The following is a 144,179-nucleotide window of genomic DNA, read 5'->3' as shown; positions in this document are numbered from 1 at the left end:
TAAATAATTTCCGACGGGGCTTTTACAGAGGGACAAAATCAGTCGGTAATTTCGTTGGTAACCAAAAATCTGTCTGTAATAAAGACTAAATCCGTCTGTAAATCTGTCTGTATTAATCCATTTTCTAGTTGTGAGTCATGGACCCAACCTTAAGGCAATGTGAAAAAGCATTTAGAACTATATTTTAGAGAACGAATTAATATTGAGAATTATTTTAATTCATAAACTAATCATTTTGCCGGGAGAAAAATTAACATGGTTCAATGATACAATTGAAGGATATATAATTTTCACATATGTTTACGTCAAGAAATGTTAACCACAAACACTAACCGTTGTCTCTTCAGTTCTGGCATTAGTTCCGGCATCTTTCGGGGTTCTCGTATAACGTTGTACCGTGGTTTCCTAGGCATCTTTTAAAACCTGGACAAAAAACAATATTACTAGACAAATGACAGGCACAACATAAAGAGACCCTTAAACAAATAGAGAATACAAACTATACTCCAAAATTAGGACAAAAAGTATGAAATCAATGAACACTATAAGGCACATACATGATACGTCATAGGGGAAAATATTAGAATTACTTTTTTTTAAATATCTAACTTTTTTAATCAATTAAGTCTAATAAATTAGTTACATAAAAACATTAATTAGTTTAATATTAGTTGAAGTCTTATTATTAATAGGATTAATGACTATTTACAAATAAATTGAATATGTCATAAAAAAGCAATGGTATATCAAAATTAATTCTTGACCTGGTAAGTAAAAAATTTTGAATAAATGAAAGATTATTTATTATCAAAAGCCAATAATCAAGGTTGACAAACTGCACCGGTCTATACTACATTAGATATTTATCATTGGAATATATAAACAAATAAAAGTAGTTATATTATAATTATAATATTATAATTAAATAGAAAGATGATTGTTATATTGAGGTGGGTTCCCTAATGAAATCCTGCACTGAAACTCTTTCCTACTCCCTACTTAATTTGCTTCTATTTGGCGATTAAAAAAAGGGAGAAAAAATATAGCAAGAATTGCACAAAAAAAAATCCAAAACCATCAACCCAAGGTCAAACTCACAGTAATAACATCATTTTGATAGTATCAGCAGCACACCATACCAAAACAATTAGATGATAACATAACTTCAACAAGAATTAACATACCATATCAATTGTTTCATAACTTATAAGCCATGACATAGCAGCAGCAACAGCCAATGAAATAACAGAACTATATAAGCAACAGAAGGGAACTTACTGAAGCATTAGAAGAACGGACGATGAAAGCAATAGTTCGCAGGTGAAGCCGGCCAAAATTAATAGAAGCAACCAAAGAAAAAAAAAAATACAGAAGCAATGGAACAAAAGCAAATAAAAGCAGAGAGAAATGGGGAAAATAACAATGAAAAGTATAAAATAACAAAGACGGGAACAAAAAAGGGAAGAATACAAACCAGTGAAGGAACGGCGTGTGGAAGAAAAAACACACGACGGCGGCAGTAGAAATGGAAGAACAGTGGCGGTGAGGGGAGAATAAGTGAAACTCTGTTGGGTTCCCGAACCAGGCCTCTTGTTTTTTTTCTTTTGGGATCTAAAATGATGTTTCGATCCTTCATTATTTTAAAGGAAAGAAGATACATAAATACTTTTGTTTAGACAAATAAACCAAGCACATGTGACGTACAGGAAATTTGTAATGCTTCCCTTTTTAATCTAAAGTTGTAGCACGAGATTCAATAGAATTTTCGAACCAAAATAAAAAAATAATGGGAGTTACACTTGTCAGTTATCATACTTCTGGAAGCGGAGAGAAACGAAAATACGCATCAGAACATAATGATTAGTCTAAAATAATGAAAGAAGAGAAGGACAACTACATAAGAAATCTACTTAACACATGTTTCTAATAAAAGCTTATTTGACGACTAAGAATATATGATTGTCTCATCCCCTTGAACTAGCTGTCTCACTAACTGCTTATAAACTGCAGATGCAACACAGTCCCAAAGTCTTCTTCGATATTTTGTTTACTTACTTACTTTGCTTTTCTTTTATTATTTATTTTGCTTATTTATGTTTGAATTTTATATGGTTATTTTATCTTATATTAAATTTTTGTCCTGTTAAAAAACTGTTTGCTAATAGGCTTGAAATGACAGGGGAAAGTCACTTTTATAACCGAAAAAGACAAAAATCAGACACAGAAAAAATGGAAGCCCAAATTTTGTGTTTTGAAAAATTTTGGTGCCAGATCTTTCCCAATTCCAATTCATATAAAAGGGGTGCATTGTTTAAACATAAATATTATACAATGATAATGATAAATAGAACACACAAATATTATGGGAAAAATAGTTGTTATGCAGTGAGCAGAATCAAGTAAACCAAAAGAATCAAATACGATCCCTTTAAACAATTAAACAAATAAATGATGGTAATAAAGAAAATTAGTTAGAGAAAAAAAACGATCAGACATGCACACATATGAATAAAAATTAATTTTTTTGTCGCTTGTCGCAAATGGAAGATCTTATTAAAACAAGTTAAGGATTACAAAAAAAAAATTCTGTCTTAAAAATATAATTAACAATTCAAAAGAAGAAAGGAGCTTGAAAAGAAAAATAAATTAATTGTCAAGAAAAGAAGAAAGGGAGTGAAAAGAAATTAAAGGTTTTCAAAACGGTGAATAAAGGAACTACTCATGCGTAAGGATACAGCAAACAAAAATCATCTTGTAGGCTAATTTATTATTTATTCATTCTCCAAAATCGTTTTAACAGTGGGTAATGATGTTTCATCAGCTCAATCCTTGCATATGCTAGTTGGCACTAACTACTCTCATGCATTATAGACTTCTTGGAACTAACTATACATACTAACTATATATGCTTTGACTATTTTTCATTGTTACACTCCTGATAGGACTTAAAGATATAAAAGCAAAAAAAAAAAAAAATGATGCTTAGAAAAACAAAAAATGAGGGGTGACTTGCAGTATGAGTGGGTGGAAAACAAAGGCTTGTGCAAAAATACTAAGTAAAGTAAAATGAAGTCATTCTGTATAGTTTAAAAATTAAAAAATCTGAGAGAGTGTATATTTGTAATTTGTATTCTGAAAAGAGTAAACTTCGTCAGCATTTGTGCCAAGATATGCTTCCACAGTGGGAGAATTGGGGGTGATAAGGCTTTTTCAAGTTAAATTTATCCACTACATTTAATTTTACTCTTTATATGTTTTCAGATTTAATTACATAATGTCTAATTTTTTTCTAAATATCATCTAACGGATAAATTTAACTAAAAATTAAAGGATATAAAAAGTGAAACTGTTATGTAATTAATGAATAAAAATAAATCTAGCTTTTATTTTAAACGTTACTTAATTTACTTTTTGGTAATTGTGGAAAGCGTTGATGATGAAGCTATGCATTTCATTTTCTCTTTGTAAACTATATATTATTATGTAACATGTTAAAAATATAATACCTAACAGATTTTATCTCACATAGTCACATAATAACAGTTAGCAGTTAATTGATTTTTTGATAAAAAATTAATAAAATGACTAATTTAACTCACGGTTATATTTTTTAAAAATCAACTAAGACACTTAATTTTTTAAAAACTAAATAAACTCGTGTGTGATCTTTCATTGAACATTTTGGGATTGATCAATAAATATCACTAGCATATACTCGTATCTATCTTTGTCAACATGCTCTTTTCATCATTCCATAATATAGGCCTACTCCTTTTTATACACAATAGAAATGGAAAAAAAAATTAGCTAATATTTTTTTCAATCATCAATCAGTCAACGTGTATTTTTTAGAAAATTTTCTTTAATAATTACTCATTCACTATTTTGCTAGTTGATTTACTAAATATGTAGATTAGATGTAGGTAAATTTACATTTTATCTATATCTAATTATAATTAAGTGTAACATGAAACAAATAAAGAGAAAAAGCAAGTTGAACTTGGAAGAGATAGAAACGCAAAGAATTAAAAAATGAGTATATTACAAGTAATAATATACCAAAAAGTGAACGAGATTATTACAAGTTAAGGATTTAAAAAAAAAAAGAATTTTTATTTTAAAAAAAAGAGTTTAATAATTCAGAAATGTAACACAAAGAGGTTCATGGAGCTATTTTGAGTACTTTGATACTATATAGTACTTACTGCTGAATAATATGTAAAAAAAACTAAAATAAGGTAACCAAAAGAAGAACAAAAAGGTACCTTAACTTTGGAAAGACACTCTTATATTTAACCAGCAACGGAAAAAGCTCCCAAAGAGAAAGTGAACTGACTTCACGCAATTGGTTTGAGATGGAAAGTGTCTCACCTGATGGAATGACGTGCAGCTTATGTGAGATTGAGAGTTATAGAAATGTTGGGCTGTAGGAAACGAAAATGCTTAGAAATGGAGGAGATCATAAAAATTACAAGGATTAACGTTAATCTTTTCATTTTTTTTTGTATTTCAATCACATTAAATTGTATTATGCGGTTCTTTTTTTTTTGCCTAATATGTTAAATTACGATTACTTAGCATTAACTACTCTTCATTAAAAAAAAAGAGTCATAATTAAATGACTTAAATGTTACTTAACAAAAAAGTAGAGATATTTATTATTTCTAATGTGGTTGAAATAATCAGTTATAAAAATCTATGATTCTCAAGGTATATAAACGTGCTTCTTCAATTAAATAAACTTATGTGATAAGCAATACAATCAGTTTACACAAGTTCAGCACAGTTATTTCTGAAGCACCACTCACCTATCTGGTTTCTTTTTTTTGGGTTTCTCTCTAAATATTTTTTATTTACTACTTTGAACTGTTTCACATTAAATTATTTTGATTTCTCACAATGAAACTTGGTTTTTTTTTTTTTTTTTTTTTTTCAGTTTGTTGAACTCCTTAATTATCACACCAATAGCTAGTTATATAGATCTTCAACCAGGTAAGTCACATTATTTGTCTGCGTCTCATGTATGTACTATTTGAACTCTCTTTATATACTTTTTCTAATTTCAGTCTAAATCAAATAAACGGCATTTGAAAAATTAAATTTTAACCAAAAAAATATACAACTAAAAAACAATGTTCACAATAGCATATAAAATTAACCAAATTCACAAAATCTGATACAATTCAGAATCAGTACTTAACCCAGCAGCTCAATAGTATTATTAACAAGAAATCAACATAACAAAACAAGCAAGAGATCAAAATCAAATTCAACAAAAAGTGCTTAATGCCGACTAGATGACCAGAGGAAGGAAAGAGAGACATCAGAAAAACACTCAACAATATTATTAGCGCAATCTCAGCAACTCAGAATAGTCAGATATTAATAAATCTCGGCAACTCAATATCAGTGAACCACCCCAGCAACTCAATGAGTAATTCAGAATTGTTAAAAACAGATAACAAAACAAGAAAAACCAAACTCAAGAAGCAGTGTTTAAGCTAACCAGAGGAAGGGACAGAGAGACAGAGAGCCGGTTGACGGCGACAAAGAGAGAGCTCCACGGCAACTGCGAGTAGAAGTGAGACCTCGACGGCGACGGTGAGAAGAAGTGAGACCTCGGCGGTGACGGCGAGGAGAGGAGAGAGCTCGGCGGTGACGATGAGGAGAACAGAGAACTCGACGACGACGACGAGAAGAGATAGCTCCACAACGGCGACGGCGACGAATCATCAACCCTGCCTCGATGACCAGACGACGCCGACAAATACAGAGAGAGAGCGCTGGGAGATGATAAAACGAGGCGGTGGAGCAGGGCTATGGATGTGGCGGTAATTGCGGTGAGCGGTGGTTGCGGTACGAGGATAATAAAGGGCGGTGACTGCTAGTATTTGTTTCTTTGTTATTTCAATTTTTAGATAAGAGGGGAGATGAGTTGGGACTTTGGAGGAGTGGGGGACTTACAGGTAGTCCATTAGGTTTAAGATTTTTTTTTTTATTAAAAATCAAAAGGGCGTCGTTTAAGAAAATTTTTCCAAATCGGGCAAACTAAAATCAATGATAAAATTAATTTTAAGAATCCATAAAATTAATAATATATCCTTATAAGTAATCTACGTAATTAGTAATCTCTATTACGTTATACCTATAAATAATTAATAATTATAAATTAATGATATTTATTATGCTATAAATAGTTATTACTATATTTATAATACCTATAAATATATGAAAATCATAAAATCTATAAATATAATAATTATATAATAATAAATTATAATAATTATTAATCAAATTATTATAATAATTACTTATAATAGCTATAATTTATAATAGTTGTAAATATTTATAAATAATTCTTATTAGTAAACATAAGATTATAATAATCATAATTTATTTTATAATGTTTATTATAAATATTATAACTATTAATATCCTTATTAATATAATTATAAATATTATAATAATTATAATTTATTACAATAATTGCTTATAATTTATAACTGTTGAAATATCCGTATAGTAATTTATAACCTATAACATTATTATATTATAAGGATATTTTAATATTAATAGTATTATTTATTTTAAAATTATGTTATTAATTATTATACGGTATAATAATTTTTACAAGTTATAAAAATCTAGTAAATATTATTTTTGCTCAGTTTTTTGTTGCTGAAACCATTTCTATCACAATATATAAATGGATTAAGAGAGTTTGGTGTACACTTTTCACTTTTTCATTTTATTTTCATTACTAAACAATGATAACTATACCTACTATCTTAAATTTTGGTCAAAAATATAATTATCATTTTTCATAATATTTTTTATTTGCACATTACTTATACTGTTGTCATCGATTTTTTCACAGGCCAGATGGAGTACTTTGTGCTCATATTCCCAAAGGGATTAAGAACCGATGACAGTATAAGTAATGTGCAATAAAAAGCATTGTGAAAAATGATAATTACATTTTTGACCAAAATTTAAGATAGTAGGTATAGTTATTATTGTTTAGTAATAGAAATAAGATGAAAAAGTGAAAAAGTGTACACCAAACTCTCTTAATCTCTTTATATATTGTGATAAAAATGATTTCAGCAACAAAAAACTGAGCCAAGACAATGTTTACTAGATTTTTATAACTTGCAAAATTATTATACCATATAATAATTAATAACATAATTTTAAAATAAATAATACTATTAATATTAAAATATCCTTATAATATAATAATGTTATAGGTTATAAATTACTATACGAATATTTCAATAGTTATAAATTATAAGTAATTATTGTAATAAATAATTATTATAATATTTATAATTATATTAATAAGGATATTAATAGTTATAATATTTATAATAAATATTATAAAATAAATTATGATTATTATAATAATATATTTACTAATAAGGATATTATTTATAAATATTTATAAGGATATTAATATCCCTATAAATATTTACAACTATTATAAATTATAGCTATTATAAGTAATTATTATAATAATTTAATTAATAATTATTATAATTTATTATTATATAATTATTATATTATAAATTTTATGATTTTCATATATTTATAGGTATTATAAATATAGTAATAGCTATTTATAGCATAATAAATATCATTAACTTATAATTATTAATTATTTATAGATATAACGTAATAGAGATTACTAATTATGTAGATTACTTATAAGGATCTATTATTAATTTTATGAATTCTTAAAATTAATTTCTATCATTGATTTTAGTTTGCCCGATTTGAAAAAATTTACTTAAACGACGTTCTTTTGAATTTTATTAAAATAAAAAAGAATCTTAAACCTAATGGACTACCCGCAAGCCCCTCACTCCTCCCAAGCCCCAACTCATCTCCCCTCTTATCTGAAAATTGAAATAACAAAGAAACAAACCCTAGCAGCCCCTGCTCTCTATTATCCCCGTACCGCAATCACCACTCACCGCAACCACCGCCACATCCACAGCCCTGCTCCACCGCCTCATTTTATCATCTCCCAGCGCTCTCTTTCTGTATTCATTGGCGTCGTCTGGTCATCGGAGGCAGGGTTAAAGATTTGTCACCGTCACCGTTGTGGAGCTATCTCTTCTCGTCGCCGTCGTCGAGTTCTCTGTTCTCCTCATTATTACCGCCGAGCTCTCTCCTCTCCTCGCCATCACCGCCGAGGTATCTCTTCTCTTCGCCGTCACCGCCGAGGTATCTCTTCTCCTCGCCGTCACCGCCGAGGTCTCACTTCTTCCCACCGTCGCCGTCGAGGTCTCACTTCTACTCGCAGTTGCCATGGAGCTCTCTCTTTGTCGCCGTCAAGCCGGCTCTCTCCTTCCTCTAGTTAGCTTAAACACTGCTTCTTGAGCTTGGTTTTTCTTGTTTTGTTGATCTGTTTTAACAATTCTGAATTACTGATTGAGTTGCTGGGGTAGTTCACTGATATTGAGTTGCCGAGATTTCGTTAATATCTGACTATTCTGAGTTGTTGAGATTGCCCTAATAATATTGTTGAGTGTTTTTGCTTATGTCTCTCTGTCCCTTCCTCTGGTCATCTAGTCGGCATTAAACACTTTTTGTTGAATTTGATTTTGATCTCTTGCTCTTTTTGTTATGTTGATTTGTTGTTAATAATAATATTTGAGCTGCTAGGTTAAGGTACTGATTCTGAATAGTATCAGATTTTGTGAATTTGGTTAAATTTTATATGCTATTGTGAACATTGTTTTTTAGTTGTATATTTTTTTGTTAAAATTTTAATTTTTCAAATGCCGTTTATTTTGATTTAGACTAAAATTAGAAAAAATATATAAAGAGGGTTCAAATAGTACATACATGAGACGAACAATGTGACTTACCTGGTTGAAGATCCATATAACTAGCTATTGGTGTGATAATTAAGGAGTTCAACAAACTGAAAAACAAAAACCAAGTTTCATTGTGAGAAATCAAAACAATTTAATGTGAAACAGTTCAAAGTAGCAACTAAAAAAATATTTACAGAGAAACCCAAAAAGAAGAAAACCAGATAGGTGAGTGGTGCTTCAGAAATAATCTTTGCTGAACTTGTGTAAACTGATTGTATTGCTTATCACATAAGTTTATTTAATTGAAGAAGCACGTTTATATACCTTTGACAATCATAGATTTTTATAACTGATTATTTCAACACACATTAGAAATTAATAACAATATTCTCTACTTTTTTGTTAATGTAACAGTTTAAGTCCATTTAAATTATGGAGCTGCTTCAGTTTAAATTTTTAATGAAGCAGTAGTTAAATTGCTTAAGTTAATCTGGTAACTTCATAACATATTTAAGGCGAGAATAAAGGAACAAGGATACACTGCATAATACAAATTTAATGTGATTTGAAAATACAAAAACAAAAGATTTGAAAAGATTAACGTTAAATCCTTTGGTCAAATTTTGTTATGATCTCCTCCTATTTCTAAGCATTTTCTGTTTTCTTCATACAGCCCAACATTTCTATAACTCTCAAACTCTCACATAAGCTGCACGTCATTCTCATCACGTGAGACACTTCTCCATCTCAAACCAATTGCGTGAAGTCAGTTCACTTTCTCTTTGGGAGCTTTTTCCGTTGCTGGTTAAATATAAGAGTGTCTTTCCAAAGTTAAGGTACCTTTTTGTTCTTCTTTGGTAACCTTATTTTAGTTTTCTTTTACATATTATTCAGCAGTAAGTACTATATAGTATCCAAAGTACTCTAAAATAGCTCCATAAACCTCTTGTTGTGTTACATTTCTGAATTATTAAACTCTTTTCTTTAAAATAAAAAATTCATTTTTTTTTAAATCCTTAACTTGTAATAATCTCTGCCTTTTGAGTATATTATTACTTGTAATATACTCATCTTTTTAATTCTTTGCGTTTCTATCTCTTCCAAGTTTCAACTTGCTTTTTCTCTTTATTTGTTTCATGTTCACACTTAATTATAATTAGATATAGATAAAATGTAAATTTAGCTACATCTAATCTACAGATTTTGTAAAATCAACTAACAAAATAGTGAATGAGTAATTATTAAAGAAAATTTTTAAAAAAATACACGTTGACTGATTGATGATTGAAAAAAATATTAGCTAAAAATTTTTTTTCCATTTTTATTGTGTATAAAAAGGAGTGGGTTTATTCTGGACTCTTCTATATATATATGGGTTTACTATGGAATGAAAAGAGCATGTTGACAAAGATAGATATGACTATATGCTAGTGATATTTATTTGATCAATCCCAAAATGTTCAATGAAAGATCACACACGAGTTTATTTAGTTTTTAAAAAATTAAGTGTCTTAGTTGATTTTTGAAAAATATAATCGTGAGTTAAATTAGTCATTTTATTAATTTTTTATCAAAAAAATCAATTAACTGCTAACTGTTATTATGTGACTATGTGAGATAAAATCTGTTAGGTATTATATTTTCAACATGTTACATAATAATATATAGTTTACAAAGAGAAAATGAAATGCATAGCTTCATCATCAACGCTTTCCACAATCACCAAAAAAGTAAATTAAGTAACGTTTAAAATAAAAGCTAGATTTATTTTTATTCATTAATTACATAACAGTTTCACTTTTTATATCCTTTAATTTTTAGTTAAATTTATCCGTTAGATGATATTTAGAAAAAAAATTAGACATTATGTAATTAAATCTGAAAACATATAAAGAGTAAAATTAAATGTAGTGGATAAATTTAACTTGAGAAAAGCCCTTATCACCCCCCAATTCTCCCACTGTGGAAGCATATCTTGGCACAAATGCTGACGAAGTTTACTCTTTTCAGAAATACAAAATTACAAATATTACACTCTCTCAGATTTTTTAATTTTTAAACTATACAGAATGACTTCATTTTACTTTACTTAGTAACTTTTGCACAAGCCTTTGTTTTCCACCCACTCATACTGTCAAGTCACCCCCTCATTTTTGTTTTTTCTAAGCATTCATTTTTTTTTTTTTTTGCTTTTATATCTTTAAGTCCTATCAGGAGTGTAACAATGAAAAATAGTCAAAGCATATATAGTTAGTATGTATAGTTAGTTCCAAGAAGTCTATAATGCATGAGAGTAGTTAGTGCCAACTAGCATATGCAAGGATCGAGCTGATGAAACATCATTACCCACTGTTAAAACGATTTTGGAGAATGAATAAATAATAAATTAGCCTACAAGATGATTTTTGTTTGCTGTATCCTTACGCCATGAGTAGTTCCTTTATTCACCGTTTTGAAAACCTTTAATTTCTTTTCAAGCTCCTTTCTTCTTTTCTTGACAATTAATTTATTTTTCTTTTCAAGCTCCTTTCTTCTTTTTGAATTGTTAATTATATTTTTAAGACAAATTTTTTTTTTGTAATCCTTAACTTGTTTTGATAAGATCTTCCATTTGCGACAAGCGACAAAAAAATTAATTTCTATTCATATGTGTGCATGTCTGATCGTTTTTTTTCTCTAACTAATTTTCTTTATTACCATCATTTATTTGTTTTAATTGTTTAAAGGGGATCGTATTTGATTCTTTTGGTTTACTTGATTCTGCTCACTCGCATAACAACTATTTTTCCATAACTATTGTGTGTTCTATTTATCATTATCATTGTATAATATTTATGTTTAAACAATGCACCCCTTTTATATGAATTGGAATTGGGAAAGATCTGGCACCAAAATTTTTCAAAACACAAAATTTGGGCTTCCATTTTTCTGTGTCTGATTTTTGTCTTTTTCGGTTATAAAAGTGACTTTCCCCTGTCATTTCAAGCCTATTAGCAAACAGTTTTTAACAGGACAAAAATTTAATATAAGATAAAATAACATATAAAATTCAAAAACATAAATAAGCAAAGTAAATAAAGTAAAAGCAAAGTAAGTAAGTAAACAAAATATGAAGAAGACTTTGGGACTGTGTTGCATCTGCATGTTTTATAAGCAGTTAGTGAGACAGCTAGTTCAAGGGGATGAGACAATCATATATTCTTAGTCGTCAAATAAAGCCTTTTATTAGAAACATGTGTTAAGTAGATTTCTTATGTAGTTGTCCTTCTCTTCTTTCATTATTTTAGACTAATCATTATGTTCTGATGCGTATTTTCGTTTCTCCGCTTCCAGAAGTATGATAACTGACAAGTGTAACTCCCATTATTTTTTTATTTTGGTTCGAAAATTCTATTGAATCTCGTGCTACAACTTTAGATTAAAAAGGGAAGCATTACAAATTTCCTGTACGTCACATGTGCTTGGGTTTATTGTCTAAACAAAAGTATTTATGTATCTTCTTTCTTTAAAATAATGAAGGATCGAAACATCATTTTAGATCCCAAAAGAAAAAAACAAGAGGCCTGGTTCGGGAACCCAACAGAGTTTCACTTATTCTCCCTCACCGCCACTGTTCTTCCATTTCTACTGCCGGCCGTCGTGTGTTTTTTCTTCCACACGCCGTTCCTTCACTGGTTTGTATTCTTCCCTTTTTTGTTCCCGTCTTTGTTATTTTATACTTTTCATTGTTATTTTCCCCATTTCTCTGCTTTTATTTGCTTTTGTTCCATTGCTTCTGTATTTTTTTTCTTTGGTTGCTTCTATTAATTTTGGCCGCTTCACTGCGAACTATTGCTTTCATCGTCCGTTCCTTCTAATGCTTCAGTAAGTTCCCTTCTGTTGCTTATATAGTTCTGTTATTTCATTGGCTGTTGCTGCTGCTATGTCATGGCTTATAAGTTATGAAACAATTGATATGGTATGTTAATTCTTGTTGAAGTTATGTTATCATCTAATTGTTTTGGTATGGTTGCTGCTGATACTATCAAAATGATGTTATTACTGTGAGTTTGACCTTGGTTGATGGTTTTGGATTTTTTTGTGCATTCTTGCTATATTTTTTCTCCCTTTTTTTATCGCCAAATAGAAGCAAATTAAGTAGGGAGTAGGAAAGAGTTTCAGTGCAGGATTCATTAGGGAACCCACCTCAATATAACAACTCATCTTTCTATTTATTATAATATTATAATTATAATATACTACTTTTATTTGTTTATATATTCCAATGATAAATATCTAATGTAGTATAACCGGTGCAGTTTGTCAACCTTGATTATTGGCTTTTGATAATAAATAATCTTTCATTTATTCAAATATTTTTACTTACCAGGTCAAGAATTAATTTGATATACATGTGCTTTTATGACATATTCAAATTTATTTGTAAATAGTCATTAATCCTATTAAATAATAAGACTTCAACTAATATTAAAACTAATTAATGTTTTTATGTTAAACTAATTTAATTAGACTTAATTGATTAAAAAGTTAGATTATTTTAAAAAAAAGTAATTCTAATATTCTATCCACCTATGACGTATCATGTAATGTGCCTTATAGTGTTCCATATAGATTTCATACCTTTTTTAGTACCTAATTTTGGAGTATAGTTTGTATTCTCTATTTGCTTTAAGGGTCTCTTTATGTTGTGCCTGTCATTTGTCTAGTAATATTGTTTTTTGTCCAGGTTTTAAAAGATGCCTAGGAAACCACGGTACAACGTTATACGAGAACCCCCGAAAGATGCCGGAACTAATGCCAGAACTGAAGAGACAACGGTTAGTGTTTGTGGTTAACATTTCTTGACGTAAACATATGTGAAAATTATATATCCTTCAATTGTATCATTGAACCATGTTAATTTTTCTCCCGGCAAAATGATTAGTTTATGAATTAAAATAATTCTCAATATTAATTCGTTCTCTAAAATATAGTTCTAAATGCTTTTTCACATTGCCTTAAGGTTGGGTCCATGACTCACAACTAGAAAATGGATTAATACAGACAGATTTACAGACGGATTTAGTCTTTATTACAGACAGATTTTTGGTTACCAACGAAATTACCGACTGATTTTGTCCCTCTGTAAAAGCCCCGTCGGAAATTATTTACCGACGGATTTTTTTTCCGTTGGAAAATTACAGATGGATTTTTACCAGTTACCAACGGATTTTCCTTCTGTACATTTTCTATCCATTTCCCAAAGGCGACGAACTTTCCGACGTATTTTTCGTCTGTAATTACAGACGGATTTTCCGATAGATTTTCCGTCTGTAATTATAGACGGATTTTTTGACGGATTTTTTGTCTGTAATTTGAACCTTGAAAAATCATCTCACACTATGATTACAGACAGAAAATCCGTTTGTAAATCCGTCGGTAGAGTAAAATAGAAATTTTTTTAAATTTTTTTATTGCAAAATGAATACTTTAGGTTTATTTTTTAAATTTCCTCCATCAAACACACTGTAAATTGAAAAAAAAGAGGCCAAAAATCATATAGATAAACATAATATTCATTACATGATACTTATAAAATTGGATGTTATTTTTCAACATCATTGGCCAATATCTCACTATCTCAATAAAAAGATACCCAAAAAAATAAACCATTGACAGAACTATAACTATTTACATTACTCATTGACACTACTAGTTCCTTCATTTTCAACAATTTAAACAAACAAGATTTTATATTGATTCTATTTCTTTTAGATTGCATGATGGTGACTTGCTCAGAGCCATTGACAAATACACCTCCTGGATCTCCTTGTGGTTGTGTGGCCACTTCAAGTTAAACTCCACATCAGCATTGCAATATACAAGTTCTTCCCTTTGGTTTTCAAGTTAGCTGAGGAAATTGCAGCCAGTCTTTTGTTGAGTCGCAACCAGGTTCGCATTGTTGGAGCTAATGCAGCAAATCATCAACTAGAGAAAACCACTGTTCTCTTAAATTTGGTGCCTCAAGGAGTTAAGTTTGATGATACAACAACATTCTTGATATACAAGAAATTCTGGCACAAAGAAATTCTCACTGATGCTTCCCTTTTGGCACAAGAAATTCTGGCACAAAGAGTCAATATTATTAATGCAGAGAGAGTATTATTAACGCATCCGAATCTTAGTGATTAAATTAATGTATTATGTACCTCCTCCAAAGGCTATATCAATTGATGGAATTCCCACATGCTGCACAAAAGTTTATAATCTGATCCTCCACCACCTAATCTTCCAATCTTTCCATGTAAAGAAATAGTTCATGATTATATATAGATGTTCAAGTTATGCTACTATTTTAAAGTTCAATCAATCACATACTGATCACTGGCCAATTTGTTGAAACTAAAAGCATAGTAAATTGCATGCTTCTACTTTACTAATTTTTTGACAGTTGCAATATGCTTACCAAAGGAGAGATGCCAGAACTAGTCCAAGCTTCATAAAGGCTCTGTGATGAGTTATCTGGGTCTGTGACCTAAATAAGAGTCAATATTTAACAATAGTTCCAGGTGCAGATCTCTGCGGATCAGTGGCTCCAATTAGTTTTTGGCCATAAGTTATGACTCTTTCTCCTTCCCAAACCTGTTTCATGAATTCAAGGGAAAATCATACTAGTCTAGAAACAATAACAAGGCCAGAGCTTATATGACAGAGCTTAATTGAAGATGGTGACAGGATAATTTTAACTAACCAAAAATGCAGTCTCATTATACGACCTTAGAACAGTAACCACAACCAAATCAACGATCATCAACGACTCCAGGAGCCTCCAATTTTCTAGATTCAGGCCAAATCAAATGCAGAATTTTCACTACTCAGCAATAATTCAGCAAAGCTAGCAGCAGAAAATTCAATAATCACATATCTCCAATTTTAGAATTCAGATTCAGAATATAAAATTGCAAAATTAGAGTCTACAACAGCAAAAGCTTCAAAATCAGCAAGGAATCCAAAACTTACAGAAGAAGTTCACATCAAAGGAGAAGAAGGAGACTCATCAAATTTCAATTTTACATTTTAACCTCAACAACAAACAAAATCAACAGAGCTGGCAGATTGAGCAATAATTCAGCATTCATCTTTGTCTATTTATGTAGAAAATGAAGAAGAAGCAACAGATTTGGCTGAAGAAGAAGAATTAGCTTTCAATTTTAAATTTCAACCAGTATAATCAAGAGCAATTTCAGTTCGAGTAGGATTCCAAAATTTAATTCCAAAACTGCAATCAAAATTAGCTCTCATTCCAGAACACACAAGAGAAGAACACCTGGATCTAGTGATCTACATTTGGCGCATTTGGAGGAAACGGCTCGGGCCGACCTGAGGAGGAAGTTGACATCCAGGGCGGCGGAGTAGCAGCGGAGGGGTTGAATAATGTATTACATCAATTTCCTAAACCTGCAAAATTTAGACCAACAATTGATAACTAAAAAAAGTTCTGAATAGGAAACAAAAAGACAGCACAATTTAAGGCAATAAATAGCTCTTACCATTCAAAAGACAAGTTTTCTCCCCGGTATCTTTGTACTGACGGAGACATTGGTTTAGACGGAAAAGATAAGGCAAGACAAGCACTAAAGGGATTGCAACAAAGTGACTGCCACACACAGATGAAGATTATATACATCGATTACAAGTACAACATGAAAATGAAGATGAAGATGAAGATGAAGATGAAAACTAAAATGAATTAGTGTATTAATCAAGTCCTATTTAGAGGATTCACATACTCATTAAGAATTGAACAAATGTTGTGCCTTGTGTGGCAAAAGAGATCAATGTTATCCTGCAACTGTTTATCAAAGAACACTATCATTATTGCAGCATGGATTCAGAAAACAACATTATATACATCACATGAGAATGTAAACAAAAGTCACATGAAAAGAAAATAAATCCAAAAGCATAAAACCACTTGCAGAGAATGTAAACAAAAGTCACATGAAAGGAAAATAAATCCAAAAGCATAAAACCACTTGCATATAAATTCATGCTTAATTCATATTACACAAATAACAAGTATTTAGTCTTTTCCCATAGTAATTTCTAATAAGCTTAAGCTCTAATAACAGCTATATATTAGAATCAAGGAGAGAGAGAGAGAGAGAGAGTTCATGGCTCAGGTTTTCCATGAAAAACAACTTTTGACGCCATATGTGAATGTGATGATTTCTTTTACTTAACATTTTCATCTTTCCTAAACATGATATCAATCAATTATCCATGAAAAAACCTAGGTTGGTGAAATGCCACAAATTTATATTTTAGACACTGAACTAGTTAGTAACATGGCTTAAGATTATAAATATTTGTAAAGAGCTGCAACTATTTATAATCAGCAATAAAACAATAGAATGGTTCGGTTGAGCAGTTCACCTTGTAACTAGACAAATTGTTTGTGATTTGATTAAATGCTTGAGCATTCTGCTCCATGAGTTTTCTCAAAGGACCACAAATTCCTGATAGTACACAAGGAAGAAAGCACTTGATGAAATAAGGACAATGATCCCCCGTGACATTAAAAGCTAGGGTCAGGGCAAGAATCTGATATTACATAACCAAGTACAATAAATAAGTAAATAAAGAATAACCAAACCAAAAGAATAGTTTCTTATTGTACAAAAAAACAAGGACGAAGTAAGAATATCTTAGCATTTCATTCACCTGATACAAACTAAAGGCTTACCAGAAAGTTGTCTGAATATAAAAGATTACTGAACAGTAACTACAGTGAATTACACCCTAGAACACCATGAAGATATTGAATCGATAAAGAATGAGTAAATATTAACAATGTGAACTATGGTATTGCAACAGAGTGACTGCCCCACACAGATGAAGATTATATACATCGATTACAATGAAGAAGAAAATAAAAAATAGAGAGAAGAGAATACCAGTTTCAAAGGCTACGAGGAATAAGAGAATCAAGCATGGAAGTAAGAAGGAAGATTTTGCCATTCTGAAAGTAATTAGTTGTGGCTATGGTATGAGTTTGAGTGAAGTGAAGAAAGATGAATGAGGATTGGGTAGTGTAAAGTGGATGGGATGGTGTTACTATATATATATATAGTTCAGCAACGGTGAAGCTACTTTGTGGTTGTGGATACCCAACAACTAGATAGTGAATCACAGCAAGCAATTTGTTTTAGTTTTTCATGTCCCAGCCTTGGATATTTATAAGGAAAGGAAAATTGGACCATAGTTCAAAAAGACTAACTACAGTTAGAAAATGTCAAAAAACTCACGACAATGAAGTCACGGTTACAGAAGACTACAAAAGCTCAGGCATTAGTTTTTACATGGTGCTCCTTACTCCAAAGAACCACAAATTAAAATATTAGTAAATCTGTATATTATTAAGCGTACCAACATAAGCATTTATTATCATCGCATGCAATTGTGTCATTCAATCCATGTAGTTAAACCCCAATTAGTGAAGAAAAAATAACTCACAAAAGAAGGATTTGATCCATTGTAAGCAAGAACAAGAACAGCTCCTTCACCCCTGTAAACCCAGTTAGCTGCATCTTCTTCCCTTAGAGTTTGCTCCATCAGTTTTCACCTGAAAAAAACTCTCATTTTTAGTTCAGGAATTTTATCAAACATCAAGAAGACACCCAATGAAAAGCTTCAAAAAAACCAAACTTGAGTTCAATTTGAAGAAGGAAACTTGTGAAAAAACAAAACGGTACCTCTGATTTGTCAGCGAAATACAGAGACAAATCCATACACATTTAACAATCAAAGCCTTTCTTAATGATGATGACGAAACTACTTTTTCTGAACAATCAAAGCCGGCATCCACTTCGTTCTAGACAGAAAACCCTTTCTTAATATCATAAAAGTCATAGTCTGCATGTATTTAAGGACAAGGTATAATATATGTAGCTATAGTAATATAAGAATCTAATAAGCAAATAAAAACTTTAAGAAACTCATCAGTCATCATCATGATATATATACCTTTAATAGTTGAAATTGGTTCGATGGAGAGAGTTTCATAAAAAGGAAGTGAAGGGTAACACTCCATGTCTTGTATTGAAAACTCGTGTGCCCAACATTCCAGTGGTGGATATTCGTTACTGTTTCCACTGAAATATAGACTGAACATAAATAAATGCAGCACAGTGGCAAATAATTCACAAAAAAAAAAGTATATATAGAGTGTTGTAACAATTTAATCTAATTAGATTACCTGGAATAATAGTAATAATCATAATCATATAAGGAAAATTGAATGGGAAGTGGGAAAGGATATTCATCTATTTGTTGAGGGTTGAAGAAGTAGTTGCAACAAGCCATGGAGATGATGATGAGTGATGAGGGAGAGAGTTGATGAAGCGAGGGATATAGTAAGTGAGTGAGGGATACGAAGAGAAGTTGGCAATATATATACGTATAATGATGAAAAGAGACAAATGCATACACATTTAACAAGAAAAGAGTTTATCACCTTGAGAAATGCTACAATTCATATCCAGAAAATTTGGAGAGGTAAGCTGTCTTCTCATAACTTTCTATCTTCACATAAATTTGGAGAGGTAAGCTGTCTTCACAGAACTACTAAATAATTAATAAAGGAGAGAACATTTAATATAAATAAGGATACAGAAATTGAACTAGGCAAAGCAATTACAACTAGATGCGAATACAATATACCTCTAGTACACATATCTGCGCAACATTATCAACAAACTGCCTAGAAACCAGAACTGCATCCAAAAGAAAGAAGCCCTTGTCAGTGCAACAGCAATTTCTAATCCATATTGATTTAGGCACCACCTAACTGAGCATAAATTCAAGACGTCTCACCTTTACCAGATTTGCCCACAATGGATGCAGCAAGTACAACCTATATAGGTGAAAAAAATTCAGAACATAAATTCAAAGTTGTATAAGATAATTCAAGCAAATAGAAAGAAAGACTGAAGTATTCCCCAACCCAGTTAAATGCATCATTTTGCAAAGGAATCCAGCACTGCCCCAACCTCACAATTTTGGCTACGCTCAATGGGCAAGTAACTTGCATATAATCTAATTCATCACCAATTTTGTACGAAATAGAATTTACAGCAACCTATCATAGCTAAATTTGAGGAGAAAGGGAAATAACACCGGGTATCATAAGCTAAATCAGAAGATCCAACAGTAATCTTGAAGAACATTTAAATACAAACCTCACCATGAATAGATCTCAATTATAAGGCAAGTGTGTACAATTACACAACACGAAGTCCATGTAAATGTATCACAGATTCAAATTACATGCACATATCAAAATTGTAGCTGATAGAGAAGCCTAAAATAAATATCGAAGTGCGGGATTGTGAGGAAATAAAAGGATTACCATGTCTGCATTCGATCTTTGAAATGACGGAAGTGATTATTGTCTCAAATTAAATCTGACAAGAAAACAAAGTCCGTAACAGTGTTAGGAGCCATAAGATCAGATCGAGAGACGAGAAGAATGTGCAGTGAGGGCAAGTGAATGAAGAACTCGAAGAGAGAATACAGAAAAAAAAAGAAGAGAAATAGAGGTTACCGAAACGCGATCTGAAATTCAGAAGCGCAGATCTAAATGGAGGGGACTGAAACACAGCTCAAACAGAAGTAGGAAAATGGAGCTCGTAAGCGATGGAGCTTCTTCGTGGACGGAGCTTCTTCGTGGACAGGGCGATGGGGAGAGCGGCGGCGGTGAAAGAAGCTCCTGCGATGGGGAGAGGGTGGATAGAGAGAGGAAGAAGCTTCTGCTAAACTTGTGTGGAGTGTGAATGGATCGAGAGAGGGTAAGATCTGAGCTAGGGTTAATGTAATATTTTCGACGAAAAATTTAAATTACAGACGAATTTTCCGTCTGTAATAATTTAATAAAACGCAGCGCTTTGTCTATTTAATTACAGATGGAAAATCCGTCTGTAACTATTTTTCACGGAAAAAAATTTAATTTTTTTGACAGAATTATAGACGGATTCTCTTTTCCGTCTGTAATTTATGCTAATCCATTTTTTTTGTTTTTTGACAAAAAAATCCCTCTAAAATTCTCTCTGTATTTCCGTGAGATAAAATCCGTCGGAAATATCCGTCTGTAATAACTAGTTTTCTAATAGTGACTAGCGGATCTGATACATCACGTGAGCAACCACGTGATAGGGCTCCTCCGATTTCTTCCTCAGCTAATAGAGCTCCGACAACCCATATGAATGAACCATTTCGTGCACCGCGCATCGATCATAGGCTTGTGTAGTCGAGTAGTGCTGATGACCCTCAAACTCCAACAGAACACATAGAGACTCAGCATCACGCGGAAGTGGCTGAACATGAATTAGAGGATGAGGATTACGACCCAGAGGCGGATGAGGTTCCGTCGTTTGATGACCACATCGACGACTTGTTTGCTGCCCAAGAAGGCGAAGGTCCGCATAACAACCAGAAAGAAAAAGATACAGATTTCTGGAAAATTACTGTTATCGGTAAACTTTTTTTTCCTCCTATTTTCATAAACAGTTATCTTTATAGTCCTTTACTTCTATTTTCCTTTTGTGCAATAATTAGATAGTAATTTTGTTACCCATACACTTCTTAGAGGACGGCGTGAGAAAAGTTTCTAAGCTGTCTGTGAAGGAGGCTATAGCGCTCCCATCTAATACAAAAAGATAGTACTCCCATTTAACAAAGAGCTGCAACCGATTGGTCAGGCGGCAGGATTATTGAGTGGTTTCATAGGGAGTTTGGGTGCGGATTATTCCCAGTTCCCCATACACTTAGACAGTTGGAAGCAGGTGAGCAAAGCTAAGAAGGAACATGCGTACGACATGCTTAAGGTACAGCTTTAAGCTTCTACAATTTAAGCAATTTTAGTATTCACTTTTTTTATTTTAATCTCATCTGCATGGGTAAATTATATGGTTACTAAAATGTATCATATTGTGTTTTTCACATCATTATTTAAGCACTTCTCATTTATACGTAATTGCGACTGCTTGTACTGGATTTGAACGTCATACTTTAACAATTTATATTAGCATGTAATGGTTGTGGCATTTCTTCAAATTATCAGTCTTATACTTGTTCGTTGGTCTTAGTTAATGACAATGTCAACTAATTGCAGCGGGTCTTTTACTATGAGGACGATGTCAGAGGAAAAATAAAACGCGATATTTTGAAGAGGATAGGAAAGAACAGGAAGGATACAAGGCACCACTTGTATCATAGGTGTTACAAAGAAATAAGTACTTATGAGGAAAATCTTAAGCATCACCCGAAAGGAATAGACAAAAATGAATGGAAAAAGTTTGTTGACTATCGCCAGAGGGAAGATACAAAGGTAAGCCTTGGTATATTTTATTATTTCCACAAAAACATACATGTGTATACATATTACTCTCCTTACATTTTATATTCAACATCTATTTTTCATTTACATTTGCTTTTGTTATTTGTTCATAGAAAAAGTGTAAACAGAACACTGTAAATCGGAGCAAGTAACTTTACACACATACTGGGGCTCCAAAACATTGGCAAGAAAAAAAGACTAAGTGGTAATAAGTCATTATTTGCATTAAAATTTTGATTAATCTTCCTAAATATGTTGTTGTTGTTTACTAAATTGTATCGATATCAACGATATAAGAGAGAGAGCAAGGAAGGCCCGTTGGTAGAGGAGAGTTGTTTATCATGACTCATAAGAAAAAAGATGGCTCGTATATTCATCTTGAAGCGCGTGTTGTTAGTATAAGTCATGTTTGAAAATTTGAAGCAACATAGCTTACTGTATATATCGTGCTACTGTTAACTTCTTCCTTTCCAATGTGTTGTATATTTGTAGGAAGCAATTGCGAATGTTGAGAGGCGGGATGGATCCTCTAAACACCTTTCATAAAATGACTCGCTAGCACAAGTTCTCAGAAAGCAGCACCCAGGACGAGTTCGTACCCTAGGTGCTAGACGATGTCCCACCCAAGTCTTTGGTAACGCTGCTGGACAATCGTCGGGCTCTGCAGAGTCCAATGCAGAGGACAAGAGGATGATTGCAGAATTGACGGCTAAGCTAAAAGAAGAGCGGGCGAAGAGATAGTCAATACATAAGGTCTTGGGATATGTAGTCCAACAGCTAGGAGGCAATTTGCCAGTTGAGATTGCTGCAGAGCTGGCTTTTTTGGGCGGTACACCGGACTCGTCATGCGTAGGGCCATCTTCATCTGGCAATCACGACCCATAACAAAAATTTTGAATTACAATTAATGGTCTTAGATACTTTTACATTTAAGTAACACTAGTGCTTTATGCTTATTTTATTCAACTTAAGCATTCTTACTTTATTTTGGATGATGTTATGACAATTTTATTATATATGTTATTTTCTCATATGTTTAATTTGGTTTGTTATGTTAATTGAGCTGTTTTACTTGGTTGAAATTTCTTTAAATTAATTGAAAATTAAAAAAATTAAATTTTAATAAAAAATACCTTCTCAAAATAGGAAAAATAATAGAAAATCTAAAATTTTAATGGGAAATTTAAATTTGGCGGCGATTTTTAACCGACGCAAAACAGTAGTATTGTCCTCCTTCCTGACGTTTAGTGGCGGTTACAAACCGCTGCAAATTGGGAACTAACATTTCCCATCAGCATACTGCGGCCGCCGCAAAACCCAAATTTCCTTTTGCGGCGGTTATTCCAGCGGTTGACTAAAACTGCCGCTATCCGTTTTTCCGCGCCCCATCTTCCGGCGTTTCATGAAACCGTCGCGAAATATTTTGCGGCAGTTCAAAACCGCCGCTAAACGGCTCCAGGAACCGCTGCTAAATGCCGGTTTTGTTGTAGTGGCATAGTATTAGATCCTTCTCCAAAGCCACAAGCAGAGAAGTTTGAAGCAGCAAAGTACTCAACTGGAAAGGTTCTTTTCTTGCACCGTTTATACTCATATCTTAATATTCATTTAGCTGACAGTTGTAGAAATTTGTTAGGCATCTCGTGAATGACTAACACAAGAAAATTTCATATATATGCACGTATTGTTCATTGTTTCAATTTTTCTGGTTTGGTGCAGGATTAAAAACAAGTGTTATGTTTTCTTGTCCCAGTATCTTCTTTTAGTAATACAGGAAGAAGTATTTTCAAATCATGTGATATCCATGTAAAATTTGGAAGTCTTAAATGAAGAAAAAAGGAATAAAAAATTCATTAGTGTGCCTATTTGAATTGCAGAGAGAGCTATCTGATGCTATGAAGCAGAAGATTCGATCTGAGTATGAGGCAATTGGTGCAAGCCCAGATAAGCCCCTACAGTCAAACTATTTTCTTAATATCATGATTATCATTGCTGTTTTGGCACTTTTGACATCACTGCTTGGAAACTAGTTTTTGACATCACTGACCTTAAATTTTATGAGTCATTTATCACTGGTCTACTTTTTGCTTTTCTTCAATTCCCTTCCTTTAATTAAACAAAAGGCAAGTATACAGGGTGACCAATTGGTCGTGGTGGAAGGGTAAATATAAAATGAGTAAATAGCTTCATATTTTGGCTTTCTTTAGTAATTGTTATTTCTTCTACTACTTTGTGCTTTGAACTCCAGTATGAGGTGTTCAATCTGCTATAACACCAGATAATCTCTCTTTTTCAATTCTCAGGTCAGTTTGGGTATTATGCCCACCTTTTGCTTTAACACCTTTTTTTTGAAATATATATATTTTCATAATTTTCTCAAAAAGACCAAATTTAGTATCAATTAGTTATTAATTTATGTATAAGAAACCGGGTATTATATTATTGTTGCTTAGTCAAGTGTGATCTAATTCTAGCTATTTAATTATCCCATCTTTATTGTTTAAATTATTATCGAATAGATGTACTTTTTATTATGTTAATTGTTTGTGTTCTATTTGATGATAACTTAGGATCAATACAAAAAATCTCCATGGCAAATGCTAATAAAGTAACCGAATGGGATCTAATATCCTGCAGTCTTCCACTTGATGATAAGGTAATAAATTTTTATTTCAGGTTTAAATTTTTGTAAATTCTTTCATCGTTGAATCAACTTCAAGAGTTTGCTTATCTGTTCATATGTTATTGCCTTTGATCTAGTATTGTTTAATTTGAAATGATGCAGGTGTGAGTTCTAAGGTTCATCGGATGCATTCTCTATTTCAGTTCATGAATATAAAATACCTCTTAAAGGTTTTCTGGGATTGCATTTATATTTTCATTTTGAGACTTTTATGTAATTAGATAATATTGAAATATTAAAGTTGTTATTTTATTTTACTTTTTAAAAAAAAGCAGTAATAGTTATGTAGAACAATACTATATGGAATTATGTTTGGAACTATTGACATTGATAATTTTTTTTATATATAGAGTTATGTCCTATATTGAGAAATTGTGTTATAAAAGATTTAGTTTTTAAATTTTGATATTAAAAAATAAATTTTTAATTTGAGAATATGTAAATGAGATAAGATTAATAAATGATTCGAAATTAAAAATAAATAAATAACTACAAGATTTGTGGAGGTTTGAAAATCTCACAAAATAGTTAATTTGTGTTAAATTAAAAAATCAATTTGTGGGGGTTTTAAACTGCCACAAAAGTGATTTAAAATTGTCACAAAAGTTCAATATAAAACTCCCACTAAACACATACAAACCCCCCCCCCAACTAAATAGATTGTGGAGGTTTTTAAAAAACCCTACAAAAGATCTCGTGGCACCTCAAATTTTAGCGGTTTTAGAAACCCACACAAACCATTTGGTGGGGGTTATAAACCTCCACAAATAAGAAAAAAACTGCCACAAATAAACATAAACCTTGTAGTGAAAGATATTCTACTAATATATTCAGATAAGTTCAGAAAATGAATGAGCAATCACATGTTAATCTTCATCAAGTCTCATAAACAAAATCTCAATACTCCAACTAGGGAATTAGCTCAACAAGCATTTTGTATTGGAAAAAAATTCATGTTTATAGACATAATAAACTGGATGGTCAATTTCATATAGAATTGGATGGTTACTTTCATAGACAAAATAGATGGTTATTTTTTATGCCTGGTATCAAAGGCTGAAAGGTGATGAGGGAGATGCGGTGTCAGTCAGCGACACTGCAGCGGGATGGTTATCGGAGCTCGCGAGAAAGAGGGTGAGAGGTGTGTCGTCGTTCACAAAGAAAGGATTGAATAAAATTTGAAATAAAGATTGGAATGTTAGAATTAAAGTGAAACTGACGGGTTTTGTTATACTAGAGTAAAAAGTGGGTACATTTTTAATTTTAATTTAAATTGAGCTAAATAAATAATTCATTATACTTTGTATACATTGTATAGATACTCCATTGACTCTCTAGCGAAATTTGTAATAAATAAAACATATCAGTCTCAAACTCTTTTATTATATTAGTGCTAATTAACCTTCCGAAATTAGGTTACGTTTGGCAGCACTACGCACATGCATCTGCAGATATCCAACTCACTCCTATCTAAACTTAATGATAATTGTGCTATTTTTAATTTTAATATTGACTTAATTTTAGAAATGGATTATTAATTAGCCTTATTATATTAGAGTAGAGAGAGAATGAGAGGGAGAGAGAGAGAGTGGGTGGGAAACACAGTGGGGGGTAGCTTTAGGAAACCGATCAAAGATCCTAGAGTTTGGAATCGAGAAGAGTATCAGCGGTTGGAGACGGAGTCCTTTTCGATCTTCTTGGATAACCTTCCAGAGGACATCTCGAAGAGAGAACTGTTTGAGCTTTTCAGTTGGACTGGACGCATAAACGACATATACCTTTCACGGAAGCAAAAAAATGGTAATTTGTATATCTTTGCGTTCATACGATACACCACGAGGGGAGGAGCTCTAAAGGCCATAACAGAGATGAATCGTATGAGACTGAGAGGTAAGATTGTGTTTGTTGGGGAAGCAAAATACAGGAGACCGTCAGTTGTGAATGGCACAAAGATGATACAGGAAGGAGGGATCGCTCGAAGAGAAACTGGTCGCCAGCCACAAAATGAACGGGACAATGCTCAGGCGCCCCCAGCTAGTAGTGGTAAGGATCTGAGAAAGGATAAGAAGATGCAAGATCCACATGGGAACGGATGGACAAAAAAACTGGAAGTGGCTGTGGCGAACGAGAACTTGAACTGGTTACAGAGGAGTTTGATTGGTGGAACAACAACGGCCATTGACTTTGGATTGTTACAGGATCTGGTAGCAAAGAACTTTCCACAAGTAATACAGGTACGAGAATTGGGAGCTTACAAAGCCTTGCTGACATTTGACAGCCTATTGAATGCTGAAGAGACATACACATTCAAAATGAATAGTCTGCTACAAATATTTCATAACGTATGGAGGTGGGACGAATCGGAGAAAAGCGATTCACGAAGAGTTTGGCTAGAGTGTTACGGGATTCCGCTACATGTTTGGACAGTAGATACATTCAGGAAGATCGGAGGCCAATGGGGAGAGGTGGTTGGGTGTGATAAAGGGACGGAATCGTGCGCCTCGTTTAGTGTCGGCCGTGTACTAATTGATACCTGTATTATGGATGTAATCCATGAATGGATTCATATCAGTTTAGGTACCAGTGGTTTTGATGTATTGGTAAAAGAGGTGGGACAGGAGGTATACAGTGCGCAATGTACATTGGAAAAAAGAACAGAAAAAGATGTCGGTTGCGTTTTTCAAAATAACGTAACAAGTAGAGATTTTGATGCTGATGGTACAATGTCGCATGACCTTACAAAGTTGTTAGGCTATGGAGATCAGGCAGCTTCAGTAGTTACGGGAAGGGTACGGCAGGAAGAAGATGATGAGGGTATATCAGTAATTTCAGAGTCAATTTTAAACGAATGGAGTAATGACCACTTAAAGCACAATCAAAACAATTCTGGTAAGAATAAGCAAAATTATGGCAATATTGATGGCTCGGCAGATTTGAGGGGAATGGGGGAGAGTAATGACACTGATTCGGAGATCACAATCCCGTGGAGATACCCATGCGACCAGATTGGGCTGGTAAGAAGAAAACCCAATGGAATGTGTATCAGTGACAAGAGAAGGGTCCACAAGGCTTTTAATTACAATGAGATTGTGTTGGGCCATGTAGGCCCAAAATCTTCTACGTCCTGTGTGCAGTGTGAATGCGCTGCTGGGCTTGATCAGGGAGCTATGGATCGGGCCGGCTTAACTCAAGGAAGGATCCAGGAGTCCGTGCGACCGGTCATGCTGATCCAAGGAACCCGACCCACGAAGTCTGATCCGAATGCGCCGCTAGGGAAACCACGAGGGCTGGAGACTCACATCGGCAACCGTGGAAAGCGGGAAGGTGGAAGATGCAGCGTGCTACACGGTGCTGGAGAGGAGATTTGGAGTAATTTGGGAAACTCAAAATTCGGCGTCCTGGGTGAATCGAATGGGTCTGAGCAAGACGAAGAGGAAGGCTGTGAAGCGTCTGCCGGTGGGGAAACCTTGATGCGGAGGCTGACTGACTGTGACGGTGCACTGGTGCTCGCTGGTTGTGTGCCGGGAAGGAGAAGCATCACTGGTGAGAGGATGAGTGCAGGAGAAGATGAAGTGGTACGGGCAGAGGCGTGCAGGTTGGAAGAACATGCTGGCACCGCGGAGGGAGCTGTGGCGGTTCCGGAGGAGGTTCAAGGGATTGAGGAAGTAAACGGCCATAGCAACGATGACAATCATGAAGCAGTTGCTGGTGGAAACGCAAATTCAGGGAAATCAGGCTCGGGAATTGATTCGGCTTTGAACAGGAATATGCCATTACAGAATGTGGAGGAGGAGTATGATGCTAGAGCCAACTGTAAAGGGGAACAAGGAGAGGCCAATGGGGATGACAACAGTAGCAATGAGTGTGCAAATTTAGCCGAACAAATGCTGGAAAATCGAAAGACATGGGAACTAGCAAAAGAGTCTGGAGCAATGTTGCTTAATGAGGAAGAAGACATTATGGCTATCCTCCAAGAACAGAATGAAGAGATTGATAGAAAGAGAAGATTGGCAAAACAGAAGGCTAAAGCAAGACGAAGCAGACCAAAAAATCTCAAAAAGGTGTGTAATTATAATTTAAAATGATTATCAGTTCATGGAATATTAGGGGGTTGAGGGGTGATGGGAAGTTAAGAATGGTGAAAGAACTTAAGAGAAAACATAGGGTGGATATGCTAGGCTTGGTAGAGACTAAAAGACAATTAGTGACAAGGTTTGATGTATTGAAAATATGGGGGAACGGATGCGTGGGATGGGAGTTTGTGGAGTCTGATGGTGCATCTGGTGGTTTGTTATTAATGTGGGATGAGAGTTTCTTTAAAATGCGAAATTGCTATAAAGGTGAGCGATGGCTGTGTGTTGAAGGTGTACTGTCAGAGAAGTCTGTTAATTGTGCTTTTTTCTTGGTTTATGGTGCTCACAATAGAGATGACAAACGTGCTGTGTGGGAGGAGCTGAGTTACATGGCTGGTTTATGCCCAGAAGCCTGTTGCTTCCTGGGGGACTTTAATGAGATAGGACAAGTGGAAGAGAGGCGAGGGTTAGAAAGATTACCTTTGTCGGCACAGGACTATATGAATTGGTTACAGGACATGGGTTTGGTGGACCTGCCAATTTCAGACCGTAAGTTTACATGGTTCAGAGGCCAGTCATGCAGCCGTATTGACAGAGCTTTGGTTAGTGTGGAATGGCTTGAAGCATTTCCGGAGACTCGGTTGAGAGGTGGTTCACGGGGGCTGTCAGACCACTGCCCTATCATAGTGGAAGAGAAGAGACTAAGAGTTGGTCCGAGGCCGTTCCGAAGTCTGGATTCGTGGTTTACTCATGAAGGCTTTCTAAGAATGGTCAAGGAGGAATGGAGAGGACTGGGAGAGATACAATTCACCGATAAACTGAAGGCGTTGACGATTCCTTTGGGGAGATGGCACAGAGACAACTTTGGTGACATGGATCGAAAAATTTCAAAGTTTGAGGCAGAGATTCAGAAGATTGATGACATGGTTGGCAATGGGACCTATGATGAGACAGCAGAAGCAAGAAGAAAGGCGCTAGTGAAGTGCTGTGAGAAATGGTATGTGAGGAAAGAATTATATTGGAAGCAGATGTCAAGGTCGAGACTTGCAAGGGACATGGATAAAAATACGAGATACTTCCACAACTTAGCCTCGGCGAGACGGAGAAATAACAGGATTGATACACTAGCTGTTAATGGAAGGTTGATAAGGAATCAAGCTAGGATTAAAATTGCCATCAGGGAGTTTTATAAAGAATTATATCATCAAGAGAGGTCCCCTGAGGTGGGATTCAGAGATGGTCTGGTGGAAAGGATCAGCGAAGAGGATTCTCTCGCGTTAGAGGTGTTACCGTCACCTGAAGAGGTTAAAGAGGCAGTATGGGATTGTGAATCGTCCAAGGCCCCAGGGTGTGACGGGTACAACATGAACTTCATAAAGAAATGTTGGAATGATATAGGCCCGGACTTCACAGCAGCGGTGCTGGATTTTTTTCAATCTTCAAGGTTACCGCCTGATGCTAATGTCACATGGGTGGCGTTGGCCCCCAAGTTTACTGGTGCTAAGGAAATCAAAGATTTGCGTCCGATTAGCATAGTGGGGTGTGTATATAAGGTTATCTCGAAGATGCTGGTTAGGAGAATGAGAGGGGTTATGCCAGGACTAGTAGGAGAGACGCAAAGTGCTTTTGTGAAGGGTCGGAAGATTCACGACGGGGCTCTAATTGCATGTGAAACGGTCCAGTGGATCAAACAAAGGAAGAAGAAAGCGACAATAATAAAGCTGGACTTCCAGAAAGCATATGACAGAGTCAAGTGGAGTTTTGTAGAGATTGTATTGCAGAAGATGGGCTTTGGTCGAAGATGGAGGGGCTGGGTGATGGAGTGTATTAGCACGTGCTCTATGTCAATGCTAATAAATGGGTCACCGTCCAAGCCGTTCAAGATGGAAAGGGGTCTGAGACAAGGGGATCCTCTGTCGCCATTTCTCTTTGTACTTGTTGTTGATGTCCTACATAGGATGATTGGAGAAGCTGTGAGGAATGGGCGCATAGCTCCTTTGATGGTTGGGAGAGATCAGATTGAGTTGTCGCATTTACAGTTTGCAGATGATACTGTTTTGTTCTGCCCACCAGAGGAAGACACTATTAAGAACTACAGGAGACTGCTTAGATGCTTTCAGTTGATGTCAGGATTAAGCATTAACTTTGATAAATCTAGCCTGATTCCTATAAACTGTGATGAGCAGTGGGTACAACGCATGTGTGGTGTGCTGGGCTGTAAGCAAGCCAACCTACCTGTTAAATATCTCGGTATCTGGCTAGGTGCAAACCCAAAGTTGGTGAAGACGTGGAAGCCAGTGATTGACAAGGTGGAGGAGAAGCTTAGTCTCTGGAAGGCCAAGATCCTCAATAAGGCCGGCAAGCTGGTACTTATCAAATCTGTATTAAATAGTCTACCAGTTTATTATCTGAGCCTCTATAAGATGCCAAAGGCTGTTGCAGAGAAACTGATTTCCTTACAGAGAAGATTCCTATGGAGTAAAGAGGGCGGAAAGAGTGGTATGGCTTTGATTAAGTGGGAAGTGATTCAGGCCCCTAAGAAGTTAGGCGGGCTGGGGGTTGGGGATGCTATGATAAGGAACTCAGCTCTTCTGTTTAAATGGTGGTGGAGGTTCTCTAAAGAGGACTGCCCTCTGTGGAAGAAGGTAGTATGTTCTTGCAACAACATGAATCCAAATGAGCTCCTGTCCTCTCAAGTATTACATGTCCGAGGTGGTCCGTGGAAAGATATCTGTCAGCTACAGCTCAAGAGTCAGGAAGTTAGACAAAAGATGATTACTGGGTTGTCCATGGAGGTGGGTGACGGGAGACGCACTCGGTTTTGGGAGGATGTTTGGATTCAGGGAGGTTCTTTGAAAGACCGCTTTCCAAGGTTATTCTCGGTTTCAAACCAAACAGGATCAATGATAGGGGACTGTGGGTTCTGGGATGGGCTAGATTGGATATGGAACTTTCAGTGGAGGAGAGAACTGTTCCAATGGGAACTGGATCTAGTAAATCAGCTTCACCAAACTCTGAGGCTGGTCAAAATTGATTTTGGGAGAGAGGATAGAGTTGTATGGAAGTATGATAAGCAAGGAATTTTTTCTACTAACTCATTTGTGCAGGTGTTGCAGGTGGAGATGGCTCCGGAGGATATACATAGCTACAGCTTTACTAGTACCATTTGGAAAGGCCTTGTCCCACCCAGAGTAGAGTTGTTTGTCTGGTTTGTACTGGTTGGGAGAGTTAACACGAAGGAGAGACTGAATAGGCTTGGGATCATCCACCAACAAGATACCCTGTGTGTGTTATGCAACAATAGTGCTGAATATGGCCACCACCTATTTCTTGGTTGTAGCTTTGCTTGGCAGGTATGGTGTGCCTGGTTATCATATGTTGGAGTGCAATGGGTTTGTCCAGGTGCAGTAAAAGACCACTTTCAGAGTTGGACTGAGAACTCAAGTACAAAAAAGGAGTGCAAGAGATGGATGGTGTGTTTCTGTGCAATCATTTGGAACTTATGGTTGGAACGGAATCGGAGGATCTTTCAGAATAAAGGAAAAGGGATTCAGGAGATTATTAACATGTCTGCGTTGAGCTACAAGGAGTGGTTAGGTGCTGACCCTCTCTGTTGTTGATGGCAATGCCGGAGATGACAAAGGGGTATATATATAGCTTTGCTTGTTCTGGTTAATTATATTCAGGTGTTAGTTCATACTATGCTAATGTCTCCTATGCTCCACTTGTTGTGTTGAGCTTTCTTTCAAAAAAAAATATTGACTTAATTTTATAATTTTTCTAATACTAATATGTTACAAAATGTGAAAGGACTAAACCTTATGTGTAATTGAAATAAATTTGTTCATTACAGATAAGATTCGTTGGAGAGATTTAAACTACGGGTAAAGTTTCGGTTGGAAGGTTTTAAATCTAGAGGTAAGATATGGTAGGTTTTGGAGAGATTTCACACTCCAAATAGAATTAAAATAGAACTTAAATTCTATCACCTTACTCATTGCCACTTCTATATGTAATGGATAAATTATTAGGATAGTTTATTAGTTAGTATGATTTACAACAAATAGAAAAAGACATTATCCATATACCAAATACTTTTAATATCCGTATAAAAATACAGTTAATTACTAATTAATTGTATCTCTAAATTAAGTTTTAATTAATAAAACAAAGAGAATGTAAATAGAAATGGTAAAAATATAATCAATCAAACAAGATATGAGCAAATTGATATGACTTTTTCTTTAGATTTTTTTTGTATAGTGATTCTTCTCTAGTTCTCTTATATTATTTTATATTCTATATTTTTTTTTTCCTTACAATGCTATTTTCATTGACCATCATTTTTAGTTTCTATGATGGCTTGCCAGACTCAATTAAGAAACAATTGAATTCAGTCAAGGAATATTATGATAATTTGATGGTATATACTAGTAATCTAATAATATATTTTTAGTCTATATATTTTTAAATATTGATAATTAACTGTTGAACAAAAATAATAAATTTTATTAGTTTTCCAATATTTTTTATATTTTTAAATTATTGGTCAAAGTATTAATTTTGTGACTTTTTTATTAAAATAAGTAAAGAAAAAACATTATTTCTTCAAATACGCATGCATGAAAATATTATCCAGAATACTCAGGTCATGGCATTCGTCCACGAAATAGTTTTTGCCACCATTTCCTTTCAGGCGCCCATGAAATGGGCCAGAATTCCAACTTAAGGTCAGCGCCCACGAAATGGGCATATCCAGGTCAGCGTCTGCGATTTGGGCCAATACCTTGGTGGTACATGCGAATTGGACCAGATGGACAATTCTGTCGGGCCAGGCGCGAAAAGGAACCATAGCAGTTGTACTCCACACGAAATGGAGCGAGGAATTCACTATATAAAGGGGCGTGGAAGACAGTTTGCAAGCATGGTTGAAAATTTTTTGGTGTCTCGCCGAAACATTCATCTTAAGAAACTTTCTCCTATTTCTATGTGTTTCCTTTCTTTCTAAAAATTCTGTAGATGCTATTTTATTGTGTCTATGGCCACCGAAAATGTATATGTTGTCGTATATCCTAATGGAGAAATTTCTGTTACATCTGAAGGTGTTACATTTGTTTGTGATGATCCACTGTGGATAATGATCCCGTCGCAGACGATATGCCTCGGTACGGCGACTAGACCATACCTCAAACCAATTTGACAGGCGGATGGGCCACCACCCATCGTTATTTCGGGCCGACTGTCGATAGAATGTGTCGATATTCAAGGGAGGGTTGGGTGGTCCTTGTCTTCCCCCAAATTGACGCAACACTCTGTCGATATTGAGAATTTCAATCCATCGGAATAATATTAGAGGTACAACCGAGTGGTAAAAGTCTCCATGAGGATGGCCGAGAAATTCAGCAGACACTATCGACAGAATACGAGGATCCATGTACGGCATCCAATTAAATTGCAAGCAGCGGACTAACACGTAAACACATATTAAACAGATTACTATGGATGGATATCAACAAAGCATAAAGCTTACCTCGTCCACTTGCAGATTGTCCAACCTTAAGCAGTGCCTGAGTAGGTGTTGCTCAGCATAGTCATTGTATCCCTTCTTCCCCGCCCACCTGATAGAAATCCAATACGTGCAAATAAGTCGTATAGTAAACAGCAAACGAAAAATTTTTCATCTAACGAAACTTAACAGGATATGCCAAAAATTACCATACCTTGTCGCTAAAGGAAAAGTATGCGGCGTCGTCACATCTGGTGCCCAGAACGATAGCCTGTAATAAATCCACGACATTAACAACGTATGACAGCCGGCCATACCTTCGACGGTGTAGTCTGTTGCCAAGCACATGGCACGATATAGCTAACAAAGACATGCGCTACCTTAACTATAAGTGCTGATGGCATCAAAATCGGCCAGCAAAGGTAAGTAGCGAATGTGGACCGTGTTGTTGGCCTTGTCCGGTAGTAGCATGCCGCCCAAAAAATACAGAATGTAACAATGAGTATACTGAATCATGACATCATCTTCTGTGTCAAAGGACATCTGTTGAAGACGAGTTCTAATCCACTTCAGCCTTATGTTGTACTTCGTTGTCCTACATGTCCGGGTGGAATATCACCAAGTAGCTCTTCGTACCATTGCCATATATCTCTCTGGTGAAACTTGCTCCATGACCTTAGAGTACCACTAACACGCTCGCCATCAATGGGTAACCTTAACTGCATTGTCACATCCTCTAGTGTTATGGTACACTCACCCCACGGCAGATGAAATGTGTGCGTCTCGGGACGCTATCGTTCAACAAACGCACTTATCAGCGGATTGTCATACTTAAAACGCTTTACTAATGACGCATAATAGAATCCTGCTCGTCGTAAATATGGTTCAAGTCTCTGCCACTTGAGATCCATGGTTGGATCCGCCGGCTCGGGCGTGAAAACATCAACAAGTGTGCCATGCGGGGTCAGAACACGTGCGGGCTGCAACAACAAAATCGGAATACCACAATTATATTTACAGTAGCAAATATTAAATAATCATCGAGACTAATAACAAACTTAACCACACATGATCACTGCAACTAACCTTATGAATCAAATTAGCGGCAATATGAACTTCGTCTAACCGATTAAAATTTTCTTTCACGTTCATACCACCACTGTCGTCCATGTTACACTTTTCTATTCACACCACAATACAAAAATATTAGGCAACACACTTTTTTTCCCCTTCCTCTTTTCCACGGTTTATAACTCCTAACACTCCTTACCACTATTTTTCACTGCATGAAGCACTTGGTCCATACCCATCTGCCCTTTATATACACACACCAATGCATCAACCCCAAGCTTGCCACCCCATACACCCAATGCATGCATGTACGGGAACTGTTGCACTGGAAAATTGCAGCCTTGAGCAGGCACCAATACCATTTCGTTGCTGCCCCCATTGTGGTGAGCATTTCGTCGGCGCCGCATAGGAGATGGTCCACTTCGCGTGTGCCAGGCACGCCTTGGTCCAATTCGCGGTCGCCTAAGCTGAGATGTCCATCTCGCTGCCGCTGCCTTTGAAGTGCGCCATTTCGTTCATGCCACGCTTGAGTTGGACTTCCACGCAGCTGTGTCAGATAAATTCTCCATTTCGTGGGTGGTTGGAGTGAATTGGAGGCCAAACTCATTTCGTGGCTAATTGGGTTGAAATGGACCTGCGTATTCGGAACATTAATTTTGTTTATGCATATTTAAGGAAATAATTATTTTTCTTTACTTATTTTAGTAAAAAAAGCCTTAATTTTGTTGTCATGTAACATTACTCTTTTAAAATGGACAAGTTTTTGCTTCTAAAATTAGGTTAATAAAAAAGAAACATTAAAAAAGTTCAACTTAATTAACCTGCAAAAATAAAAGGAAAAAGAAAAAACAAGTTAGACGCATTGTTATTAGAACTGGTGTGGATCACTGGGTAAAAGCCACATGTGCCACTGCACTAAGTGAATCTCCATGGTATATAATGCTTATAATTATACTTGTAACATATTAGAGAAATGATGGTCACTAGCAAATTTTTTATTATATTTACTCATTATTATATGTATTATATAAAAGTATGGATTATATCATAATTTATATATAATTTAACTAAAACAAATTTAAATTATTCCGGCCTAGCTCACCCGGGTCTAGTTACAAGTCACCGACCTGTCGAGTCGATCGACCGAACTAAAAGGCGATCTGCGCGTCATTTTTCATTTCGTAGAGAAAATCTGGACAGCTAGCAGAAGCTTTCTAATAGGTGATTTCAATCGCAGAGAATTCACCTGAGTACAGAGAATCAATGGAAAGGGACTTACTCATCTCCAGAAGTACGTCACCTTTCTTACCCTAATTGGCCGCCTCTTAATACAGACATTAATTTAAGTATCGAAGTATCTTTATAGGTGGCCCCACTCCCGACCCACCGACGACTCGGACGCACGCCCCACTCCCAAAAATCGCGCTCAGGTCCAGATCTTCTTTCACATCTCGTTGCTCCATCACCTACCTCACCCGATTCTTCAAACATCCGATCAACCGAATATAAATAATATAAAATATTATTTTTATCATTTAGTAATACTATTATATTTTATTTTTAATATTTAAATTTTTTATTTTATTATAATTATATATTTATTAAATTATTATCGGATTAAATAGTTCGATCAATAATTTACCAATTAAATTTTTTTTTGGACTAAATTTACCAATTAAATTAATCCATTAATTAACCCAATAATTTAATTGGATTGGTTGTGAATTCAGTTTAAATAACTATGTTTTTTTTTTTTTTTTTGGTATTAAAACGGTTAGATAACTATGGTTAAACGGATCAATTCGAAATCTAAACCAGAAGTCCATTTATTTGTGTTTGGTAATTTTGTATGAGCCCAATTTCAATCTAAGATCCAACCCAAGTATCCAATCCAACTAATATACATATTTAACCTTGACAAAGAAAAGAAAAGGCCTTTAGTTAAAGGTTTCAAAACAAACGTGTCTGTTTAAGGGTTTTTTTTTTTTAAAAAAATGAACAAACGAATCAATTTAACTTGTTGAGTTAATACTAAATAGGTAAGGCCTACAATTAAAAAACTGAAACTACTTGACATACGATAGGACACTAGTTTAACTTGCTAGAATTCTAGTTTAGGCTGACAGAGTCTAAGAGCTTGTTTGAAACCATTTAATATAAAAAAAAATTCTATTTTTTTAAGAAAAGAATTCATTTCTATTTGAAATTTAATTTCATGATTTGAAATAATTATAATATATTAATGAAATAGAATTCAAGTTTAAAATGTGTGAGAGTTGATTTAAAAATCAGATTCTTTTTGGTCTGATTTATAAATAAAAAAAAATAAGAATTAAAATTCTCAAAGGAATTTAAATCATTCATTTTTAGTTGTTCCAAAACAAAAATCAAAATTCAACTCTTGAGTGAATTTTAATTCCTAACATTCCAAACAAACTCTAAACTCTAAACTGACCGAATTAGTCTAGTCAATAGCCCTATTTTCAAAGAGTACAAAGGTTAAAGCTCTTCTTTAAGAAATCGTTTGGCAAGTAGCAAAAGTTTTTATTTTATTTTTGGATTATGGAAAATTATATTACATATATTTGGTTAGGGATGTGCATGACCCGGTCCGGTCCGAAGACTCGGCCCGGTCCCGAACACTTTAGAGGCTATTTTGGTGTGATTTTACTGAGTCTAGAATCGGGTAAGGGTCTCAAAAATAGACCCGGTCATTATTTCGGGTCGGGTCCAGGTCATGGCTCGGGTCACTCGAAGTCGGTCCGGTGGCCCGGTCATCATACACAATTAATATTTTGTGTTATTAGTGATGGATTATGGCTATTCTTATGTGGAATTTAAGTATTGTAAACTTAATATTTTGTGTTATTAGTTATTATAAGACTATAAGTTAATGTTTTATGCTTAAAATGCATAAGATTTTAGACTAATGCATAATATTGTTATTTATATTGATTTAAATATTTGGTGTTATTAGACAATATTAGTATTGATTATAGTTATGCTTTAATTTTAGAGAAGAGTTGGTTCTTGTTATATTTTTCTAAGTGAATTTTACCATGTCAAATAATGGTTGGAGTTTTGGAAATTTGGATATTTTCACATGCTAGCTTATAAGAAGGTATCAAGGTAATGTAGTGTTAACGGCCCGGTTTTTACCCGGTATAATCATGGCCCGAAAGTGTATAGGTTTCATCGGGTCTAGGGTCGAGTTCGGGTCTAATAAATAGACCCGGTATATATTTCGGGCCGAGTCTGTGTCACATCAAACCCGGTTTCACCCGATCCATGCACACCCCTATATTTGGTATTATTTTTGAAAAACATTTTTAACTTTTTGAGAAGTTAATTGAGAGTTTTTAGAAAAATAGAAAAATATGATTTTTTATTTTTTGTTCATAAGTTATTTTATCATTCTCATTCAAAAAAAATTATCTTCAAAATAAAAAAGATCATTGTATAACTTTTATTCTTAGCTTTGTTAAAAATATTTTCTCTTAGAAATATTGGCCATCCACCACCATTTTCACGTAATGTTCTAGACTTTCCACTCTTTTCACGCAATATTTCATATACTGGCCTTCCATTATTTTTTTCTTCAGGATCATTTTCTTATTTTGCAATATCTCTCCATTTTTTTATGTATTTCTTGATGTACGAAATATTTGTTTTATTTGTTTTATGTTTTTTCTCAACAAATTTATGAAAATGACAAGTCCGAAAAAAATTTAAAATTGATTGAAATGAACACAATACTATTATATTCATGAAAATATGTAAAAAAAAAAAAGATGATGGTTGGAAATAGATCTAAAACATATTTTAACAAAACTAATTGGACAAATTTAAAAACAAAATTCTTAAAACAAATTAGTTTTTTTGTGGCTAAGAAATTAGTTTGAATTATGAGTATAAACAATTTAAAAACATGTAAAATTAAGTTATGTAAAATCAATATTTAATATTAAAAATTATTTGTTATTATCGTTATTTTAATATCTATTCTTTTGTATAAAAAAATATATTTTTTGAGTCATTTATTTAAATGCTACAATTTTAAAATAAATACTTTTATAACTAAAAATCTAAATACAAAATAATTTATTTATAAGCTGTTATTAATAAAAAAATTATTTTTTTAAACTCTTTTTTTAAAAAAAAACTTATTTAACAAGTTTACCTAACCAAGCTGAGTCTAAGAATAACCTTCGATACTAGCATGACTAAGACTAACATTCAATTCCTTTTAAATATCAAGAATCATTTCTTTAGCGTTCTTGACATTCTTTAAGTCTTCGTGGCGTGGCATACCTTAATCTTTCAATTAATCTTAAGGCCAAAATGCTAAGCCTCGTACATAAAGACATTTCCATTAATTTCTCCCTGATTATCAATGTAAACATATTCCAAGACTTCTACTAAGGTACGAAAATAATTAGTCACCTAGTATCAAGGTTTTAGTAATTGTACATCTTATTAATATCGTAGCCTCCATAAAGTTTATACAACGTGTTATACTAAAATTGTCAGGTACTAAAAGAGATCCGAATTACGCAATCTATAACTTGTCGGAGTTGCTAGAACAAAGTACTAAGGAGGCGAAAAGCACAGAACGCTGCTTCTACAAAATTATGCCGAAAATTCTGAACATGACTAAGCCACACCTGCAGCATCAATTGTTACAGTTAAATTTCCAAACCACATATTAAGAAATGATACAAGATTTTATTTGTAACACATAGAACTCTAACAAATTAGCTAGATTTGGTTCTGGATTTTTAATCCTAATAAACTAAAATGTCATAAAGCTTATTAGCACTAATTATCAATCTTTTTTTTAACTTGAGCACATAATCCGCTTTTGATTACTCTAATCACTAGGAATCCAATAGCTTAGCATTATAATCATTGTGTTGTGGACAAGAATCAAGATTTTAATTCATATTAACCCAACAATAATACGTTACCGGATAACGAAGAAGTTAACACTAAAACCTTGCCTAACCACCACACCATGGCATTTAAAACGTATATTGAAGACAATAAATGCCTAAAAGCGTTCCATCGGAAAAACGGAATAAAAAGGGAAGGAATAACCTAACAAGTAGAGATCTGATCATTTCGATACCCAAAAAACACTATTAACTTAATCCACTCGATTCGAAGACAATGCTTGGACCAAATAGAATCTCCATATCTCATAAGCTCATAACCTCAGTTCAGGTACGAACACATTGGAACAACAATTTCAACGGCTATTACCTTACTTAATTCAATCACCAACAGGAAACATCAAGTAAGCTTAATTTAATAAATCACTATAGCAAAATGTTTGATTGCATGCCCATATAGTCAATACTCAGTAATTGCATAAAACGATTGCCAGATTGTTTACAGAGAACATTTTTTCCTTATTTTCTTTTGCTCAATATGTAGAAATTTTGACAAAAAAAATAATTATGTATGAACTCTTGAAAATAATGCATTAGTTTAAATTTTATTCTATTCTTAGTTTCTTACTGTGGTTAATGTGGTTAATTTATATGAGAATAAAGCTTGTTTTAAATATTTTGTGATAAAAAAAATATACAACCCTTTTAAAAAAAGAAAACACAGGTCCTACCGGGAGTCGAACCCAGGTCGCTGGATTCAAAGTCCAGAGTGCTAACCACTACACCATAGAACCATGTTGCTGTTCCTTAACAAACTTTTTTATATTGTTGTTTATATTTTTGGGTAAACAAAGAATGTTTAATCAATAGTTATCTGCAAATATGTTCGTAAAGTCATTGTTGATTGAATAATTGATTATTGGATTGTGATTTCTGAGGACACTGTAGAGCTAAATTGAAGTGTTCAATGCAATTTAGCAAAGTCAATGTAAGAGTGCAAGACATATCCTGTTGTATTTATATATTTATCTTACATCCTATGTAGTCATTCAAGAGATGTAGCTTACATCTTAAGATATGACATATAATGAAAACGTTCTTTAAAATATTAATTGATAGCCATTGTAGTTATCTTCACTCTCTAAGCAAAGGACCTAACTTTAAATTCCAATAAAACAATTTTTACATAGAAATTGCATAAAATATTTATATACTCGCAACTACTAAGAAAAGAATTTTATGCATGCATATACATATAAAATGAATTTTAAAGTTTCTTTTGTCTAATAAAAATAAAATTTTGTGTTAATAAAAAAAGACATAATTAAATAACACAATTAATGATGGCAGTTGCACATTTGAAAATTAATAAAGTTGTTTTTTTTTGTCCGAAGTCAACAAATTATTCAAAGTTAAAAGTTATTACAAACTTATTCTTGCAGTAACATACCAATAAAAAGATAAAGAATAACTTTTTTATATTTTAAAAATAATGATATTTCCATAATTGTAACTATTTTTTTAATAATCAAATTTATATATAATATATACATATATAGTTAAAATTAACGACTAAAATAATTAAAATATTGATATTTTTTAATATCTTAATCTCTTCCATAATTATACAAAATAAAAGGTAATTTATCATGTTATGCAACAATAAATTTGTAATGAGTGAAAGTATATAAGTAACCAATTTTACATGCAGTTAAGTGGTTAATTTAGCAGTCAATTTTTTAAAAAATATGTTTTTAAAATTTCAAAAAATTAGGTTGTGCTAAAAATATATGCGTGCTACTAATCCAATCGGTAGTGTTGCGACGCCACGACCTTTCCCTCCAATAATTCCTCTAGCCACGACGTCGCGCTCTCTTACTTCAAGTTGTGTCACCGTGCTGTCGTGCCCTCCTGAGTCGTCTCCTGGCGTCGCACCATTGAGCCTCCCCTTCTCTACTTTTCTTGCCGAGTCGCCACATCCTCTCTTCTAGCCTTTCTTGTGGCGACATGCCCCATCTTCTTCCAACTCCTCTCGCTCTGTCGTGATGCCGTCGCCGTGCGAAAATTCTCTCGTCTTGATGCTATTTAGTGTCCCCTTCACCTCACGTAGTTGCCATGTTACTAATCGTCCGACGGTAGAAGCAGCGCGTCCTTCATGGTTAACGGCGCATTAGAGAGACGGTTGCGGTTATACCACACACGACATTTTTGTTGTTGCTATTGTTGTAAGTTTTTTATGATTTTTTTACTAGTTTTGGATGTTTTTTTTCTCTTAATTTTGAATATGTTTTTTTTATATGTTTTAGATATTTTTTCTTTATGTTTTGGATTTTTTTTTAGATTTTAGATGACTTTTTAAATAATTTTAAATGTTTCTTTTTTTAATTTTCAAATGTTCTTTGGATGTTTTTTCTTCATTTAATTTTGATTATTTCTCGTAATAATTTAAATTTACATTTTAAAAAAAAAAAAAAAAGAGCTCGACTGTCTGTGGTGGCCTGGTGGACAGCGCTGTTTTGGTCTTTTGGACCACGGTATGTGAATTTAGGTTTTTTTTTGTTTAGATTTTTTTTACAGTCTATATACTAGTTTGCCACAATTGGCTGATAATCTAATCTATCTATCTATTTAAAAGTTGATACCAACTCTCTCCACAATGAGTTTAAGTCATCTTTTCTTTACTAATGATGCCACATCAACAATTCTAATGATTTGGCAAAAGATGAAAATCAACCAATCACTATTTAGTAAAATGTTTTAAAAAAATTAAAACAAAAAACTCTTATATATTATTATTCAATTGAAACATTAAGTACTAATTAAATGCAATAAACATGCATTAAAAGTGTCATAATAATAATAGTTATAAAAAATTTCAGTTACAAATATTCAAATTCTACAACTTATACATATTAAGATTCTTACTACTCTTCATTTCTTAATCTCTCATACTAATTGTCAAAAATTCCTTAAATTTAATATAATATCCACAATGAGTTTAAGCAGTCTTTCCTTTGCTAATGATGCCACATCAGCAATTCTAATGACTTGGCAAAACATGAAAATCAACCCATCACTATTTAGTAAAATGTTTTAAAAAAATTAAAACAAAAAACTCTTATCTATTATTATTCAATTGAAACATCAAGTATTAATTAAATGCAATAAACATGCATACATTAAAAGTGTCATAATAATAATAATTATAAAAAATTTCAGTTACAAATATTCAATTCTACAACTTATACATATTAACATTCTTACTACTCTTCATTTCTTAATCTATCATACTAATTGTCAAAAATTTCTTAAATTTAATATAACATTTTTATGTTTTTCATTCTCATTCATTTATTTTTTTAATTATTTACAAACAAAAAAATACAAGAAAAGACAAAGTATAGCCATTAATGTAAATCGAAAAATGAAAAAAAAATGCAGTTTTGTATAACTCTAATATAAATAACCTATATCTTTTTTAAAAATAAATAAATTCAAAATCTATTTATAATATGTTCTCTAAAATATTTTTAATATAACATTTATTAAAATATACTATATAGTATAAATAATCTATCTCTCCGCGCATTGTGCGAGCCTCACTCTAGTTAGTTATCAATTAAGTTGAAAAAAAAAAACTAATATATATGTTTTAATTTTAATATAGTGTAAAATTTTTACACAGTCCTACTCTTACAACTATATCTATTTTTTATAATCATTTATACGATGAATATAAAAAATTATTTTTATTGATATAATATTACGTAATTAAATGCATATGTATTTTTTACAATGACATCAAAATTAAATTCACATATATATATATATATATATATATCCTCCCAAACTCAGGAAACGGTGCAATGAATAAATCATTGATTTTGTTGAAAGAAAATTACATGTTTTTTAAAATCATTAGATTCTATATGATGATGCCACATAACCGGACACTCAACACATCTATTTTTGCAGCCGCCCTTCTCTTCCTTCTAGTAAGTGCAATCAATTACACTTATTGGCATTCAATTTATGTGCACTCCAATTTTGAAATTTACATAATCATGTACCATATATAAATAACTTCAAATCTTTTTAGTTAAACTTAAAATTACCCATGAATCTATCTTTCCAAAAATGTTAAACACTTCTAAGTGCTAGTAAATAAATATTCTGATTACTTTACTCATAAAAATTTCTTACTCATTTATTTTTATATTAATTTTTACAAAAAAAAGTGATTATCTTTATAATTTGTTTTAAAATTTATATCAACTAGTACTTTTCATATACAATTATTTCTCTTACATTTTTTGGAAATTCAATTTGATTCTCTTCTATTTCAAAAAATATTTATGATATTTTAAAAATTAAATAATAATAAAATTAACTTTTAAAGTAGTCTTCAAAATTTTAATTATATAAATAATATTTTTAAAATTAATAAAAAATGTATTACATTAATTTTAACAGTATAATTAGTTATTTAATGAAAAAAACTGAAAGATTAATATAATATATCTTTATTAATTTTAAAAACATAATTGATATAATTAAAATGGTTAAATACGATTTTGGTCTTTTAAGGTATAGGTCGAAAATTTTTTTCGTCTCCAACCTTTTTTCTATATAAAATTGTCCGTAAAGTTTAAAACCAAGTTTAAAAATCGCCATTTTTTACTTAAATCTTAAAATTTTGGACAAAATTATCCATAACAAAAAAATTATAAAATTAAAAAAAATAAAAGAAAGAGAGTATTTCTGCTCCTGACTTTGCTTCCGTCGCCAAAAATTTAAAATCAAGTTAAACCTTAGGGATAATTTTAAAACCAAATTAAATCTTAAGAACCATTTTGTATACAAAATAGTTGTGAACGAAAAATATTTTCGATCTATATTTTAGAGACCAAAATCATACTTAATTTTAATTAAAATTTTAAAAGTATTTTATTGTAGCTTTAAAGTCATAATATGATGATATGGATATTGATATGTTTGATTTGATTTGTTGGTATGATAATAGTTGGAAGACTATAATATAATACAACTTATGCAAGTCCAGTCAAACCCACAACTCTTGACCAAGCTTATAATTTTCAACGGTCAAACTTTACCCCCTCTCTCTCTCTCTGCCTATGGTACCTTCTCAGAACCATCTTCCAAGACTTTTTGGCTTCCTACTTCTTAAAGCTTTTGCCACAACACACCATGCATCAATCAAGTTCCCTCCTTTTCATTCTTTTCATTCTTCTCTCAACTCATATAAATTCAAACCACAATCCAACGTTTTCACTTAACAAACAACAATTTATGAAGACATCATCATTCACTGACCTCCTTTCAAACAACTATAGTAACATAAACATGAACATGGATGATTTTGGTGATGCTAATGTTATTCAAAACCAAGATTCTGTTCCAAAATTTAAGTCTGTTACACCACCTTCACTGCCACTTGAGAACTCACAAACTTCTTCTTACTTTCCTTTTACATCATCAACTTTTAGCCCAACTGAGTTTTTGAACTCATCTTTGTTCCTTTCTTCTCCTAATGTAAGTTCACAATTACAAACACCCCAAATGCTTCTTTTACTTAAAAAACCAGTCTTTTTCTAATTAATTTCATGTTTTGCATACTCTTTATGTACTCTCTCAATTTTATTAGTTATAATATGGTTTCTTTCAGATTTTTGCATCTCCTACTATTGAGGCTTTTGCTGGCCACAGCTTCAACAACAAGGAAGATGAGAAGAACTTCTCTGAATTCTCTTTCCAAACACAGACTAAGACATCTTCTCCCTCTCAAGCAGTAAGTAATTTTTATTTGTTTGACCATTTGACTTTGAAAACAAATATAATCTTTTAGGGCGTTCAATCATTCAGCTGAATCGGAGATATTTTTTTTGTTCTCTCTGTTCTTCTTGAAATGGTCATATTTTGTTTCATCCATTACCTTGTACTTGGTTTTGTGGGGTTATGTTTCTGTAATTTTTAACTGGCCCTTTAAATTGTCTTTTTCTTTGTTGTCTTTTTGTTTTGTTTTTTTTTTTTGGTATAAAAAAATTAACTAGCATATTCTAATTAAGTTGAAAATTTAAAACTTGAAAGTATGTCTATGTTTGTTTCCATTTTGACAAAAAAAAAAAAAAAAATTAAAAAAAAAAAATGAAAAGAAAATAGAACTTGGTGATAATGATCATCACATAGTGCATAGTTGAAGTAAAACAAGGTGTGAAATAAATTTATATAATTTTATTTTGCTCTAACTTCTAATGCTTGTTTGTAATAATAGGAACCACTTAAGACACAAGACATGTGGAAATTCACAGAACCTATAAACCAAGCTGAATTTTCATCTCAGACAAAATCTGAATATCCATCAACACAGAGCTTCTCCTCAGAAATGGTAGCAACAAAACCCGAATTACAAAGCAATTCGGTGCCTGAGTCCGGTTCTTTCAACTATGCTAACACGTCTCAGTCCATTAAAGAACAAAGGAGATCAGAAGATGGTTACAATTGGAGGAAATATGGACAGAAACAAGTGAAAGGGAGTGAGAATCCACGGAGCTATTACAAGTGCACACATCCGAATTGCGCAATGAAGAAGAAAGTTGAGAGGTCTTTGGAGGGACAAATTACTGAGATAGTGTATAAGGGAACTCATAATCATCCTAAGCCACAGAGTACTAGAAGAAGTTCAAGCTCTCAACAAATTATTCATCAGCAGCCTTCTTCATCCTGCACTAACTCAGGAATCTCGGATCAGTCAGTGGTGACACTAGGCAATCCTCAATTTGATCGTGTGTCGATGCAAGAAGATTCTTCAGCTTCTATGGGAGAGGAAGAATTTGAACAAACTTCTCCAACAAGTTACTCTGGTGGAGATGCAGATGAACTTGGACCAGATGCCAAAAGATGGTAAGAACATGAAATTTTAGAATGAAACTTCATAGGGTGCATTTGAAAATTCAATATCTACATATATTAATTTTTCAATACTAGGATAAGGTTTAGCTATTGTCTTTTATTTTAGAAGCAACTCTTATCTAATACTTTAAAAATGGGAGAAAATTTACTCTTTTATATTTGTGATGCTTTTTTTTTTTTTTTCATAATCTTATTATACAAATGATCTACAAAGATTTGAAAAGTAATTTGTTTATAACTAATTCTGGTTCTTGTTGCAGGAAGGGGGAGAATGAACATGATGGTCATTCAGCCTATGGAAGTAGAACTGTTAGGGAACCTAGAGTTGTAGTTCAAACTACAAGCGAGATCGATATTCTTGATGATGGCTACAGATGGAGGAAATATGGACAGAAAGTAGTTAAAGGAAATCCAAATGCAAGGTAATTAACTGACTGAAACAAAGCCCTTTTAGATAATAGTTCTTAGAAGTGTCACAAATCTTTTAAAATTGTTAACAACATTAGTAACTGATATTGTTCAATTATTTTTCTTTCTGCAGGAGTTATTACAAATGCACAGCCCCTGGTTGTTCAGTGAGGAAACATGTTGAGCGAGCCGCGACTGATATAAAATCAGTGATCACAACTTATGAAGGGAAACACAACCATGACGTGCCTGCAGCACGCGGCAGCGCAGGTTACAACATGAACAGAAACTCTCTAAATAGAAACAATAGCAATGCACCGGCAGCACCAATAAGGCCTGCGGCCGTGAATGGTTATTCTAGCGCGCCGAATTTCACGAATTCACTTTACAATCCTAGGCTTCCGGCCACCGGAACTCAAGAATCATCTTCCCTAGACATGCTGCAAGGCTCTGGACTTTTTGGCTACACGTCTCTTGGAAGATCAATGGGTTCATATGGAAACAATTCGCAACTTTCGGATGGTGTATACATCAAGGCCAAGGATGAAAGGAAGGATGACTCATTCCTTGAGTCATTTCTTTCGAAGAACTAAGTTTGGAATACACCACTTTGCAGATGCTATCATGGACATGTTTTTGTATAGCATGTAGGATCTTAGTTACTCATAGCAAAAGACAGAAACAGAGAAAGAAGCAAGAATGTTTACATGTATTAGATTAGAGACATAGTGATAGGAAAGTTTGACCAGAAGAAGGTTCTTTAATCAGCTTTGTTGGCTGATGAATACTTTTATTCTTTTGTTGTATTTGTTTCACAGAAAGAAAGCGAAAAAGGTTTCTTTTATAAGATTCTAATAGTCGATTACTTTGTAAAATTTGTGCAGTGCTTGCAGTTTTTAGTATTCTATTTCTGATCTTAGCTTTCAAGTTTCAATATAGATTAGTTGAGATTGAAGAGTGGAACTTCGATTAATAATTTGTAGTGACATCATCATTGGGACTTCAATAAAATTTCATTTCATAATAAAATTTCATTTCATAGTCCCCTTAGGCAACATTACACTGAAAAGAGACTAGTCAAAAACTCACTTGGTCAAAGTTGGAATGTTCAAACCACTAAGATCCAAATATAAAGTCAATAATTTCATTTTCTATTTGAGGTATAATTAATAATTATATTCTGTAAAGAAATAAAATGGAAAATCTAGAACTGCTTGTGCCATTACCTTTGGTTTTTGTTCTGCCAAATTGGTTAGTAAGAATTAACACCATTAACATAGTCTCAAGAATAGAGCAAAATTCATTTATTTTGGTGTATAGGTAAAAAATCAGTAACTTTCCATATCTCACTGTAACATATGTGATTGGTATACACAATTAAATGAAAGTGTGAAACATTTTTATCGGGTAAAAAAAATAAAAAAATCAATGAAAGTTTCATATATAAGGTTGAGTTGATAGTTTGAAGCCAGAGATGAGTGCTGACACTGCAAAACAAATGAATGCAAAAATGGACATGCAAATGGCTGTACTTGAAGAATCAGTGAATATATTGTCTGAGTTTTCTCTCATTCTGTTTGTTATTGGAATTGCTGAAGATGCTGATGATAACAACAGATATGCCGTGATCTGCAACCAAAAACAGTAACAACATTTGCCAATGGGTCAAGTTGCTAATTAACTATTCATTGTTCCTCAATGGCAGTTGGCAAATACATAAACATGAATATGATGATTGGAAGGTAAAACAGGGTTTTGAATGAAGAGTTGTGTAAAAGATTTGATTAATTCAAAATGAAGACTCTACCAACTTCCACAAGTGAAAGACTTATATTAGTATCAGACTCATTAATATTGTGGACTCATATGAAGGCTAGGACTCATTAACTTCTCTTGACTAATTAAAGTGAAAAACTTATATTAATATTTTTACATCTATTTCATCTAATCCTTAGCTTATAAGTTCAAAGTCTACACTCTCCTCAAGAAAATATTCATATGCCATTAATTTGATTTGAGAATAAGATGAAAAGATTATAACAAACTTTTGCTGATGTGATTATCCTGCAGATTATAGTCCTTGGAGAAACACTATAATATTATAGACTGCCTGAAGTAATGTAAACTTTCATTTTCATAACATCTGTAGAGGCAACTTCACAGAGAAGTTTTCAAAAGTTTCTACCCAAACCTCTTCAGCATTGCTTATAGTTATAGCTCAACAACACAGGAAAAAATTAATTCTTTCTTAACTATTAAGGGACAGAAAATTAATTAAATGGAATGCTAATTAATTTAAAAAAAAAACAAGAAATAAAAAGAGAAAGAAAATACTAGTCTTTAAGAATGAAAATGAAACCATTTGACAATTCAAATCTAGTTAATGGCCCTGAATTTGATTCCCCATCCCTCACTAGCCACAGATTCAAATTTTGTGTTAAAAAAAAAAAAAAAACAAAACCCCACAAAGTAATCAATGTTATGATGAAGATCAAAGAAAAAAGAATTAATGGCAAACAAACCTGGTCTCCTGCAAAGTAAATGATAGCAGCCATTCTGGGCTGAAGCAATTGTTTTCCTTTTACTTTGAGAAACAATATGCCTCCATTATAAAGACTTGACAAAATTGCAATAGCCAGCAAATATCTGAGCCATTGTTGAGTTCCAATAATCAATGTTGAGAATTAAGAGACATAATAAAAGCATTTTCTTTAGATAATTTCCTAATAAGTGAACTTTCAGTTATAAACTGCCCTTAACTTAACAATAAGCTATTAAACTCATCAACCATCACAAACCCAAATAAACATTGAGAAAACAAAACCATTTCTTTATTGAAACCCAATATTGTTCATCAAAAAGGGTATCAAAATTCTTACCTATACTCATCATATTTATCAAAGTCTCTCCAATCACCATGCTTGTTGAACGCCATTACAAGAAACGAAATCAGAGAAAAAATCAGAGCGGCAACTCTTAGTGGCAACGCCCCTTTCTTCACCAATTCTTCCCTCTTCCACCGTCTCAGGATTCCGGCAACCACTCCGTCGTTTGAGGAGGCCGCCGGTGGCGGAGTCTGGTGGTTCCCGCTGTTTGCTGGATCAGTAATTGGCGGAGCCTCAACATGTATCTTCGGTGCTGAATTGTTTTCTTCAAAATTTGACATTTTTCTGTATGTGGTGCTGTTCTCTTGCTCTTCGAATTCGAAGGCTTCGGATTTCTCAGAATATCAACGAAATTAATTATATGTAAAAGAGAAGAAAAAAAAAGAAATAGATGTGACAGATGAACAAGAAGAAGAAAACAGTTTCTTGGTTATTTCTTTGTTTATTAAAAAGAAAAAAAGAATGGTGTATTTTGGTTTATATTCAGGGGCCCCACCTCGGTAAAATCGTTATGGAAGTTAACTAACAAGGTTCAATGGGATGAGGTGGCATAAAAGGATTGGTTGGAGGAGTGTGGAATATGCGAGCTCCCGTGGTCATGTCCACCGGCGGCATATAGTTTGTGTGAGAAAAGAGATTAATATCATCTAACTCGAGTTAATTGGTTTCCTTCGAGTATTTGTCGGATAATCGGGTATAATCCAATTAGACCCATTCTCATTTGGTTCAAGTATCAGATTCATGCTACTAATGTAATCTTGGATTAGATGAATACTTTGGCTTTTTGATCTTCATCACTTGTCAATACTCAATACTCTTGTTAGTTATTAAAATAACATTTTTTAACAATTCATTTTTTGAGATATATAAGTACTTTTTTATTCAAATAACATTTTTTTTGTGAAAAATAGAGACTATCTAATTTTTAAAATGATATTGGTTTGGTGAAAAATTAGCTGGTATATCTTAAAAAATAAATGATTAGAATATGTATAGTTATTTATTTGAAAAAGTATAAGTAGACAATGAGAATACTAAACAATGTGAGCAATAAATATGTCGAATGTTCAATTCAATATGTATGTAGATGATTATGTTCATTATTTTTAATTGGATGGTTATTTCTTTTGATTCGATTTACTCATGCATAATTAATAATGACTAGATGTTCACACTAGGTGTGCAGATAGTTATCTTAATGTTAATGTTTAGGAAGTAATTTGGGGTGGAGTATTTTTTTACTTTATTGGGACAATTTTAAAATCCATTGTTAACATTATTTACAAAAATCATTGTCTACTTCGCAAAACTCTATTTATTTTTATTAGAGACGCAGAAATAGACAAGAAATAATTGGATATATATTGAAAAAAAAATTCATAATTCAAATTAACCATAACTTGTTTTGATGAATTCCAATAATTGGCATGCATCATGACACTCCTGGAAATCTGAAACTTCAAACTATTCAAAAAAAGCAAAGGCTTGGCAAAAACTAAATGTATTTCTGTATAAAGTTTCAGAACAAAGCACAAGTAACATCTCAGCTAATATCAACTGAAAAACACCACAATAGTTCAAACAAATATATATAAAACCTTCATGAGCAACACCTCAAGAAGCAACACCATGATTACTAATTTATTCCTCCATTTCAATTACCTAATTTCGTGACATCTTAAGAGATTTGAGCTCGTCCATCAACTGCATTAGGTTGTTGTAAGAGGTTCCACCTTCTTCTATAGTCCTCTTTGCAGCATCACCAAGTTTCTTTGCTCTCTTCCTCATTTCCCTGCTCTCTTCACTTCCCATCAAAGTTTTCACAGCCTTCACTAACTCTTCCCTTCCCACAATTCCATCCTCACCAACAGTTGACCAGAACTTATTCACCTTAGCTCCAACCGAAACTCCGATCTTCAACACTTGAACAAGAAATTTCTCATTGTAGAATTGCTCGGCGAACATAGGCCACGTGATCATTGGCAAGCCGGAACTCACGCTTTCGAGTATTGAGTTCCAACCACAATGAGTCACAATTCCACCAGTTGCAGGGTGGTCTAATATAAGCAATTGTGGCGCCCAGTTCCAAATAATGCACCCCTTGTCACTTTCCTTCACCCTAGCCTCAAAATCTTGCAAGAAACATTCTTCTTCGCCTTCGCCGTTGCCTTCCCCCTTTTTCCTAACAACCCAGATGAAATTATGGCCTGAATTTTCAAGTCCATGAGCTATTTCAACAATTTGAGCATAACTAAGCCTAGTTAAGCTTCCAAAACTCACATACAAAACAGAGTCACTCTGCTTTGAGTTAAGCCAATTCAACCAATAAGGCTCTTCTTTAAGATCAACTTTGTTTCCGCGATTCGCCTTCTCTTCATCAGTCTTGTTAATCCATGCCGAAACCGGTCCTACACTCCAAGATTTGATCCCAATTGTGTTCTTGTAAAGTTCCTCATAACCACCTTCAAGTTCATAAAAGCTATTACACAAGGTTCCATAGCTTCTTCTCTCTGATGCATATACTACATTCATAAGAATTGTCATGTCATTTTCTTTCCTCTGAAATTCATCCATCTCGGCCGGCGCAATCTCAATTTTATCCAGAAGTCCTGGAATTTGAACCTTTTGTGAATCAGATTCTAACCCTTTATGAGGCTTATGCTTCTGAATAAAATGATATACACAACTTGAGAAAGAGCTGGCACTGTAGTAGTACAGCCTCGGAATCCTTAGTTTCGCGGCCGATTCGACTGTCCAAGGATAGAACATATCAGAGACAATACAATCAGGTTGAAGTTCTTGAAACACAGACTCAATTTGAGGCTGCAGCATCATTATTCCATGGAAAATCTTCTCTAGCATTTGAGGAGTGGTGCAATCTTTGATGTTTTCAATTCCATCAGGTAGACCAAGTTGTGATGAAGGGAATTGAATCACATAGGTTTTGATGGAGTATCCCGAATTGAAGTCACTATCTATGGCTTTTTGGATTGTTAAGGCATTGGTTTGTGTTGTGATTATGGTAACATTAGCACCATGTTTGGCAAATAATCTTGCTGTGTCCACCATAGGGTTCATGTGACCTGGTGTAAGATATGGAAGGAAAATTACATTGAGTTGAACATGGTTTTCTGTTCCCATAACTATGGTGATTTTTCAGTGTTATTCAAACTTGGTTAGCAAGTTATTTGGATTATGAACAAGCTAACTCTTTTAAATTGACTTTCCAAGAACAAACAATAGGTATGCTTACGTTAATTCAGATATGGTCACTTTCATTCATCTTTTTTTTTTATATGATCATTTTGGCTTATTATTAAGTGTCATTTTGTGTTTGTCTTTTGATGGTTTTTTATTTGCTCATTGTTCATTAAGCCGGTTCTTGTTCTCAACGTTGTACTTGATACTTAGTGGTTGACTTTTTTATTAGTTTAGGGAAGAAGTTCTTGTATGTTCCTGAAATTATTTAATACTTAAATTTTTTTCTAAAAAAAAAAAATATAATTAACGCTTTTTGTTTATAATATTTAGAAATTATATTAACATTAACGAATAAGTGATTATGAATATTTTAAAATACGCATTAAAAATATTCTAACAACACTTGAATGTTTTCTTGTTTTTAGTATATATATATATATATATATATATATATATATATATATATATATATATATCCTATGACTTTTCTTCTGGAATTAGAAGTTAAATTACTCTTTATCATACATTATCGTATAATAAGTTTTTATATACACACTTTTAACACATAAAACAATCATAACTTTAATCAATTTAACACAGTTAAAATTTGAATTAGAAACAAATTTTGAAGTATGTCTTAAATGTACTCTAAAATTATATAAGTATTTCTAAAGTTTTACATTCCCATAAGATTTGAAATGATTTTCTAAGTTAATTATTTGGAGTTTAATTTAAATACAGTACTTCATTTTAAAATAAATAATTATATTACATATACACAAAAAATTAGCTATAAAAAAAATTCATATGTTAAATGTATGGACAATTAAGTTTATCATGAGATAATTTATATATTTTAGAAACAATACTAATTGGCGTTGTTAAAATGTTGCTGGCTTATATTATATACATATAAAATAAATAGAATGTAAAGCCAATTTAAAATTAGATTTATGTTTTTTAAGTTTAACCAATATTTCACATCAAATATAAAAAAATATATATTTTTCTTTCTCAATTGTCCTGTAATGGATTGTTCAATATGCTTGTTCTCTTCTTTTTCTTGCTGCCCCAGAGTCATGGGTGACTGGGTGCAGTGAGGCAACTAAACCAAATAACCTATGCTTTAGTATAGTGATTATCAAAATAATCTTTATATGCTTTTAACATGACCTGGAATAACAAAATTATATATTATTTTTATTGTACAATATTAATTTTTATTTATTGGCTAGCTAGTGTGAACTCTATATATGTTTTAAAATACTGTTGACCTTTGCTGGCTGAAGATAAAAATTATTTTGATTTCTAACCTTTGAATAGAAAACCAAAATGGTCTTTAACCTTTTTTATTTTTTAAAATTATTTCTAACATTTTAAAACTTTTCAATATCATCTTTCTTTTAAAATTATCCATCTCTGTTTAACTTTATTATCAAAATAAATTAACTACATGACTTGACAAAATACAATAATACATGGTGATGGTATTTAGTTAAATATACTGATAGAATCCATTTTCTTATCAAAAGATTATCAATTATGCCATATCATTCTTTTGGCACACATTATTTTGATAATAAATTTTTCACTATTTATAGTTTTGAAAATCAGAAGCTACACCATCAAATTAAAGCAACAAGATTTCAATCATCCTTCCATTTTAATTGTAACACCTTTACTATTAGAATGTCACGCTTCCGGCTGTGCTACTCTGATAGCGAAAAATATTACGACAACTTCATGTATTTAATAATAAAATAGGAATATTTGATTCGTAACCTTATCGCTGATTTCTTAAAAACCCTCTAATGAGAACCAGCGAAAACGATATTTTCACCCCTACAAACTTTTCTTTTCAAGACGGATGAAAAAGCTTGCCGAGTTTTTGTTAAAGTTTTTAGATATGCTACTTCTGTTTGCATACATATGTTATAGATTTCCCTTGCCTTTATTATTATATTTTTGTACGATGGATAAGAGTTGTGACTATATATATATATATATATATGCTTGTTTGTTTCCATGTAAAAAGTATTTCCGTTTTTTTTTAAAGAAATCAGTGATATGGTTACGAGTCAAAAACTCTTATTTTATTATTAAATACATGAAATCGTTGTAATACTTTTTGTTATTAGAGTGGTGCAGCCAAAAACGTGACATTCTGATAATAAGGGTGTTACATCAATCATCTAAATCCACTCCACCAACCGTTTGAAACTTTTAATTTTCCAATTTTCTTTTGCTAAGTTCCCTTGATACCTTCAATGATTTTAGCTCTTGTATCAACTGAATCAAGTTGTTGTAAGATGTTCCCCCTTCCTCTATAGCCCTCTTGCCAACATCACCAAGCTTCTTTGCTCTCTTCCTCATTTCCATGCTCTCTTCACCACTTCCCATCAAAACTTTCACAGCATTTGTGATCATATCCCTTTTCACCACATCTTCTTCACCCAAACTCACCCACAATTTGTTCTCCTTCACCCCGATTGCGACACTGATCTTCAACATATCAACCAACAACTTCTCATTGTAGAATTGCTCAGCAAACATTGGCCAAGTGATCATTGGCAACCCAAAACTCAAGCTTTCAAGAATTGAATTCCATCCACAATGTGTCACAATTCCTCCAATAGAAGAGTGTTCCAATATTAGCAACTGTGGAGCCCAATTCCATATAATATAGCCCTGATTGCTTTCTCTCATCCTAACCTCAAAATCATGCAAGAAACTATCCCCATCATTGTCATCATCATCATTTTCCCTTTTCCTAATTACCCAAATGAAATCATGACCAGAATTTTCAAGTCCATGAGCAATTTCAGCAACTTGAGCATTAGCAAGCCTAGTTAGGCTACCAAAAGAAACATACAAAACTGAACCAATTTTCTTGGAATTAAGCCACTTTAACCATTTGGGCTCTAATTCTTCTACATGATCATGTTTTTGTCCCTTATTAGTACTATTGATCCATGCTGCAACTGGTCCTATACTCCAAACTTTGATCCCCATTATGTTCTTGTAATGTTCCTCATAGTCATTTTCAAGATCATGAAAGCTATTGTACACTGTTCCATAGCTTCTTTTCTCAGATTCAAACACTGCATCGAAAAATTGCGCGGTGCTGTTATTCTTAGTCCTTATCCACTCTGCAAGCTGCAGAGCAGTCATCTCTGTTTTATGTGGCAAATCCGGAATCAAAAACTTGCTTGTATCAGATTCAAGTCCATCATGAGGCCTATGAATCCTAACAGAATAGCTAGCGCAATTCGAGAAGTAGCTCGAGCTGTAAAAGTAAAGCCTTGGAATTCCTAATTTCTCAGCAGAATCCACTGTCCAAGGATATAACATATCTGTGACTAAACAATCAGCATTAAGATCATGAAAGAGGAGCTCAATTTGATCTCTGAGCATGTGTATTCCACGGCCGATTTTGCCCATGATTTCTAGTGAATTGCCATCTTTCATGTTTTCAACACCTTCAGGGAGACCAACTTGAGATGCAGGGAATGGAATCACATGGATTCTGATTGAGTATCCGGATTCGAAGTCACTATCTATGGCCTTTTGGAATGTTGAAGCATTGGCTTGTGTAGTGATGATGGTGGAACTTGCTCCATGCCTTGCAAATAGTCTTGCTGAATCTACCATTGGGATCATGTGGCCAGGAGTTGGATATGGAAGAAAAATTATATTCAATTGAGGTTCCATTTTCATGCCAAATCTGTTTACATGATGAGGGTGGAAAAACTACTATAAATTTGAAGCTATGTTGCACAAATATGAATACAGAATTAAATAAAATCTGGCACAGTTAATCTGGTATTCAAAGTTATAATTTAGAAAATATGAATTCTTTTCTTATAAGTAATAACTATTAACAAATTCATACTTACTTTTGGTAGAAATCATATAATTATATTCCAAAGTTGTGATGATTTAGTGCAAAATTTAGTATATTATTTAGTTTTATGAATTTTATAGGACTTTAGCTATATAATTAAATATATTTTAATTTAAGATTCAATTATTTTAAAATAAAATGTGTTAAACTACTAACACAATTAGGATATTAGGTAATCTTAATTAGAAATTTTTATAAATTAACCCACTCTACCAATAGCTTAACTACTAAATGGATTATATGTTAATTTTACAATATCGTTTACCAAATTATTTTCTACAAAAAAAAGTCATGTTTATTTTGTTCTTAAGCATATCATGAGTTTATTCTGTTATTTTGATTTGCCAAATATAACTGTTATATTTTTCAAAAAGGTATCTTTAAAAGTTATTTTTTTAACAAGCTAATTTTGATGGGCGAAAGTTTTATCAAACTAGTTTATATGGTTTTAGTGTTTATCTTTGAGAGTAAGAGTAAATTTGGTACAACTTGTGTTTTTTAAGAATAGCTTATTAAGATGTCTTTTTAAAGATAGTTTTTTAATAAAGTTATAATAGCTATATTTAGTAAATTAAAATACAATTGGTTTTCAATAGATACAAGTTATAACAATTGTACGTGATAAAATTGATTTCAAAGTTTAAACTAACTTTAATAGAGAAAATTAAAATAAAAAATAAAAATAAATTTAGATATTTATTAATATATAAAATTATATTAAATTTTGTAATTTTGAAAAACATGAGTTATTTTTTAAAAGTATCTTCATATATATACTTTCGAAAATACTCTTACCTTATTAAAATTTAAAATTACTAATACATAATTTCTTGATTTACCAAATATAAATTAAAATATTTTGAAAATTACATGTACCTTTCTAATACTAAGCTAGTAAGCTTTACGACACATTCTCTCTGAATAAACATGAACTGTTTTATGTATCTTCAAAGTGGCTACTTACGTAACCAATAACTAACTCCTTAGTCGAAGATTTTCTGGTTAGCATATCAAGACCTTTCATGAATTAATTCATCGTAATTTTACAACTTACAAGCAATTACAATAGAAAGTAGAAACCTTCACTATACGCAATCGTAGATTTACCCCAAAATTTATTAAATTCAAACATAAAATTCCAAGAGGCACCCAAAATTAAACAAGAATCGATAATTCGATATAGAAGCATACCTGGTCTAGAAAACTCCTTGGAAACTTTTTTAGGCCAAAGGGAGGTGTTTAGTTAGTATCGCCTTCCGGCAGTTATGTCAGAGGGAAAGGGTCTGAAAATACACATACTAAATTATGAATTGCTTACCCTACTTACCTCTATGATGACCAAATAGAATATTATTCTACCTTTTAGTATTTATTTTTTTTAGTTTTCTTCTTTTACGTTTTGGCCGGAATACTTATAAAAGGGGAAAATGCAACTTATAGATAACCATTTGGCTGAGGAAGGGAAATACAAACAAATATTATTTGTCTTTACTTTTTTTAATTAGTATTTGTTTTTGTGAGGTTTGGCTTTGGTATCGTTTTCCGGCAATTATCTCCAAGTTTTTCGTCATGAGTTATACCTCGACACCAAAAGAACAAAGAGGTAGTCACCTGCAAAAAATATTCCGACATTCAAGTCAGTGAGTTAATTATAAGTTCTGTATTCAAGTAATTCTTAAATCAATGTCTTATCTTTTGTTTCTGCTTAACCTCTCTCTTATAATAGGGATAAGCATTTAGAAGTCGTTTTGCGGTTACCGAGTTATACTATTTTGATACGTTTAAGATATATCATCGGGATGAGTTCATTCATGTATTATTGGAGCATGCTTTTGGCAGTTTGTGCAAGTCTTCGCTTTTTCGAAACAATCTTTTTGTATGCTCGGCTAGAAGAATTCTGCGCAAAGTATTTTGGAAGATAAATTCCGGACTCCTACATGTGTAGCACAGATGCCTTTATGGGCTTCTGCTAAATCAAGATCCGTTTCGGACCTGTCCAAGCATTTTAAAAGTGGGCAAGTATAGCCTTGTCTATATAGGGTGTTATTTAACATGGTAAAGAAAGAAGATTGTTGTTGAAACTGTTTCAGATCATCAAACTCGTGGTGGTATAGTTTTAGTTTTTAAATACTGGATATAAGGTAATCACCAATCATAAACCTGAGCAACACTTAAAACATCGGTGAGATACATACTTTGTGTAACTAAAGTAGATTGTAATAAGGTAGAAGTATGTGATTGTGTGCTTGCTAGATTAGATAAAATATCAGCTCTATAATTTTATTCCCTCGGGATATGATGAATTTTAAATTTGAAAAATTGAGAAATAAGAGATTTGACGATATCAATATATTTTACTAAAAGAGGGCCTTTGACTTGGAATAATTGATTTACCTGAAACTACTAATAAAGAATTACAATGTACCTTTAATTAGGAAATATGTAGGTCTATTTCTAACCTTAAGCCAGCAATGAGTGCTTCATATTCAGTTTGATTGTTGTTTGCCTTGAATGAGAAATGTAAAAAGTGTTCCAAGATAATTCCATTACCATCTTCAAGGAGAATTCCAACTCCACATCCTTGTGGGTTAGAAGCACCATCAACATAAAGCATCCATCCAATAGAATGATCCTCGGAATTAGGAGCTGTAAACTCGGTGACCAAGTCAACTAGGTATTGTGATTTGATGGATCTTCGGCTTCGATATCAAATGTCAAACTTAGAGAGCTTGACAGACCACTTCATAAGTCGGCTGACTAACTCTGGTTTAGTCAGTACTTGTCTAATGGTTGCTTAGTCCGAACATTAATGATATGACTTTGGAAGTAAGGTCGAAGGCGACTAGCTGAGAATACCAAACTCAGGGCAAGCTTTTCTATCTTCGGATAACGAAATTCGGCATGTTGTAATGATTTGCTAACAAAGTAAACAGGCTTTTAGATTTTATTCTTTTCTATGACAAGAACATAACTAACAGCCTAATCAGTGATGGATAAATAAAGATTAAGTTCCTCCCCATATTCAGGCTTTTATAAAATTGGAGGTTTTGAAAGAATAACTTTAAGATTTGAAAAATCATTTTCACATTCATCATCCCAATTAAAATTTATTTTTTTTCAGTGATTGGAAAAAATAAAAGGATTTAGAAGTTAAGTAAGGTAAAAATCTTGATAAAGTAGCAAGTCTCCCTTTTAACCATTGGACCTCCTTTATTGTTTGAGGACTCTTCATCTTTAACACAGCTCAACATTTGTCAGGATTGGCCTATATACCTCGGCTTGTAAGTAGAAAATCGAGAAATTTACCTCCTTGAACACCAAGGCACGTTTTTCAGGGTTTAGTTGCATGTTGTACTTTCTTATTTGAGCAAAAATTTCAATAAGGTCGTCAACGTGAGGCTTGCCGATCTTGGTTTTTGTCACCATGTTATCAACATAGATCTCCATGTTCTGACCAATTTGCTTGGCAAATACCTTATCCATAAGTTTTTGATAAGTAGCCTCTGCATTCTTAAAGCCAAAAGGCATAACTTTATAGTAAAAATTACCATTTTCAATTATAAAAACAGTTTTATCTTGATGTGAAAGATGCATCAAGATCTAGTTATAACTAGAATATGCATCCATAAAGCGTAAAGTTCCAAACCATGGCATTATCAACTAAAGAATCAATAGATGGTAAAGGATATGCATCTTTTGGGCATGTTTTGTTTAAATCAGCAAAGTCGACACACATGCGCCATTTACTATTATATTTTTTTACTATGACAACGTTAGCTAACCAAGTTGTAAACCTGATTTCACGTATGAAGCTAGCATCAATGAGCTTTTTAGTCTCTTCCAAGGATGCTTGTCTTTTATCCATACCAAGGTTGCGCTTTTTCTGTGCTATAGGTCGGATGGATGAATTTAATGCAGTTTGTGAGAAATAATAGAGAGGTCGATGCTGGGCATATCTGCAGGAATCCATGCAAATAAATATGCATTTTGTTGTAAAAATTGTTGGAGTGTATCCTTTTCGTGTCCCTTCAAAGTTGTACCTACATAGATGAACTTGTTTGGATCGTTAGTTAAAGAGATCTTTTGTAATTCCTTCGTTGGGGTAGGTCGGTCTTGTAGCTCGACTCGTAGATCTAACTCGGCTAATGGTGGAAGATCAAGCGAATTGTGAACAACGTTTATCTGTGCACCTATAGCTCGGTTTGAAGTAGGCGTTTTCAAACTGATATTGTAGCAATTCTGAGCTTCACGGTGATCACTGTGAATAGTTGTAATAAAGTTGTCCTGCACATGAAACTTAACACACAGATGAATTGTAGATACTATAGCATCAAACTTATTTAGAAAAGGACAACCAATTATTAAGTTATAAGGATTGAAACAATCAACCACAAGGTATTGAGTATCTAAAGTTTTGGTTAGAGGATTCTCATCCAGTGTGGTTTCTAACCACACAAATCCTAAAACCGGTACACATTTACTTAAAAATCCCACTAAGTCTTCAATGGATGGCAGTATGTGATTGCTCAACTTTATTTTCTAAAATGTAGAGTAGAAGAGGACATCAGCGCTGGTTCCGAGATCTAGCAATACCTTGCGGACTATTAGATCCCCCTCCCCCCCCCAATTGAATAGAGATAACAACTGGGTCATCTAAGTTTATTTCATTTGTATTAAAGTCGGATGGTTTGAACATCATTTCTGGAAAGTTAGGAAGAGGTTGAGGATTGTTAATTGCACCTTCCACGGATAGCATAGCTCGGTAGGTGCGCTTACGAGCAGAGCTCATAATTCCACCACTAGCAAAGCACCCAGATATACAATTAATGACACCTTGGGGTTGATCAGGTTGACCACAAGTTGTTTTCTCCTTGTCGCGAGAAAATTTTCCAGTAGAAGAGCGGTCGGCAGAATGTGTTGTGCACTTTTGAATGTAGCCGCCGATGTATTTATCCAAATGTCCCTGTCAAGCTAATCGCTCTAACAGGTCTTTAGCTACAACACACTCATTAGTAGTGTGTCCGTGTCTTTTATGAAAAGCACAATATTTCGACTTATCCACATTCTTCAGATCTTGATAATTCCCAGCCTTCCGAGGAGGTTTAATGAGTTTTGCATTCAGGATCTCTTTGATTATCACCTCTCTCTTGTTGTTGAATCGTGTGTAAGAATCATAACGGGTTAATAAAAAAGGTTTCTTGTTGTCTCGAGCTTTATCATCGTCCTTATTATTGTGGCTTTTCTTTGACCTTCGAGCTTGGTGGAACCCTTCAATCTCCATTTGACCTTTAGCTTTCTCTCGAAACTCGGCTAAGGTTCTTGGCTTGGCCACGGTTATGGATTCTTAAAACTTTCCCGCGCGAAGTCCACTCTTAATAGCATGTAGGTGCACCTTTGGGTGGAGATTTGGAATGCTCATTACTACCTTAGTAAATCGAGTAACATATTCCCTAAGGCTTTCATGTTGTCCCTACTTGATTGTGTTTAAATAATCGGAGTCAAGCAAATAAATGGAAGATGCAGCGAACTGATCTTCAAATAACTTGGCTAGCTCCTGAAAGCGTGAAATAGAATCTTCAGGCAAAGAGAAAAATTAATCAAGTGCATGACCATCTAAAAAAGTAGGAAAACAATGACATAAAATAGGGTCAAAAGCACCATTTACTATCATTATGGAACAAAATTTTTTGACGTATTTTTTCGAATCATTCAAGCCATCATAAAGAGTTAGTGTCATTGGTAATGCAAAGTTTTTCGGCAATTGGAAATTCATGACATCTACTGTGAATGGTCCAACTACGTTGTCCAATTCGTCGTCTTCATTGTCTGGTTGATCCTCCTCTGGTTGCTGAGTTTCAGAAACATGTGTTGGATCGGAATTTGCTTCCTCATCATCCGATTGTTTGTTGTGATCATCATTATGAGTTATTCGAGCATTTGTTAGCTTGGCTATTTGATTCGTCATTCTTTGATTTTCTTATGCCATGAGCTGATTAGCTTGTTGTAATTCTATTACCATCCGAAGAAGTTCGGATGGCGTTGGAGGAGGTTGGTCAGCCATAAACAAATCTAAAAGTTCTAAAGCCTAAAGAAAAAAGTTTTTTTCCTAATTATTGGCCCCACGGTGGGCGCAAATTATTCTTGTGAGGTTTGGTTGTGGTATAGCTCGTTCTCCGGCAATTATCTCCAAGCTTTTCGTCGGGATGAGTTGTACCTCGGCACCAAGAGAACAAAGAGGTGGACACCTGCAAAAAGGTACTCTGACGCTCAAGTCAGTGAATGAATCATAAGTTCTGTACTCAAATAATTCTTAAATCAATGTCTTACCCTTTGTTTTTGCTTTTCCTCTCTTTTATAACAAGGATAAGCATTTAGAAGTTGTTTTGCAGATACCGACTTTTAATAGTAATGTATGAAGATATATCATAACGTTTTGATGTGTTTACGATATTAGTAGCCAACTTATAACATATATGTTAAGTTTATATTTGTGTAACCAATTTATAACGGACATATCAATATTAAAAGACAAATTTTTATATTTCTTTATTATATATACTATATTTTTTGTGTCAAATAAATTAGACACTATAATTTTAAACATTATAAATTCACCTACATCACATTTACACACACAATACTTAAAGAATTTGGGAAGATAAATGGTAGGGCAACCAGATTTTGGAAGAGTAGGAGATGGTAGGGCAACCAGATTTTGGGAAGATAAATGGCTCCAAGTAAGAAAGCTGAAAGAGAACTTTCCGAGACTCTTCTTGATTTCAAACCAAAAAGGATCAGTTATTGGGGATTGTGGGTTTTGGGATGGGATAGAGTGGGTGTGGCACTTCCAATGGAGAAGAGAGCTCAGACAATGGGAGACAAATGTACTGGACCAGTTGCTACTTGCCCTGCAGTTTGTTAGATTGATAGCAGATGTGCAAGATAGAGTGGTGTGGAGATTTCACAAGGAAGGCGTTTATTCAACTAACTCATTTGTGCAGGTTTTGCAGGAAGAGACTATGGATGAGGAGCTATTGCGTTACAAATACACAAAAGACATTTGGAAAGGACTAGTCCCGCCACGAGTGGAATTGTTCTCCTGGTTTGTTTTGGTAGGCCAAGTCAATACAAAGGATCGGCTTAATAGACTGAGTGTCCTACAGCAGAATGATACCATGTGTATGCTATGTAAGAAAGATGTTGAGAATATACAACATCTGTTTATTACGTGTGAGTACTCTTGGCAGGTGTGGTGTGCTTGGATATCGGCGTTTGGACAAGAGTGGATCATGCCTGGTACTGTGAAACAGCAATTTGAGAGTTGGAGAGCTGTCCCAATGAGAAAAGAGATACGCAGGCATTGGATAGTTGGTTTCTTTTCAGTGATATGGACTATATGGTTACGTAGAAATGACGTCATTTTTAACAACAAGGCAACATGGGTTAGAGACTGCGTGGATCAATCCTTCTCATTTGCTAGAGATTGGTATTGTAAATAACTCATGTTGTTGATGGCAATGCCGGAGATGACATAGAAGTTGTACGACAATTTTATTTTATTTTGTAACTCTTGCTCCACATATGTGTCGAGCTTTTTCTTTCCAAAAAAAAAAAAAGAATTTATCTACTGTTTGGCTTAACCAAGTCTAACCCCAGATACACTTGTTGTAAGACATATATAATAATCACAAACCACTAAACTAAAGTATTGTGTGCCTATATTATACTTCAATGCTTAAAAAAAGGGATAAAATAACATTTTTGGACAAAACATGACGACCTTCTTTTAAATAAGATGGATGCTGCCATACATATTCATATGATATATAGGATACATAAACTATTTTGTAATATCATTAAAAAAATAAAAAATAAAGAGACACAAATATGTTATTTTTCTCTTCTCTCGGTATTTTTTTACTCTTTGAATCTATATCAGAAATTTAGAAAATTAAGAGTGAGACTCGAATTCGTAATCTCTAAGTGAATATGAGAAGATTATATCATTTGAGTTATAGCTTGTTGGCTGTTATGCTTTATGTTGGATCGTTGGAATTAAAGCCTTTTTATTGTTCTCTCCGTCATTTAATTTTTGAAATATGCACTTTCGCATGGTTCACTTGTTCGTTTCTGCTTAGTATGGTTTCGTCATGATTTATATAGCTGAATTTTAAATGTTCCTTTGTTTATGAATGGTTTAATCCTTGCTCCTTGTTCTTTGTTATTTTTTTGTTTGCTTTTGCTTATTGCAGAGTAAGGACCAAAACATTGTTATGCTAACACGTCCGGAGATAAATTAAAAAAAAAAAAAAACGATTCTTATTTTAAAACAAAAGAGTATATTTTTGAGGAAATACAGAGAGCTAATGGAGTAGGAATGAACGCAGATCGGATCGGATTGGATATGGCCAAAATTTCGATCCGATCCGCACTAAAATCATCGGATCGGATCCAATATCTGTAGTTTTTAAGTTTGGATCCGATCCGAACGGATCGGATATCGGATATATCCGCAAAACACAAAAATATTTTTAAAAGTTTATTTTTATTAAAAAAATATCAATAAAATTTATTTTTCTATTCTTTTAAATATGTTTACTCTTAAAATAATATTAAACATACATTTCTTAAATAATAAATTAAAATAATACAACATATATGATAATTATTAGTTGAAGTAAAATATAAAAAGAATATTTATTTATTTATTTCTTTATTTTTGCGGATATGCGGATCGGATATGCGAATATCTACAAAAAATCCACAATCCGATCCGATTAGTGTATGGATCTGATCCGATCCGATAGCTTTGCGGATCGGATCCATATCCGCAATTTTCAGATTAGATTCGGATAAATACCGCAGATATGCGGATCGGATCCGATCCATGAACACCCCTACAATGGAGTATCTATACAATGTGTACAATAGGGGTATAAGGATGTTCGATTCAGTAGGATATCAGATGTTTATTATCCCTGATACCCGGATGGTTATTCTGAATAGTATGAGTGTATTGTGTTTGAAAAATTAGTAGTATTTTACCTTGAATGTTCATTTTTTAACTCATATTGAGTCAAATAAATAGCCCATTGTACACATTGTACAAATACTCCATTGACTCCCTAGTAGGATTCATATTTTTTTTCAAACTAGAAAAGATACTTGACACAATTTTTTTAACTATTTATATATTAAATAAATTTAATTTTGATGCATTGTTCAATGTAAAATAGTTTTATATGTACATCTAATTACGTAATATCACATCAATAAAAATAATTAGATCACGTAAATGATCATCTAAAAATAAAAATAATTAGATCACGTAAATAATCATCTAAAAAAACCGATGTGATTGCACAACTGTAAAAAACACTTTACACGCTCAATGCATCAAAATTAAACTTAAATTAAAAACTTTTACCTTGATTTAACTTGGGAATGTGCTAATAACCCAACAATTTAATTGCATCCTTGATAATTAATTCTAATTAACCATCTTAACTAAAATTAACATATTCTTGGTATACCCGTGTTCTATTATGTGTTGTTAGGTTTATACCGAGGTGGCAAACAGGCCTAAACCTGCCGGATCGCCTGCGTAATCCGCCAAAAAAAAGGGTCGGGCTGAAAAATTGAAACTGCCAAAGAGCAAAAGTCCGCCTAACCTGCACCGCTTAAACCGCGGGCTTTGGCGGGATGTGGCAGACTTTTTCGCTGGGCTTATTTTTTTTTTTTTTGTGCAAAGGAGTATTTTTGTAATTTTTTTTGCAAAATCCAACTTTCCCCAACCCAACTTACAAGAGTACGAAGATGAAAATTGAGTGTTTTCGATTATGTTTATATTGCTTTGGAGACAATATTTATAATTATGTTTTGGATTATGTTTATTTTACTTTGGAGACAATATTTATAATTATGTTTTAGATGAAAACTTGGTTTATAATTATGTCTATTAGATATTTATAATTACAAATACTTTAATATTTGTAAATATAAAAGAAATTGTTTATCTCTTTAGAAATTATAACTTTATTAATATGGTTGTAAAAATTATATATATTATTTAGTAGTTAATAGTAAAAAAAAAAAAAAAAAGGAAGAACTTTGGCAGGCTTAACCCGCCAGCCCACAGTTAGGCAAGACGGGACGGACTTCCCTGCTTGCCACCCTTAGTTATGTATCTCAAACTAAATTTTAATAATTAGCAAATAAATTTTATTTTAAAATTTTAATTATTTTGTGAAAACTAGATAACATTAATCCAAGCTATAAAAAGGAAACTTGATATCTCTATGATATGGGATAAGCAATATAGTTTGTAACCTCATAACGTGATTTTAAGCTACCAATACCAAGCTTACCTCAAAACTTACAAGTCATGATTCCATCATTTCGGAATTGGAAGTCACCCGCATAAAAGACCTCCGAAGAGAGAATTCATGCAAAAATGGGAAGTTTTGGCTTCAAAACATTAATGAGCATACTCAACAAGTCAACCATTTGAATGTTGAATTAATCAAATATATGTCCATTTTTCATATAAATACCAAATAATATTCATAATATCTACGTAATGAATAAGCAAGAATAATGTTTACATAACTAATTACTTAATAATCCAAATGTCATAGTTATTCTGAAATACAAAATCATCATCTCTTAGGGAGATTGTTCACCACCATCATTCTGTTGGGAATAATATACCATTTCCCCTTGAGAAAACATCTTTGACAGAGAAATAAAATAGACACAATCACAACACAAGAATTTAACGTGGAAACTCCAATTACCGGAGAAAAAACCACGGCCGTTGTCAAATGACAACCAGAGAATATCACTATGTGAAAATTGTTACAACACATAGAGTTCTTTCTCTCACCGGCACCCCAGTACACCCACACTCTCTCAAACAAATATCTAACTACACCTCACAACACTCTCTAATCAAAGAGTACAGAGGAAAAGAAAAATCAGATACAAGCTTAAAGTGTTTCTGACTGGTGCAAAAAACAAATGGAGAACTTAGCCTCATATTTATAGCCTAGGCCACCCACTCCATTTGATATCCTGAGCAATGTGGGACTAATTCAACCAAATCCTAACAATCTCCACCTTGATTGAAATAGTCACACATCTTCAGCTTCCATTGTCAACACCGACAATTCTTTGCTGCCATTGTCTATACCGACAATCATAGTTCAGAGAACTATCATACTCCACCATGAAAGTATACTCACTTGGAATTAGACCACTCCAAGCATTTCGCCTTGGTACAGATCGAAATCTTGCTGAAAATTCATGGTGCAACTTCCAAATTGGCTTTTCCTGGAAGTTCTTCAGCCATCGACCTAACTCCGCCACACACCTTGCATCTCAACGCCAACCAATGCCCGTGTGCAATTGTGGACCCGATTGCCACAACTCATCCTTATCCATGGCAGTGCGGTAATACCATGAGGATACTTCTTGTCTTCTAGAGAACATCATCTTCTCTCGTAGAGAGAGCAACCAGAGATCTTCTCCTTCAACGCCTTGTGCAAACCTGATTGTATCAACACATCCTTGACTTGTATTTGCCACAAGCCAAAATTGATTCTTCCATCAAATTTCTCTATTTCAAGCTTCACAGCACTTGAATATCCTGACATTGTTGCAACTGTATACTGGAATAGTATAAACCGTGTACTAGGAAGGGTCCCTAGGAAAGAGAGGTGGGTCACAATGGACACACTTAAATACCAAGTCTTTCCTTAGCCAGAACCTTTCCAAACAGCACTCTCACAGTGTCACACTGCCTTCCAGCAACAACAACAGCAACCAAAGATCAACCTCATGCCACAGGACAAAATTCTTTTCTGATGTGGAAGGTCAGACTAGGCTGCAACCACAGAGCATACTAAGAATAAATCCCACCGAACCGAAGCTCTGATACCACTTGTTAGGAATAATACACCATTCCCCCTTGAGAAAACATCTTTGACAGAGAAATAAAATAGACACAATCACAACACAAGAATTTAACATGGAAACTCCAATTACCGGAGAAAAAACCACGGCCGTTGTCAAATGACAACCAGAGAATATCACTATGTGAAAATTGTTACAATACATAGACTTCTTTCTCTCACCGGCACCCCAGTACACACACACTCTCTCAAAGCAAATATCTAACTACACCTCACAACACTCTCTAATCAAAGAGTACAGAGGAAAAGAAAAATCAGATACAAGCTTAAAGTGTTTCTGACTGGTGCAAAAAACAAATGGAGAACTTAGCCTCATATTTATAGCCTAGGCCACCCACTCCATTTGATATCCTGAGCAATGTGGGACTAATTCAACCAAATCCTAACACATCCTATACTGCATTTGTTTCTTCACCCTTTAGTTGAAGGTTTGGAATTTCAAAATTCAGTTTTTTTTATCATATGTTGCAACAATTGGTTATTGAGTTCAATTCCTTTTTCTTTTTTTTTCCAACATAGTTCTCAAGACTTTGTTCTCCTCTTGGAATTTCTTAAACATTTTTTCAAGTTCCGACCTTCGTAACTGTTACGATGGGTAACCGGAGATTAATGGGCTGGACAGTATTGGTTGGCCCAAACGTATGAAAGAGGAGGCTTGCGAGTAGATCTGGAACTCGGGGACCTCCGTCCGGCTCGTTCGCGTGAAAGAATGGGGGGGGGGGTGGTACCTGCAAAGACGCTCCGATGCCTAAGTCAGCAAGGGTGTGAGCAGGTCTAGAGAGTATTGGGACTTAGAGATACCTGAGAAGTGTCAGTGTATTTATAGTGGTGAATGATGACAAGTCATCTTAGCCTATTTTAGCTAGTCTTTTTCTTTAGTTTTCCTTAGAATTATGCACTTTCTTGAGCTACAAGCAAGCTAATTGAGTAGATTTTCATGTTTCCCTTGATTGAACCAACCATATATGAATTCATGCCATTTCATGAGGTTTTGTGCTATATTTGTTGCATATTATGAAAGAATGAATATCTCATGATTTTGAGCATAGCTTTGATTAGTTTGGTTGATTAATGATAGGTGAAGAAAGCTTGGAGAAAGGTTGAAGCAAAGAGGAATGGCTAGAAGTGAAGAATGGAATAAATGGAAGTTGATCCTGGAGGCATGAAGTTAGCCCCAACGTTAGCCCCCTAACTTGGAGGCTAACGTTGGGCATGAAGATCACTCCCTGGACTCCCCACGTTTGAGCCAACGTTAGCCCCCTAACTTGGAGGCTAACGTTGGCAAGAGAAACTTGAAACTCATCCCTGGGCCAGCCAACGTTTGCGCCAACGTTAGCCCCCTAACTTGGAGGCTAACGTTGGCACATGAGTTATAAAGGGGGAGAAGGCCAACGTTTGCGCCAACGTTAGCCCCCTAACTTGGAGGCTAACGTTGGCACATGAATCACAAAGGGAGGGGCACCAACGTTTGCGCCAACGTTAGCCCCCTAACTTGGAGGCTAACGTTGGCGCCACTAGCACTAAGCAAGGCCAACGTTAGGGTCAAAGTTAGACCCCTAACGTTGGCACCAACGTCCAAACCAGAGAATTATGCTTGCTGCTATGAAAAGTTAGGGTCAAAGTTAGACCCCTAACTTTGGCCCTAACGTTGGGACCAACTTTGGCTAACTTCAAAACCGGTTCAATTGGTTCACTTCGGTTCTTCTTCAAACTTCAAGAGCAATCAACCAAGGCCTCTTTCAACCCAATTCCACCAAGAACAAAGGCCCAACTCAAGGCTTGAAGATCATTTTGGAAAGTGTATAAATAGGATAGAATTCAAGTTATTAGGGGAGCTTTCCTTTTGGAATTTTCATAATAGTTTTCGGAGAGCTTTTGAACTTGAGTGAACTTTAATTTCTTTGCTTTCATTGCTTTCATTTTCCATTTACTTTTGTCTTGGATCTTGGATTGGAGAATTGAAGAAATTCTGTTTCAATCTCAATCTTGGATCTCTCTGTTTATTTACTGCTTAATTGAATTCCATTTCCGGTTCATTGTTCTTCATCTCTTTTCTTTGCAATTTACAATTTCCTTGCTATTGTTCTTGTTGGATCTAGGAAGGCATTGAGATCTAGACTTGGTTTTCTAGTCTCTGGGTCCTGAGATCTAAATTTCTCATTTCAATTCCCTGTTTATTGCTTTTTCTGTTCATTTACTTTACTGCTTCAAGATCCGGTTCAATCCCAATTCCCTTTCCCTCTTCTGTTTGATGCAATTTAATTTTTCCTTGTTTAAATTCTGCAAATCCATTCCCCAATTCCCTTTACATTTCAAGCAATTTATATTCCTTGCACTTTAAGATTCCGCAATTTACATTTCTTGCACTTTAAGTTTCTGCCATTTAATTTCTTGTTCTTTAAGTTTCAGCAATTTATTTCTTGTTCTCTTTACTTCAATGCAATTTACATTCTGCAAGTCACACAATCATCAACCAAATCTTGATTCGCTTGACTAAATCAACCACTAAACTAAAATTGCTCAATCCTTCAATCCCTGTGGGATCGACCTCACTCCCGTGAGTTTTTATTACTTGATACGACCCGGTACACTTGCCGGTTGGATTGTGATGTTTAGTGAGAGATTCGTTTCTCACCAAAATATCTCATCAAGTTTTTGGCGCCGTTGCCGGGGATTGATTAGATTGACAATGATTAAGTGGGGTAGTAGTTTAGATCAAGCAATTTTTCTTTTCGGTTTCTTTAATTTTTGACTAACCCACTAACTGTTTGAATTTTTGCTTAAGCTAACTCAAACTTCATTCTAGCAATAGATTGAAGTGTCACTGGTTTTTGTGTGTTTCTTGTGTTTTGCTTGTATGTCAGATACAAGAAGAGAAGCAAGAGAAAAAAATGTTGCTGGAGAGGAAGAATCAGATGAAGAATATCATGAATTGGAGGAACACTCAACAAATCCAACAAATCCACCAGTGAGAATGGCCAACAACAATGGTCAACCCCAGAGGAGAGTCTTGGCTTCATATACACTTGCTAATCCAAGGCATTGTGGGAGTAGCATCCTTACCCCAAATGTCGATGCAAATAACTTTGAATTGAAGCCCCAACTCATCACCTTGGTGCAGAACAACTGTTCCTATGGAGGAGGCCCCTTGAAAGATCCAAACCAGCATCTATCCACCTTCTTGAGGATATGTAACACAGTGAAGACCAATGGTGTGCATCCTGACAGTTACAAATGGCTGCTATTTCCATTTTCCCTCAAAGACAAAGCCACTCAATGGTTGGAGTCATTTCCAAGAGATAGCATCAACAACTGGGATGATCTAGTAACCAAGTTTCTTGCCAAGTTTTACCCACCTCAAAGAGTTATTAGATTGAAGACTGAAGTTCAAACATTTACTCAGATGGATGGAGAGTCATTGTATGAAGCATGGGAGAGATACAAAGCTTTACTCAGGAAGTGTCCACCAGAGATGTTTAATGAATGGGATAAACTCCAAAATTTCTATGAAGGACTGACAATGAAAGCTCAAGAGGCACTTGACTATTCAGCAGGAGGCTCAATGCAACTCATGAAGACAGCTGAAGAAGCTCAGAACCTCATTGACATGGTGGCTAACAACCAATATTTCTTTGGCCATCAGAGACAACACCAACCATCACTAAGGAAAGGAGTGTTAGAAATGGAAGGGGTTGACACCCTCCTAGCTCAAAACAAGATAATGCAGCAGCAGATTCAAGAACAATTTGAGCATATGGCTAAAAAGATTGATAGTTTACAAGTTGCAGTAGTGAATACAAGCCAACCATCAACCACATGGGGACAAAATGAAGAAAACCAGGAAAATCAGCAGCAGGAACAACCTCAATATGTGCACAACCAAGGCTCATGCCAAAATGAGGTTTATGGTGACACCCACAAACCATCCTGGAAGAACCATCCAAATCTCAGATGGGGAGATAACCACACCCACAGCCAGCAACCGTGGCAGAAAAACTCAAACCAAAACAACTCAAGAAACACAACTTACTCAAACCACGACCAGCAAAACGCTAATAATAATCAATACAAGAAACCACAAAATACATATCAACCACCCCACCACAATCCACAAACTCATCAAAATAGCATTTCCGCACCAACATCTAACCCCCAAAACTACCACACTACCCCTACAAATAACTTCCAGCAACCACATTCCACCCCCATCATACCACCAATAGACCATCATGAAAGTAGAATTTCAAGTCTTGAGGCAGCCATACAAGCAATTGCTCAGTCCACTCAAAGCTTGGTCAAAATGCAAGAGAGAAATGAAGCCACCATGAAGAGCCTTGAACGACAAGTGGGACAATTGGCCAAACAAGCTGAACGGCCAACCAATGTTCTCCCAAGTGATACAATCTCCAATCCAAAGGACAAAGGAAAAGCTACAAAGTGGGAGGAGTGCAAAGCAATCATAGTGGGAAGTGAAAAGACTAGGGAGAAGGAAGCCATCAATCAAGAAGAACACAACAGAGAAGTTCCACAAGAAGAGACAGAAGAGAGAAGTGAAGAGGAGAGAACGACCAAGAATGCAAAAAGCTCAAAGAAAGATGTGGACATCCTTGAAACACAGCTACAAGAGAAGAAGGAAGGGATGAAGCCATATATCCCTAAACTTGCATATCCTCAAAGATTCAAAAAAGAAAACGAGGATAAGCAATACTCAAAGTTCCTGAACATATTCAAGACACTCAGCATCAATATTCCGTTCTTAGAAGCACTTGAACAGATGCCATTATATGCTAAATTTATGAAAGAAGTGCTAACAAAGAAAAGACCCTTGAAGGAAGGACAGATTATTGAAATGACAATGGAGTGTAGTGCTATTCTCCAAAGAGGTTTACCAGAGAAGAAGGAGGATCCTGGAAGGTTTTATATACCTTGTACCATAGGAAACATAACTATTGAGAAATCATTCTGTGACCTTGGTGCAAGTATAAACTTGATGCCTCTATCTCTTATGAGGAAGTTTAAAATTTCTGAGCTGAAGTCCACACGAATAGTTCTCCAAATGGCTGACAAGTCCATTTAACGAGCACTTGGAGTTGTAGAGAATGTGCTGGTAAAAGTGGGAAAATTCCTTCTCCTAGTTGATTTTGTCATCCTAGATATGGAGGAGGATCCTAACACCCCCATCATCCTAGGGAGGCCTTTTCTTGCTACGGACAGAGCACTGATAGATGTTGAAAAAGGGAAATTGTTGCTGAGAGTACATGACGAGCACCTAGCATTCCATGTTTTTAAAACCCCACATGAGCCCACTCAAGAAGAAGAGTGTATGGAGGATAAGGCCAGAGATCAAAGTTTGAAGGAGGTAGTCAATGAGTTAGCTCCAAGACTTCCGAATCCATGCTTAAAAGAAGTAGAGATGGTGCAACAGACCAAAGAAATCAAGGAGGAACTAGATCCAAAACCTCCAGATGAGAAATTCAACATCTCAGATAAGGAACCACCAAGGCAGGGGGTATCTTTTGAGAAAGAAAAGAAGGAGAGGCCAAGAGGGTGGAGAAACAAGAAGATTCCTACTGAAGGCTTTTCACCAGGGGATAAAGTAGTGTTAAACACCCAACCAATGAAGGTGTCCCCACAATCATCCGAATACTACACTGTAAACCGGGTTCTTTCACTTGAACACCTAGAGATCATCAAAGAGGAGACTGGAAGGAGGTCCACAGTAAGAGGAGAAAAGCTGAGGCACTATGATTTTCAACCCCCATGATCTAAGTGGATTGATGTCAAGCTAATGACAATAAAGAAGCGCTTGTTGGGAGGCAACCCAACCTGAGGTAGTTCACTTCTCATAGCTATTTCAATAAAAGGGTTAATCAGACTTATCTATATTGCAAGGAGCTAAGTTTGGTGTTGCACACCAAAATAAATTAAGAGAGAATGAAAGATTCTAAGTTTGGTGTTCCACCAAATTCTCATTTAAAAGCACATTCTCACCTTCTGCATACATGGATGCTAGCTCTGAGTAATCAGATAAACTAATTAACCAATTGTTTACTTTTTAGTTTTTCTAGTTTTTATTGTCTTTAACAAAGATAGGAGGATTTCACATATAGTTATTTTGATGCATGAGAAAGGTGGCAAGGAACTAAGTTTGGTGTTCACACACCAAAGTAAGTTCAAAAGCCTACAAGAAAATTCTGCACACTAACAAGTTACCTAAGGACTTGAGAAACAAGCAACTTCCATGAACTTTATAGGAATTCAATCACTCTCTTGGAAGGGTTACATACCATCAGCTGAGAGTAAGAAGAAGAAGCTACCAAGAGGTTGTATTGTCACTTAATTCTATCAGCATTGAACTGTTCTAATTTGGAAGTTTGAGAGTTACCATTGCAACAGTAACTGTTAGTTCAGTCATTTTGCATCTTGAGTGTTCTAGTTGAAATAAGTATGCTAGCTTAAGTATGTGCTTGTGTGTTCACTTAACAAAAAGCATGCTTTGTCCCCTGCATTTTCAATTCAATAAAAGAAATGTTTGAATGAGAAGTAAGATAGTCTCTGTTAGATAGAAGTAGAATAAAAGTAAGTGGTGGTATGTGTGTGATTGTACAATAGCTTACTTTTAGTGAATAAAGAGCTAGGATATCTCCTTCTAAGTAAAGAGTGGCCTACTGTCTATGAATCTCAATTAAATAAAAAATTCCTTGGTTAGAAAGAAAAACAAAAAGAAAGAAAGAAAAGAGATAGCCAAAAAGTGGCAGAACAAAAGGAAACAAAGCTGGACACCAATAGCTTGAACTTTAAAATATATGCCTGTGGTGTCTTTGTACTAGGATCTGCTTGGATTAGTAAGCTCTTAGGAGTGCATCAACACTCGGTGACTTGGGTTAACTAATCCGGGATCATCAGCTGAAAGTCCACTATCAAGAGCAACCTAACTACAAGGCATTTAGTAACCCAAAGAGGTGCTGGGCATCAATGTTTTAAGAAGGAATGTGAGCCAAGTGTCTATGGTGAATAATGTGTCAAGTATAAAGAAAAGAAAATGAACTTGCTACACATGACACTCAAATAAAGCTTTTGAATAAAGTAATAGCCAAGGATAAAGGAATAATGAGAGGTTATAGCAGTATGTCACTTGAAGCTTGAATGAGACTTTCTAGGCCTAGGAGTCAATAAGAAGTGAGTATTTGCATATCCACATAAAACCCCATGAACTATCAATAATACTCTGCTAGCATGAACTTCCTCTTCCATTTCATGCTTTCTTCTTAATAATTCATTTCTTGCTTGGGGACAAGCAAGCTTTAAGTTTGGTGTTGTGATGACAAGTCATCTTAGCCTATTTTAGCTAGTCTTTTTCTTTAGTTTTCTTTAGAATTATGCACTTTCTTGAGCTACAAGCAAGCTAATTGAGTAGATTTTCATGTTTCCCTTGATTGAACCAACCATATATGAATTCATGCCATTTCATGAGGTTTTGTGCTATATTTGTTGCATATTATGAAAGAATGAATATCTCATGATTTTGAGCATAGCTTTGATTAGTTTGGTTGATTAATGATAGGTGAAGAAAGCTTGGAGAAAGGTTGAAGCAAAGAGGAATGGCTAGAAGTGAAGAATTGAATAAATGGAAGTTGATCCTGGAGGCATGAAGTTAGCCCCAACGTTAGCCCCCTAACTTGGAGGCTAACGTTGGGCATGAAGATCACTCCCTGGACTCCCCACGTTTGAGCCAACGTTAGCCCCCTAACTTGGAGGCTAACGTTGGCAAGAGAAACTTGAAACTCATCCCTGGGCCAGCCAACGTTTGCGCCAACGTTAGCCCCCTAACTTGGAGGCTAACGTTGGCACATGAGTTATAAAGGGGGAGAAGGCCAACGTTTGCGCCAACGTTAGCCCCCTAACTTGGAGGCTAACGTTGGCACATGAATCACAAAGGGAGGGGCACCAACGTTTGCGCCAACGTTAGCCCCCTAACTTGGAGGCTAACGTTGGCGCCACTAGCACTAAGCAAGGCCAACGTTAGGGTCAAAGTTAGACCCCTAACGTTGGCACCAACGTCCAAACCAGAGAATTATGCTTGCTGCTATGAAAAGTTAGGGTCAAAGTTAGACCCCTAACTTTGGCCCTAACGTTGGGACCAACTTTGGCTAACTTCAAAACCGGTTCAATTGGTTCACTTCGGTTCTTCTTCAAACTTCAAGAGCAATCAACCAAGGCCTCTTTCAACCCAATTCCACCAAGAACAAAGGCCCAACTCAAGGCTTGAAGATCATTTTGGAAAGTGTATAAATAGGATAGAATTCAAGTTATTAGGGGAGCTTTCCTTTTGGAATTTTCATAATAGTTTTCGGAGAGCTTTTGAACTTGAGTGAACTTTAATTTCTTTGCTTTCATTGCTTTCATTTTCCATTTACTTTTGTCTTGGATCTTGGATTGGAGAATTGAAGAAATTCTGTTTCAATCTCAATCTTGGATCTCTCTGTTTATTTACTGCTTAATTGAATTCCATTTCCGGTTCATTGTTCTTCATCTCTTTTCTTTGCAATTTACAATTTCCTTGCTATTGTTCTTGTTGGATCTAGGAAGGCATTGAGATCTAGACTTGGTTTTCTAGTCTCTGGGTCCTGAGATCTAAATTTCTCATTTCAATTCCCTGTTTATTGCTTTTTCTGTTCATTTACTTTACTGCTTCAAGATCCGGTTCAATCCCAATTCCCTTTCCCTCTTCTGTTTGATGCAATTTAATTTTTCCTTGTTTAAATTCTGCAAATCCATTCTCCAATTCCCTTTACATTTCAAGCAATTTATATTCCTTGCACTTTAAGATTCCGCAATTTACATTTCTTGCACTTTAAGTTTCTGCCATTTAATTTCTTGTTCTTTAAGTTTCAGCAATTTATTTCTTGTTCTCTTTACTTCAATGCAATTTACATTCTGCAAGTCACACAATCATCAACCAAATCTTGATTCGCTTGACTAAATCAACCACTAAACTAAAATTGCTCAATCCTTCAATCCCTGTGGGATCGACCTCACTCCCGTGAGTTTTTATTACTTGATACGACCCGGTACACTTGCCGGTTGGATTGTGATGTTTAGTGAGAGATTCGTTTCTCACCAAAATATCTCATCAGTGAACCAATAACCACCGTTGGAGTAGTGTCGTTTTTAGGGTGTTAACCGTCCCTTTATCTTAGGGAAGTTAAGATATGGCTCGTGGAAGTGGTTAGAGAGATTCTAGGGGCAGTTACTCATGTAAATGAGTGCTTATCTGCCAGCTGACCCTACTTCCCGACTTCTTTAGAGCAAGTCGTAGTGAATACCGACTTCGTAGCGGCTGATTTGGTGAGGAGGTGAGGCTCAACCCTTTGGGTCGGGCCTTTTTACTTGGATCCTGGGCCTTAGCGTTGGGCCAGGGTATGAACAGTGCCCCTACTCGAGCCCAATTTCTTTTCAAGATTCGGGTTCGAGTATTTTACTCGGGATTGTAGCCGACTTGTTGGAGGACCAACGTGACGGTCTAAAACTGACATGACTTTTCGTGACCTTTTGGTTCTGACAGTTACGTTTAATCAAGCGTCGCGTTCGTTAGGGATGTGCGTAGGGATTGATGGTCTTGGTAACGGTGCGTCTTTATTAATGACTACCCCGTTTTTACCATTGTGCCCCTAACGTACTTATAAATACCTTCCCTCTCTTTTCTTGTTTCGTTTCTGCGATTTTTCAAATTTCATCTATTCGTGCTGCACTCTTGTGTTCGAAGGCTTTTACTTCCTCCAACCCTCATTTTCAGATAAAGGTTAGTTTTTTCTCCTTCTGTAACATGCTTTTCTATTTGCATGCCTTTATTTTGTAGATAGATAGGTTGGTTTTGTAGACTTCCGTTTAGTTCCGTATTCCCTCCCTTTAGAGACCGTGTTTTTTGATTTTCCTTTTCTTTTTCCCTTGTAGGTTTTTGTCACCTTTTTAAGAAAAGAAAATGGCTTCCGTAGATGTTCTTTCTCAGTGGGTTGATGTCACGGTCCTAGGGGAGGAACCTTCGGTTGATACTGAATTTATCACCCACCTTCGTACTCGCCACAGAATTTGTACTTCTGAGGAGGACGAGCCGAAGTATGAGTTGGTAGTCCCGGGTCCAGAAGACCGGGTTTGCTTCGGGAGGGCCAATGAAGCGGCCTCTCATTTTTTCTTTATGTATGAGTGTATGATCACCCGTTTGGGTGTTTTTCTTCCTTTTTCAAATTTTGAGATGTCTGTTTTGCATCACTGCCGAGTTGCCCCTACTCAGCTTCACCCCAACTCTTGGGGTTTTTTGAAAATTTATCAACTTATCAGCCAGGCTTTGGAGTTCCCGACCTCTTTGAAGATTTTTTTTCTATCTTTTTCATATGACCAAACCCTTTAGTGGGTTAAATAATAAGCAATAGTGGGTGTCTTTTCGAGCCATACAGGGTCGGAGAGTTTTCACCCTTTTTGACGAATCCTTCCATGACTTTAAAAATTATTTTTTCAAAGTGCAAGCTGTAGAGGGTCACCACCCCTTTTTTCTGGATGATACTTCTTCTCCTCGTTTTCCCCTGTACTGGTTGGAGGCCTCCCCCTATGAGAAATATGGTCTGGATGACCTAGATGAAGTGGAGGCGGCCGTTGTGGGGTTCCTCCGAGAAGTGTGGGAGAGGGCCCCGTATCTGGACACTAAGAAATTCCTCCAGGGGTCTCCGACTTTTATCCAGGCGCAACTAGGTAGCTTTTGTTTTTCTAATTTACTTCCGACTTGTGTTTTCTTGTACCGACTTGTTTGACTTTTTGTTACTTTCTTGTTTTTGTAGAGATGGCGAAGAAGAATGCTCAGGAATCTTACTAGAGAGTCCAGGAGGCCAAAGCAAGGTCTCGAGCCAGGACTGGTGGCTCCAAGGCGGTTATCTCTCCTCCTCCTCCTCCTCTTCCTCCTCGGAACGTTGGGACTCCTTCCCAGCCCATTGTGATTTCTTCTTCAGCTTTCTCTCAGCCGCCCCCCTCCGCCCGACCTTCTCTGAGCCCGAGAGGAGGAAGCGCAAGACTTTAGAGTCCGGCTCTTCTTTTGAGGGTGAGGTTAAGGCGGATGCCCTTGCATTCGTCCGAAAGTACATCTACCCCCATGCTCATATGAGGATGGATGATGTATCTGTTCGGAATCACCTTACCACTTTGGTTGAGGAGAGTCTCAGGGCGGCGGGTGTTTGTGGTAAACTCTTAGATATTTTTGAGAAGGCTCCTCTCAGCTCTTTGAGTTCAACCTTGAAGGTTGAGGAGCTGGAAGGAAGGCTTCTTATATATCAAGAGCATGAGAGGGGGTTGAAGGAGGAAGTCGCCAAGCTGAGGGAGGAGAGAGATGGCCTTCGGGAGAGGGAGAGGAAATTGCAAGCCCAATGCAACATGGAGGTGGGCTTGAGGAAAACAGCGCAGGACAGCTACCAAAGTTTATTTGAAGATCTTGTGTCTGTGAAGAATGATTTGCTGAATTCTCGGAAGGCATATACCGAGTTGGAGGACTCTATTGCTGAGGCTGTCGAGGAGGCTTGGAGGATCTTTAAGGAGCAAGTTGGAGTCATTGCTCCTGACTTGGATCTTTCTCCTTTGGATCCTGACAAAGTTGTCCTTGACGGTGCCATAGTTGATCCCCCTGCTCCCATGATCGTTTCCGAGTCAGAATTGAAGACTCGGGGGGCAGAGGATCATTGAGTTCCCTCCTCACTCAAAGGACGCTCCGAGTTCTTCAGCAGTTCCTCCGACTTCCTCTTCGTCTCCAATGGATGCCTCTCTCCCTGGTCCTAGTGGCGCTCTTCCTGACTCTGGTGGTGGTGATCTGTCTACTCCTCTTCCGAAAAAGTAATTTGTGGCTATTTGGGGACCCGGCCTGTGGGTCTCCCCCCCTTTTTTAAACTTTTTATTTGTGTTTGGTGGTGTTTGAACAATTTGCTTCTGGCCTTATAAGGCCGTAAACAAAACATTTAAAATACCCTTTTTTAAATAAGGGTTTAAGTTAACAAAAAATAAATACCCCTTCTTGGATAAGGGTTTAATGTTAATAAATACCCTTTTTTGGATAAGGGTTTAAGTTACCTTATGCGTGCATGCTTTTTTTATAATGATTTTTCGAACTCCCCTTGATCTTTTCTGAAAAACCTTTTCTTTGGCTTGTCTGTCTTTCTGAACCTTTTTGTTTTAAGGATTTTTAAGACAGCTTTCTAATCTTTTCCTGGGCTTTTTCGATCTCTTTTGTTTATTCCTCGTACTCAATTTTGTTTTATTGAGTTTTTATGACTTAGGCTACTTTTGTGATTCATTCTTGTTTTACTCGGTTTCCCATCTCGACTTATGAGTCGGAATGTTTCCGAGTTTATCATGATCAACCTCTGTAACCTCTTTACACCGACTTGTACCTCGTCGTTTTATCCTGACGACCATCTAGGTCGGTTCATGGGATTTTCACGTTTTTTCGAGCTTAAGTCGGCGCGTTTCGTCGAAAGAAATTAAAAACAAAAAAGGAACTTATAAGAGATATTTATAAGATGAAAAAGATCTTTATTGATTGGGGAGGTACCTTATGGCTACTAAGGGTTTTTGACAATCTATTTCCCTTAGCCTCTACTATGATGCCTCGTTAAAAACCCTTCTCCAGAAAAAATCCTTTGATTTTTGGGAAAAAATCATGAAGTTGGGAAAAGAGTACATCAGGGAGTAGAGTTCGCTTTTAACGGTAGTACCTTTTCATATTACAAGCATGACACGACCTTGGTAACTCGGTTCCGTTCAGGTCGGTTACTTTATAATAACCTTTTCCAAAGACCTCATTGACTTTGTATGGTCCCTTCCAATTTGCAGCGAGTTTTCCTTCCCCTGATTTGTTGGCTCCAATGTCGTTTCTGATCAAGACCAAGTCGTTCGGGGCGAATGCTCTTCGAATGACTTTTTTGTTGTACCTTGTAGTCATCCTTTGCTTCAACGCTGCTTCTCTTATCTGGGCTTCTTCTCGGACTTCGGGGAGCAAGTCGAGCTCCTCTTTGTGTCCCTGTATGTTTCCGATCTCGTCATGGAGAATTACTCTTGGACTTTGTTCGTTGACTTCTATAAGTATCATGGCTTCTACGCCATAGACTAGTCGGAAGGGCGTTTCTCCAGTGGCGGACTGGGGGGTTGTCCTGTAAGCCCATAGCACTTGTGGGAGCTCTTCGGCCCAGGCTCCTTTTGCATCTTGTAGTCTTTTCTTCAGTCCTGCCAGTATGACTTGGCTGCCTCGGCTTGCCCATTGGCTTGTGGGTGCTCCACCGAGGTGAACTGGTGTTTGATTTTCATATTGGCTACTAGGCTTCTAAAGGTAGAGTCGGTGAACTGGGTTCCATTATCTGTAGTAATGGAATAGGGTATCCCATATCTTGTGATGATATTTTTGTAGAGGAACCTCCGACTTCTTTGTGCGGTGATGGTGGCCAATGGTTCTGCTTCTATCCATTTTGTGAAGTAATCTATTCCCACGATCAGGTATTTAACTTGTCCTGGCGCCTGGGGAAAAGGACCTAACAAATCCATTCCCCATTTCGCAAAGGGCCATGGAGAAGTGATGCTAATGAGCTCCTCCGGGGGAGCCACGTGGAAATTTGCATGCATCTGGCATGGTTGACACTTTTTCACAAATTCGGTCGCATCTTTCTGCAAGGTCGGCAAGTAGAATCTAGCTCGGATCACTTTCCTGGCTAATGACCTTGCTCCGAGATGATTTCCGCAGATCCCACTATGGACTTCCTCCAATACCTCGGTGGTTTTTGGGGTCGGTACGCACTTTAACAATGGTGTTGATATCCCCCTCCTGTAGAGAATATTTTTCACTAGGGTGTAGTGTTGTGCTTCCCTCCGGATTTTCTTAGCCTCTTTTTCCTCCTTCGGGAGGATGTCGAATTTCATGTATTCGACCAAGGGGTTCATCCATCCGAGGCTTAATCCGGCTACCTCAAGGACCTCTTGTTTGTCCTTTTCTTTTACTACGGAGGGTTCCTGGAGAGTTTCCTGGATCAGGCTTCTGTTATTCCCTCCTGGCTTGGTACTTGCTAACTTGGATAGGGCGTCTGCTCTACTATTTAGATCCCGAGTTATGTGTTTGACCTCGGTTTCTGCGAAGCGCCCAAGGTGTTCCAGAGTTTTTTCCAAGTACCTCTTCATATTTGGGTCCTTTGCCTGATGCTCTCCACTTATCTGGGAGGTCACCACTTGCGAGTCGCTGTATATCATCACCTTTGTAGCGCCGACTTCTTCCGGCAGCTTCAATCCAGCAATCAAGGCTTCATACTCTGCTTGATTATTTGAAACTGGGAATTCAAATTTGAGGGAAACCTCTATCTGGGTTCCTCTTTCATCCACCAATATTATGCCCGCACCGCTTCCTGTTTTGTTTGAGGATCCATCTACATAGAGTTCCCATGTAGTTGGTTTTTCCTCTTGGTCTCCTGTGTATTCTGCAATGAAGTCGGTGAGGCACTGGGCTTTAATCGCCGTCCGAGTTTCATACTTCACGTCGAACTCGGAGAGCTCTATTGCCCATTGAACCATTCTCCCTGCAACATCCGTCTTTTGGAGGATTTGCTTCATGGGTTGGTTCGTGCGGACTCTTATTGTGTGAGCTTGAAAGTAAGGCCGTAGCCTTCGTGAGGCTACTACTAAGGAGTATGCAAACTTCTCTAGCTTGTGGTACCTTAGCTCAGGGCCTTGTAGAACTTTACTGATGAAATATACTGGGTGCTGACCGGCCCCGTCTTCTCTTATCAGGGCCGATGAGACAGCCTTGTCTACTACAGATAAGTATAGGACGAAGTCTTCTCTAGCTATAGGTCGGGTCAGAATAGGAGGTTGGCTCAAGAATCTTTTGAACTCCTGGAACGCTTCCTCGCATTCAGGAGTCCATTCGAACTGACATCCCTTTCTCAATAAGGAGAACAGTGGAAGGGATTTTAGTGCTGATCCTGCCAAAAATCTGGAGAGGGCTGCAAGTCGGCCATTCAGTTGTTGGACCTCTCGTAAACAAGTCGGGCTTTTCATCTCCAAGATAGCTCTACACTTATCGGGATTTGCTTCGATCCCTCTTTGTGTTAGCATAAACCCTAGAAATTTTCCTGCCTCTACCGCGAAGGCACACTTTGCGGGATTTAATCTCATCCCGTGTAACCTTATGGTGTCAAAGACTCGTGAGAGATCTGACAAGAGGTCGACTTCTTTTTCGGTTTTCACCAGCATGTCGTCAACGTATACTTCCATTAGGCTTCCAAGGTGAGAGGCGAACACCTTATTCATCAATCTCTGGTATGTGGCTCCTGCATTTTTCAATCCAAATGGCATCACCACGTAGCAGAAGTTAGCTCTGGGCGTGATGAATGACGTCTTCTCCTGGTCTGGCTCATACATCGGAATTTGGTTATACCCCGAGTAGGCGTCCATGAATAACAAGTATTGATACCCCCGAGCTGGAGTCTACTAGGGTGTCAATACTTGGCAGTGGATAAGGGTCCTTGGGACAGGCCTTATTTAAGTCGGTATAGTCGACACACATTCTCCATTTGCCATTTTGTTTTTTTTTTTTTTGACTAGCACTACATTGCCTAGCCATGTTGGGTACTTGACTTCTCTGATGAAACCGGCTTCCAGGAGCGCCTGTACTTGCTCTTCTACTATCAGGGCTCGTTCTGGGCCGAGGCTGCGTCTTCTTTGTTGTACAGGTCAGGACCCCGGGTAGACCGAAAGCTTGTGGGACATGAGCTCGGGGTCTATCCCAGGCATGTCGGATGCCTTCCAGGCGAAGAGATCGGAGTTATCGCTTAGGAGCTTAGTCAATCCTTGTTTTAGGGTTTCCCCTAGGTTGGCTCTTATGTGAGTGTTTTTCCCTTCCTCTTCGCCTACCTGTATCTCCTCGGTTTTTCCTCCCGGCTGTGGTCGCAGCTCTTCTCTAGCCCTTGCACCTCCGAGCTCTATTGTGTGGACTTCTCGGCCCTTTCTTCTCAGGTTTAGGCTTTCATTGTAGCATTTCCTTGCCAATTTCTGGTCTCCCCTTACCGTTGCTATCCCCGCTGAGGTCGGGAATTTCATACAAAGGTGGGGAGTGGATACCACCGCTCCGAGTCGATTAAGGGTAGCTCTGCCGATTAAAGCATTATATGCTGACCCTACATCGATGACTATGAAGTCTATACTCATAATTTTTTATTTTTCCCCTTTTCCAAAAGTGTTGTGGAGGGGCAAAACTTCCAGTGGCTTTATTGGCGTGTCACCTAATCCGTACAAGGTGTCGGGGTAGGCTCTTAACTCTTTTTCATCCAACCCTAGTTTGTCGAAAGCGGGCTTGAAAAGAATGTCCGCTGAGCTTCCTTGGTCTACTAGGGTTCTATGGAGATGGGCATTTGCTAAGATCATAGTTATTACCACTGGATCATCGTGTCCAGGGATTATTCCTTGCCCATCTTCTTTTGTGAATGAAATGGTAGGGAGGTCGGATGACTCTCCTCCGACCTGATAGACTCTCTTGAGATGCCTTTTGCGAGAGGATTTGGTGAGTCCCTGACAAACCCCAATTTGACGGTTTGTTTTGCATTGAATTTAGAACATTTTGATAACCTTTTGTCACATTTAGCCTAAGAATTAGCATGGTTTTGTTATCTCTTCCATAATTGTGCTTAAGTGTAAAAACATGCTTTTTAAACCTTATTTTGATGAATTCTAGTTTCTGTTTGATTCCATAAGATGCCTTGATGTGTTTGCTAGTAACCTCAGGTTGAAATAGGCTAAGCATGGATCAAAGGAAGCAAGGAAGGAAGCATACAAGTGGAGAGAAGCATAAAAAGTCAAAGAAGCAAAGTCAGCCATGCACGCGCACGCGCACAAGGCGCTCGCGCGAACATTGCAGAATCGACCAGGGACGCGCACGCGTACCATGCGCGCACGCGCCGATGATAGCACATGACCTCATTAATGCAGCACGTGCCTGGCGATTTGAGAGGGTTTCTGAACCCATTTTTTGCGCCAAATTGCTAAGGGAAAGGGATAAAAGGATGAAGGATTAAGGGGAAGACATCATTCATTACTATAACATCACTTCCAACTAACTAATCACTTTTAGTTTTAGGTTTTTAGAGAGAGAAGCTCTCACTTCTCTCTAGAATTAGGATTAGGATTAGGTTTAGTTCTTAGGTCTAGATTTAGATTCATGTTCTTCTACTTCTACATCTCAATTCCTTGTAATGACATTGATTCTTCTTCCATTCTTTTATTGCAATTTCCTTCATGTTGTTCATATACTTTGTTGTAGATCTAGTATTGTTCATCCCATTTTCTTTCAATTCAATAAGAGGTAATTCATAATAAATGTGTCTTCTTTGCTTTTCTATTGTTGATCTCTTATTTTTGTAGTTGTAGATTCCTTTAATTCTTGCAATTAATAATGTTTACTTCTATTGCACTCTATGTGTTTGTTGAAATGCCTCTCTTAGTTTTAGTGTAGATTTTGTTCCTCTTGGCCTAGGTAGAGTAATTAGTAACACTTGAGTTATCTAATTCCTTTGTTGATTGATAATTGGAGAGATTGCTAATTGGTTTGGAGTGCACTAAAGCTAGTCTTTCCTTGGGATTTGGCTAGGACTTGTGGCTCAAGTCAATTCATCCACTTGACTTTCCTTTAATTAGTAAGGGTTAACTAAGTGGTAGCAATGAACAATTCTCATCACAATTGAGAAGGATAATTAGGATAGGACTTCTAGTTCTCACACCTTGCCAAGAGCCTTTTTATAGTTGTTAGTTTATTTTCATTGTCATTTACTTTTCATGCTTCTTATCCAAAACCCCAAAATAACTCATAACCAATAACAAGACACTTTATTGTAATTCCTAGGGAGAACGACTCGAGGTCCAATACTTCGGTTTATAAATTTTAGGGGTTTGTACTAGTGACAAACAAATTTTTGCATGAAAGGATTAGTGATTGGTTTAGAAACTATACTTGCAACGAGAATTCATTTGTGAAATTCTAAACCATAAAAAAATCCAAATGGTGTTTGGTTATTGGTTATTGTACATATGTGAATATTGTGAATAGGTTTATCTTTTGTTGTTTCTTAATTTTTGTTAGTTTTATTTTGTTCTCTCATTATGAATTCTCACAACTTTGGCTTTGAGTTTGGTTCTAAGTGTGTTGTAGGAAATGTGGACTTTAATGGCAACATGTACCATGGATGGAACCAACAAAGATGGGAAGAGCCTCAAGGAATTGATCACTCCTATCGGCATCAACCTCCGGACACTTATAGGTATAATTCTCATCCTAATGCATGTCAATTCAATGGTTATGGTGAGTCCTTTTATGACAATCAACCACCACCATATGCCTATGAATCTTATCCTCAACATGATGCTCAACCATACTCACAAGCCCCTTTCTACCAAGCACCACCCTATGATCCATATCCATCATATAACCAATCATCCATACCATATTTTTGTGGCCATTATGAGCAAGAACCTCTAGAATCACCACAACCATATCAAGATTACTCCCAAGAACCACCTCAATACTCATCATCTCCATACCTTTACCAAGAAGAACCACCTTCCTACCATGAACCCTCTCTCCAAAATAATAAACCTTCCTATTCACCCCAAGCCCCAATAGACGAGCCTCTCACTTTGTTACTCCAAGGACAAGAAGCCATGAAGCGGGATACACTTGAGTTTGTGACCAATTTGACCAAGGTGGTGCACACTTTAGCCCACCAATGCTTGAATACTCAAGGTACTTCCGTGACCACATGTGAAAAGTCAAAAGAAGAGCAAAGCATGAAGGAGAAATTGGAAAATTCGGTGAAGAAGGAGGAGTCAAATTTTGTGTTGGAGCAACTAGAGGAACCTATAATCATTGAAGAAAAGGAAGAGGTGGTTGAAGATTTAGGAGATGTTGAAAGTCCAAGGGAATGTAGCATCATGGAGAACTCTTCCACGAAGCTTGATATTGATGTTGAGGAGGGTGCGCAATCTCCAAGGCATATCATCGTTGGAGACTTGGAAGAAGTTTATCAAGAAATGGATTCAATCATAGATGAATTGCTCTCTACAATGGAATCCTCACCCGTTGGACATGGAGTTGAAGTTATAGAAGAGTGTGCACAACCTCCCAAGGAAGATGAGAAGGGCATGGTGTATATTGAAATTGAAGGATATGAAGAGGTTGATCAAGAGATGACCTCATTCATCAATGAATTTCTATCCAAAATTGAATCGCCTCTCATTAAACAAGATGAAGTTCTTGAAGATAACACCAAGCCAAGTAAAAGGGAAAAGGTTGAAATTGAAGAAATTTGTCAAGAGGTGGAAATACACAAAGAAGAGCACAAGGAAGTAGACCTTGCATTGTCTAAGTGTGGGGAAGCCCCTCTTCCCAAGTCACCATTCAATACAACATTCAAGTGGGTAAAACTCTTATCCCTTAGCTTTAATTTCTCACTTGAATATGGTTTAATTGAAAATGATAGTCAACTTAGAACTCTTTGTGGAGTTAAAAGTATAAGAGAGTTGTGCAGTGGTTGGAAACACCATTCTAAGCTCATGATGGTTGTAAGCTCAACATTCAAGAACAACGGTTGGTGTAGAACCAAATTGCATGGGTCTAGGAAGTTGTTTGGAAGCTTCTTTGAGAATTCTACATGTCAACCACACTTATGTCAACCACCCGGAAAGAAAATGTATGAAGATCGAATCGAAGATGGGTGTGAAGATAAGATATGGGATCCCGGTTCGCTGTGTAGAGACCAACTATGGGGACTCATATCTTGGGTAGAACTTTGCCCAAGTTTGATGAATATGGTTGGAAATTCTGTCAACCAATTGAGGAGCAAAGATCCTTGGAGATTCAAGGATGAGTACAAACATAAGCCACCATGACAATAAGCATCTCAAAATGTCCAACTTAAGGACTTAAACTAAAAGTGCTAGGTGGGAGACACCCCACCATGGTAAACTCTTTCCATTCCCTTTTAAATTTGCCTAATAAGTGATTTGAGTTACCATTGTAGGTGGATGTTTCATACAAATTTGTTTGTACAATTTAATTGTTAGCTTAGTCACATGCATGTTGTGTTTAGTAGTAGATGAATAATATCAAAAATCGCATTTTTGTGAATTGTATGATGGTTGAGTGAATAAGAGTTGTGACACTAAGGGGAGCACTCAGCAAGTTTTTTTTTTTGTGTTCTTCTGAAAAAAAAAAACAAACAAGGAGGGGCGCAGACGCACACTACGTGCGGGCGCGCCGACTGTTAGATCCTGGAAGTTCGCGCGGACGCGCACCTGCCGCGTCCGCGCCGATTTGCTGCTGCAAATGCTTGGGCCAAACCCCAGAGAGTTAAGCCATTTCTGGGCTAGCTCTAGGCCCCAGGCCCAACCCGATCTGCGCGAGCGCATGCATTGCGCCAGCGCGCCATATTCACAACTCGTCGACGTACGCGGACGCGCACTTGCCGCGCGCGCGTCCTTGCGTGGTGTTCCCAAACTAGGCCATGAACCAGAGAGTTGGGCGTGCCTCAAGCCCATTCTACGCCTCAGGCCCAATCTCATGTACGCGTGCGCGCATGATACGCGCACGCGCCCCTGCCTAATATGCCACCCCACGTTAACGCGCACTGTACGCTCACGCGTAGATCTCCATTCCCCTCAATGCACGCGGACGCGTACTTGCCGCGTGCGCGCAAATCTAGTGGCGCGATTCCCAGGCCATTCTCCAGAGAGTTAGGCCTGAGTTGGGCCAACTCTAAGCCCCTGGCCCAACTCCATGCACGCGTGCGCGCACGGTACGCGCACGCGTCCTTTCCTATTTCTGCTCATCCCCGCTTAAGCGCGTTGTACGCGCACGCGTAGGGTCCACATTTTCTCAATGGGCGCGGATGCGCAAGGTGCGCGCGCGCGCCAATTCAAAAATAGGGATAACCCTAGCTCGCGAAGCACACTGCGCAGTCGCGCACCCCAACCTCCAACCTCATCTTCTTCTTCTCCTCGCCCCAACTGTCATCGCAGCAGCAACACCGGCCGCCGCCGCGCCATCTTCACCGCCGGCGACTCGCCCTCCCTCATCGTCACCTTCTCTTCCCCCTCTCACCACCACCCATTCTCTCTCTCTCTCACTCCTCTCTTCCTCCTCCCGGCCGAACTCCCACCGCGCCACCGTCTCCGCCTCCGCGCCACCATCACTGCCTTCCTCTCTCTCTTTTCCCTTCTCCCTTACTCCTCTGACCGACTCACCCTATCACCATCGCCGCCCCTCCACCCTTCAGTTTCTCGAACCACCGCGCCACCGTTCACGGCGGTGCCAATCTGTCTCTGCTGCCCTATCGTAGTCCCCACTGTCCATTGTCAGTTTTTCCCGGCTCCCAGGTTCCTGCTCCATTTCTGTTAATTCTTTTCTATTTTTCCTTTTTATTTGTTCATTCATGTTCGTTCCTAGAATTGCATGTTAGTTAGCTAAATTCAAATGTTGTATGTTAGGATTAGTTAGAAATACTTGCGGTTAGGTAGCTAGGACTGGATAGAGGATTCTAGGCCTGATAAGTGCTCCGTATGTGCTTACTTGCTGTTTGTCTGTTTGAATGTTGTATGCTGATTTTGGACTGCTTTTTATGCACTTCTTGTTGCCTGAATGCTGTACCACTGCTGCTGTGCTTAATTGATGCTGCTTTCTTACTGTTTGTGCTATTCTGCTATCCGGGAACGTCCAATTTTAAGCCGGAATGCTGCCCGATTTTCAAGGAAATTAGTTTCATTTTGATCTTTATTTCAGTTTTGGGCAAATTTCCGTTTCCTTTTTGACTTCCTGGATTTGCACAATCATCGTGAACATGAACCGCAATTTCTCGTTCAATTGAGCCTATATATCATCATATCACTAATCCACTTTTCTAACTCACTAATTTCTTTCACCATTTTACTTACACTCACTTTTCACCCTCTTTAACAATTCTTTCATGAATATGATGATATTAGTGCCTTTTGCATATGAGGTGTTACCTTTAATGAGGATTACAGTTTTGGTACATTCACTTATGCTTACTTGTTCACTTTTACATATTCAGTGCAACATCATGACTGCTCTTTGATAATGGTATCCTGAACATGTCTTCTTTGTTACATGCTAAATGTTTTATACATTCTATCACATTTTTTTTCAGGATGTCGGATAAAGGCAAAGCCATAGCCACCGCCTCCAAGAAGAGAAAACACTCTACCCCCTCCATTCCTTCCATCTACAAGAACTATGCTAGGAATCCATTGCAGGACGAGGATAAAGAGAATCAGCAGTTGCCTTCTACCAATCCTGGCAAATTTCCCAATCTCTACTGTGAGCTTCGGTTCTCTAGATATCGGACCACGAAGCTAAATATTGAGAAGAAGTTGCTCCTACCTAATGATGTGAGACGGCGCATTAATGGTCGGATCCTTGAGTTAGGTATTGATTTTGTTGACCGGGATTTGGGTGACATCAATATATCTTGGGTGAAGGAATTCTACTGCAATTTTTTCCGTCCGACCTTGGATTCAGTTCATATGAGGGGTAGAGAGATTATGCTCACCGAGGCCGCCATTGGGGAGGCATTACATTGCCGATACATTCCGCATGACCAGTGTGCCCATCATCAGGCTGAGATAGCCATCCATACCATGACTTTTGATTATGAGGCGCTTCGGCGCGTGATTGGGATACCGGAGGCTTCATGGGTTATGGATGCGGGCAACACCAAGCCAAAGGGGATGTTATTCACTCATTTGACTAGGGAGGCCAGGACTTGGCAGATGATCTTCGCCCACTACGTCCTGCCTACCACCCACTTTTCTGAGGTCCCCATGGAGATGCTTCTGCTGATCGGGTGTGTTATGGAAGGGAAGGATGTCTCCTTCCCTAGACTTATCCGACAGTGCATGTGGCGGGCGCATATTCGTGGCCTACTTCTGTTTCCCACATTGGTCACGAGTATGGCAGCCTTGGCTGATGTCCCATGGTCAGATGATGATGTGCGACCACCACCAGCTGATGCAGATGACAGGGAGGTTACTATCCCCTGGGGTGTTTGGGTGCACGAGAAGCCACCTGCTAGCCGCCGCTCTCGGGCTAGGGCTATCATAGGGACACCTTCACCACCAGCCCCTGCAGCTGCACCATCCTCTTCTACAGTCGCAGCTCCTTCACCATCTACAGACCCCCAGCAGCACCTGAGCCTACCTATCTCCTGGTCCAGCGTCTCTTCCGGTTCTTAGAGCGAGAGCGACACCATGTCAGACGCCGTTTGGATCGGATGGACCAGGCCCTTATCTCTCTAGGCGCTGAGCTACCTGCGCTTCCCGATTCTCCGGCCTCCGATGAGCAGGATCATCAGGAGGAGGACGCGGAGGCACCAGCTCAGCAGGATGCCCCTGACACTACAGAGCCAGCGCACATGGAGGCACCACCTCAGACACAGGAGACTCAGCCGGTCCCACAGCCACAGCCAGAGCCAGAGCCTATCGTTGTACCTCCCACTGATCCTCCGGTTTAGCATCGAGGACGATGCTTAATTTTAAGTGTGGGGAGGGCACCGGTAGCATTATTTGGGAACCGGTGAACTTTTTTTTCGGCCTAGTTATCTCATTTTGCACATCCTTGTATATATTTTGATGCATTTGCATTTCTAGTTTGCTTTGGATACTTTTATTGCTTATTTTGGATTTTAGATATTTTGATGCTTCTAGATATTATTGGATGCTTTTGGATATTTTTAGATGTTTTGGATGATAGATTCCGTACTTTTAATTCCGTACTTTTAGTTGGATTCTTTTTTTTTTTATATACACTTTGTTTATCTTTGTTTTTAGTTCGTAGTTGTGATTAGAAATCATACTTTGGATTGCAAATATTTAGTCACCCTTTTTGCATAAGAAATTGGTTGAGTGAAAAAGGAAAGGGTGAACTAAGAAAATTTTTGAACTTTTCAATCACAACAATGCTTAGTCAAACATTGAGGTTTTTCAAGGAGTTAAATATAGGGCATTAACCCAATTGATTGAAAAAAAGAATTTTTGAAACTTGCTTGAATTTCATACCTTGTGAAGCATGTATTGAATTGAGAACACAAGCTTGTGAGACTTGAGCCTATTGATGTGGTTACATTTTATAACCATTTATTTTCCATTCTTGTGTGAAATTGTTCTCTTTCCATGATTGTGATCCTTAATTTGCTTGATTCTATATATCCGTTTAATTCTTGTGTTTGTGCATTTATATGATTGAGGCCATTATTTCATTTGCCACTTACCCAAATAGCCAACCTTTTACTCTCCATTGTTAACCAATTTTGAGCCTATGCTTAACCAACTCATTCTTATTTTAGCTCATTACAAACCCAAGGCGGAAAACCAATGAAAAGTCCTTATTTGGATCTTTGATTAGCCTAGGCTAGTGAGAGTGTGTATTATTCATGTTGGTGAGGCTTGGGAACATTGGGTGGGATAAAAAGGGGCAATACACTTTTATGTTTAGGAATTGGGCACATGTTCATGTATTGATTAAATGTAGAGACCTTATGCATTGATGTTCTCGTATTTAGTTTGAAAGAAGAAAAAAAAATCATATATATAAAGAAAAAAAAATGATGATGAAAAGAAAAGAAAAAAAATGTGTATAAAAAAAAAGAAAAGCAATAAAGGGGACAAAATGCCCCAAAGTGAAGCTCACTAAGAATCAATGCATAAGTGTTGAGAAATGAAAAGAAAATGCATGAGTATGTAAGAAAAAGTGAAGAGTGGGTAGTTAGAATAGCTCGCATTTGTATAGGTCATTAGATAGGTTGGGTGGGAAAGTCTATGCCAATCAAAGATTCAAATCCTAGCCCACTTGACCATAAATGATCCTACCTTGACCCTAACCCCATTACAACCTAAATGAAAGACATCATGATGAATGTATGCATGCATTGAATAAATGTTGATTGTTAGAAGAAAATCAAATCTTGGAAAACATGATTAGAAGAGAATTGAGTGAATTAACCCTTAAACACTTGAGTGAATAGAGCGGATACACATCCGGTGAGGGTTCAAAAGTTCAATCACATGTATTCACCTATATTACCTATATTCTTGCAAGCTTGAACTCTTTTTGACAATTCAATACAATTGTGGTTTGGACTTAGTTCCTATATGCCTAGCTCTTGTGCTTACACATGCTCTCTTGGGAATTGATTTGTTTGAACTAAGCATTTCCAATTGCTTTAGATAGTTGCATTTAGATAGGACTCATATAGTTTAGTTGCATTCAATAAATGTCATAACCCTTAAGTTCCTTCTTATTTTAGCATGAGGACATGCTAAGGCTTAAGTGTGGGGAGGTTGACAAACCCCAATTTGACGGTTTGTTTTGCATTGAATTTAGAACATTTTGATAACCTTTTGTCACATTTAGCCTAAGAATTAGCATGGTTTTGTTATCTCTTCCATAATTGTGCTTAAGTGTAAAAACATGCTTTTTAAACCTTATTTTGATGAATTCTAGTTTCTGTTTGATTCCATAAGATGCCTTGATGTGTTTGCTAGTAACCTCAGGTTGAAATAGGCTAAGCATGGATCAAAGGAAGCAAGGAAGGAAGCATACAAGTGGAGAGAAGCATAAAAAGTCAAAGAAGCAAAGTCAGCCATGCACGCGCACGCGCACAAGGCGCTCGCGCGAACATTGCAGAATCGACCAGGGACGCGCACGCGTACCATGCGCGCACGCGCCGATGATAGCACATGACCTCATTAATGCAGCACGTGCCTGGCAATTTGAGAGGGTTTCTGAACCCATTTTTGGCGCCAAATTGCTAAGGGAAAGGGATAAAAGGATGAAGGATTAAGGGGAAGACATCATTCATTACTATAACATCACTTCCAACTAACTAATCACTTTTAGTTTTAGGTTTTTAGAGAGAGAAGCTCTCACTTCTCTCTAGAATTAGGATTAGGATTAGGTTTAGTTCTTAGGTCTAGATTTAGATTCATGTTCTTCTACTTCTACATCTCAATTCCTTGTAATGACATTGATTCTTCTTCCATTCTTTTATTGCAATTTCCTTCATGTTGTTCATATACTTTGTTGTAGATCTAGTATTGTTCATCCCATTTTCTTTCAATTCAATAAGAGGTAATTCATAATAAATGTGTCTTCTTTGCTTTTCTATTGTTGATCTCTTGTTTTTGTAGTTGTAGATTCCTTTAATTCTTGCAATTAATAATGTTTACTTCTATTGCACTCTATGTGTTTGTTGAAATGCCTCTCTTAGTTTTAGTGTAGATTTTGTTCCTCTTGGTCTAGGTAGAGTAATTAGTGACACTTGAGTTATCTAATTCCTTTGTTGATTGATAATTGGAGAGATTGCTAATTGGTTTGGAGTGCACTAAAGCTAGTCTTTCCTTGGGAGTTGGCTAGGACTTGTGGCTAAAGTCAATTCATCCACTTGACTTTCCTTTAATTAGTAAGGGTTAACTAAGTGGTAGCAATGAACAATTCTCATCACAATTGAGAAGGATAACTAGGATAGAACTTCTAGTTCTCACACCTTTCCAAGAGCCTTTTATAGTTTTTAGTTTATTTTCATTGCCGTTTATTTTTCATGCTTCTTATCCAAAACCCCAAAATAACCCATAACCAATAACAAGACACTTCATTGTAAGTCCTAGGGAGAACGACCCGAGGTTTAAATACTTCGGTTTATAGATTTTAGGGGTTTGTACTTGTGACAAACAAATTTTTGTATGAAAGGATTATTGTTGGTTTAAAGACTATACTTCAACGAGAATTCATTTGTGAAATTCTAAACCATAAAAAAATCCGTTCGTCAGTCCCCCTCCTGCGAACCCCCTGAGATCATATGGATATGTCTCTCCGGAGTCTGCGGTGGTGGATCTCTTCTATCCATATCATCTCGCTTTCTCTTCCCATGACTGTCCGACCTTTCTATGAGATATCTGTCAAGCCGACCTTCTCTAACCAGTTTTTCTATCACATTTTTAAGGTCATAGCAGTCGTTTGTGGAGTGACCATATATTTTATGGTACTCACAGTAGTCGCTGCGGCTCCCCCCTTTTTTATTTTTAATTGGTCTGGGGGGTGGCAGCCTTTCAGTATTACAAATCTCTCTGTATACATCCACTATAGAGACCTTTAGAGGAGTATAAGAGTGATATTTCCTTGGTCTATCGAGGCCGAGTTCTTCCTTCTTCTTGGCTTCCCTCTCCCTCTCTTTTATTGAGGGAGGGTGTCCAGGTCGCCAACTTAGGTCTCTCAGCTTAGCATTTTCCTCCATGTTGATGTACTTTTCGGCTCTTTCCTGTACATCGCTTAGGGAGGTGGGGTGTCTTTTAGATATGGACTGTGAGAAGGGACCTTCTCTAAGCCCATTGACTAACCCCATTATGACTGCCTCAGTGGGCATGTCTTGGATTTCTAGACATGCTTTATTGAACCTTTCCATGTAGGCTCGTAAGGATTCCCCGACCTCCTGCTTTATTCCCAGGAGGCTTGGCGCATGTTTTACTTTGTCTTTTTGGATGGAGAACCTCATCAAGAATTTCCTTGAGAGGTCTTCAAAACTGGTTACCGACCTCGGGGGGAGGCTGTCGAACCACTTCATCGCTTTCGACAAGGTGGTCGGAAAAACTTTGCAGCGCGTTGCGTCAGAAGCATCAGCCAGATACATCCGACTTTTAAAGTTGCTCAAGTGATGCTTTGGATATGTGGTTCCATCATAGTGGTCCATATCGGGGCTTTTAAAGTTTCTTGGAACCTTTGCCCTCATTATGTCCTCACTAAAAGGATCTTCCCCTCCTAGGGGCGACTCTTCTCTGTCGTCACGGGAGTTCCGACCTTTGAGGGAGGATTCTAACTTTAAGAGTTTTTTCTCTAACTCTTTTCGTCGATCCATCTCCTCTCTTAGGTGCTTTTCTATCTCCCTTTGTCGCTCCCGTTCCTGTTCTAGTTGCTCCAAGCGACTTTGGTGGACATGAACTAATCCCATAAGTTCAGTTGCGTGGGACTGTCCATCCTTCTCCGATTCACGGCCTTCAGAGGAATTCACCTTCGGGGTTTTGACTCCGGAGGTACCCTCTCTGTGTTGATCGTTGGTTTCCTGGCGGAGGGTTAAGTCCGCGTCGTTATTTCTGGTATCCAGATTCTCTTGTTCGGAATCTGTTTTTACATGACCCTCCTCAGGGGATCTGTCCGCCATCACTGGTTGATCTCTCGGGTCCCCAGCAACGGCGCCAATGTTACGATGGGTAACCGGAGATTAATGGGCTGGACGGTATTGGTTGGCCCAAACGTATGAAAGAGGAGGCTTGCGAGTGGATCTGCAACTCGGGGACCTCCGTCCGGCTCGTTCGCGTGAAAGAATGGGGGGTGGTACCTGCAAAGACACTCCGATGCCTAAGTCAGCAAGGGTGTGAGCAGGTCTAGAGAGTATTGGGACTTAGAGATACCTGAGAAGTGTCAGTGTATTTATAGTGGTGAACCAATAACCACCGTTGGAGTAGTGCCGCTTTTTAGGGTGTTAACCGTCCCTTTATCTTAGGGAAGTTAAGATATGGCTCGTGGAAGTGGTTAGAGAGATTCTAGGGGCAGTTACTCATGTAAATGAGTGCTTATCTGCCAGCTGACCCTACTTCCCGACTTCTTTAGAGCAAGTCGTAGTGAATACCGACTTGGTAGCGGCTGATTTGGTGAGGAGGTGAGGCTCAACCCTTTGGGTCGGGCCTTTTTACTTGGATCCTGGGCCTTAGCGTTGGGCCAGGGTATGAACAGTAACCATTTAGATGATTGAGAACTAGAGCTATGACAACTAGGCATTTTATCAATCACAGTAGACTCTATTCCAAGTTCATAAATTCTTCTCTTTTTAATTCCAGTTGTATCACACCATACATCCACCTCATTTGGTGCATTACTTCCTTCTTTAGAAGCCGTTTGGATAGCCTCTTCTATACCGTGCTTAAATTCAGCATGTCAATATCAAAATTAAATCAATTAAGATTAGCAGTTGAACCCAAAAAAAAAAACACACAAACAGCCAATACAAAGACAAGTGAATCAATGAAAAAGATAGACTCACATCAATATGTTTTGATCTCTTATCCACCCATTCGTGATCCTTGTGTTTGTGGGTGCACTCAAACAACTCTAACGGGGTTGAAGGCCTTTTTAACGACTTTGACTACCAAACCAAGAAATAATAAAGCAAAATAAAGAAACTATATATTAGGCATAAAGAATATTGAACTTGAATCACAAGGTTAATTAAGATGCGAAAATAACATTAGAGAATTCAATAATTCAGTGCTTTATGAATAAGATACTATATTTCAAATTTTGTAGCAGCAATTCCAGCAAGTGTTATGTATAAAATTATAAATATAAAAGATAAAAAGCAATAGGATGTAAGTTTTTCTATAACTCTACCATCTTAGCTTTGTGTTTTGGAACGGTAACTGAGCCACTAGTGTGAAGAGACACTCCAAACCCGCCACAATCAGATGCTTGATTTAACTTACCTTGTGCGGTTTTGGAGTTTTTTGGGATTACATTATCTTTCGGGTGGGTCTCTCTCATGATTTGAAATAGTTGATCAATAGATCGCTGAGTAATATTTCCTTCAGACTTAATTTTCATTAATCTAACAGCTAAGGAAAGTTCAATGTGATTGTCGCATCCTGATAAACCCTAATTTTGTGGTTTATCTTGTGTTTAATTTGAGGGATTTTATCACCTTTTCTCACATTTATTCAATGAAATATCATAGTTTTGTAATTCTCTTTTAATTTGTGCTTAAGTGTAAAAACATGCTTTTTAGGCCTTTAATTTGCTAGTTTTAATTCACCTTTGATTTCACTAGATGCCTTGATGTGTTTGTTAGTAAATTCAGGTTAAAAAGGGCTAGGAATGGATCAAAGGAGCGAAGAGAAAAGCATGCAAAGTGGAGAATTCATGGAAATCAAGGATTTGGAGTGCATTAATCGACGCGCACGCGTGGCATGACGCGCACGCGTGGAGATGAAGTCGCAAGGCGACGCGTACGCGTGGAAAGTAAAATGCCAAGCGACTCTTACGCGTGGCCCATGCGTACACGTCGCAGCTCGCACGTGACCTCATTAAAGTGAAAACGCTAGGGGAGATTTCCGAGCTTTCCAGGCCCAAATCCAACTGATTCTAGAGACTATTTCATGCAGAATTGAATATTGGACAAGGGGGAAGCACTTAGATTAGTTATGATGAGCCTTTAGTTAGTTTTCTAGATAGAGAAGCTCCCTCTTCTCTCTAGAATTAGGTTAGGATTAGGTTAAATTCTCTTAAATCTAGGATTAATTTCTTGTCTTCATCTTGTTTTCTTTACAATTCCTTGTTGTAGTATCTTGATTCTCCTATTTTCTCTTGTTAATTTCTTATTTTGGTTACTTTTTTTTGTTGTGAACACTCTTGTCAATTTAAATTTCCTTTAATGTAATTTGAGGTATTTCATGTTAATTTTGCTTCCTTTAGTTATTGTTGTTGATTTCTTGTATTGGGTAGTAGTAGATTTTATTAATTCTTGCAATTTATAATGCTTCTCTTTTATGTCTTCCAAGTGTTTGACAAAATACTTGGTTGGATGTTAGAGTAGCTTTTTGAGCATTCATGGCTTGGAAGGAGAGAAATTAGGCAATATTGAGTCATTAATACCCAATTTAGATTGGTGATCTAGGGTTGTTAGTTAAGATTATTTCCGTTGACTCTAATCTCTTGCTAATTCAATTAGTAGGTTGATTAGGACTTTTGGATTGAGATTAACTAGTCTTATTTGACTTTCTCTCATTTGAAGATAATTTTGTACATTCTTCCATTGTTAAGAGATGACTAAGTAAGATAAGCTCTTGATAATTATTGTTATGATTAGTGACTAGGATAGAAAGTCTTAATTCTCAATCCTTGCCATGAACGTCTCTCTTTAGTAATTGTGTTCTTTAGTTGTATACTTTACCATTGTTGTCATTTAATTTCTTGTACTTTTATCACCCTACCCCCCTTTTTGATACCATAACCAATAATACGCATACCTCACTGCAACTCCTTGAGAAGACAACCCAAGATTTAAATACTTCGGTTACTTTTATATTGGAGTTGGACTTGTGACAACCAAAACACTTTTAAACTTTGATTTGAGGATCGACTATCGGTTTGGGCTATGCTCACAACGAAATTATTTTGCTAAAATTCTTAACCAGTATAAATTCACATATCAAGTTTTTTGCGCCGTTGCCGGGGAGTTGCAATGTGTGCTTGTTATTGGTTATTGTACATATGTTAATATTGTGAATAGTTTGCTCTTTTGTTGGTTTAGGTGTTTGAGTTGGTAGTTAGATTTTATCCCTTTATTTTTGTACTTTTTGTTTTGTTTCTCTAGTATGAATTCTCACCACTTTGGCTATGAGTTTGGTTCAAAATATGTTGTAGGGAATGGGAACTACAATGATAACATGCATCAAGGATGGAACAACCAAAGATGGGAGGAGCTTCAAGGAATTGATCACTCTTCGTGGCAACAACCTCCGGTTCCTTACGAGTATAATTCCACCCCTAATGCACATCAATCTAATGGATGTGGTGACCCTCATTGTGGTTGTCAACAACCACCACCATATGCCTATGAACCACCTCCTCAACCTAGTTTTGAACCACCATACTCACAAGCCCCATACCACCAAACACCTCCATATGACCATAATTCTTATCCACCATACCAACTACCTTACGAGCCATATGAACCATACTTAGAACTACCACATTTCCAACACAATTACTCCCAAGAACCGCCAATTTCATACACTCCACCTCAAGATTTTTACCAGTATGAACCACCTTCCAACTGTGAACCCTTTCTCCCAAACAATGAACCTCTCTCTTCCCACATCACCTCCAATGGATGAGTCTCTCCATGCCTTCAAGCTAGCACAACAAAGAGATATTAGCTCTTACCTCCAAAGGCAAGAAGAGACACAAAAGGAGTTCAAGAAGATAGAAGCCGTGCTTCCCACCGTGGCGAAAGCCGTTCGCAACATGGTCTCCTCCCGACTAAACCTATGTGATCAAGGCACTCCCATTGTTGAACATGGAGAAGCAATCAAGGAGTATAGTGAGGGAGTGAGTTTAGTGCTTCAAGGGGAAGAAGAGGAACTAAAGCATGATTTGCGTCAAGAGGAGGAAGTTGAAATCATTGATGTTAAGGAAGTGGATGAAGAGTTGAGAGAAATTGATCAAGAAGTGGATTTCATCATTAGTAATTTTTTGTCCACATTGATCAGTCCCTTTGATGATCTTGTTGAGCCTTCTTCGATTAGACTAGAAAGCGATGTTAAGGAGGATGTGCAACCTCCAAGGCAAATGTTAAGTAATGAAGGATTGGAAGAAATGGAACAAGTGACAAATCTTGTTATTGAAGATAATTCCGCACCAACCGACGTGCTATTCATTGTGTTGTGAATTTGATGTTAAGGAGGCTAATGCACAACCTCCGACACATAACTTAAGCAATGAAGGATGTGAAAAAGAGGTTGGTGAACAAGGAATTGAAACTAAAGATGCTTGTCAAGGGGCGGAGGAACTTAAAGAAGAGCATAAGAAAGTAGACCTTGCATTGTCAAAGTGTGGGGAGGTCCCCCTTCCTAAGTCTCCATCATCCTTTACACCATTCAAGTGCATAAATCTCTTATCTATAAGCTTTATCATTCCACTTGAATATGGGTTGCTTGAAAATGATGGTCAACTTAGAGCTCGTTGTAGAGTTAAGACTAGGAGAGAGTTGTGTGGTGGTTGGAAACATCATCCTAGGTTCACTATGGTATGTTCAAAGTTTGATTGCAAGGTTTGGTGTGGAGCTAAATTGTATGGGTCTAGGAAGTTGTTTGGGGGTCTCTTTGAGAATTCCAAGGTTAAACCACCCAATTGGAATCATGATGATCAATTAGAAGATGGGTGTGAAAACAAGGTTTGGGATCCCAGATCGCACAATGAGGATCAACTTTAGGAGCTCCAAGCTTGTGAAGGACTCCATCAAGACTTGGTGCAACTCATTGGAGACCTTGGGGCACAATGGAGAACGAAGCATTGGTGGGAGTTTCAAGAAGAATTCAAGCACAAGCCACCTTAACAAGGAACCTCCCAAAGGTCCAACTTAAGGACTTTAAATAAACGTGCTAGGTGGGAGACACCCCACCATGGTAACTTCCTTCCATTCTCTTGTAGATATAATCAATGAATGAATTGAGTTACCATTGTAGGTAGTTTTCCTTAATTTCTATACTCTTCACATTGCGTCGATTGATGAGTTGCTTGTTAGATTTATGTTTAGATTAGAATAGTTGTTGTTGAATTGCGTTTTGATTGAAGTGTAAGTTGTATTTGTTTTGTATTTGAAAATTTTTCCAAAACCAAAAGATTTGTTGTTATACTTGAATTTTAGTTGTTATATTTGTTTTCATATTCCAAAAAAAAAGAAAATTTGTTTTTTTGTTAGGTAGTCCTTCCTTTTATTCTTTTATATGTTTTGTTTAGGATGCTAGGTTGTTTGTTGGTTTTATATTTTGAATAAATATCATACTTTGAATTTGAGTTTTTGCTTGAATTGCAAGTTTTCTCAAATTTTGTGAAAAGTCCTCAAAAAAACTAAAAAATTTTGTTAATTTGTATTTTGGTTAGTTTGGAGTTGTAGATAGTGTTAGGAGAAATTTTAAGCTCTGTTTTGGTGTTAAAAAAAAGTATGGGCAGTCACGCGTACGCATCGATGCAACCCCATACATTTTCCAGAGACTCGTGCGAAAGTGGCCCTGGAATTGTGCGTTTAGCACAATCTCACCCCACGCATACGCGTCACCGTGCATTCTTTCCCTTCACGCGTAAGCGTCGACGACGCATACGCGTCGATGCTTCTTTTGACCCACCCACGCTCAAGCGTGAGTGACGCCTACGCGTCGATTCCCTTTCTCTCCACCCACGCGCTGCTGACGCGTACGCGTGGATTTGATATCACTGATACCCCAGACGCGTGAGCCCTAGCCATTCGCGTCTCCCTTTCATTCACCCTCAACGTCTCTTTCTCTTCTTCTCCCTCCAAACACCATAACCACCACTAGCAAGCTTCTGTCTCGCCACCGCCTCATCACTCCAACGACCTAACCGCCGCCGACAACCACCCCGTTTCTTCTTTCTTTCTTTCTTTCTTCTCTCCTTTTTCCCCTTTCTCAGCCGTTCATCTTCTCTGCTCCCACCAGCAACCGCCGCAGCCACCCATTGCTGCCGGCGAACCACCAATCATCACCACAACCTCTTCTCTTTCTTCATTTCACTTCTCTCTGCTGCCTCTATACCAGAACGGGAATCTGGTGCCCTGCTCTACACCATCTCTCCTGTTCTCTCTATTTAGCGCCTCAGCTCTGCCACCACCAAACCATCGTGGCAGCGTCGTTCCTGTACCAGTAGCCGTCGTCTCTGGGTCGGCACTGTCCTTATTTCCCTCTCTGCCAATTCTGCTTCTGCTTCTCCCAGGTTCCCATGTCTCCCCTTCTGCATTTCTCTTCTTATTTTATTATTCTGTTTAAGTAATTTAGTTAGTGTTGCTTATTTCTATTTGATAAGGTTAGTTAGAATTGCATGTGGTTAGGTAGTTTTAGGATTCTGATTAGTGGATTTATGTCTGATTTTTGCTATTGATGCTGTCTGGAATGGCTGAATTTCATTTGTTAAGTGGTGATGATGTTGCTATTCCATGCTTTTACATGCTGCTATTTGATGCTGTTGTTGGTATGCTGTGTGATTGCTACTATGCTGATTTAAGTTGTTTTATTTTGCTTAATGATGCCTGATTCATATGATTTTCTTGTTTTTCATATTGTTGACATATATTGGATTCATATGAGTTGTTTTGGTTGCTGTTTGTTATCCGGGAACATTCAATTTACTGCTGGAATGCTACCAAAATTTTTGAAAATTGCCCTATTGTTTATCTTACAACTTATGAATTGAACTTGGCACTCTTTGATTTGGAACTCTCTTTGGCTTATAATAAACTCAATTCATAAGTTGATTGGTCAGCATTTCCAAATTTATTTTGGTTCCCTTTTTAGATGCATTGGTGATTGACAAAATCAAGAAACTATTTGACGAATTTCTGTGTCAAATAGAACCTTGATTAACTATGTCGATACGAACCTTCTTTGTGTTTTCAGTATTTTAGGTTTAAGTCAAAATCTTTACAGCTTCTTGGTTCAAGTTTAATTTTCACCTTATTTTACCAATGAAGCCACTGCCATAATTTACCATTTGATTTAAATTTGTCTCCTTATGATTGAGGTTCTTGCGTTTGTAATGATTGGTGCTTTCCACTGGTGTAAACCTTTTAATTTGAAACTTCTTTCAACCTTCTTTTGGTTACACCAAGTGCTTTTCTCAATTCTTTCAACACCAATCTTTACAAATTTAGTGACCAAAAACATTGATGATGACTTGCATTCCTCTTTGGTGCTTTTGTGCATTTCATATTTCATCATCAATGACTTGCATCATCCTCATGAATGTGAGTGTGCTTGTTTCCTATACTTTTTGAATTTCTCTTGGTTAAGTTCAATGATTGTCATGCCACTGATTTCTAACCAGTTTTCTAACTTTTGACTTGATTGACTGTTTGACTCTTCTTTTAGTTTTTCAACTAACTCTTTTGTTTTCTTCTGGCATGATAATTGTTGTTGCTTAACAAACAAGCATTCTTTACTGTCATTGCATGAATTCTTGGTTTGTGTTCTGATTGACGTCTGAATTCTATTTTTCTTGCATTCCAAGATTTCATCTCTTTAACTCACTTCATGAATGTGTTTTAATTTCCCTCTGTTACCTATTTCTGTCTGTTACTTATATCCTTGCTTTCCACTCCTCTGTTCTGTTTAATATGCTGTATCCTGTGATTTCTGCTTTCATGATGTCTGACAGAGGCAAGGAAAAGGCAAAGGCTACCGCCAGAAAAAAGAAGAAATCTCAGTTGTCTTCTGAATCAGCGACCGCCGGTTATTCTGTGATACATCTCTCTGACAAGGATAAGGCAGATCAGCTCCTGCCTCTTACCGACTCGGAGAAGTTTCCTAATCTATACTGTGAACTCCGGTTTTCGCTTTTTCAGCGATGAATCTTAACTTGGAGAAAAAACTAGATATCCCATCCGATCTGAGGCGGTCTACTGAGCCTCAAATTAGGGATCGGGGCTGGTCTTTCTTGGACAGAGAGCTAGCACGAGTGAACGAGTCTTGGGTTCGCGAGTTTTACTACAACTTCTTCAGGCCGACCCTTGACTCGGTTTACCTTAGAGGCGGACAGATCTTGGTTACAGAGGCAGACATTGAGGAGATCCTCCACTGTCAGCCCCAGATCAGTGACAGAGACGCTTTTCAGCAGGCTGAGGTGGAGATGCATTGCCTCACCTTTGAATATGATGCACTTAGGAGTGTAGTTGCCCAGCAGGACTCCCCTTGGGAGATGGATGCGAACAAACTGAAGACCAGGGGGATGAGATTTGAGTATTTGAGGAAGAAGGCTAAGGTGTGGTAGCAGATTCTTGCCCATTACGTCATGCCTAGCACTCACTTCACTGAGATCCCGGTGGACATGTTAGTGCTAATTGGGTGCGTCTTCGAAGGGAAGGAGATGTACCTTCCCCGATTCATCAGAAAGTTTATGTGGCGCGCCCATGTCAAAGGCACACTCCCTTTTTCCTAGTTTGGTCACGGAGCTGGCTCTCCGGGCTGGAGTGCCATGGCTGCCAGATGATGAGTCGCCACCCGCAGTCCACGAAAAGGAGAAGACCATTCCGTGTGAGACTTGGGTGAGTGACAGGCCAGCACCGCGTAGAGCTCGAGCCCCCACAGCAGCGGCATCTGGGCCGTCCTCTTCTTCAGCTGCAGCCGGACCCCCTACAGCACCATCTACATCTACCGGGCCGTCACCATCACCATCAACACCCTAGCCGACTTACCGACTCGTACAGCACCTCATTGAGCGCATGGATCGGAGTGATCGTCGCCACAAGCGACGCTATGAGCGGTTGAGTCGGATGCTGGCATCACTGGGCGCCGTAATGCCCTCTGACTCCAACTCTCCTTTCGACCAGTCTGAGGCGGAGGAGGAGGATCAGGAGGAGGCTCAGCAGGCAGAGGCACCTACACCGATTCAGGCTCCCATAGAGCCACAGCCACAACCGGAGCCACAGCCAGAGCTAGCTGCAGACGTTGATCCTCTCGCCCAGTCTCAGTCGTAGCATCGAGGACGATGCTTTCTTCTAAGTGTGGGGAGGTCGCCGTCGTCGATAGAATTTCTATTTTGGGTGACCATTTCAGACATTTTCCCCTTATTTTGTCTTATTTTAGTACTTGCACTTTCATTTGTTGCACTTTAGATTATTGTATATATTAGTTAATTTGGACACCTCTAAGTTTGTTGCATTTGGCATCTTTAGTTTGTATATATATTTTTAGACTTTTAGTTTGAGTTGCACTTTTAGTTAATAGTACATATATATAGTTATTTTGGTTTATTAGTTGTAATTTGAAAAAATGTAGATTGCTGAGCTTAGTTTACCCTTTTTTTTGCATGAGATTTGGTTTGATTGAAAATAGGAAGTGAACTAAAAAGAATTAAATTTTCATAATCACATTTCATTTAGTATATATATATATAATGATAAATGTTGGTCAATTTGATGAAATTTTCATGGAATTTTCTTAGAAAGGACATTGAGATTCAAATTGATTTGAGTAAAAATTTTTGAAACTTGCATGATATATATATATATTTTGGAATATGATTTTTTGAGTTAAGAACACACAACCTATGAGTTTTTTAGCCTAATAATATGGTTACATCAATTAACCATGATTTTGATTCTTGTGTGTTTCTTCTCTATGATTGCAATCTGCGGTTGTTCCATTCTATATGTCTATTATTTAGTGTATACCCATGCAATTATGTGATTGAAGCCATCATTTGATTATAGCTCACTTATCCCAAATAGCCTACCATTTCATTTACATTTGTTTGCCACCTTGAACCTTTTTAATCCCCTTTTGTTCTTTATGATTACCACATCATTAGCCTTAAGCGAAAAACAATTAATTGTCCTATTTGAATCTTTAGTTAGCTTAAGATAGTAAGTGTGTGTGTGTTAATAAAGTGCGGGAGAATGTGGAAACTTTGGTTGATGATAATGTGTTTTGTTTTTATTGAGAAATATTGAGAATTTGGGTGTATACTCATGAGAAAGTATAGAAACCATATGCATTGATGTCCTTTGTATGTATTATGCTTTCATACATATATAAAAAAAAGAGAGAGAGACAAAAAAATAAATAATATGGAAGAGTAAAGTATCGTTTTTGTCCCAAACGTTTTGGGTAAATTCTATGTATCCCTAACGTTTAAATCATCCTATTTGTATCCCTAATGTTTGTAAAAGTGATTCAATGTTATCCTGCCGTCAATTACACATCATGAACGCTTTAATTTGAGTTTTAAAAATCTCTTCTTGAAGTTAGAATACAAATGTCTGGGATAGAATCGATGATCTACTCCAAAAAATAGCTCATCAAATGTTGAAACTAATTCCTACAACATTTACATAATTCACTTTTCTAGGGACATAATTGAATCTAAACACAAATAGTGGGTATAATATTAAAATCGACCACATCCAAGTGAACCTAATTTTGAATGAATACATCCAAGTGAGAATAATTGAAAAATATAATCGGATTTATTAGTATAATTGATAGTAGGATAACATTGAATCACTTTTATAAACGTTAAGGATACAAATAAAACGATTTAAACGTTAGAAACACAAATAGGACTTACCCCAAACATTAGGGACAAAAACAATACTTTACTCTAATATGGAAAAAGAAAAGAAAAAGAGATAATAGAAAGGGGACAAAATTACCCCAATGTGAAGTTCAATAAAAAGACCAATGCATATGTGTTGAAATTGGAATTAATACATGAATATATGTATGTATGTGAAAGTGAGATCTTGGGTAGCTAAGTGTAATTCTAGAATTGTATAGTATGTGTGTGTTAGGTGAGAACTTAGGTTAGTCAAAGATTCAATTGATAGCTCACTTGGTCATACATATATCCTCACCCTTACCTTGACCTCATTACAACCTTAAAAAATCCTCATGATACTTGCATATGTATACTTAATATTTGTTGATTGATTAGATGAAGAACAAACTCTAAAAAGCATTATTAGAGGAGATTTGGGCGGATTAACCCTAAACACTTGAGCAACTAGAGTGCATATACACTTCTGGTAAGGGTTCAATTGTTCAATTCCATATTTCCATCTTTGATCATTACTTATCTTGCAAGTTTGTAAACTCTTTTAGATAGCTCAAGTCAATTGTGAATTAGATTTTGCTATGATTGATTTAGCCTTTGATATACATGATTTCTTGAAGAATTGATCCACTTTGACCACATATATGCTTATATATATAGATAGATAGTAATTAGAATAACTAGGTGCATGTAGGTAGCTTGCATTTAGTTAGTTTGCATTGAATAAATGTTGACACACTTTGTCTCTTTCTTGGTTTAGCATGAGGACATGCTTAGTTTAAGTGTGTAGAGATTTGATAAACTCCAATTTTATGGTTTATCTTACGCTTAATTTGGGGGATTTTATCACATTTTCTCACATTTATTCAATGAAATAGCATGGTTTTGTAATTCTCCCTTAATTTGTGTTTAAGTCTAAAAACATGCTTTTTAGGCCTTTAATTTGCTAGTTTTTAATTCACCTTTGATTCCACTAGATGCATTGATGTGCTTGTTAGTAAATTCAGGTTGAAATGGGTTAGGAATGGATCAAAGGAGTGAAGAGAAAAGCATGCAAAATGGCATGACGCGCACGCGTGGAGATGAAGTCGCAAGGCGACACGTACGCGTGACATGACGCGTACGCGTGGAAAGTAAAATGCCAAGCGACGCGTACGCGTGGCCCATGCGTACGCATCGCAGCTCGCCCGTGACCTCATTAAACTGAAAACGTTGGGGGCGATTTCTGAGCTTCCCAAGCCCAAATCCAACTGATTCCAGAGACTATTTTATGCAGAATTAAAGATTGGACAAGGGGGGAGCAGTTAGATTAGTTATGATGAGCCTTTAGTTAGTTTTCTAGAGAGAGAAACTCCCTCTTCTCGCTAGAATTAGGTTAGAATTAGGTTAATTTCTTGTCTTCATCTTGTTTTCTTTACAATTCCTTGTAGTAGTGTCTTGATTCTCCTATTTTCTCGTTAATTTCTTATTTTGGTTACTTTTTTTTTTTTGTGAACACTCTTGTCAATTTAAATTTCCTTTAATGCAATTTGAGGTATTTCATGTTAATTTTGCTTCCTTTAGTTGTTGTTGTTGATTTCTTGTATTGGGTAGTAGTAGATTTTATTAATTCTTACAATTTATAATGCTTCCCTTTTATACCTTCCAAGTGTTTTACAAAATGGTTGGTTGGATGTTAGAGTAGTTTTTTGAGCATTCTTGGCTTGAAAGGAGAGAAATTAGGCAATCTTAAGTTATTAATACCCAATTTATATTAGTGATCTAGAATTGTTAGTTAATATTGTTTCCGTTGACTCTAATCTCTTGCTAATTCAATTAGTAGGTTGATTAGAACTTTTGGATTGAGATTAACTAGTCTTATTTGACTTTCTCTCATGTGAAGATAATTTTGTACCTTCTTCCATTGTTAAGAGATGACTAAGTAAGATAAGCTCTTGATAATTATTATTATGATTAGTGACTAGGATAGAAAGCCTTAATTCTCAATCCTTGCCATGAATGTCTCTCTTTAGTAATTGTGTTCTTTAGTTGTATACTTTACCATTGTTGCCATTTAATTTCTTGCACTTTTACCACCCCACCCCTTTTTGATACCATAACCAATAATACGCATACCTCACTGCAACTCCTTGAGAAGACAACCCGAGATTTAAATATTTTGGTTACTTTTATATTGGGTTGGACTTGTGACAACCAAAACACTTTTAAACTTTGATTTGAGGATCGACTATCGGTTTAGACTATGCTCACAACGAAATTATTTTGCTAAAATTCTAAACCGGTATAAATCCTTGTAACACATTCCGGTCATAAAGCCTTTTTTGATGCACGCAACAAGTCATATTTTAGCATCAATATTTGGAGACTCCTCGTCCTCGGAATCACGATGTCCTTCATACTTGAATCCAGTAGATACTTCATAAACTAGGTCTTCCATCCTATTGAGGTGTGCACTACTCCTTACTTCCATGCTAGGGGTTTCACATAAAGTTGAGTTATTTTCTACGTGACTTGTCCAATACCCAGTGACGAATCCAGAAAATTTTAAAAGTGGTGGCAAAATAATATAATAAAATAATAAAAAATATATATTAATATTAATATATTTAGATATTTAAATCTTAGAGTATATTAGTTAATCAAATTTCTAATAAATAAATATAATTAATACATCTAAAAGTATAGTAATTTAATTTAAAAATATTTTTTTATTTTAATATTTCAATAATATTCCATGAGTAATACATTTATTATTAATACTTGCGCTTAGTCAAGCATCTAATATCCGTCAAATTATAACTCAATAGCTAAAAAATTATAACTCAATAGCTAAAAAATCTATAACTCGAATGAACTAATTTAGAATTTTGACTTTTTTTTATCTTGATGTCTGAATTTTTTCTAAAATAATTATGCGAGAGAGACAAAAAAAATTGTGAAAAAAAAAATCAAATTAAACAATCACAATTATCTTTATATGTAGATATAGATAAAATAATATATTCTTTTCTATTAAACAAATATCATAATTTTTTGATATTTAATTGCAAAGTTGATATTTTATAATATTATAATAATTTTTTTTTTTAACGAAAACAATATTATATGTATGTATAAACAAAATTAAATTAAACAAAACAATAAAAAGTAAATAAATTATATATATTATAAAAAAATATTAAATACTAATAATCTCGTTTATATTTAAAAAGTTAAGCTTAACTTTAGGCAATTAAATCATTAGATTATTATTAGTTATTATTAATATTTGTTTTGAATTTATATAATACAATAATTTTTATTGTTGTATTAATATCTAGTAATATAAATATTTCTTAGACAGAATTCTTTTTGAAGTGTGGAGACAAATAAATTATTGTAACGAGGACAATTCTCTACACATATATATACTTATTATTAATCTTTTGAAAATTCAATGGGACAATTGCCTCCACACCTCAGCACATAAAGATGGACTCTTACATCATTTATGTGTAGAGGTGTGGGAGCAATTGCCTCCGTTGAATTTTCAAAAGATTAATAATAAGTATATATATGTGTAGAGAATTGCCCTCGTTACAATAATTTATTTGTCCCCACATTTCAAAAAAAATTATGTGTAAGAAATATTTATATTATTAGATATTAATACAACAATAAAAATTATTGTATTATATAAATTCAAAACAAATATTAATAATAACTAATAATAATCTAATGATTAAATTGCCTAAAGTTAAGCTTAACTTTTTAAATATAAACGAGATTATTAGTATTTAATATTTTTTTATAATATATATAATTTATTTACTTTTTATTGTTTTATTTAATTTAATTTTGTTTATACATACATATAATATTGTTTTCGTTAAAAAAAATTTATTATAATATTATAAAATATCAACTTTGCAATTAAATATCAAAAAATTATTTGATATTTGTTTAATAGAAAAAAATATTATTCTATCTATATCTACATATAAAGATAATTGTAATTGTTTAATTTGAATTTTTTTTTTCACAATTTTTTTTGTCTCTCTCGCATAATTATTTTAGAAAAAATTCAGACATCAAAATTAAAAAAAAAAGTCAAAATTCTAAATTAGTTCATTCGAGTTATAGATTTTTTAGCTATTGAGTTATAATTTCTTTTTTGTATCATATAAAAAATAATCAATATAAATGTAATTTGACGGATATTAGATGCTTGACTAAGCGCAAGTATTAATAATAAATGTATTACTCATGTAATATTACCGAAATATTAAAATAAAAAAATATTTTTAAATTAAATTACTATACTTTTAGATATATTAATTATATTTATTTATTAGAAATTTGATTAACTAGTATACTCTAAAATTTAAATATCTAAATATATTAATATTAATATATATTTTTTATTATTTTATTATATTATTTTGCCCCCACTTCTAAAATTTTCTGAATCCGTCACTGTTCAGGGTGCATATAGACCTTGTTTTTACACCTAGAACAAGGACATCTAATATGTCCATTTGAAAAATCTGCTGATCTCTCAGCAAAGGAAATAAATCCTTCCACCCCTTTTGTAAATTCACTGGTTAAACCCTTTCGACCTGGTTTAAGTCTATCGTACATCCAACTGCGACACTGACGCATATTCATAACCCGTCTATTAGTAATAATGTATCTTAATTAAATGAACAAACAAATCACATTACAAGAACTACAACAAAACATCAACTGAAACAATTATTGCAAATAATTATGCCATCTTTTTGCAAAAGGAAATAAAAATAAAGTACCTTCACTTGTTGAACACTCTTTCACACAGTTGCAAAGCTTGAATGTTATATAATATAGAAGATCAAAAGCTGATTCATTTTCTGTCATGCATGCATCATTGAATTCGGTTAGCATGTATATAGATAGATGTATCGATTATATCATATAGAAATTCCCTTAAGAAGAATATGTTTATGGAAGTAACTTGACTACAAAAACGAATAATAATTCCCATTCACTTTAACCCTGAAATTAAAATGTATATAGCTTTATTTTATTACATCTATTATTGACTATAGAATAGAGTTTAATTTTGATGGACTGATAGTGTAAAATATTTTATACAGTCGTCCAAACTCATCCGTTTTTTTAGATGACCACTCATGTGGTCAATGTAAAAAGTAGTTATTTTTGCTAAAATGACATTACGTAATTGGATGCACGTGTAAAACTGCCTTATATTGACAACGCATAAAAAATAAATTCATAGAATAACGTAAAAGCAACTAACAAAAATTGTAGAAGCCACATTATTAAAATAACAAACAGGCCATTACATTTTTGACGAATCATGAGCACGAATTCATTGGAAGTAGCCAGAACAAAAACAAATCCCAAACTACTGTCTCTCTTTCTTTCCTTCTTTCTTTCTTTCTTTCTTTATTATTATTATTCTCTTAAGTATACCTTATGTTTGTTGCTTTGTTTCCAAGCATCCCCATCACTAAAATGTCATACACCATAAAACTTTTCTCATACAGAATCTTGATCCCTCAGTCACCATCATATTTCACCTTACTTGTCCCCACCATATTATGCTTCCAAATCCTTCTTCGCATTATACTTATTCCCCTTAAAAAACCTCAAATCCCATTAACTAACAAACAAGAACAAATAACCAACTCAACTAAAATCTAGAGCAAAGCTGCATGTTTTGTAAAAGAATTTTTTTCAAAAAAAAAGGAATTGCTTAATCTTCAATCTTTATGACATGAGTTATTCTTCACCAAATTGCAAGATATACAAAATGTAATTCAACACAAAATTATACACCAACTGAACAAAAATCAGAACTATTCTTCTCTTCCTATCCCTTTAAGCCCTGTTTGAGAGAAATATAGAGATCATAAATCCCCATTCCCACCTTAAGCAACACATAACACTTTATTATGAGTCTTATGACCAAAGACTAATTGACCAAAATTCAATACTACAAAACCAGCATCACCACCTTATTGATGATGATGAACTCTGAGCATAGGAGCCAAAAATTCTTTCATGCATGCCAAATCTACTTGCACTTAATTAACAGCATGGTATAGAAAATGAAATCTCTGTTGGACACTTTTTTCTAAACTGTAAAGGATAGTATAGAAGGACAAAACTAAGGATAAGTAGCTGAGAGAGTTAAAGAAAAAAGTATTCAAACTTAAAGAGAATAATAATAATAATGATATTTGTGAAGAAACAATCCAAGTGTGATTTTTGATACAAGAAATGCTGTACTTAAGAGGAGAATGTGAACAAGTGTTGGCTAGATTTGGAGATCCTAGAATACCAACAAAAAAGAAAAAGGTTATAGAAAGAAACAACTAATGCAAGAAGCAATACTGAAACCAAAACTATATAGTCTTTGTCTGCACTCTTAGATTGTGGAAAAGTTGTGATTCTTTCTTCCTTAACCTATATCTCTGTAGCAGAACAACCTGTTGGCTACAAAACTTTCTCTTCCTTTTTATTTTTTTACCTTCAAGTGAGGCAGAGAAAGTGCAAAATGCATATCAGCGTGTGCACCAGGACGGGTAAAAAAGAAACTGAATGAGTGAAGAGCAATGAGGGAGTGGAGTGGAATTGGTTTGAGGTTTCATAAATTCGTAAATGTCATCACATGTCCTTGGTACTTAGTACTTACAAACGGATCAAACATACAAGAATATTACTATTGCCTAACAGTAATGCCAATTAAGGGCTTCTCACTTTAAATTAAATTAGCCAAAGCTCCAATCTCAACGGGTAAAAGGAAAGGGGAAGAAAAAAAAAAAAGAAACAATAATAGCATAAAATAAATAGTACCCAAATTAATGACTGAAATTTACTCTAGTATACTAATTAATTAATTAACCCTATTAAAGCATCAAAGTATATATAATCTGTAAAAACGAGAAACATTTTCGGTAGAAGAGAAGAGAGTGAGCAGTAGCATTTGCTGATAAGAGATTATTGCTAAGGTCTTCTAATTCCAAATATCAAGTAACTAAATATTCCTAAGAAATATTGCTAGACCCGTAACACCAAAGCAAAAGTTTTCCAAAGATAGTATTGTTGTTACCTATGGGGAGTGATTAGTGAACTACTCAGTGAGACAGCTAGTCATCTCTGCAGTTGAAAGCCCAACTATGCTTATCCCTGCACCAGAAAATGATGCCAACCAGCATTATTCATCACATGAAATTCCAAGAGAAAATACTACATATTAAGACAGCGATGGTGATCATTGGCAGTGACATATATATCTAATATAATTAACCAAGCCTATGAATTAGGTTAATTATTATTTCGTTATACTAACCAACAAGCAAATTAAAGTTGTATTTGGGCGGAACAGAGCACAAAGATTAAAGAAGTACAGTTGAATTTACTTATTTAATCTTTTCATCTGAAAAATAGGCAAAACCAGAACCAATCTAATAAAATAGAACGATGAACAAAGAAATATAGAAAATCGAACTAGTCCATATTGTTAATAGATCAAGTCATGAATATTCAATAATCAATTAATCAGAAATGAAGATCACAGCTACCGAGACTGGGTGAGAAGAGAGCACAGCCGTAGCGGAGAGAGGGACAGGAGAGCAGAAGCCGCAGGGAAGAGATGAGAGAGAGGTTCGAATGGGTAGAGGGAGGGAGTGTGTGTAAGACAGAGCGAAAGACTTTGGGAGAAGATTAGGGATTCGGGATTCGGGTAAATAAAGAATGGGGTGTGTGTTGGTAGTTTAAACAATCCAGAACAAGAGCAGCTGTTGGTGGATGCACAGCACCAAGAGGATGATAGAATTCGTTACTTTTTTACTTTAATTTTGATGCACTCTAAAATAGTTATAGAGTAATGTTACATGGCAGTAAACATTATGTCATTATCATTTTTATTAATATTTAATAAGGTAATAATTTGTATTTATATTTATAAAAAATTTGTATAAAAAAATATATAATTTAAGTTTATATTTATCAAAATTTATATAAATTAATATAATTTATATTTATATTTTTTAAAAATTTACATACATAAATTAATCAAATTTATTTATTAAAAATAATTTATTATTTGTACTGATCAAATGATGACCAAAAATACTAAAAATTATTGTCCTAACTCCTAAGAATTTTTTATAGTTTTATTTATGTATCTAATTACGTATTACTATATTACTAGAGATAACTATATTTTTTATTAACTATATGTTTGTTTTACTCAAATTTTTATTCCATTGTTAACAACAATAAATCAACAATTTTCGAGTTTTGTTTCGCAATCTTAATCTAAGGAGCGGAAACGACTCTTTTTGTGGGTGTCTCAAGGTCTCAATTGTAGTTTCCAAAGTAAAATTAAAGATGAAAAGAAAACATGCAAGGTGCCGGAGGTAAAGTAAAATGCAGAAATTAAAACAAATAGAAAATTAAAAAGAAGATGAAGGAAAAAATATGAACGTAGAAATTTTATTAATAAAAACTGGAAAAAAGCAAAGTACAAGTGATTGAGTTCAGAGGAATTACTTAAGATTCCCAATTTTACTCTGTGATGCCAAGAGGCTGAGAGCGTTTTTTGGGTTTCTAAGCGTTTTCCAAGAAGAATTGAACTGATTACAATGTTTTCCTAAAGCTCTATTTATAGACTAGTCTAATATCAACTAACAGTTACCATTTGTACACCACTTGCAGAAAATTTGAATTTCTTGTAACTGTTCCTGCACTTCTTGCTTGATGTTAATTTCAAAATTTAAATAAATAACCAACTATCAAATGATCTAATTTAATTTAAAATAGATATAAATATTATATATAGGAACATTACCAAATAACTAATTATTTCTTTTTATAATTTTCTTATAAAAATTATATTTTGTCTAACAAGATGCCCCCAAGATTTCTCACTTGAGGATATGCAATGATTGAAAGTGAGAAAACTTAGTTGTTTATTGACATTTTTTTTATTTTTGATATTGAGAGTCAATTGACATTTTAGACACATCCGCTTGACAGATTAAATGCCTACTAGTAATAGACTTAACAGAATTTCTAAGTCTATAAAATTTTTTACATTAATAGTTGAACTGTCAATGGGGTCTATTCTTTTGTATGAAAATTTTAAGTGTGTCAAATAATATCTGTTCTAATTTTGGCACATTAAATGTGTATCAATTGACCTTTGTTTTGACCTTTAATATTTCAATTAAGAGTTTTTTTTGACACACGCTTTCATTGTTTTAAATTGACATAATTTTCCTAACTTCAGAAGTAACAAAATCTTAACTTCGTGAAGTCGTTTCTTTCATATGTTAAACTCCAGGTGTCAATTAAATTTGATAAAATTTCTAATCCTATAAAATCTCCACACTAACATTCTAATAGTTTTGACTCCAAGCGCTAAGAGACTCAACAGAATTTCTAAGTCAATTAGGCTTTTGTATTTATGAAGTACATACCCAAATGTCAATGAGAGATTATTTTTGTCCAAGATCTTAAACTTGATGCATTTTTTTAAATAAAACCATTCATATCTATTTTACACATCTCAATACTTTCAGGATTAAATGCCTTGGTGTCAACTGTCAGTGGCTTGACTCCAAGATTACACATCCTGAACTCCACATGCATCTCATCATAACATGTACTATTATTAGCAGGAACTTCTTCCACTTCTCCATCTTCGTTCCAGAAAATCAACTTTTGATATAGAGTGGATGGAATAGCACCCATTCCATGAATCCAATCATGTCCCAAAAGCAAGTTAAAACCAGCTTTAGAAGGAACAACAACAAATAGAGTTGGCCTATTGACAGAACCAACCTCAATTGACAGCAAAACCACACCTCTAACAGAAGAAGTCCTTCCATTAAAATCTGTTACCCCAAAGCTACTTTTAATCAGCTTTTTTTCAGTCTTTCCAAGCCTTCCCATCATTCTTTCAGGCATGAGATTGACAACAGCTCCCCCGTCAACTAAAATCTTATTAACTATCCTTCCATCAACACGAGCCTTGATATGCCATGGACGCAAATGCTCCTTGTCATTTTCAGTAGGTTTCTCAAACAATCCTCCACCACACATATTGTCATCTAGTAACAAGCATTCACTTCCAGGAAAGACATCATAACAATCATCTTCTAATGACTCTACTTCCCGGATTTGACTATACTCCTCAGGCAGTATTGACACCACAACTATAGGTTGCTTAACACCAAATATTGCTTCTAAGCTGTCATCAAAACCAGTGTCAAAATTATCAGTAATTAAATCTTCATCATTTTCTCCCTTGTGTTCAACCATTACTTTCTTTCCAGTAAGATTCTTCTTTGCATTTTTATTGAATTTAAGGTGATTAGAAGAATTGTCTGTTTCTACAGACTTAGCTATGGTTGGCAAAGGAGGAAAATCTACACCGTATCCCTTGTATGGATCTAAAGGAACATACTCAGGTATATTCTCTTTTTGCTCAAAAGTTGTAAAAGGAGAATACTTTGGAACATTTTGACAATTGGGCTAAGGAGAATAATTAGGAGCCTGCTGCATGTTAGGATTATAACAAGAATAAATTGACTTTGAGGGAACAGGCACATTTTTTGGAATATATATACTACCTCCGTCTTGTGCATGATTCATGTTCCATAACTGAGACTCATAGTACCTGGGCTTAAAAGGTCTAGACTTCACCCATTTGTTTTTTCCTCTTGTAAAAGCAGTAGGTTGATTCTGCACATTTCTCACATTCTGGACCCATTTATTGTTTGAAATTTTGGTGGGGAAAACTCTTGTCTTTTGAAAAAATCCATCAGATTTTTCATCAATCATGACCACAGTCTTCATCTTCTGGTTGACGGGTTGTACCCCAGTGTTATTGACGCACTTGTTCAAAGGAGTTTGACTGCCCAACTTTTGTTTTCCTTCGGCTATCTTCTGCTTTAGCTCGTTAGTTTCATTTTCTTTTTCAGCAATCTTCTTTCTCAACTCAGCCTTTTCTTTCTCTTCAACTTTGTACTTTTCAAACTCTTTTGCAGCTTCCTTGTCAAAAACAGCATTGCACTTTGGGCACATGGCGATGGTGCTATCAGATTCTTTAATTCTCAACAAAAAATCTAACAAATCCTCACCAGGACGAGGATAAATTGGCTTCTTGTCTTGCTTAAAGATCCTCAGGTCTTTATTTTCATCTTTAGCACTAACCATTGTGGTATCAACTTCTACCATGTTGACTGACAAGTTGAATGGCTCAACATAATTTGAGTCAGCAGCAAATGGTTCAGTGTCCACCTTCATAGTAGTTTTATCTTCAAACTTCAACCTTCCCTCCTCAATTGCTTTTTGTATCAAATCCCTGGAACGGACGCAATTATTAGTGGTATATGAGAACACCTGATGAAACTTACAAAATTTTTTATTCTTTATTTCATTAGCTGAAGGCATCTTTTTTCCTTCTGGTAAAATAAGCTGCTTATCTTTTAATAAAACTTCAAATATTTGACCTGCCTTAGAAATATCAAAAGAATAAGTCTTATTTTCAGTTTTGGAATATGAAGAAACCTTTTCTTTTCCTTTAACAAGCTTTAAAGATTTGCATACATAAGGAGGACCCCCACGCAATTCAACAATATAAACCTCTTTCTCATCTGAATCACTACTATCGGAAAAACAATCCACATATGCAACCTTTTTAGAACCTTTTTTGAAATTTTCTTTTTCTTTTTTAATTTGTTCTATTTGTCTTACTCTTTCAGCTAATTGGGAAAGATCTAAAGTATGTTGATTGACAAGTTTCTCCCTAACTCCAAATTCTAACCCATTAGTAGCTATTTTGACAACTTCAGTTTCCGGAATCGGAGTAAAACACTTATTTCTCATGTTTCTAAATCGCGCCAAATAAGTATCAATGGATTCTCCTTCTGCACGTTTGACAGAGAATAAATCCGTAAGACTAACTTTCAATTCACCTCTTAAAAATTGATCATGAAAATTTCTTTCTAACTGCACCCAAGAATGAATAGAATTTTGTCTCAAGTTGGAGAACCATGTAAATGTATTTTTTGTTAAAGAAGAAGGAAAGTATCTCATCTTGAGATATTCATTAGAAGCTGCTTCCCCAATTTCAACAGTATATCGAGCAATATGCTCTACTGTAGATTCATTTTCTTCTCCAGAAAATTTTGTAAGGAATGTTGGAATTTTCTAACCCCTTGGGAGCTCTGCTTGTTGGACACATTCAGAAAAAGCAGACACAAAATATGGCATATTTAAACAACCAACATTAAATCCCAAACGGTTTAAAACTTGTTCAACATTTCTTGCTAGATTATAATGCCCCCTAAGTTGTTTTGCCTAAGTCTTTCAAACATATCATCAGTATTTTGACCATGTCTAGGCATATGGACATCATAATTAGGAATTGCTCCACCATTTTTATTGATATTATCAAATCTTAAACCCTGGTTATCATTTTCTTCTAAATTTACCACAGTAGCAATCCTATTAACTTGCCTATTTAATTGTTCAATTCTAGTGTTTGTGTTTTCTAAAATAGAATTTAAAACTGTCACAATTTGATGAGTTAACATGTTTACTAGATCATGGTGACTTTCATTCATCTGTTGCCTAATATTTGCTAAAGATCCCACAGTTTGACTAGGTTGATTAACAGGCATTGCTCTTGACATGTCAGGAAATACAGGTCTAGAATTTTCTACCCTAATGACAGTGGATGTAGTAGAATTAGATGCACTGTTATTTCATGTATTAATAGAATGTGAAAAATTTTGTTGTGGTACGTGTGAACCTGACGCCCCAGAAACAGGTACATTTGACATGCCATATGGATTTTGATAAATAGGATTTTGAAAAGTTGAGTAGAGAGGCACAGGCAATCCTTGTGTCACCATGGAGGGGACATACCCCGGTGGCAAGCCATATGGCGGCCACCCTACGGTATTTATGTGAGTTGCATTTAACCCTGTATGGGCATGGCCAACGCCATCATGCCTCACTGACATCAAGGTAGGCTCTGCGTTTGAAACCACAGGAGAATTTTCGGATTCATTTCCTCTAATCTCATCACTAGAAGTAGAAGAAGATGCTGCAGAAGTATTTGACATGTCAACTGACGCTGATTTCCTTGGCTCTGGACGCACGAACTTACCCTGCGCAACCACATGCAAATTCAAAAACTCTTAATTTTTCTTTTGCAAACTACAATCTATTGACAATGTCCCACCGGGCGTGCCAATTTGTTTTACTCAAAATTTTGTTCCATTGTTAACAACAAATAAATCAACAATTTTCGAGTTTTGTTTCGCAATCTTAATTTAAAGAGCGGAAACAACTCCTTTTGTGGGTGTCTCAAGGTCTCAATTGTAGTTTTGAAAGTAAAATTAAAGATGAAAAGAAAGCATGCAAGATGCCGGAGGCAAAGTAAAATGCAGAAATTAAAACAAACAGAAAATTAAAAAGAAGATGAAGGAAGAAACATGAACATAAAAGAGAAAAAGACGTAAAAGTAGATGAATTTTATTAATAAAAACTGGAAAAAAGCAAAGTACAAGTATTTGAGTTCAGAGGATTTACTTAAGATTCCCAATTTTACTCTGTGATGCCAAGGGGCTGAGAGCGTTTTTTGGGTTTCTAAGCTTTTTCCAAGAAGAACTGAACTTATTACAATGTTTTCCTAAAGCTCTATTTATAGACTAGCCTAATATCAGCTAACAGTTACCATTTGTACACCACTTGCAGAAAATTTGAATTTCTTGTAACTGTTCCCGCACTTCTTGCTTGATGTTAATTTCAAAATTTAAATAAATAACCAACTATCAAATGACCTAATTTAATTTAAAATAGATATAAATATTATATATAGGAACATTACCAAATAACTAATTATTTCTTTTTATAATTTTCTTATAAAAATTATATTTTGTCTAACACTACATGAATAGTAATAAAAAAGAGAAATGCTCAAAATTAGCAAAATTTATTATTTTTTACTATCATTTTTAGACATCAATTTAATTCTTTTAATATAGTAATTTAATAACATATTAATAACCCACACTTTTAAATATTGATGACTAATTACTAACCAAAAACAATATATTCCGAACCTCTAACATTCTTAATAAAAAAATAAATATAATTAAACGATTGTATAAAATATTTTATCTCTTACTATATCGAAATTGAACTCAACTTTTTTTTTTGTTTTTACTTATTTTGTTGCCTTTAATTTTTTTTTTGTATAATTTATACAAATAGGTAAATAACTAAATATCATATAATTTTAAAAAAATTCTAAATAAACAAGTTATTTTTATAATTAAGTTCAATTAAATTTTTTTCTCCTTCTTTTTCAACTAAAATGTCTTATTATCGATCTTTAAATTATCAAATCAACTTAGTTAAATTTAGTTACTAATATTATTTGGTCATATAACATTATTAATATTTTTATTAGTAAATGGTATAAAAATATTTTTAAAAGCCTTCAAGTTATTCTTTAATAATTAAAGTTATACCCTTCAAAAAATATTTTTATGCAATTTATTAACGAATCTTAATAAAAATGATATATTTTTATTCTCAACGTTAACATTTTATTTCACTTTAGCATTGATATTTGATTTTTATTTTGTTCCTAATTTCAATATATTTTAATTATATTCTTGTGTGAATCAACATATGATAATAATATTACACTGATATGTCACGGCAATATATAATTATCATATCAGTATATATGTTAACAGTATTATTATTGTCAGATGTGATTTTCAAAAAAAAACTTATTGCACTCATCAGCATCATTTTGGAGTATTTCAAACGAAAAAAAAATGGCATTATTTGATCAATCTCATTGTCATTCACATTCTTCACACTTTCGTAGAGTCTGAAATGCACAATTGTATCTAAACATTTTGATGTTCTGTATATTATAAATAAAAAATGTTATATAATCTAAAAAGTTTTACATTACCATAGATTTAATACTAATATATATTGTATAGTTAAATTGTAACAGCAATAATTAGTATATGTACTTACTTATCATCTAATGCAATGATAACATAATTTTTTCATTGTTCATAGGATTAGGTGTTTCACATTCAGCAACAATCTCCTCTTAAAACTCATGACTACAAACACCAAATATTTTAGCTCAATATAATATAATAGAAAAAAATTTATTTGAACATCTAAAATTACACGATGCAACACAAAAAATTACCATTCAAAATCATATAAATAAAATTAAAAATTAAAAAATCATATATCATTTTAGTATTCGCTGATATTTTTTATTACTTATTTGAGCATTAACATTTATTCATTCCGCTTTTTCATTACTTATTTGAACTTTTAATTTTATTCATTTCAATACTAATGTATATATCGTATAGTTAAATTATAACAACAATAATTAGTAGGTGTTTATTTTGGTACGATGATAAATTCATACGTACCGATACATTTAAAATATGGACAAATAGCAAGTTAAGGCATGTGAAATTTATTTTTCACGTCAGAACCTAATTTTTTTTAAAAGAATATATATTATATCACTATTTCTACTAAAATATTCTTATAATTTAATAAAAATAAAAAATATTTTTTATTTAATTTTTAAAAGACTTAAATATCCTTCTTTTATATGTTAGACAAAAATTACTCAATTTAAATTAATCAAATTATTTAATTTTACTGTTTCAAAATTTAAATAATCTAAAAACCAAAAACAAAAACACATTTAACAAAATTAGTTATCTTTCCATAAACCCTAATCAATCATTCATACCAAAAAAATTAAACAAATCTAAAAAATACTAAAAAAATTACTTTGTTCTTTGTTTTACTAGGTTTTTCACCCAACATTCATATCTCTTCTCTGTGCTTGTGTCCCCTTCTCGTCTCTTCGATCGCCTCTTCTCTCCAATAAAAAAGATAAAGAAGCTTTCTATACGGCGACCTGTCAAAGTTACTGCGGCTTTTCCGCGCACCTTTCCCAGCCGAGGAGAACGTGCGTCAGAAAGCGTGGCTGTCTTCCTCGTTCCAGAGTGCATCGTCGTAAGGTTAGTCTTTGTAATTTGGTTGAATGTTGCTATTTTAGTGACAAGAATCTGGAGGAAAAGACAACAAACGAGGAGGAGCGTGGCGATGGAGGAGGACTGTAGGGACGGATGTATGTATATGAGTGTGGGGGCAATCGCCCCCACTACGATTTGAAATTTTTTCGAGTAGTATATGATAATAATATTTATTTGCCCCCACTAAATTATTAAATTTGACCCCACAATAATTTTTTACTTAACTTTTGGTACTTCATAGTCAATTTAAAAATTTCATATTAGATTTCATTAGAATGATCAATTCTCAATTTAAATGAAATTTGTGTTTTTTCTTAGAAATCAATTCGAAAGAGTGTTATTTATCTTTTTTTATATTAGTTTTAATTTTTTTTCTGTAACTACATTAATTGAAAGAACTTTTTCAACTATGAATCTCAATAAAAATTGACTTCTAATTGTATAAGAAGTAAATTTCTAAATAAGTATTACTTATATATATGTAAAAGAAATACTACACATCCAAGTCTTTTTATGAACTAAGTCTAACCAAGTTAAACAATGAAACTTAAAATAATATTAGTCATAACTGATTTTTCTTGTCTTAGACAAATTTGATTGGACTTGGTTAACAAAAAAATATGAATATGTAGCATTATCCTATATAAAAAGACAGATATTTATAAGGGTAAAGTATATTTTTTGTCCCCAAAGTTTGGCAAAAGTTATAAAAATACCCATAAGTTTTATTTTGTTTCAATTTTGTCTCAAAAGTTTTCGATTTGCATCAAATATACTTCTATAACAATATATAAGGCCAATACATGGGGTTTGGTGTCCAATTTTTTATTTTCTATTTTAACCCTATTAACATTATTCAAAAATATTTTCCAGTTATTTATTTCACTAACATATTTCACTAACGATTACAAAAACTCACGCATAACTTCTATTCGATTATTTACTCCCATAATCTCTCTTTTTTTATTTTTTTTATTTTTTTATTCTCCTTTGTCTTATAAACAATTATTCAAAAAGTTTATTTTCGTTACCATATATGAAATATGAAAAAAAATAATTAAAAGTCAACAAATGTTTAATCAGTGGTGATAAATAGTTTTTTGTATAGATCTTATTATATTTTGAGGTATTCATTTAAATTATATTTTGTTTAATATTATGTTAGTCTTTGTTTGTATAGTGTTGTTTTGAGCGTGTCGGTGAGTACTGATGGTCTATCCAGCAGTTTAGCCTCATTCTAATTAATCTATTAGAATTTTTTTTGTAATCATAAAAATTATATATTTTTTATTTTTTTTTAATAATTTCATCAATTCTACTACTTCTTTTTTGACCTCTTAATACGCTTCGTTATATTTCTCCTCCTGCCATTATTTTTTTACTTTAACACCATCGATTTCATCACATCCATCGTTACAAATTTCATTTAGTTTTATTACAGTTATTACATTCACGTACAACTTCCACCTATATTTTTTTCTCTTTAATTTACTTACCCAATTAATATTTTTATCATTCTTCTACCTTTTTAATTTGTCCCCAATATTTCACGTACAAAGATAGTGTTCTATCTTTTTTTTTCTTATCAAGAAAGAACTAATTTTTTTCATCTTTTTATGTATTCTTTATTTTTTTAAATATGTCTGTACCTATCAATATCAATGATGAATTAAAAAAGTTTAATATTTTGTTAAAATATATGAAGTTTGGTGTCCAATTTTCTATTTCTTATTTTAACCTTATTAACATTATTTAAAAATATTTTTCAGTTACTTATTTCACTAACATATTTCACTAACGGTTACAAAAATTCACGCATAACTTCTATTCAATTATTTACTCCCACAATCTCTTTTTTTTTATTTTTTTTATTTTTTTCTGATTCTCCTTTGTCTTATGAACAATTATTCAAAAAGTTTATTTTCGTGGCCATATATGAAATGAAAAAAAGAATAATTAGAAGCCAACAAGTATTTAACCAGTAGTGATAAATAGTATTTTATATAAATCTTATTATATTTTGAGGTATTCATTTAAATTATATTTTGTTTAATTTTATGTTAGTCTTTGTTTGTATACTGTTGTTTTGAGTATGTCTATGAGTACTGTACTCTAATGGTCTATCCAGCAGTTTAGCCTCATTCTAATTATTCTATTAGAATTTTTTTTGTAATCATAAAAAATATATCTTTTTTATTTTTTTTAATAATTTCATCAATTCTACTACTTTTTTTGACCTCTTAATACGCTTTGTTATATTTATCTTCCTGCCATTATTTTTTTACTTTTAACACCATTAATTTCATCACATTTATTGTTACAAATTTTATATAGTTTTATTGCAGTTACTACATTCACGTACAACTTTCACCTATATTTTTTTCTCTTTAATTTACTTACCCAATTAATATTTTTATCATTCTTCTACCTTTTTAATTTGTCCCCAATATTTCACGTACAAAGATAGTGTTTTATCTTTTTTTTCTTACTAAGGAAGAACTAATTTTTTTCATCTTTTATGTATTCTTTATTTTTTTAAATATGCCTGTAACTATTAATGATGAATTGAAAAAGTCTAATATTTTGTTAAATTCATTTTTTTCTCTTTTAAATTACTTCATATGGGATAATATTATTTTTTAAATTTTTAAATTATTAATTATACAAAGTATTATATTTAAAATTTGAGTAATATGAATATTTATTTTTAAATTAAACTAAAATAAATGAATTATATTACAAAAATATAATTTATTTTGACTTCTATAATATTATTTGTTTGGCATATGGCACTGATTATATGATTAACATATAAGAAATGTAACATATAAATACTTGGTGATAATTAATTACGGTGGGTGAAGAAAGGTGGAAGGAGAAGAAAAAAACGAGAAAGATTAAAGTAATATAATAATGGTGATTAGACAATGACAGGTATGTGTATAGAGAATAATAATAAGAGAAAGAATAGTGTTTGATATAGTAAGAGGATATAATAAAAATTATAAATTAATAATTTTAAAAAATAATAAAATTTAAAAAATTTAAAAATTAAATATAAAATTAAAAAAGAAAAATAAAATATTTTTTATCAATTAGAATTATACATGAAGATAAAAAGTCCTTTGAATATAAATTTTTATCTCGACTTCAAATTAAATACTATTAAAAATAAATAATTAAACTTAATAACATTTATAAATAGTTAATTTGTAAATAACATTTCTAAACTTTTATTTTGATTTTGTTATGCATAATAACAACATAATAAATTTGTTTAATATCTTATTTAATTTAAATTTATAAATTTTATACATTCTAAAAGTTAATTTGATAATTTGGTTAAAAATTTTAAATGCTTTGTGTCTTATTTTTTTTAGCGAAACTTCAACAACTCATAAAAGTTAACCGAATAGATGGTTATAAATCAAAGTGATAGACAAGATTAAAAGTTGCGACAAATATTTATTCGTGATAATTAATAATTATGGAGGGTCGGGTGAAGAGAAGATGGAAGGAGAACAAGGTAATATAATAATAATAATGGCGATGAAACAATGACCGGTATATGTACAGACAATAATAGCAAGAGAGAATAGTGTTTAATATAGTAAGGGATATAATAAAAATATAAGTTAATAATTTTGAAAAAATAATAAAATTAAAGATAATTTAAAAAATTAAATATAAAATAAAAAAATAAAATATTTTTTAACATTTGAAATTATGCATGAAGATAGAGAGTGCTTTGAATACAAATTTTTATCTCGGCTTCAAATTAAATACTAATTAAAAATAAATAATTAAACTTAATAACGTTTATAAATAGTTAATTTGTAAATAATGTTTCTAAATTTTTATTTTGATTTTATTACACATAATTTTTAATTGAATAATCTTGAAGGGTTTATATATTTATTTTTATGGTCAGTAAATCTGACCGTTTTTTAAGACTAAAGAAGTTATTGATAAGATGTATGATGAATTACGAAGGATTTTGTTCAAAAACACAATTTTTATACTCTCCTATTTTGTTTATTAATTATTCTTATATTTTGATATTTAAAAAAAAATAAGCATTCTCATTTATTCTATTTTTTCACTATTTTTAAAAAAATGAAGACCTCTTCATATCTAGATTCATATTTTGGCCTATCATTTAAAAAAGAAGAAGACAAATATAAATATCCATGATATTTAAATAAATTTTTTTTTTTGTAAAAAACTAACATGTATTTTGGTTTATATATACTCTTTTTGAATCAGAATAATGTTATTATCATTATTTTTTGAATTATATTTTGGTTTATATTAATTTTAATTTTAATAAAATATGATATAAATAAAGTCACATCAACATTAAAATAAAAAAATACTAATCTAATAAATTTGAAAAGTGAATGATATACTAACAAAAAATAAAATTAATTTCTTAAAAATAAGTGCATGTTGAGCTGCTAGATAAAATTGTGAAGTGAAGGGGTAATAACGTTGGAAATGAAGTAGTTGAGAGTGGTGAGTGGTAATAATTAGTACTTAGTTACCTACCACATTCAAGTTAAGGCCAATTCTATGGTGCCTTTTGTTTGGTGCCTAACTTTTTCCTAAATTACTTTTTATAGTAACTTTAAAATATTTAAAATTTTTTAACTTTTATACTTTTAAATTTAAAATTAATTATTTTACCTATTTTAGTAATTAGGCAATACTTTTTAGGCACCATAGCAAACACCTCAAGTTAAATGAAAAAAAATAATGAAAGACAAGACTGATGAAAACTTGAAATCGTATCGTCGTATAATCATATTGTATCGTATAATCGTATATTGTATAATGTATAATGTATATGTATATGTATAATGTATAATTATCTTTGAAAAGAGGGTTATGCAGATAATGAAATTCTGACGTGTCCTTCTCCACAGCTCTTCTAACATTTTTTTTAAATATTATATTCATATTCATATATTTATATCCTTCTTGACATATCCTCTTTCATAAATTTATTAATTATCACCTTCATGTACATAATACCATAAGTCACTATTTATGTACATAATGTCATTATTTAACATTAATATTAACAATGTCTCAAATTTCAAATTTTAAATTTTGAATTCAAAAGTAAAAATTAAAAAAAAAAAGTGCCTGTTGAGCCGCTAGATAAAATTGTGAAAAGAAGGGGTAATAACTTTGGAAGTGAAGTAGTTGAGAGTGGTGAGTGGTAATAATTAGTACTTACTTACCTACCACATTCAAGTTAAGGCCAATTTTATGGTGCCTTTTGTTTGGTGCTTAACTTTTGCCTAAATTACTTTTTATAGTAACTTTAAAATATTTAAAATTTTTTAAATTTTATACTTTTAAATTTAAAATTAATTATTTTACCTATTGTAGTAATTAGGCAATACTTTTTAGGCACCACAGCAAACACCTGAAGTTAAAAGAAAAAAACAATAAAAGAGAAGAGTGATGAAAACTTGAAATTGTATCGTCGTATAATCGTATCGTATCGTATAATCATATATTGTATAATGTATAATGTATATGTATAATGTATAATGTATAATGTATAATGTATACTTATCCTTGAAAAGAGGATTATGCAGATAATGAAATTCTGACGTGTCCTACTCCACAGCTATTCTAATATTTTTTTTAAATATTATATTCATATTTATATATTTATATCCTTCTTGACATATTCTCTTTCATAAATTTATTATTTATCACCTTCATGTACATAATGCCATAGTTCACTATTTATGTACATAATATTATTATTTAACATTAATATTAACAGTGTCTCAAATTTTAAATTTTAAATTTTGAATTCAAAAGTAAAAAAAAAAAAAAAAGGGCCTGTTGAGTCGCTAGATTAAATTGCAAAAAGAAGGGGTAATAACATTGGAAGTGAAGTAGTTGAGAGTGGTGAGTGGTAATAATTAGTACTTACTTACCTACCACATTCAAGTTAAGGCTAATTCTATGGTGCTTTTTTTTTGTGCCTAACTTTTGCCTAAATTATTTTTTATAGTAACTTTAAATTATTTAAAATTTTTAACTTTTATACTTTTAAATTTAAAATTAATTATTTTACCTATTTTAGTAATTAGGCAATACTTTTTAGGCACCAAAGCAAACACCTCAAGTTAAAAGAAAAAAACAATGAAAGAGAAGAGTGATAAAAACATGAAATCGTATCGTCGTATAATCATATCGTATCGTATAATCGTATATCGTATAATGTATAACGTATAAATATCCTTGAAAAGAGGGTTATGCAGATAATGAAATTCTAACGTGTCTTTCTCCATAGCTCTTCTAATATTTTTTTTTAAATATTATATTCATATTCATATATTTATATCCTTCTTGACATATCCTCTTTCATAAATTTATTAATTATCACCTTTATATACATAATGCCATAAGTCACTATTTATGTACATAATGTCATTATTTAACATTAATATTAACAATGTCTCAAATTTCAAATTTTAAATTTTAAATTTAAAAGTAAAAATTAGTTAAAAAAATAAGTGCCTGTTGAACCGCTAGATAAAATTGTGAAGTGAAGGGAAAATAACGTTGGAAGTGAAGTAGTTGAGAGTGGTAAGTGGTAATAATTAGTACTTACTTACCTACCACATTCAAGTTAAGGACAATTCTGTGGTGCATTTTGTTTGGTGCCTAACTTTTGTCTAAATTACATTTTATAGTAACTTTAAAATATTTAAAATTTTTCAACTTTTATACTTTTAATTTTAAAATTAATTTTTTTACCTATTTTAGTAATTAGGCAATACTTTTTAGGTACCATAGCAAACACCTCAAGTTAAAAGAAAAAAACAATGAAAGAGAAGAGTGTTGAAAAATGGAAATCGTATCGTCGTATAATCGTATCGTATCGTATAATTGTATATTGTATAATGTATAATGTATATGTATATGTATAATATATAACGTATAATTATCCTTGAAAAGAGGGTTATGCAGATAATGAAATTCTGACGTGTCCTTCTCCACAGCTCTTCTAATATTTTTTTAAATATTATATTCATATTCATATATTTATATCCTTCTTGACATATCCTCTTTCATAAATTTATTAATTATCACCTTTATGTACATAATGCCATAAGTCACTATTTATGTACATAATGTCATTATTTAACATTAATATTAACAATGTCTCAAATTTTAAATTTTAAATTTTGAATTTAAAAGTAAAAATTAGTTAAAAAAAATAAGTGTCTGTTAAACCGCTAGATAAAATTGTGAAAAGAATGGGTAATAACGTTGGAAGTGAAGTAGTTGAGAGTGGTGAGTGGTAATAATTAGTACTTACTTACCTACCACATTCAAGAAGGCCAATTTTATGGTGCCTTTTGTTTGGTGCTTAATTTTTGCCTAAATTACTTTTTATAGTAACTTTAAAATATTTAAAAAATTTTAACTTTTATACTTTTAAATTTAAAATTAATTATTTTACCTATTTTAGTAATTAGGCAATACTTTTTAGGCACCATAGCAAACACCTCAAGTTAAAAGAAAAAAACAATGAAAGAGAAAAGTGATGAAAACCTGAAATCGTATCGTCGTATAATCGTATCGTATCGTATAATCGTATATTGTATAATGTATAATGTATATGTATATGTATAATGTATAATGTATAATAATCTTTGAAAAGAGGGTTATGCAGATAATGAAATTCTGACGTGTCATTTTTCACACTATTCTAATATTTTTTTTAAATATTATATTCATATTCATATATTTATATCCTTCTTGACATATCCTCTTTCATAAATTTATTAATTATCACCTTCATGTACATCATGCAATAGTTCACTATTTATGTACATAATACCATTATTTAACATTAATATTAACAATGTCTCAAATTTTAAATTTTAAATTTTGAATTCAAAAGTATAAAAAAAAAGTGCCTGTTGAGTCGCTATATTAAATTGCGAAAAAAGGGGTAATAACGTTGGAAGTGAAGTAGTTGAGAGTGGTGAGTGGTAATAATTAGTACTTACTTACCTACCACATTCAAGTTAAGGCCAATTCTATGCTGACTTTTGAGTTGTGCCTAATTTTTTCCTAAATTACTTTTTATAGTAACTTTAAAATATTTAAGATTTTTTAACTTTTATACTTTTAAATTTAAAATTAATTATTTTACTTATTTTAGTAATTAGGCAATACTTTTTAGGCAGTATAGCAAACACCTCAAGTTAAAAGAAAAAAACAATGAAAGAGAAGAGTGATGAAAACTTGAAATCGTATCGTCGTATAATCGTATCGTATCGTATAATCGTATATTGTATAATGTATAATGTATATGTATATGTATAATTATCTTTGAAAAGAGGGTTATGCAGATAATGAAATTCTGACGTGTCATTCTCCACATCTATTCTAATATTTTTTTTTAAATATTATATTCATATTCATATATTTATATCCTTCTTGACATATCCTCTTTCATAAATTTATTAATTATCACCTTCATGTACATAATGCCATAAGTCACTATTTATGTACAAAATGTCATTATTTAACATTAATATTAATAATGTCTCAAATTTCAAATTTTAAATTTTGAATTCAAAATTATAAATTAAAAAAAAAAGTGTCTGTTGAGCCGCTAGATAAAATTGTGAAAAGAATAGGTAATAACGTTGGAAGTGAAGTAGTTGAGAGTGGTGAGTGGTAATAATTAGTACTTACTTACCTAACACATTCAAGTTAAGGCAAATCCTATGGTGCCTTTTCTTTGGTGCTTAACTTTTGTCTAAATTACTTTTTATAGTTACTTTAAAATATTTAAAATTTTTTAACTTTTATACTTTTAAATTTAAAATTAATTATTTTACCTATTTTAGTAATTAGGCAATACTTCTTAGGCACCATTGCAAACACCTCAAGTTAAAAGAAAAAAATAATGAAAGAGAAGAGTGATGAAAACTTGAAATAGTATCGTCATATAATCGTATCGTATCGTATAATCGTATATTGTATAATGTATAATGTATATTGTAACACCCTACCATACTTAATCTTATGCTTAAGTCATAAAACTGAGATAGTAAGGTATTACGACCTCTAATAATAATAATAATAATAATAATAATAATAATAATAATAATAATAATAATAATAATAATAAAGAAAAAGATATTTAACTAGGAGTCTTAAAAATACGGGTAAAACAAAATCGCAAAATAAAAAGTGCAACGCTCAGGAAATGATTACTTGTGTGCTAGGAAACCTAATAGGAACAAGATAAAGATAAGTAAAAGAATAAAGGACAACCAAGGAAGCAGCATAACTAGTCCTTGACTCATCCTGCGAAGCTTAGGATGGCCGGAGGGTATATATATACATATAAACATACATAAGTGTTCTCAAAATATCCCAAAATACCAAAATAAACTCCTAACTCTCCCTCAACCTCTAAGAGGAGCAACATATATAAGTTACTTGGAGAGTAAGCTAAACATATATATACATATATACAGCCAGAAGCCAAAATACACCAAAGGACTACTTCGCTTTCCAGGATCCAGAGGCCTAGCAAGGAGCCTCTCGACCTACATCTGAAAAACAAAAATACAATATGAAATGAGAACCGAAGGTTCTCAGCATGGTAAAAGTGCCACCGTATAATAAATAGGGTCCTGAGAATGCCATAGGCAATCCTAGAACTCCGTTATACAATTATCCAACTTAATTACTAAACAAAAACCATAAACAAGGGTAGGTATTCTAAATCTACCTAACTTGCTCAATTTCAATCCACACCTATCACCAAACCATTTCTCCATTTCCTCCATCCCTCCATCATCCATAATGCAACAGGAACAAACAACCAAACAAGTTCAAGCACAAGTAATGAACAGATAATACAAGTAGCAAATGTACAAGTAGCAGGTGATATATATCACTTAGGCATTCCCAATTAAGGCATAGAAAACAAAGCACACATATGCATATGATGAATGTCTATCCTACTGGCCGTGAGCTCACGTGTCGGTTATTTTGTCAGAACCCGACACATCTGGTAGCTAACCCAGACATTGGTCTCTAGGTTGCGCATCTCCAGGAGGATCATAAACGAAGAAGAGTGTCTTTCCACATCGAAGGAGTGTGCCTTTTCACCTTCTCCTGGAGGATATACGAAAAAGAGTGCCTTTCCACATCGAAAGAGTGTGCCTTTCCACCTTGCAACCAGAGAAGAATGTGGGGGAAACAATACGAAGGAGAGTGCCTTTCCACCTTCCCCACATCTGCATCACGACAAGAGAGGGAACTTCCGTCCTCTACTTGCCATATCGACCATTTCGGCCACACACAGTCATTCCCAAATCTCATCATTTATCATCATCATTTCCTTACATTCGTTCTTTATAGCCATAACAACATGTATTCATTTAGCTTTCACATCATTCTCTTATAATTCATCACGTTTACGCTTTCCGGGTCCCGACCAAACCATTTATCAAACTCTTCTCAACTTCTTTAATATTGAATAATCTTAACATCAACCCAACTCTAATATTAAATCAATCACATCACACGAAGATTAAACTTTAACTTCTCGAACTCATGACTATCACTAAGACATCCTCGACACTCTATTTTCTTTTCTGTTTTTAATATAACAAATGAACTCGGAATTGCACAAACTTTATGTACAGGCGTTCATATTGAAATAAGCTTTCTAACAAATCAAAGATCATAATTTTTTGATTTCTCTAGCCTCAGGAATAAAGGAAAAACCGTGACTTCTCTGCAGTGCATAAAACCAGAAAAATAGCAGCAGCATGTGATATTCAAAATTCAATATAAAATTCAAGTTAAATCCAATGACTTTAAAAATTAATTTAGTTAAACTTTACTCATCCAGGTTTCTTTCTCAATTAGTTCTGAGTTAATACCATTTTTAATGAAGAAGTTACATTACCTAAAAGTTAAGTAAAAATGAGTCAAAATCTGTTTTAGAAACCAACAAGCTTAGTACCTTTCAATTTGAATAACTTTTATTAAAAAACTCTAATTAAGCTAAATTTTGGTTTGGGAACTCCTAGCTCATCCAGAAACAAGTGTGTCTTAGTTTCAACCCAATTGCTATTCAATTATAAGAGTTACAAGCATTGGAAGTTGATGCATAGCTTGCTGAAATCTGTTTCTTTTCAGCTTTGACCACCAATATTCAAAAATTCACAACTCCCAATCCTCAACTCTTAAAATTTTGAAGTTTTAGAGAAATAAAGCAAGTTAATCAATTTTATAACAAAATTTGTTTCGCTCCAAAACTCAACTCGTAGAAGTCGCAGCAAGACAAACAAGTTGCTGCCCTGTTTGACCTTTTCTGCTGCAGGACAGATTTAACAACCTAACTTTAAAAATTTGTCATAAATTGTATATTTAATAAAAAGGTCTCAAATTTTCCAGTTTAGTTTCTTATATTCCCGAGTTTATCCCAAACTTGGTCTCATGAAATTCTGATTATTACATAATTAGTTACAGCATATGCAATACCACCACAACACAACTCTACATCCTTATTAACAAACACCAATCCTAATCCATCATAAATAAATATAAGAGCACACCATTAATAACTTCCACACCTCATAATTCCAATATATATCCACCAATAAATCTATTCCAACAATATTACAAGGCTAATAATTAAATACAACCAACAATTCAACTTATCCTATGGTTCCTCTAACCTAAGTTTTCAAAACACCGTAAATATTAAACGTGCGAAACTTAAACCATACCTTGGCCGATCACTTAATTCACCCAAGGCAGCCTCTCAACACAAAATTACAGCCCCTCCAAGCTCAATCAAACAGCCCCAAAGTAAGCCTTGGTCACCAACAAACCTCCAAGTAATCCCAAATCAATTCCAATGCATAAACACCTACTTAACCTACACCTAGTACATATATATATATGTTCCAAATTAGTTTTCTATCACAATTACAAGATTGAGCTAGGGTTAGAGTGTTCTTACCATACCCATATGCTCAATAGCTTGAGCCCACAAGTTCCGGAAGCTAACTTGAACCTAGAAAATAGAAATTGGACAAGATTCACCATATGTTTTCAAGTTTATCCAAGAAAGAGGGATAGAAATTCTGAACTTAATAGAAGGATTACTAGTGAAATTTTTTGGATATAAAAGTAGAGCTCGACGCGCTGAGCGCGTGGCCGCGAACGGTGCGGCAATCGGAGCCCGGACGGAGGAGTTATGATGGTGAGAAGGAAAGGTGAGGGTTAGGTTTCTTCTCCTCCTCCCTTGCTGTGTGTTTCGTTGCTTTTGTGAAATGGAGAAGATGAAGCTGCTGCTTCATTTATGTTATGGGTCTGGTTGGACCAACGGGCTCGGTTTGGGTCCCGGTTCAATCGGTCGGCCCTTTCGGTTCGATTATGGGCCAAATTTTCAAAATTGGTATCAAAATTCTCGTTTCGATGAGCTCTATCCTATTTTGATATTAGTTTTGCATTTTTAGCTTTCCTAATAAAAATTCAATTTATTAGCTAATAATTTACCGATTTTAGCGGGGTTTACATCCTACCCACCTAATTAGGAATTTTGCCCTCAAAATTCAGATTCAGTCATCTGACAAGAGGTGTGGGTAGTCCTTTGGCATACTCAGTGGTTCTTGAAGTTGACCTCGTTACTCGAAACGTCCATCTTCTTTCATTTAAACCGGCTCAGGTTGTAAGACATGAATTTTTTTTAGAGTCGTGCTTCAGAAGTTACGACATACGGAGTACGTTGGAATAGGTTCGAAAGGTACGACAAAAAAAAAAACTATTTGGCACGCCACTGACCATCAATACTCTCCAAAATTTGAAATGGGCTAACTTGGCGGGATTTAACTTCTTAGTTGTTGATTGCTCGTCCGTTTCTAGTTCGTTGAAGTAATATTCATAAATAGGTATCTTCTTCCTTCCAACTTGAGAAGTCCTCTTCTTAGATCTGCCTATCTCTTTTGTCGGCTTCCACAATGAGAATCTTTACTCAAATTTGCGTAACTTTTCCTCTGTTGTCTCGGCTATCAAATTCAGGAATTAAGACGTTCAATGTTCCAGTTTTCGATTAATTCAGAGGTATTTAGCATACTGTGGAGTCTCACCTTCACCCTGATGTATAGTCTCGTTGATATCCCCAATAAGTAGTTTGCTCCGATGGGCAAAACAGACTTGATCACTTGATCCATGAGTTCCTAACAGCATCACCTTTTGTCCTAGACCTTGGCAATCTATTATAAAATCGATAGCTATTCTCTTTTACCTTTAATGTAGAACCTTCGACGGTTGTGGCATTTCGAACTATTTATGGTGGTCTCTCATTTCTTTCTCATATGTCAAACTTGTAATCACATAGATTTCCACCTCGTTCTTCATTTCTGACTGCTCAAAATATCTTCTTGGATTTGTGGTAGGTTTTAGAAATCTCAAGGTAACTTCGAAAATTTTCTCTTGTAAGCTTCGAACAACAGTTTCTTATTTCAACTTCCGACCTCAACACATAACCCTCTCTTGGTGTCTTCTGGATTCAACTGGCTTCAGTACTCTTAGTAGCCCCTTATCACCGTTATTGCACTCCTTAAGTCTTTGACTTTACGATCTCTATTTCGACATTAAACATATAAATCTTTTCTTAGTTCCCTTTCGTTTGCCAGACTTCGACATCCTCGGTAGGTCTTTATCGTCCCCTCATGCTTCCTGCATTTTGTCTTTGCTATGTTTTAAAATCGCAATAGATTTAGCTTGACTCCTTTAGCTATACCCTTAATATCCAATTTAAAGTTCCAACTTATCTAGCCTTCCTTTCTATGAAATTTATATCCAAGCATTTCCCCAGAAACTTCTTACTCAGGGCGTCCGTTACCACTTCACGATGTTGTATTTACACGTATCCTAAACCACTCTGGTAATGTATCGCACTAATTCCGAGTTGTTAAATAAGTTCGGGTATTCTAATTACTGGATTTGAGGTTAATCCTTCTCTTGGAGTTTGAAAGCTCTCTTCATATTCAGGTATCCATGTAACCGGTGTATTTCTAGCGCATTAAACTAATCATAGGCTTTGTGGTCGACAAGAATTTAAAGCTCTAAAAAGTTGTGTTCGCTCTACTCCTCTTCCTCAAAGTTTCACCGTCACTAAATTCCAAACAATAACTCCGCGTAACCCTCAACACTCCTGATTCCTTAGATATGGTCCAACCTGCTTCCACTACGTCACTTAATCCTTAACCTTCAAAAGTCTAACCACCCCTCTAAGGTAGCTAAGTGTCACTCCGTCTCAACAACCAATAGTTTTTGACTAATCATCGACTTGGACCTCATGATTACTAAAACTTGTCATGCATCATGAACGAGTGTTACATATTAACGGTATGCAAGGAAATTAGAAATTCAACTGATGGTTTAAAATTACCTCGGCTATGAGAATTGAATTCAGTTGCATCCCGATTTTCTCTGTATGGACAATTCCAAGACATATGCCCTAGTCTCCCGCACTTATAACATACGCCTAATCCGGCCCTACACAATCTGTTTGGATGGTACTTCTTACACCTTGGGCACCTTAAATCATCCAGTTGAGTACTAGTTTTTCCTTCAGCATTCGGATCCGGACGGTTATAGTTCCTTCGGTCATTGCTCCAGCGCTTAGAATGTGAAGCGACAAAGCGATTCTTTTTTAGTGTGGCTCCTCGGTGTAATTTTTCCCTTTTTCTTTGTGAAGGGTTCTCGGTGATCACTTCTTGCTACCTCAGCCCTCCTTAAGCTTTCTCCCGTTGCCTGACCCACGTTAACCTGCTCCAGATAACTCAGTGGTACCCCTGTATTCGGAGCATTATGTCCACCTTCATATATATTATCATCATTGTTGCCAGTTCCAGCTTGTGGTTCTATCCCATCCATTACTCGGATGGTCGCGGCGGCAACAGTACCAATGGCAGCAGCAACACTTGTCAGTGCGGTCACGATATCGGTCAAACTATCTATTGGTATGGTTACCTCATTAGCTCTCCGTCCTTGACCTCGATTACGCTCACGACCGCGCCCACGAGACGCCATTTGGTTCCTATTCACACCAAACAAGTGATATCAAGGTGATCAGTCTCAATATCTCTAGTTTAGTATTTCAAAGTCCCAAATGCATGCTCATAAGCATTCATGCCTCATATATCAGTTAGATACCCTAAATAGCATGTATAGACACCCAGAGTATGTCCAGAGGCATAATCAGTCCGTCCCTCAGGCTCTATAAGAACGAACTGCTCTAATACCATAATGTAACACCCTACCATACTTAATCTTATGCTTAAGTCATAAGACTGAGATAGTAAGGTATTACGACCTCCAAGAATAGTAATATATATATATATATATATATATATATATATATATATATAATAATAATAATAATAATAATAATAATAATAATAATAATAATAATAATAAAGAAAAAGATATTTAACTAGGAGCCTTAAAAAACGGATAAAACAAAATCGCAAAATAAAAAGCGCAACGCTCAGGAAAGGATTACTTGTGTGCTAAAAAACCTAATAGGAACAAGATAAAGATAAGCAAAAGAATAAAGGACAACCAAGGAAGCAGCATAACTAGCCCCTGACTCATCCTGCGAAGCTTAGGATGGCCGGAGGGTATATATATACATATAAACATACATAAGTGTTCTCAAAATATCCCAAAATACCAAAATAAACTCCTAACTCTCCCTCAACCTCTAAGAGGAGCAACATATATAAGTTACTTGGAGAGTAAGCTAAACATATATATACATATATACAGCCAGAAGCCAAAATACACCAAAGGACTACTTCGCTTTCCAGGATCCAGAGGCCTAGCGAGGAGCCTCTCGACCTACATCTGAAAAACAAAAATACAATATGGAATGAGAACCGGAGGTTCTCAGCATGGTAAAAGTGCCACCGTATAATAAATAGGGTCCTGAGAATGCCATAAGCAATCCTAGAACTCCGTTATACAATTATCCAACTTAATTACTAAACAAAAACCATAAACAAGGGTAGGTATTCTAAATCTACCTAACTTGCTCAATTTCAATCCACACCTATCACCAAACCATTTCTCCATTTCCTCCATCCCTCCATCATCCATAATGCAACAGGAACAAACAACCAAACAAGTTCAAGCACAAGTAATGAACAGATAATACAAGTAGCAAATATACAAGTAGCAGGTGATATATATCAATTAGGCATTCCCAATTAAGGCATAGCAAACAAAGCACACATATGCATATGATGAATGTCTATCCTACTGGCCGTGAGCTCACGTGTCGGTTATTTTGCTAGAACCCGACACATCTGGTAGCTAACCCAGACATTGGTCTCTAGGTTGCGCATCTCCATGAGGATCATAAATGAAGGAGAGTGTCTTTCCACATCGAAGGAGTGTGCCTTTTCACCTTATCCTGGAGGATATACGAAGGAGAGTGTATTTCCACATCGAAGGAGTGTGCCTTTCCACCTTGCAACCAGAGAAGAATGTGGGGGGAATAATACGAAGGAAAGTGCCTTTCCACCTTCCCCACATCTGCATCACGACAAGAGAGGGAACTTTCGTCCTCTACTTGCCATATCGACCATTTCGGCCACACACAGTCATTCCCAAATCTCATCATTTATCATCATCATTTCCTTACATTCGTTCTTTATAGCCATAACAACATGTATTCATTTAGCTTTCACATCATTCTCTTATAATTCATCACGTTTACCCTTTCCGGGTCCCGACCAAACCATTTATCAAACTCTTCTCAACCTCTTTAATATCGAATAATCTTAACATCAACCCAACTCTAACATTAAATTAATCACATCACACGAAGATTAAACTTTAACTTCTCGAACTCATGACTATCACTAAGACATCCTCGACACTCTATTTTCTTTTCTGTTTTCAATATAACAAATGAACTCGGAATTGCGCAAACTTTATGTCCAGGCGTTCATATTGAAATAAGATTTCTAACAAACCAAAGATCATAATTTTCTAATTTCTGTAGCCTCAGGAATAAAGGAAAAACCGTGACTGCTCTGCAGTGCATAAAACCAGAAAAATAGTAGCAGCATGTGATATTCAAAATTCAATATAAAATCCAAGTTAAATCCAATGACTTTAAAAATTAATGTAGTTAAACTTTACTCATCCAGATTTCTTTCTCATTTAGTTCTGAGTTAATACCATTTTTAATGAAGAAGTTATATTACCTGAAATTTAAGTAAAAATGAGTCAAAATATGTTTTAGAAACCAACAAGCTTAGTACCTTTCAATTTGAATAACTTTTATTACAAAATTCTAATTAAGCTAAATTTTGGTTTGGGAACTCCTAGCTCATCCAGAAACAAGTGTGTCTTAGTTTCAACCCAATTGCTATTCAATTCTAAGAGTTACAAGCATTGGAAGTTGATGCATAGCTTGCTGAAATCTGTTTCTTTTCATCTTTGACCACCAATATTCAACTTATCCTATGGTTCCTCTAACCTAAGTTTTCACAACACCGTAAATATTAAACGTGCGAAACTTAAACCATACCTTGGCCGATCACTTAATTCCCCCTAGGCAGCCTCTAAACAAAAAATTACAGCCCCTCCAAGCTCAATCAAATAGCCCCAAAGTAAGCCTTGGTCACCAACAAACCTCCAAGTAATCCCAAATCAATTCCAATGCATAAACACCCACTTAACCTACACCTAGTACATATATATATGTTCCAAATCAGTTTTCTATCACAATTACAAGATTGAGCTAGGGTTAGGGTGTTCTTACCATACTCATATGCTCAATAGCTTGAGCCTACAAGTTTCGGAAGCTAACTTGAACCTAGAACATAGAAATTGGACAAGATTCACCATAGGTTTTCAAGTTTACCCAAGAAAGCGGGATAGAAATTCTGAACTTAATAGAAGGCTTACTAGTGAAATTGTTCAGATAGAAAGATAGAGCTCGACGCACTGAGCGCGTGGCCGCGAACGGTGCGGCAATCGGAGCCCGGACGGAGGAGTTATGATGGTGAGAAGGAAAGGTGAGGGTTAGGTTTCTTCTCCTCCCCCCTTGCTGTGTGTTTTGTTGCTTTTGTGAAATGGAGAAGATGAAGCTGCTGCTTCATTTATGTTATGGGTCCGGTTGGACCAAGGGCTCGGTTTGGGTCCCGGTTCGGCCCTTCCGGTTCGATTCTGGGCCAAATTTTCGAAATTGGTATCAAAATTCTCGTTTCGATGAGCTCTATCCTATTTTGATATTAGTTTTGAATTTTTAGCTTTCCTAATAAAAATTCAATTTATTAGCTAATAATTTACCGATTTTAGCGTGGTTTACATCCTACCCACCTAATTAGGAATTTTGCCCTCAAAATTCAGATTCAGTCATCTGACAAGAGGTGTGGATAGTCCTTTGGCATACTCAGTGGTTCTTGAAGTTGACCTCGTTACTCAAAACCTCCATCTTCTTTCATTTAAATCGGCTCAGGTTGTAAGACATGAATTTGTTTTAGAGTCGTGCTTTAGAAGTTACGACATACGGAGTACGTTGGAATAGGTCCGAAAGGTACAACAAAAAAAACTATTTGGCACACCACTGACCATCAATACTCTCCAAAATTTGAAATGGGCTAACTTGGCGGGATTTAACTTCTTATTTTTTGATTGCTCATCCGTTTCTAGTTTGTTGAAGTAATATTCAGAAATAGGTATCTTCTTCCTTCCAACTTGAGAAGTCCTCTTCTTAGATCTGCCTATCTCTTTTGTCGGCTTCCACAATGAGAATCTTTACTCAAATTTGTGTAACTTTTTCTTTGTTGTCTCGGCTATCAAATTCAGGAATTAAGACGTTCGATGTTCTAGTTTCCGATTAATTCAGAGGTGTTTAGCGTACTATGGAGTCTCACCTTCTTTCTGATGTATAGTCTCGTTGATATCCCCAATAAGTAGTTTGCTACGATGGAAAAAACGGACTTGATCACTTGATCCACGAGTTTCTAACAGCATCACCTTTTGTCCTAGACCTTGGCAATCTATTATAAAATCGATAGCTATTCCCTTTTACCTTTAATGTAGAACCTTCGATGGTTGTGGCATTTCGAACGGTTTCTGGTGGTCTCTCATTTCTTTCTCATATGTCAAACTTGTAATCACATAGATTTTCACCTCATTCTTCATTTCTGACTGCTCAAAATATCTTCTTGGATTCATGGTAGGTTTTAGAAATCTCAAGGTAACTTCGAAAATTTTCTCTTGTAAGCTTCGAACAACAGTTTCTTATTTCAACTTCCGACCTCAATACATAACCCTCTCTTGGTG

The 144,179-nt window shown here is 34.8% G+C and overlaps 4 protein-coding genes, 1 long non-coding RNA gene and 1 other non-coding gene across 22 annotated transcripts; 1 reads left to right on the top strand and 5 right to left on the bottom strand.

The window, feature by feature from the left end:
- Positions 1-18,359: 18,359 nt before the first annotated feature.
- LOC140179864 (uncharacterized) lies at positions 18,360-19,432 on the bottom strand. Its single transcript, XR_011873689.1, has 3 exons — positions 19,321-19,432; positions 18,831-18,958; positions 18,360-18,429 (listed from the first exon to the last, which is right to left on the bottom strand). It is a non-coding gene; the product is annotated as an uncharacterized lncRNA (long non-coding RNA).
- A 21,712-nt stretch (positions 19,433-41,144) lies between these two features.
- Positions 41,145-41,216, bottom strand: TRNAQ-UUG (transfer RNA glutamine (anticodon UUG)). Its single transcript has one exon. It is a non-coding gene; the product is annotated as a tRNA-Gln (tRNA).
- Positions 41,217-45,493: 4,277 nt separating this feature from the next.
- LOC112755200 (probable WRKY transcription factor 25) lies at positions 45,494-48,789 on the top strand. Its single transcript, XM_025803143.3, has 5 exons — positions 45,494-45,975; positions 46,109-46,231; positions 46,715-47,343; positions 47,613-47,774; positions 47,894-48,789. Exons 1-5 carry the CDS (start codon positions 45,631-45,633, stop codon positions 48,351-48,353), a joined length of 1,719 nt encoding a protein of 572 aa, XP_025658928.1. The 5' UTR covers positions 45,494-45,630; the 3' UTR covers positions 48,354-48,789.
- Positions 47,889-51,092, bottom strand: LOC112755202 (CASP-like protein 4B4). Its single transcript, XM_025803145.3, has 3 exons — positions 50,640-51,092; positions 50,283-50,406; positions 47,889-49,389 (listed from the first exon to the last, which is right to left on the bottom strand). Exons 1-3 carry the CDS (start codon positions 50,924-50,926, stop codon positions 49,198-49,200), a joined length of 603 nt encoding a protein of 200 aa, XP_025658930.1. The 5' UTR covers positions 50,927-51,092; the 3' UTR covers positions 47,889-49,197.
- A 1,038-nt stretch (positions 51,093-52,130) lies between these two features.
- LOC112755201 (soyasapogenol B glucuronide galactosyltransferase-like) lies at positions 52,131-53,811 on the bottom strand. Its single transcript, XM_025803144.3, has one exon. The coding sequence runs from the start codon at positions 53,784-53,786 to the stop codon at positions 52,308-52,310; it is 1,479 nt and encodes a 492-aa protein (XP_025658929.1). The 5' UTR covers positions 53,787-53,811; the 3' UTR covers positions 52,131-52,307.
- Positions 53,812-55,917: 2,106 nt separating this feature from the next.
- On the bottom strand, positions 55,918-116,514 carry LOC112755198 (soyasapogenol B glucuronide galactosyltransferase). 17 transcript variants are annotated; one of them, XM_072221280.1, is made up of 7 exons: positions 116,250-116,514; positions 115,778-115,854; positions 113,469-113,549; positions 98,888-98,989; positions 68,118-68,178; positions 58,942-59,361; positions 55,918-57,570 (listed from the first exon to the last, which is right to left on the bottom strand). In XM_072221280.1, the coding sequence occupies exon 7, from the start codon at positions 57,561-57,563 to the stop codon at positions 56,070-56,072; it is 1,494 nt and encodes a 497-aa protein (XP_072077381.1). In that variant the 5' UTR covers positions 57,564-57,570; positions 58,942-59,361; positions 68,118-68,178; positions 98,888-98,989; positions 113,469-113,549; positions 115,778-115,854; positions 116,250-116,514; the 3' UTR covers positions 55,918-56,069. The 17 variants fall into 17 exon arrangements, 7 of the variants coding, with proteins under 7 accessions (XP_072077381.1, XP_025658924.1, XP_025658923.1 ...); XM_025803139.3 differs by lacking the exon at positions 58,942-59,361 and having other exon boundaries at positions 68,118-68,217; XM_025803138.3 differs by lacking the exon at positions 68,118-68,178.
- Positions 116,515-144,179: the final 27,665 nt, after the last annotated feature.

This window comes from Arachis hypogaea, chromosome 16 (assembly GCF_003086295.3).
Source record: "Arachis hypogaea cultivar Tifrunner chromosome 16, arahy.Tifrunner.gnm2.J5K5, whole genome shotgun sequence".
Lineage (NCBI taxonomy): Eukaryota > Viridiplantae > Streptophyta > Magnoliopsida > Fabales > Fabaceae > Arachis > Arachis hypogaea.
Note: the sequence above shows the minus strand (reverse complement) of the source record. Positions and strands in the feature narration are given on the sequence as shown.

Bases quoted from the DNA above. Each gene is read 5' to 3' on its own strand.
- LOC112755200 (XM_025803143.3), top strand. From the start codon at position 45,631: ATGCATCAATCAAGTTCCCTCCTTTTCATTCTTTTCATTCTTCTCTCA. The intron at 45,976-46,108 runs GTAAGTTCACAA...GGTTTCTTTCAG, and splicing joins TGTTCCTTTCTTCTCCTAAT to ATTTTTGCATCTCCTACTAT. The intron at 47,775-47,893 runs GTAATTAACTGA...TTCTTTCTGCAG, and splicing joins AAAGGAAATCCAAATGCAAG to GAGTTATTACAAATGCACAG.
- LOC112755202 (XM_025803145.3), bottom strand. From the start codon at position 50,926: ATGTCAAATTTTGAAGAAAACAATTCAGCACCGAAGATACATGTTGAG. The intron at 50,407-50,639 runs GTAAGAATTTTG...ACAATGGCTCAG, and splicing joins GATAAATATGATGAGTATAG to ATATTTGCTGGCTATTGCAA. The intron at 49,390-50,282 runs GTTTGTTTGCCA...TTTTGGTTGCAG, and splicing joins TTTACTTTGCAGGAGACCAG to ATCACGGCATATCTGTTGTT.
- LOC112755201 (XM_025803144.3), bottom strand. From the start codon at position 53,786: ATGGGAACAGAAAACCATGTTCAACTCAATGTAATTTTCCTTCCATAT.
- LOC112755198 (XM_025803139.3), bottom strand. From the start codon at position 57,563: ATGAAAATGGAACCTCAATTGAATATAATTTTTCTTCCATATCCAACT.